Genomic DNA, 139,590 nt, shown 5'->3' with positions numbered 1-139,590 from the left:
TTTACAAAGCAGCAAGTGGAGGTGAAGCATGAGGGAAGTTCCAGCAATACAGCTGAACACAGTAAGTCCATGACTTCTAGCTAAGATCCAGTTCAACTCTGATGTTGGGTGTGGGAGGTCATTTGTTTTGGCCATAACACAACTGATCTGAATAATATTTAAATTGAAAAAAGCTAAGAATGGTAGAGGTATGAAGAGATTTTGGAACTTATGTAGACATATCACTAAAATGTAATTGTTCGTTACAAAAATTAATCACAGAAGTTAATGGAATGCGAGCCTTTGTATCTCGAGAATTTGAATAGATACCAAAGGATGATTTGTTTTTGCTTCAAAATACTAAATTGACCACACAATACACCTTTGAAAGAAGATATTGGCCTTTGACGAATTATGGAGCATATTCACCAAGGCACCAAGGGTTGGATCATAATCAGAGAGTCCAGTTGTATGTTCCTCAGAATAGAGAAAGTTAAGGTTGATTCTGGATCAGTGGTGCTGGAAGAGCACAGCAGTTCAGGCAGCATCCATTGTGCAGCGAAATCGACATTTCGGGCAAAAGCCCTTTATCAGGAATAAAGGCAGTGAGCCTGAAGCATGGAGCGATAAGCTAGAGGAGGGTGGGGGTGAGGAGAAAGTAGCATAGAGTACAATGGGTGAGTGGGGGAGGGGATGAAGGTGATAGGTCAGGGAGGCTTTTGCCCGAAACGTCGATTTCTCTGCACTTTGGATGCTGCCTGAACTGCTGTGTTCTTCCAGCACCACTGATCCAGAATTGGTTTCCAGCATCTGTTGTCATTGTTTTTACCTCGTTGATTTTAACCCTACTGCAAATCCTCTTGCAAGGATGCCTGCCTTGAAGAAGTTTTCCTCCTCTCTCTACAAGAATCTCAGGGAGTCCCTCTCCCACTGCAACTCCCAGGTCATTTCCTCTTCCCTGAAGCTCTTCAACCATGTCGTGAAACAAACTCGCTACCACAGCCACATTTGCTTTCTCAGTTCCTGCCTCCGTAACCAACTCATCCCACAAGGACTCTGGACCATCTTTAAACCAGCAAAGGTCGGACCCGAACAGGACAAACAGTACAGACTACAGATTCAAAAACACCAGCAACAGTTCTCCTTCAGGATCCTCCGCTCCATGCTCGCAGCAATGCGCCAGCACCTAACCTCTCTACAGTCAGCCCTGCCTCAGCTGAGGGCCACACTCTCTTAGAATTGCAAAGGACCCACTCTGTACTACATCCTCAGGAGAATTCATACTCTCAACAAACAGTATTTCAATTCCATCTCAAACATCAAAAACTGTAAGTACAACAAACTTTTATCTACCCACCTCCATAACCAGTGCTCCTCAAACATTCCGGAAGATTCCCCTAGCCTCGGAAACGACTCAGACGCCATTAGCCATGCGGCTGATGCAGCTACCACCCCCATGCTGATTGATGATGTCACTTCTGCCCCCATCATAACCACTCCCACAGCCACTCCCACCACTCACAATTCCCCATGCATCACATGTGACATCAAGTCCGCCCCTCACATCATTGCTGTTGCCACACTCTCTAATGACTTCCGCCACCCCTACTGCAGTGGTCACCACCACTTCTGCCCCCACCAACGCCACTCACCTGCATTCTGCTGACACGCCCCCCCACAGACACCACTGTCACTATCCCCACCCCCCAGAACCCCGAGGGGAACACTACCCCTGCTTATGACTCCACCCCCATTCCTCCCACTATCACACCCACTCCAGTTACTGGCTCCAACCCCACTCCCAGCTCCATACCCACACCAGCTCCCAGCCCTGCCAAGTTTTCACCATCCCTCCAGACCTCCCCCTCACGGAGGACGAACAATCAGTCCTCAGCAAAGGACTCACCTTCATCCCCCTCTGTCCAGACATCAATGAATTTAATATATGCCGTGTTGTCGAACAATTCTTCCGTCGCCTCTGCCTCCGAGCTTACTTTCACAATCAGGATTCCCGCCCACCTTCCGAGGACCCCTTCGTCCACCTCCAACACCTGGACACCCCGCGCTGGTCTATTACCTTGCCCTCGACCTCTTCATTTCCAACTGCCGCTGGGACATTAACCGCCTCAACCTGTCTACCCCCTCCCCCATTCCAACCTCTCACCCTCACAACGTGCAGCCCTCCAATCCCTCTGCTCCAATCCCAACCTCACCATTAAGCCAGTGGATAAAGGGGGTGCAGTGGCAGTCTGGCGCACTGACCTCTACACCGCTAAAGCCAAACGGCAACTTGAGGACACCTCTTCCTACTGCCCCCTCGAACCATGACCCCATCCCCATCACCAAACCATCATCTCCCAGACCATACAGAACCTCATCACCTCAGGAGATCTCCCACCCACAGCTTCCAACCTCATAGTCTGGGAACCCCGCACTGCCCGGTTCTACCTCCTTCCCAAGATCCACAAGTCTGACCACCCTGGCTGACCCATTGTCTCAGCATGCTCCTGCCCCACTGAACTCATCTCTACCTATCTCGACACTGTCCTATCCCCCCAATCCAGGAACTCCCCACATATGTTCAAGACACCACCCACGCCCTCCACCTCCTCCAAGACGTCCGTTTCCCCGGCCCCCAATGCCTCATCTTCACTATGGATAGCCTCTACACCTCCATCCACCATGACCAGGGCCTCTAAGCCCTCCATTTTTTCCTCTCCAGATGTCCCCAACAGTACCCTTCCACCGACACTCTCATTCGTTTGGCCGAACTGGTCCTCACCCTTAACAATTTCTCCTTTGAATCCTCCTACCAAAGGGATAGCCATGGGCACACGTATGGGCCCCAGCTATGCCTGTCTCTTTGTTGGCTACGTAGAACTGTTGATCTTCTGTAATTACACCTGCACCACTCCCCACCTCTTCCTCCGCTACATTGATGACTGCATTGGCACCACCTCGTGCTTCCGCGAGGAGGTTGAGCAATTCATCAACTTCACCAACACATTCCACCCTGACCTTAAATTTACCTGGACCATCTCTGACACCTCCGTCCCCTTCCTGGACCTCTCCATCTCCATTAATGACGACCGACTTGACACTGACATTTTTTACAAACCCATTGACTCTCACAGCTACCTGGATTACACCTCTTCCCACCCTACCTCTTGCAAAAATGCCATCCCGTATTCCCAATTCCTCTGTCTCCACCGTATCTGCTCCCAGGAGGACCAGTTCCACCATAGAACACACCAGATGGCCTCCTTTAGAGACCGCAATTTCCCTTCCCATGTGGTTAAAGATGCCCTCCAACGCATCTCGTCCACATCCCGCACCTCTGCCCTCAGACCCCACCCCTCCAACCGTAACAAGGAACAGAACGCCCCTGGTACTCACCTTCCACCCTACAAACCTTTGCATAAACCAAATCATCCGCCGACATTTCCGCCACCTCCAAAAAGACCCCACCACCAGGGATATATTTCCCTCCCCACCCCTTTCCACCTTCCACAAAGACCATTCCCTCCGTGACTACCTGGTCAGGTCCACGATCCCCTACAACCCACCCTCCCATCCTGGCACTTTCCCCTGCCACCGCAGGAACTGTAAAACCTGTGCCCACACCTCCTCCCTCACTTTATCCAAGGCCCTAAAGGAGCCTTCCACATCCATCAAAATTTTACCTGCACATCTACTAATATAATTTATAGTATCCTTTGCTCCCGATGCAGTCTCCTCTACATTGGGGAGACTGGGCGCCTCCTAGCAGAGCGCTTTAGGGAACATCTCCAGGACACCCGCACCAATCAACCACACCACCCCGTGGCCCAACATTTCAACTCCCCCTCCCACTCTGCCGAGGACATGGAGGTCCTGGGCCTCCTTCACCGCCGCTCCCTCACCACCAGACGCCTGGAAGAAGAATGCCTTATCTTCCGCCTCGGAACACTTCAATCCCAGGGCATCAATGTGGACTTCAACGGTTTCCTCATTTCCCCTTTCCCCACCTCACCCTTGTTCCAAACTTCCAGCTCAGCACTGTCCATGACTTGTCCGGACTTGTCCGACCTGCCTATTTCCTTTTCCACCTATCCACTCCACCCTCTCCTCCCTGACCTATCACCTTCATCCCCTCCCCCACTCATCCATTGTATTCTATGCTACTTTCTCCCCACCCCCACCCTCCTTTAGCTTATCTCTCCACCCTTCAGGCTCACTCCCTTTATTCCTGATGAAGGGCTTTTGCCCGAAATGTCGATTTCGCTGCACTTTGGATGCTGCCTGAACTGCTGTGCTCTTCCAGCACCACTAATCCAGAATCAGGTTTCCAGCATCTGCAGTCATTGTTTTTACCAAAGTTAAGGTTGAAGTGATCAAGGCTTTCAGGATTTGAAAAAAAGAATCAAAAAGCTAATAGAAAGAAATATTCTGCTGGTGGACAAGTCTCTATGTCATTCAGGTGAAAAGGGTTGGCAATTATGAAATCCTCTCCCACAAAAAAAGTAATAATTTTAAATTTGAAATAAATAGCAATTGTAATAGTAAAGGATATGAGGTAAAGGTAGGTGGGTGGAGCTTAGCAATAGATTAGCAGTGATCTCACTGAGTGCAGAATATGTAAAAAGGATTGAATGGCTTGCACCTGCTCCTGTGTACAAAGGAAGGAAAATGGGTCAGATACATACTCCACCATTAACTAAGGATGAAGTTAAAGGTTTTTCTGCTTAGGCTGTCTCTTGAGACTGTTAGGAGGAAGAAACTTTCCTTCAGATTAAGGCAACAGAAAAAGCATGAGTGCATGACAGTTTGAATGAGGAGATCCAATCTTTGAAGGAAGAAAATTGGTACAGTAACGTATTACTGGGAAAATTTAAGAGTTGTTCCAGAAACATGCATTCCTTGCATGAGGAATAAGAGACATATGCTGGCATTACTGATGATGCTCCCATTCCTTTAAAGGATTTTTAAAAAGTGAAGAGGCTTAATTTGCCTCTCAGGTGGACAGAACAAAACCTATGCTTATTTTGAAGAGCAGCAGAATTATTTCTCAACTCGAGACGAACAATAAATGCTAGATCTAGTGAATAAATCTAGTGAAACCCACATCCCATGAATAAATAAAAATAGCCTTCATGTCCAGAACAATATTTTTTCCCTCAATCAATATCACAAAAGCAGATTTTCTGCCAAGCATCACCTTGGTTGTGGACTTAGCTGTGCACAAGTTGGCTGCCAACTATCTTACGTGATTATGTTGACTACACTTCAGAAGAACTTAGTTAACTGCAAAGCACTTTAAGAAGTCAGGTAGTTGTGAATAGTAAATCTAAGTTTATTTTTAAATTCTCAGGTTTTTTTTTAAACCCATCCAAGGTTGCCCTAAGCTGGCGATTGTGGACTTGCTTGACAGAGTGGTTTTGCAGGGCAGTAAACATTCAACCACAATGCTGTATGAGTGGAATCATGCAGCGTCCAATTCAAGTAAGGACAGTAGGTTTCCATAGCTAAAGGGCATTACTAACCAGTTGAGTGTGTAAGGCAACCTGGCAGCTTTATGATCACTCTGATTTTGAATCTGAACTGTTATGGTAGAAATTGAACTCCTGTTCTCTCCATGGTTAGCCTAACATCTGGATTATCTGCCAACAGAAACAGAAGTAGGCCACTTACTCTCAACAAGAATGCTCTGCTTTGTAATTAGGCCATGGCAGATTTGTGACCTAACTCCATAGGCTTGCACAGGATTTATGGCCAGCAGTACCACTAGGTGGAGCCAATGACATGCAAATACACCTCCTATGGCATGAGATTTGTTTATTTTTGATTACACCGATGTGACATACTTTGAGATGGTTTTAATATTAAAGGCCATGTATCAAGTTTTTGCATTTTTTGAAAGGGAATCTTTGAGATTCCAAATTTCCAGTGTAAAGCTGAGAAAAGTGCAGAGAACCCCAATAATTTCAGTGATTATTTATGACTGAAATTTTTACTGTTTGTGTGTGGGCAATTTTTTTTTAGTTTGTTGCTAGTTGAGGCACTTCTGTGTTTCTGACAGATAATCTATCAACAACAACTTTGCCTTTATTTCTCAATGAAACATAGCAACATTGAAGATAGGAACAGGAGTGGGCCATTTGACTCCTCGAGTCTGCTCTACCATTCATTATGATCATGGCTGATCAATGAGCTCAAAACTCTTAACTTGCCCTCCCCCCCTTTTCTCTTGACCCCCTTAGCCACAACCACAATATCTACCTCCATCTTGAAAGCACATAATGCTTCTGTGGTAGTTAATTCCACGGCTCACCACTCTCTCGGTGAAGAAATTTCTCCTCGTCTCAGCCCTAAAAGGTTTACCCTTATCCTTAAGCTATATCCTGGTCTGGACTTCCCAACCATTAAGAACTCCTTTCCTGCATTAAATCTACTAGTCCTGTTTGAATTTTATAAGGTTTTCATTCTTATAACCTCCAATGAATACAATCCTAACCAATTCATTCTCTCCTCCTACGTTAGTCCTGCTATCCCAGTAAACCTTCGCTGGGTTCCCTCCACAGCAAGAACATTCTTCCTCTGATAAGGAAACCAAAAATGCCTACAATATTACAGGTATAAAACAAAATTAAAGAGTTCAATTTTCTGGGTTAAAACTTTCTATGTGCAGAAAATGGGAGCTGGCATGATGTCAAGTGCCACTCCATGTATGCAAATGGATCATACCCGTATTGTAATGGGAACATATACTTCAAACTCTTGACTTGGCTCCAGGCCCCACAATGCCTTTGCTTAATAGAAATTCATTGATTTAAAATTAATAATTGACTCAGCATCAACTGCTTTTTGAAGAAGAGACTTAGAAGCTTTACCACCCTTTAAAAGTAGAAATGTTTCTGAGCTTTGCTAGTGAAAGGCCTGCCTCTAATTTTTAATCTGTTACCTCTGGATTCATCAAACAGCATAAACCATTTCTATCTACCTTCTAAATTCATCTTAATATCTTGATAAATTTGATCAAATCATCCCTGATCCTTCTAATTTGCAGGGAATACAATCCCAGTTTATAGAATTTCTCCTTGTGATTTAACCTTTGGAGGTCAGCTATTGTTCTAATGAATCAAAGCTGTAATTTTATTGCATTAAATTCTACTTCCCTGTTTTCTACTCTGCACAATATAAACATCAGTATTGCTTTAGCATTTTTAATTTTCTTTTGATACAATCTGTAACATTTCAATGATTTATTTCAACAGATCCCAATTTTCAGGTCATGAGCCTACACTCTGCATTCCTGACCTGGCATGCACCACTGCAGAACCTGGCATGGCCTGCTGCTCAACAATTTTCATGGAGTCAGACCAGCTTCTTAAAGGGTCGTGGTTCACAGCAGCACAGAGGTGTTTTGTACCTTAGCCTACATGGGGGAACATCTTGAATACTAAGTTTAAAAAAAAAACCTCCTCCTTACACTGAATGGCCCCAAACAACTCCATGCTGCCCATGCCAAGGTATGCCTCCAATCACACCCCCCATGTCATCCATGAAAACATATGCTCCCAAACATGGACTATTATGCCCCTGATGCCAAGATATGCCCCTTCTAGACCCATTCACCAAACTATATACTCTTCAGTCACAAGCCACATCGGGCAGCTGTAAGTGGTTAAAAAGCTTTAAAAAGTGATTCATTCATAACTTCTCAGCAATACGTTTTAAAAATCCATTGACAGCAGGCCAAAAGAAGTGTCAATTATTATGGCATTTTTAGTTCTAGTACCTGAAACCACATGGCATTTGAAACACTTAGCTTTGTGTGAACGAACATTTTGATGTTGACACATCCTAGGATATCAACGGAAGTAGCTACAGAGATAGTGGATGCACCAGTAAAACGTCTTCCAGGAATTGTTAAATTCTGAAAAAGTATCAGAGGATTGGAAAAATGCCAGCGTAACACCTTTATTTAAAAACGGTAGGAAACAAGAAAAACAGATTGTCAGCTTAACATCTTTAATTGAGAAAATGTTAGAGTCTATTATAAAGAATAGCAATAGCAGAACATTTAGAAATACACAAAATGATCAGAGTCAGCATTGCTTGATGAAGTGGAATTATGTCTGGAAAATTTACTAAAATTCTTGAAGCAACAAGCAGGATAGATAAAAAGGTGAAAGTGGATCTAATATGTTTCAATTTTCAGAAGATGTTTGAAAATGTACCATACAATAGGCTAAAAAATGTGCCCATAGTGTTCAAGGTAGTACAGTAACATAGGTATATGATTGGCTAACTAATGGAAAATGGTAGTTGGAATAAGTGTAGCATTTTCAGGATTGCAGCCTGTAAATTGTGGTATCCCACAGAGATCAATGCTAAGTCCACACTTATTGGCAATATGTACTAATGACTTGAATGAGTAAAGTGAACACACTATAGCCAAGTTTGTGGATGGCACAAAAACAGGTAGGAAGGCGAATGGTGAGAATGACACAACTCTGCAAAAGGATACTGGACAGCTTAATTGACAATAGATAATAGGTGCAGGAGTAGGCCATTCGGCCCTTCGAGCTAGCACCACCATTCATTATGATCATGGCTGATCATCCACAATCAGTGTCCTTTTCCTGCCTTATCCCCAAAACCCTTGATTCCATTACCATTACCTTTAAGAGGTCTATCCATCTCTTTCTTGAAAGTATCCAGAGACTTGGCCTCCACTGCCTCCTGGGGCAGCGCATTCCATGTATCCGCCACTCTCTGGGTGAAGAAGTTTCTCCTCAACTCTGTTCTAAATGGCCTACCCCTTATTTTTAAACTGTGTCCTCTGGTTCTGGACTCACCCATCAGTGGAAGCATGCTTCCTGCTCCAGAGTGTCCAATTCTTTGATAATCTTATACGTTTCAACCAGATCCCCTATCATCCTTCTAAACTCAAGTGTATACAAGCCCAGTCACTCCAATCTTTGGGCATATGATAGTCACACCATCCCACCATTGAATGGGCAAAATCTTGGCAGATGGAATATGATATGAGGAAATGTGAGGTTATGCACTTTGGGAGGAAGAATACAGGAGCTGAATATTATTTAAGTGGAGAAAAGATGCAGAAAAGTAAAGAACACCGGGAGTTTTCATCCACGAATCTCAAAAAGTTAGCAATCAAAAACAGGGTAACAGGGAAAGCAAATGGAATATTAACCTTCATTTCAAAAATAATATACTACAAAAGTAAGGAAGTTTCACTAAAGCTATGCAAGGCAATCATCAGATCACAGCTGAAATATTGTAAATAATTTTGGGCCCATTAGCAAAGTAAAGATATACTAGCATTGGAGGCAATCCAGAAAAAGTTCACAAGGTTCACAAGATTGAGTATAGAGGGACTGTCTTATGACTAGAAGTTGAGTAGGTTGGATCTGTATTCTTTGGAATACAGAAAATATAAGCCCACCTTATTGAAACATACAGGATTCTTAGGGTACTTGACAGGCGAGATGTAGTCAGGTTGTTTACCCTGTTTGGAGAGTCCAGCACCCAAGGGCATAACCTCAAAATAAGAGGTTGCACACTTAAGACAGCAATGCAAAGGAATTTCTTCTCTCAAGTAGTTGTGAATCTCTGGAATTATTTTCAGGATGCTGTTGAGGCTGAGATAATCAGTCAAGTTTTTAAAGATATTTTAAATTTGGTCATGGGCTGTGGGTGTCACTGGCTGGGCAGCCAGTATTTATTGCCAGTCATTAGTTGCCCTTCAGAAGGTAGTGAACTGCCTTTTTACAGTATGAATGACAAAGCGCTAAGGCCAGGAATTCAGGGTTTTGAACCAGAGACAGTTGTGATGATTCAATGCCTTCAAGACATGTATTTTTTTCCTTATGAAGTGAGGTTGAGACAGAGATGGTGTTATATTTCCAAGTCAGGATTGCAAGTGGCTTGGAGATGAGCTTGTAGGTGGTGGACAGGGGAAGCAGGAGGTGAGTTACTTGCAGTATTCCCAGCTTCTGACCTATTGTTGCACCCATTGTGTTTACGAACAAAGAACAAAGAAAATTTACAGCCCAGAACAGGCCCTTTGGCACGCCAAGCCTGAGCCGATCCAAATGTACTGTCTAAACCTGTCTGTCAATTCCTAAACATCTGTATCCCTCTACTCCCCACCTACTCATGCATTTATCCAGACGCATCTTAAATGAATCTACCGTGCCTGCCTCTACCACCTCTGCTGGCAACGTATTCCAAACGCCCACCACCCTCTGTGTGAAGTACTTGCTGCGTGTATTCCCCTTAAACTTTCCACCTTTCACCTTCACCCTGGAAAAAAGCTTGTCTCTATCCACCCTGTCTATACCCTTCATGATTTTATAAACCTCAATCAGGTCCCCACTCAATCTCCTTTTTTCTAATGAAAATAAACCTAACCTACTCAACCTTTCTTCATAGCTAGCACCTTCCATACCAAGCAATGTCCTCGTAAACCTTCTCTGCACCCCCTCCAAAGTCCACATCCTATTGGTAATGTGGCAACCAGAACTGTACACAGTATTTTAAATGTGGCCGAACCAATATCTTGTACAATGTTAACATGACTTGCCAGCTCTTATAATCAATACCCCGTCCAATGAAGGCAAGCATTCTTGACCATTCTATCCACCTGTGCAGCAACCTTCAGGACACAATGGACTTGCACTCCCAGATATCTCTGCCCATCAACTTTTCCCAAAGCTCTTCCGTTCATTGTATAATTTGCTCTAGAATTAGTCTTGCCTAAATGAATCACCTCACATTTGTCTGGATTGAAAACCATCTGCCACTTTTCTGCCCAGTCTATCAATATCTTCCTGTATTCTCTGACAGTCCCTTATGCTTTCTGCAACTCCACCAATCTTCGTGTCATCTGCAAACTTGCTGATCATACCAACAGTGTCCTCTTCCAGATCATTTACGTATATTACAAACAACAGTGGCCCCAACACTGACCCCTGTGAAACACCACTGGTCACATTTCTGCATTTCGAGAAACTCCCTTCAACTACTACTCTCAGTCTCCTGTTGCTCAACCAGTTCTCTATCCACCTAGCTAGAACACCCTGCACACCATATGACTTCACTTTCTCCGTTAGTCTACCATGGGGAATCTTATCAAACGCCTTACTAAAGTCCATGTATATGACATCAACAGCCCTTCCTTCATCTATCAACTTGGTGACTTCCTCGAAGAACTCTATTAAGTTGATAAGGCACGATCTCCCCAGCACAAAACCATGCTGCCTATCACCTATAAGCCCATTCTTTTCTCAATATAAATAGATCCTATCCCTCAGTACCTTCTCCAGCAACTTCCCCACCACCGATGTCAGGCTCACTGGTCTGTAGTTACCCGGAATATCCCTACTACCCTTCTTGTACAGGGGGACAACATGAGCAACCCTCCAGTCCTCTGGCACCTCACCTGTATTTAAGGATGCCACAAAGATATCTGTCAGGGCCCCAGCTATTTCCTCCCTCGCCTCCCTCAGCAACTTGGGATAGATCCCATCCGGTCCTGGGGATTTGTCCACCTTAATAACCTACCCGACACATTTTCCATACTTACGCCAACGTGATCCAGACTAATCAAACTTCTGTCTCTAATTTCAAAATTCATCATGTTCCTCTCCTCAATGAACACCGATGCAAAGTAATCATTCAGTACCTTACTCATTCTCTTAGGTTCGACACACAGCCTTCCTTCGTTATCCTTTAGTGAACCAATCCTTTCTCTACATAAGAATAAAATGCTTTGGGATTGTCCTTAATTCTGCTCACTAAAGCTATTTATGACCCCTTTTAGCTCACTTGATTCCTCATTTTAGACTTGTCCTACTCTTCTGATATTCTTCCAAGGCCCTGGATGTTCTTAGCTGCACATCTCCTTCCTATTTCTCCAGCTTCCTCATTTCCCCTCCCCCCACCTTGTCTCAGTCGGTTCCCTCAACTCAGCACCGCCCTCCTAACCTGCAATCCTCTTCCTGACCTCTCCGCCCCCACCCCACTCCGGCCTATCACCCTCACCTTGACCTCCTTCCACCTATCCCACCTCCATCGCCCCTCCCCCTAGTCCCTCCTCCCTACCTTTTATCTCAGCCGGCTTGGCTCTCTCTCTCTTATTCCTGATGAAGGGCTTATGCTCGAAACGTCGAATTCTCTATTCCTGAGATGCTGCCTAACCTGCTGTGCTTTGACCAGCAACACATTTGCAGCTGTGATCTCCAGCATCTGCAGACCTCATTTTTTACTCGAAGATTTTAACCTACTGCGAATCCTCTTACAAGGATGCCTTCCTTGAAGAAGCTCTCTTCCTCCCTCTACAAGGATTTCAGTGAGTCCCTCCCTCACTGCACCCCCCAGGTCATCTCCTCTGCACAGAAGCTCTTCAGCCACGTTCTCAAACAGACCCGTTACCACAGCCACATCTCCTTCCTATTTCTCCAGCTTCCTCATTTCCCCTCCCCCCACCTTGTCTCAGTCGGTTCCCTCAACTCAGCACCGCCCTCCTAACCTGCAATCCTCTTCCTGACCTCTCCGCCCCCACCCCACTCCGGCCTATCACCCTCACCTTGACCTCCTTCCACCTATCCCACCTCCATCGCCCCTCCCCCTAGTCCCTCCTCCCTACCTTTTATCTCAGCCGGCTTGGCTCTCTCTCTCTTATTCCTGATGAAGGGCTTATGCTCGAAACGTCGAATTCTCTATTCCTGAGATGCTGCCTAACCTGCTGTGCTTTGACCAGCAACACATTTGCAGCTAGACCTTATGTATGCTTCCCTTTTCTTCTTCGGAAGTTCAGTTTAACTTCTGGTCAATGGTAGTCCCAGAACTGTTGATAGTGGGAGATTCAATTAGGTAACACCATTGACTGTCAAGGGGCAAAGATTAAACTGTCTCATGTTGGAGATGGTCATTGCCTGGCATTTGTGTGATTCAAATGTTACTTGCCACGTGTCAGCCCAAGCCTGGATATTGTCCGGATCCCGTTGCATTGAACTGTTTCAAATTCTGAGGAGTCACAAATGGTACAGAACATTGTGCAATCATGGGTGAACATCACTGTAAGTGATTGTAATGAGGTCAGCCAGGTGGACTCCATGGAATGTCAGTTCCCTAATTTGGGCCATTAATCTGATCCAATATAGGGGGACCCTGGCTGACAGATATAACCAGGAGTGTCAGAAGTTCTGTTCACTCTGAGAAAGCTGTATCAGTGTCAAGGACTCTCCATGTATAAATAAAGGGTCACTTGGTAACAGCATACCAGCCTCCGTAGAGTTAGTTCAATTCCCACTTCTGACATTTTGATAGAAGGAAGGTCATTGATGAAGCAATTGATTCCTTTGTTGATCAGTGCATTGAGTAGGATTGGGGAGGTCATCTTGGAACTGCACTGGACATTGATCAGCTCACTTCTGCAGTACCGCATTCATTTCTGATCTCCCTGCTACAGGAAGGATGTTGTGAAACTTGAAAGAGTTCAGAAAATACTTACTAGGATGTTGTCAGGGTTGGAGGCTTTGAGCTATAAGGAGAGACTGAACAGGCTGGGGCTGGTTTCACCAGAGCATCAGAGGGGTGACCTTATAGAGTTTTATAAAATCATGAAGGGCATAGATAGGGTTGATAACAAAGGTATTTTCCGCAGGATAGTGGAGTCCAAAACTAGAGGGCGTAAATTTAAGGTGAGAGGGGAAAGATTTAGAAGGGATGTAAGTGGCATCTTTCTCATATAGAGGGCGGTGCGTGTGTGGAATGAGCTACCACAGGAAGTAGTGGAGGCTTGTACAATTATATTTAAAAGGCATCTGAATGGGTTTATAAATAGGAAGGGTTGATAGCGATATCAGCTAAATGCTGGCAAATGAGACTAGATTAATTGAGGATATCTGTTCAGCATGGATGAACTGGACTGAAAGGTCAGTCTCCATGCTGTCAAGCCCTGTGACTGGGAAAAAGTAAGGAAAGTAAAGTTATTGATTATCAGATAAGCCATGATCTCATTGAGTATCAAAGCAAATATGATGGATTAAATGGCTACTTCTGTTCCTATGTCTTATGTTTGTAATTGTGGCCGCAATGTGAGGTTTTAGAGACATAAGTTCTGAGACAGCAGTGGATTCCGAGTTGAGATGCTCCATTAAATTTTTAATTTTCTCCTGATGGGTATGGTTTAGTCTGTCCACTGGGGTCTAATACTGCTGCAGCCATAGCCTGTACAAAGTGGCTCATTGTTTTTTTAACAGGTCAAGCGAACAACTTAACAACCTCCTGCACAATGACTTCCCCATCCCACTCAACAATTTCCAAACTTCCTCTCCACTCAACAATTCTCACCGATCATCTTGTCCAGGATTGTGGTCATAGATTTTATATTAGGCTCAATTTTGGACTCAATTTTCTCAATATTCAGTTGTAGGAAGTTGCAGAACAAAGGGACCTCTAATGTTAGACAGTTTGAGCCTGGGGCATTCTGTTTCCCAGCACAGTAGAACATTTTGACCCCAGCACAAGAACAACTGTGGACTCAGAACCTTCAACTGCTTGAAGGATTAACTCAGGCTATTCACTTTTTCATAGATTTAGCAGGCCATTGGGAAGTTTAAATAACTAGGAGTTTATATTTGAAGAGAATTAAAATCAAATGGCAATGACTGTTCTTGAGACAATTAATAGTTGGAAGAATCATTTCAGAACTTTTTTTTGATGCATTATTGAAGCTGCAGACAAAGATTAATGTATTGCTTAAATGCATTCTATTTCATTCATGAGTATCTATGATATGGATATGCTGGTGTTGCACTTAGGTGGACAAAGTCAGAAGTCACACAACACAGGATGGAGTGGATAGGTGGAAAGGAAGATAGACAGGTAGGACAGGTCATGAGGGCTGTGCTGAGCTGGAAGGTTGGAGCTGGGGTGAGGTGGGGGAAGGGGAAATGAGGAAACTGGTGAAATCCACATTGAATACCAAGGGGTTGAAGTGTTTCAAGGCGGAAGATGAGGCATTCTTCCTCCAGGTGTCGGGTGGTGAGGGAGCGGCCCAGGACCTGCATGTCCTTGGCAGAATGGGAGGGGAAGTTGAAATATTGGGCCACAGGGAGGTGTGGTTGATTGGTGCGGGTGTCCCGGAGATGTTCCCGAAAGCGCTCTGCTAGGAGGCGTCCAGTCTCCCCAATGCATCGGGAGCAACAGCTACAATAAATTATATTGGTGGATGTGCAAGTGAAACTTGGATGGATGTGGAAGGCTCCTTTGCGGCTTTGGATGGAGGTGAGGGAGGAAGTGTGGGCACAGGTTTTGCAATTTCTGCGGTGGCAGGGGAGGGTGCCAAGAAGGGAGGGTGAGTTGTTGGGGGTGTGGACCTGCCCAAGTAGTCATGGAGGGAACAGTCTTTGTGGAAAGCAGAAATGTGTGGAAGGGAAATATATCCCTGGTGGTGGGGTCCGTTTGGAGGTGGCAGAAATGTCGTTGGATGATGTGGTTTATGTGAAGGTTGGTAGGGTGGAAGGTGAGCACCAGGGGGATTCTGTCCTTGTTATGGTTGGAGGGGCGGGATGTGGATGAGATGCGTTGGAGAGCATCTTTAACCAAGTGGGAAGGGAAATTGCGGTCTCTAAAGAAGGAGGCCTATTGTGCTCTATGCTACTTTCTCCCCACCCCCACCCCCCTATCATTTATCTCTCCACTCTGCAGGCACCCTGCCTCTATTCCTGATGAAGGGCTTTTGCCCGAAACGTTGATTTTTCTGCTCCTCGGATGCTGCTCTGAGATGAATACTGGTAATTTCCTGACGGGAGAAGCTGTTGAGTATGGAAGAATTCTAAAGTGTAGGTGTCTTATTTGGCTCTCTTGAATCAACAGTGACTCCCTTGGCTGAGTCTTTAGGCAGAATGAATGATGGTCACATTCCCAATTATTACCTTACTGCGAAGCCTCTTCCAAGGATGCCTATGTCAAGGAAGTTCTTCTCCTCCTTCTACAATCCCATAGCTACCTCGACTACACCTCCTCCCACCCTGCATCCTGTAAAAAAGCTATTCCTTATTCATGATTCCTCTGCCTCGCTGCATCCACTCCCAGGACAACCAGTTCCACTACAGAATATCCCAGATGGCCTCCTTCAAAGACTGCATTTTCTCCTCCCACGTAGTCAGTGATGCCCTCTAGTGCATCTCCTCCACTTCCCGCACCTCTGCCCTCGTACCCCACCTCTCCAATCGCAACAAGGTCAGAACACCCCCCCCCAGCCCCACACCCCTACCATTTATCTCTTAGCCCCCTTGGCCCACAAGCCTCATTCCTGTTGAAGGGCTTATGCTTGAAATGTCGACTGTCCTTCTCTTTGGATGCTGCCTAACTGGCTGTGCTTTGCCAGCACCACACTCTTCGACTCAAATTCCCAAAGACATGTTCTGTGGTGAACTTGCTCTTGGCATGTGACCAAGAGGTTGCTTGCATCTGTGATACAAGGATGTTTGCAAATAAGACTATGAAATTGACTGGATTTGGAGCCTTAGGGTTTAGATCAGAGTGGTGCTGGAAAAGCACAGCAGGTCAGGCAACATCCGAGGTGCAGGAAAACCGATGTTTCGGGCAAAAGCCCTTCATCAGCAATAGAGGTAGGAAGCCTCCAGGGTGGAGAAATAAATGGGGGTGGGATGGGCCTGGGGAGAAGGTAGCAAAGAGTACAGTAGGTGAATGGCAGTGGGGATGGAGAGGAGGGTGGGGGTAGGTAGCAAAGAGTACAGTGAATGGGGGTGGGGATGGAGGTGATAGGTCAGAGGGGAGGGTGCAGCGGTAGGATGGGAAGAGAGATTGGCAGGGAGGACAGGTTCATGAGGATAGTGCTGAGCTGAAAGGTTGGAACTGGGGTAAGGTGGGGGGAGGGGAAATGAGGAAACTGGTGAAGTCCACATTGATGCTATGGGGTTGAAGCGTTCCAAGGTGGAAGATGAGGCGTTCTTTCTCCAGGCGTCAGATGGTGAGGGAGCGGCGGTGGAGGAGGCCCAGAACCTGCATGTCTTCGGCAGAGTGGAAGGAGAGTTGAAATGTGGGACCACAGGGCTGTGGGGTTGATTGGTGCAAGTGTCCCAGAGATGTTCCCTAAAGCGCTCTACAAAGAGGCGTCCAGTCTCCCCAATGTAGAGTAGACCGCATCGAGAGCAAAGGATACAATAAATGACATTGGTGGATGTGCAGGTGAAACTTTGATGGATGTGGAAGGCTCCTTTGGGGCCTTGGATGGTGGTGAGGGAGGAAGTGTGGGTGCAGGTTTTGCAATTCTTGCGGTGGCGGGGAGGGGGGGGTACCAGGACTGACGGTGGTTTGTTGGGGGGTGTGGACTTGACGAGGTTGTCACGGAGGAACAGTCTTTATGGAAAGCGGAAATGGGTGGGGCGGGAAATATATCCCTGGTGGTGGGGTCTGTTTGGAGGTGGCGGAAATATTGGTGGATGATATGGTTAATGCGAAGGTTGGTAGGGTGGAAAGTTGATGAACTGCTCAACTTCCTCATGGCAGCCCGAGGTGGCACCAATGCAATCATCAATGGAATTGAGGAAGGGGTGGGGAGTGGTGCCGGTGTAACTCCGGAAGATGGACTGTTCTACGTAGCCAACAAAGAGACAGGCATAGCTGAGACCCATATGGATGCCCATGGCTACCTCTTTGGTTTGGAGGAAGTGGGAGGATTCGAAGGAGAAATTGTTAAGGGTGAGGACCAGTTCAGCCAAACAAATGGGAGCGTCGGTGGAAAGGTACTGTTGGGGACATCATGAGAATAAGAAATGGAGGGCTTGGAGGCCCTGGTCATGGCAGATGGAGATGTAAAGAGATTGGATGTCCATGGTGAAGATGAGGCATTGGGAACCAGGGAAACGGAAGTCTTGGAGGAAGAGGAGGGTGTGGGTGGTGTCTCGAACATATGTGGGGAGTTCCTGGACTGGGGGGATAAGACAGTATTGAGGTAGGTGGAGATGAGTTTGGTGGGGCAGGAGCAGGCTGAGACAATGGGTCGGCCAGGGTGGTCAGGCTTGTGGATCTTGGGAAGGAGGTAGAATCGGGCGTGCGGGGTTCCCAGACTACGAGGTTGGAGGCTGTGGGTGGGAGATCAACAGAGGTGATAAGGTTCTGTTTGGTCTGGGAAATGATGGTTTGATGATGAGGGGGTGGTGTCATGGTCAAGGGGGTGGTAGGAGGAGGTGTCTTCGAGTTGGCGTCTGGCTTCAGCGGTGTAGAGGTCAGTGCACCAAACTAACAGCTGGATTTGGAGCCTTTACTGCTGACTAGTGTACCCAAAGTGAAGAAGTCAGGAAGAGATGGAAAATGCAATGAACAAAAAGATACAGCAAGGCAGAAAAGAAAATGTATCAGTTAACCACAGACCAATGCAGGCCTTCAGTCTTGAAAGACATAAATACTGGCTGCATTCTATCAAGACCCAAGATGGACAAGGCTTGCACATTCAAATAAATTGCTAAAAAGAAATATCATTATGCAATGAGATTGAAAATACTTAATACTGAAACAATTTGCAATTATTTATGAGTCATTTGTGTTGATAACTGAGATCCTTTCATGTTAAAGATATGAGAAGAAATCACACCTGAACACTGGGTGTTTACATAGTTCTGAAAATGCAATGATCACCTGGTGCCAGATACTTCATGGAGTTTGTCCAAAACAAATCAGCTAAATGTCAATGTTAAGAATTTTCAGGGAGAGGTTTGCTGTATGGAATCCATTGAGCTTTCTCACGCAATGCTCCACGATTTTTGTTGCTTTGTACACAGCAAGCCACTCTCATGCACTCACCAGTGGTGACAGTCCTTGTCACTGCCAGGGCCATCTGAAATTTGCCCTACCAGTGCCATATTTAAAGTCTACTTGTGCGCCAGGTCAAACTCTGAAAGCCAGGAACTGCCATTCACAGGGTGCTACTGCACAATTCTGAAGGATATGGCTGACAAAGGGAAGTTATCGCCCCATACCCAACTTGGTGGTTCTGGCAGATGCACTGCGAGAGATGAAGGCCATCCTTTTCCCTCAGCACAGCCACAGGAAACCACAATACCAAACTTGATCAGGATGCACCATCACAGATTTGCAAAGGGATTGTTCACAAGTAACCTTGAGTTTTTTCAGCATGAACAAACATGACAGATCAATGGAAAGTCTATGTACTTGTAAGAGCTATTCAGTAAGATCCCACATAAAAGACTCCACAAAATGTGAGAATATGGAATTGGAGCCAACTCATTGGATACAGAATCGGTAAGTAGCTCATAGATAGATCATGGGTATGCAGTCAAATTAGCAATATGTGACTCGGTGTCCCACAAGAAATTATGCTGGCAAAGCAGCCTTTCATTAGATATTGAGTCAGTGAAGAACCACATATCCAAGTTTAGCCATGACCCCAAATCAGGCAGCACAGTAGTGTGCATCTCAGAGCATAAAATTTGAAAGAGACACAAATAAGTAGCAGTTCAAGATCACTGTGGAAGGTCACATGTGTGAGGTCATCCACTGAGGACCTAAGAATGAAAGATCAGAATAATTTCAAACTAGTGAGAAGCTAAAATCTATGGACAGGCAGAGAAATTTAATGATCCAAGCACAGGAAACACTAAATAAGGGGGTAGTATCAAATAATTAAGAAGACAAAAGATTCATACAGCATAGAAAGAGGCCATTGTGCCTGAGCTGGCTCGTAATTACAGCAAGGAGAAAGTGAGGACTGCAGATGCTGGAGATCCAAGTCGAGACTGTGGTACTGGAAAAGCACAGCAGGTCAGATAGCATTCAAGGAGCAGGAGAATTGACGTTTCGGGCAAAACAGGAAACTTGTGCATTCCAGCACGACACTCTCGACTCATTATTTCAGCCATCCAATTAAACCCACTTGCTTTCTATTTCTACATGGTTCTGTTTTCCTTCCCTTCACATATTTATTCAGTTCTTTATTGACTCTTGAATCACAATTACCATTTTAGTAGGGAATACATTCTAGATCAATACAATTTTCTTTGCTTAAAAACGTTACAGATATTTAGGGTGCAGCTTTGCTCGCTGAGCTGTAGATTTGATATCCAGACGTTTCATTACCTGGCTAGGTAACATCATCAGTGGCAACCTGCAAGCGAAGCGAAGCTGTTGTCTCCTGCTTTCAATTTATACGTTTGTCCTGGATGGGGTTCCTGGGATTTGTGGTGATGTCATTTCCTGATCGTTTTCTGAGGGGTTGATAGATAGTATCTAGATCTATGTGTTTGTTTATGGCGTTGTGGTTGGAGTGCCAGACCTCTAGGAATTCTCTGGCATGTCTTTGCTTAGCCTGTCCCAGGATAGATGTGTTGTCCCAGTCGAATTGGTGGTTTTTTCCATCCGTGTGTAGGGCTATGAGGGAGAGAGGGTCGTGTCAGACATTGCCTGCAGTTCTTTTGTCAACTACCTTATATTTGTGTTTTTTGGTTACTGTCCCTTCTGCTACTGGAAAGACTTTCCTTGTGTATTTTATGAAAGTCAATCATGATTCTGAACACGTGCATCTTATCTACTTTTCACTTGAGGGAAACCAACATCAGTTTTCTCAGTGTCTCCATGTGATTGAAGTTCATCAAGCCTGGTGCCATTCTAGTAGATCTTTTTGCATCCTCTCCAAGACTTGGGCATCTTTCCTGAAGAGCAGTGCCCAAAAATGAATACAATAGCTGCAGCTAAGACCTAACAAGTGTTATATAAAAGATGATTATGTATTTTTGTTCAATATACATCTATTAATAAACCCAAAGATCCTATTTGCTTTTTAACAGCTTTCTGAACTTATCCTGCCAACTTCAACGTTATGTGTACATATATCTCTGGGTATCTGTTTCTACACCCACATTGAATATGTACAATTTCCTTCCTATTTCACCTCCTATTTTCTTATCAAAATGTAGTTCTCTGTTTATAATTTCAACTTCCATGTGCCATTTATTTCACCACCATGTCTGTCTACTTCTGAAATCTTGTAAAATTTTCTTCATTACCTACTGCATCTTAAGAGGGCTGGGATTCAAAGAACAGAACATCACTTTATAGAGCTCTGGTTATAGAGTATAGCTTTGTATTCTGGTCACTGCGCATGATGAAGCATATGTTGATATGCAAAATCATCAAAATGATACTGAAGTTAAATTATAATATATTGTAGAGACTTGGTTTGACATGCTTTGAATATAGAAGATTAGCAACTGCTGAACTGAGGTGTTGAAGAAAATTAAAGGATTTTATAGGATTAGAGATAAATAAATTCCATTGGTGGTAGAAACCAGACATGAGCATAACAAAATTAGAGCCAAGCAGTTCTGGGTGAACTCAGAAAACATTTTTCACACAAAGAGCAGTAGAAATCTGTAATTTTCCTTCACAAAAGCTGTTGAACTTGTGTCAACTGAAAATGACAAAACTGAGATTAATAGATTTTGTTAGGTAAGGATACAGACCCAGACAGCGTTAGGTGAAGTTAAGAACAACCATTTCAAATTGAAGGGTTGAAAGGCCTAATCCTGTTTCTATTTTCCTATGTTCTATTTTGTTTTCCTTTTTTCACCCGCACAGTACCGCCTAACCGCGGTAGTGCTTATTAGTCCCCAGCACCCATGGTGTGTGTGTGCGGGTGTGAGACACAGTGAGAGACACACAAAGTGCACGAATCTTTATTCAATTTCCACCACCAGGAAGATAGGAAAACACCCGGGTGGACAGTGACAAGCAGTGCCCTTCACATCAAAGGACAATGCTGTGTGATCAAAACAGTGAAAGGGAGGGCAGGGACTAAATCAAAATAGAGTTGGAGGGGGAAATGATGCACTCCAGTCCCTTCAGCGCCCACCTCTCCCTGAATAACCCCAGGGTGTTGGTGGACACTGCATGCTCCTTCTCCAAGGACACCCGGGCCCTAACGTAACCGCGGAAGAGGGGCAGGCAGTCGGCCTTAACGACCCTTCCACGGCCCGCTGCCTGGACCTGTTTATGGCCAGTTTGGCCAGGCCCAGGAGCAGACCCACGAGGAGGTCTTCGGACCTGTCCTCCCTCCTCCGTACCGGGTGCCCAAAGATCAGGAGCGTGGGACTGAAGTGCAACCAAAAGCAGAGGAGGAGGTTTTTCAGAAAATCAAAAAGGAAGTGCAAATGCCCACAACCAATATACACGTGGTCCATGGAGTCCACAGCGCCACAGAACAAGCAGTTGGGCTGGGAGTCCATGAACCACTGCAATCTGCGGTTGCAGGGGACTGCTGCATGCAGCACCCTCCACCCCAGATCCCCGAGAGAAAAGGGGAGGACTCTCATGTAGAGGGCCCTCCACTGGGGATCCCCACCGCCCGGTGGCAAATGGGCACGCCAGGGCATGTCCAGACGGTGGATGAGGGAGAAGAGGTGGATGGTGTGCAGCAGCAGTCAATACAGGGCCCTCCTTTTCACCCCCTGAATGGAAATAAAGTTAAAATTTCGGAGGCAGCTCAGGTTGTGGGGCACAGGCTCCCACGGAAGTACGGGACCGTGGGAAATTCCGTCCGGGCTGGGGTGAGCGCGGACGGGATCCCACCGCACACCTGAGCGTCCTCCAACTGGTGCACTATGTCGGGTCCGAGCACTGCCGTGGCCACGTACCGGACGTCCACCGCTGCCCTGCTCGCTATGTCTTGCGGCAACGTCCAGCCCAGGCCTCCGGCACCCAGCACGTCCCTGACCCTGGTCACCCTCGCCGCCACGGCCCTCCCCTCCGACAGCCACTCGAACCCGCGAGCACGGAGGTGCGGATTCCTGAGCAACGGCTCCCTGACGACAGCCGCTACTCCTGCCAGAGGGTAGGCGCAGCGCGATTTGACCATGTTCCAGACAGTGATCAGGTCCTGGTAAAGGACAGGCAGTATCTTGAGGGCGACCTCCAAACTATCACGGTCGATGAACAGGAGCTGCGTGTCGTAGTTGAGGTTACGCACCTGGCGGAAAAAAATACATCGCCAGGGCGGCATGGTGGCACAGTGGTTAGCACTGCTGCCTCACAGCGCCAGGGACCTGGGTTCAATTCCCGCCTCAGGTGACTGACTGTGTGGAGTTTGCACATTCTCCCCGTGTCTGCGTGGATTTCCTCCGGGTGCTCCGGTTTCCTCCCACAGTCACAAAGATGTGCGGGTCAGGTGAATTGGCCATGCTAAATTGCCCGTAGTGTTAGGTAAGGGGTAAATGTATGGGTGGGTTGCGCTTCGGCGGGTCGGTGTGGACTTGTTGGGCCGAAGGGCCTGTTTCCATACTGTAAATAATCTAATCACCTAGGAGGAGGCTCGACGTAAAGGTATCGCTGCAAGGTCTGCAGGCGGAACGTCGCGACCTGGGTGCGGACACACACCAGTGACTGACCGCCCTCCTCAATAGGGAGACTCAGAACCTGCGCAGCGACCCAGTGCATCTTTTTGTCCCAGAAGAAGTCGACCAATGTTCTCTGGATGTCAGCGACAAAGCCAGGAGGAGGGACCAAAGTGACCAGCCGGTACCACAGCATGGTGGCCACCAGCTGGTTTATGACCAGCACTCGGCTCCTGTAAGATAGCACTCGGAGCAGTCCTGTCCAGCAGCCTAGGCGAGCCGAGACTTTGGCCTCCAGCTCCTGCCAGTTGGCCGGCCAGGATTCCTCGGCCGGGCTGAGGTAGACCCTCAGGTAGAGGAGATGGGTGGTACTCCAGCTGAACCCCCGTAACTCCTCCAGCAGGGAGTCCACCCGCCACGGACCCACCAGTAGTCTGGAACATTTGGCCCAGTTGATCCTGGCGGAAGATGCTGCTGAGTACACGCCTGACATTCGTGCATCCTCCCCAGGTCAGCCGGGTCGGTGAAAGTGATGAGCACGTCGTCAGCGTAGACCGAGGACCACCCCCGTGCCCACGCCACGCAGAACAAGCCCCGACAACCTCCTCTGCAAGAGGCGCAGGAAAGGCTCCACGCACAGGGAAAACAGCTGGCTGGACAGGGGGCAGTCTTGACGCATTCCTCTCCCGAAGCGAAGGGGCGCCATCAGGGACCCGTTAACTTTAACCAGACACTCTGCGGCGGCGTACAAAAGTCGGAGCCGGGCGACGAACTGCGTCCCGAACCCGAATACCCGCAGAGTCCCGAGCAGGTACTTATGATCGACCCTGTCGAACGCCTTCTCCTGGTCGAGAGACAGGAAGGCGCTCGGCAGACCAGCCCGTCGACAGAAATGGATCAGGTCCCGGGCCAGGTGGACGTTGTCGTGTATCCTCCGGCCCGGGACCATGTAGGACTGGTCCGGGTGAATCATGTGGGCCAGCACGGAAGCCAGACAAGAAGACAACACCCTGGCGAAGATTTTGTAGTCCGTGCTGAGGAGGGAGACCGGACGCCAGTTCTTCAAAGAACAAAGGTCCACCTTCTTTGGCAGCAGGACGATGACCGCCCTGCGCCAAGAAAGGGGCAGCTCTCCAGCATTTAGACACTACCCCAGGACCTGTGTGTAGTTGCTCCCCAGGATGTCCCAGAACGCCTTGAAGAACTCACAGTCAGCCTGTCCAGCCCCAGGGATTTGCCCCCCGAGAGCCGGTCGAGGTCGCCGGTCAGCTCCTCTAAAGTGATGGGAACGTTGAGCCTTCCGGCGTCGTCCGGGCCGAGCTGCGGCAGGTCCTTCCACAGAACCCTGCGAGCATCCTCGCTGGACGGATCCGGAGAGAACAGAGCCATGTAATAGGTTCGGACGTGGACCCTGATTCCCTCCGGATCCAAGACAAGGGACCCGTCGTTGGCCAGCAGCACAAAGAGCTGCTGACGGGTGCCATGCCTTTTTTCCAGCAATTAGAAGAAGAGGGAGCCACGGTCCAGGTCCTGGACGAGCTGGATCCGCCACCTCACGTACGCGCCCCAAGCCAAGACGAGCTACAGGTCCCGGAGCGCAGCCTTTTTCTCTTCGTACACCCCGCGCAGGGTCGGGTCCACGTCGGGCTGACCGAGGCGTGACTCCAGGTCGAGCATCTCCTTCTCCAACTCCCCGATTTTGGATTTCCGCCTCTTTGTCGACCCCCTTGCATACTCCTGACAGAAGACGCGGGCGTGAACCTTGCCCACGTCCCACCATAGCCTCAGGGAGGGAAGCTTCCCCGCTTCCTTCTCCAGCTGGCCCAGAAACAATGAAACGAGTCCCGCACCCGCTCGTCCTCCAGCAGCAGGTTGTTAAAGTGCCAGTACGCGGAACTGAGCCTGGCGCCGAACGGAAGGAGTTCCGCCCACACCAGGTGATGGTCCGTGCACGACACCTGCCGTATGGAGGCCATCGGAAAACAGGAGGCATATGCCTGCGAAATTTGGAGGCGGTCGATTCTGGACGCTCTGACCCTAGGCCTCACAAAGGTGAAGGCGATGGAGTCGGGATGGAGATTCCGCCAGACATCCACCAGGTCGAAGGACTTGACCAAGTCCCCCAACCTCCTCCCCGACGCCCAACCAGTGCGGGCACCACCGTGGTCCCTGTCCTTGAGGACGCAGTTAAAATCTCCCCCGAGGACGACGCACTGGTTCTCGTCGATGGAGACGAGATGAGCAGATACTTCTCTGAAGAAGCTCGCTTGCCTCGGCCCGGCCAGGTGAGCATAGACGTTCACCAAGTGAAGCACCGCGCCCCCTCCCCCCCCCAGCTGAACCGTCAGGTGAAGCAAACGGCCTGGCACTGGCTCCCTGACCCCCAAGATCTCTGGCTGAAAATGCGGGGCCAACAAGATAGCCACCCCACCAGATCTGCAGGTGCGGTGACTCATGTAGACCCCCCTCCTCGCCACTCCAGGAGCCAGGTGGCTTCGCCTCCCGGGGTAGTGTGGGTTTCTTGCAGGAAGCACACCGCATACCTCCCATCCCGAAGGACCAAGGGGATCTGGAATCTGCGCTGTGACTCCCTGCTACCATTGATGTTGAGGCTGGCTATAGTTGTCTCCATGTCGGAAGCATTGTGCAACCACCACTGGTACAGTTAAAAGACTATATACATTTACTGGGAGGACAAGGGAGAGGCACAGAAGTCCCTCGCCCTCACCAGGAATGCTCCCAGGAAGTTCCTGACGCGCTTTTGCTTATTCACATCATGCCCCGGCGCCTGGCAAGCACTATGGACCAACCAGTAAGCTCTCTCAAAGGAGCTCCAGCGGTCGAGCCCCAGTTGGGCTCTATCCCAGCGACTCCGAGTTTCCTCGACAAGCTCCCGGAGTTCCTCGAGGGGGATGAGGGGGAGATCGGTGGGGGGCACCTGGGACTCGAAAATGTCACTGGAGACAGACTCCGCATCGTCCCCAGTGTCCGCCGATCCCAAAACCTCCTCTGGGAGGTCACCCTCGGTCACCGACCCCTCCCCCACCGAGAGAATGGGGGCTGGTCTGGTCCGGCACTGCCAACTGAACTCAAACCCCCGGTGACCCCATCCCCAGGGTCACTGGCGGTACCTTCCTCGGCGCACCCCTTCCCGGAACACCCCGAGTTCGGGTCATCGGGCAGCAGAGGCTCGGGGACCCGCTCCTCTCCCAACACCAGGACGCTTGGCTCCTCGGGGAAAAGGACCTCCCCCAGGGCCAAGGCCCCCAGAAAAACAGTCTGGGAGGGAGGAGCGAGGATAACACCTTCCTCCCCTCCACCGCTCAACGACTCAGCAGAGGATTCTCCATTGTCACCCGCACCAAGGCACGTGTGGTTATTAAAGTCCTCCCCAGGGGCCGGAGGAGTTGAGGCTACAGAAGGCCCTGCTGTAGCCCCCGGGAGTTTGGGTAGATCAGGCCGCAGTGTGGGACAGTCGAGAGGCACCATAGGCTCATCCCCCTGGGGAGGGGCCACGCTGCTGGAGTGTCTCTCCCTTCCAAGGGCCAGTGCCTCTTTCCCAGAGGAAAGGGGGGGGTCCCTCCCCCAGCCTATCCCAGAATATGATTGGCTGGTGGAAGACAGGATGAAGGGCTTATGCTCGAAACGTCGAATTCTCTATTCCTGAGATGCTGCCTAACCTGCTGTGCTTTGACCAGCAACACATTTGCAGCTGTGGAAGACAGGGGGCATGGCCAGGGTGGGGAGGGTCATCTGTGTCACTTCCTGCCCTGCCCCTGGTTTATCAGGTGATGGTGGGCAGGGCAGGGCAGGGGCCCAGGACGTGAGGCAGCGGTGGTCCCCCCCACGTTAGTGCCAGGGTGTGTCAGAGCTCAGGTGCACCCGGGCCAGGTGTTGCGGCACCAGGGGCAGGCGTTGAAGCCCCAGGGTTTCTGTAGCGGGGCGGGGGTTGGGTGTGGGGTCAGTGGGGCCAGAATCAGGTACAGGTTTGGGGGTCAGGGTTCCCGCACCGGGGCGACGCTGGCACGGCCGCGAGTGCATTGTTGTGCTGGAGCGGGGCAGGTTGTGGGCTAGGTGTAGGGGAAGGTGATAGGATGGTCTCCCCTTGGGCGGGCCTGGCATGTTGGGCCTGCCTGAGCGCCAGCCGGACCTTCACCCCCCTCCCTGCCAGAGGCTGAGGCATTGGGAGCTTCCGGCTTAGCCCCCGGTGCCGGGGCTTGTGGTGTTGACTTCGGGGGAGGGGGAGTGGGTGCTGCGGCGCCACCCTCAGCCGTTTGTGTGGGCTCGGCAGACTTTTGGGTGGGGCAGTTTTTTGTAATGTGCCCCACCTCGCGGCACAGGTAGCACCGCATGCCGTCCGCCGTCCAGAAGTCGCGGTAGGCCGCGCCCTCGTGGAGGAGGGTGAAAGAGCCCTCGGTGACCTCCTCCCGGGTCAGGCAAATGAACACCGGGCATCGGAAGCAGTATACGTGCCGGAGGGCAGAGTCCTTAAGACTGAGCAGGAGTGGTTGGACACCCGACCGGATCTCCCTCAAGGTGGTGGGGTGGGGGAGAAGGAGCTCACTGGCAATGAAGGGCGGGACATTGGAGATCATGACCCTCCGGGCCGTAACCTCCAGAGGGTCGATGGGCAAATGTGTCCCGCCCATAGTGAGTTCTGTCTTCACGGCAAGGTGGACCACCTGCTCGGTCCTGAGGAAAAAGACGCCCTTCCCGTACATCCTGGCTGCAGCGACAATGGCCAGTGGGCCGACCACACTAGCCATGGCCTTACTGCAGGCCTCAATGGTCATGTTGGGGTGGGGATAGGCCTTTACCCCCACGCGTTTAGTCAGGTGCCTGAAGGGGATCGTGGTTGCAGCCGGATTGGAGCAGCTGAGCCTGGCAGTGGCTACCCCGGCATAGGTGCGGCTGGGCCCTGCTACCTTTGGGCTCGCCATGCTTTGTTGTCTTCCACAGGCTTGACAAGAGTCCAGTCGGGTCCCCAGGCAGCAGCAGCGGTGGAGGCAGGCCTCAGGCGAGACCCAGGTAGGCCCTTGGTCACAGCAGTGGGGGCAGGCCTGTTGTGGGGGGTGTCCCCAACGCAAATCCCAGGCAGCCCCAAAATGTTGTCCCAGGCAGTAGCAGTGGAGGTGGGCCTCCAACAGTAGTAGTGGTGGAGGTTGTGGGGAGGGGCCCCGAGGTGAGTCCCTGACAGTGATATTGGAGGCAGGCCTCAGGCAACTCCTAGGCAGGCCCTCGGTCGCAGTGGTGGGGGCAGACCTGTTGAGGAGAGTCCCCAAGGCAAGTCCCACGCGGCCTCAAAATTGAGTCCCAGGAAGCAGCAGTGGAGGTGGGCCTCTAACAGCAGCGGCAATGGTGGAGGTCCTGGGAGGGGCCCCAAGGCAAGTCCCAGGGAGCAGCAGTGAGGCATGCCCCAAGCAGTAGTAACTGAGGCAGGTCCAGGCAGGGTCCCAGAGACCAGCAGTGGGAGTGGGCCCCAGGTTAGCAGCAACACTCCCTTGACCTGGGTGAGGCCCAGGCTGTAGCTCCAAAAGCAGGACCAGGACTAAAAGCCTCCTCCTCCTCGTCCTCCTCCTCGTCCTCCTCCTTCTCCTCGTCCACGTCCTCGTCCTCCGCCTCGTCCTCCGCCTCGTCCTCCGCCTCGTCCTCCTCCTCGTCCTCCTCCTCGTCCTCCCTTTCTTTCTTCCTTCCTAGAGCTCTCTCGATGTGGGGCAGATGGTCCAGGGGCAGTCCTCTTCCTCTCAGACACAGTCAAGTAGGAGAGTCCTTGAAAACGCACACACACTGATCCAGCTTCCTCAGAGCCAGCTCTGAGTGAACAGAACTTCTGACATTTCTATTTATTTTTTTTTATTTTTTTTTCCCCCACACTACCGCCTAACTGCGGTAGTGCTTATTATTTTTATCCCCAGCACCCATGGTGTGTGTGTGCAGGTGTGAGGCACAGTGAGAGACACAGGTGTACAAATCTTTATTCAATTTCCACCACCAGGAAAAGTAGGAAAACACCCGAGTGGCCTGTGACAAGCAGTGCCCTTCACATCAAAGGGCAATGCTGTGTGATCAAAACAGTGAAGGGGAGGGCAGGGACTAAATCAAAATAGAGTTGGAGGGGGAAATGATGCACTCCACTCCCTGCGGCGCCCACCTCTCCCTGAACAACTCCAGGGTGTTGGTGGACACCGCGTGCTCCTTCTCCAAGGACACCCGGGCCCTAACGTAACCGCGGAAGAGGGGCAGGCAGTCGGCCCTAACGACCCCCTCCACGGCCCGCTGCCTGGACCTGTTTATGGCCAGTTTGGCCAGGCCCAGGAGCAGACCCACGAGGAGGTCTTCAGACCTGCCCTCCCTTCTCCGCACCGGGTGCCCGCAGATCAGGAGCGTGGGACTGAAGTGCAAACAAAAGCAGAGGAGGAGGTTTTTAAGAAAATCAAAAAGGGAGTGCAAACGCCCACACCCAATATACACATGGTCCACGGACTCCACAGCGCCACAGAACAAGCAGTTTGGCTGAGAGTCCGTGAACCACCGCAATCTGCGGTTGCAGGGGACTGCTGCGTGCAACACCCTCCACCCCAGATCCCCAAGAGAAAGGGGGAGGACTCCTGCGTAGAGGGCCCTCCACTGGGGACCCCCACCGCCCGGTGGCAAATTGGCATGCCAGGGCGTGTCCGGGCGGTGGATGAGGGAGAAGAGGTGGACGGTGTGCAGCAGCAGTCTGTACAGGACCCGCCTTTTAACGTCCTTGAACGGGACAAAACTAAAATTACGGAGGCGGCTCAGGTTGTGGGGCACAGGCTCCCGCGGGAAGTACGGGACCTTGGGGCCGATGTGAAATTCCATCCGGGCAGGGGTGAGGACATTTCTATTTATTTTTTTTTCATCAAAGGGTGATGCTGCGACACTCCTGTTTATTTTTTTTTACCCCCACACTACCGCCTAACTGTGGTAGTGCTTATTATTTTTATCCCCAGCACCCATGGTGTGTGTGTGCAGGTGTGAGACACAGTGAGAGACAAGGTGTACAAATCTTTATTCAATTTCCACCACCAGGAAAAGTAGGAAAACACCCGAGTGGCCTGTGACAAGCAGTGCCCTTCACATCAAAGGGCAATGCTGTGTGATCAAAACAGTGAAGGGGAGGGCAGGGACTAAATCAAAATAGAGTTGGAGGGGGAAATGATGCACTCCACTCCCTGCAGCGCCCACCTCTCCCTGAACAACTCCAGGGTGTTGGTGGACACCGCGTGCTCCTTCTCCAAGGACACCCGGGCCCTAACGTAACCGCGGAAGAGGGGCAGGCAGTCGGCCCTAACGACCCCCTCCACGGCCCGCTGCCTGGACCTGTTTATGGCCAGTTTGGCCAGGCCCAGGAGCAGACCCACGAGGAGGTCTTCAGACCTGCCCTCCCTCCTCCGCACCGGGTGCCCGAAGATCAGGAGCGTGGGACTGAAGTGCAAACAAAAGCAGAGAAGGAGGTTTTTAAGAAAATCAAAAAGGGAGTGCAAACGCCCACACCCAATATACACATGGTCCACGGACTCCACAGCGCCACAGAACAAGCAGTTTGGCTGGGAGTCCGTGAACCACCGCAATCTGCGGTTGCAGGGGACTGCTGCGTGCAACACCCTCCACCCCAGATCCCCGAGAGAAAGGGGGAGGACTCCTGCGTAGAGGGCCCTCCACTGGGGACCCCCACCGCCCGGTGGCAAATGGGCACGCCAGTGCGTGTCCGGGCGGTGGATGAGGGAGAAGAGGTGGACGGTGTGTAGCAGCAGTCTGTACAGAACCCGCCTTTTAACGTCCTTGAACGGGACAAAACTAAAATTACGGAGGCGGCTCAGGTTGTGGGGCACAGGCTCCCGCGGGAAGTACGGGACCTTGGGGCCGATGTGAAATTCCGTCCGGGCAGGGGTGAGGACATTTCTATTTATTTTTCTTTTTTTTTTCTTTTTTTTACCCCCACACTACCGCCTAACTGCGGTAGTGCTTATTATTTTTAACCCCAGCACCCATGGTGTGTGTGTGCAGCTGTGAGACACAGTGAGAGACATAAAGTGCACAAATCTTTATTTAATTTCCACCACCAGGAAAAGTAGGAAAACACCCGAGTGGCCTGTGACGAGCAGTGCCCTTCACATCAAAGGGCAATGCTGTGTGATCAAAACAGTGAAGGGGAGGGCAGGGACTAAATCAAAATAGAGTTGGAGGGGGAAATGATGCACTCCACTCCCTGCGGCGCCCACCTCTCCCTGAACAACTCCAGGGTGTTGGTGGACACCGCGTGCTCCTTCTCCAAGGACACCCGGGCCCTAACGTAACCGCGGAAGAGGGGCAGGCAGTCGGCCCTAACGACCCCCTCCACGGCCCGCTGCCTGGACCTGTTTATGGCCAGTTTGGCCAGGCCCAGGAGCAGACCCACGAGGAGGTCTTCAGACCTGCCCTCCCTCCTCCGCACTGGGTGCCCGAAGATCAGGAGCGTGGGACTGAAGTGCAACCAAAAGCAGAGGAGAAGGTTTTTCAGAAAATCAAAAAGGGAGTGCAAACGCCCACACCCAACATACACATGGTCCACGGACCCCACAGCGCCACAGAACAAGCAGTTTGGCTGGGAGTCCGTGAACCACCGCAATCTGCGGTTGCAGGGGACTGCTGCGTGCAACACCCTCCACCCCAGATCCCCGAGAGAAAGGGGGAGGACTCCTGCGTAGAGGGCCCTCCACTGGGGACCCCCCCGCCCGGTGGCAAATGGGCACGCCAGGGCGTGTCCGGGCGGTGGATGAGGGAGAAGAGGTGGACGGTGTGCAGCAGCAGTCTGTACAGGACCCGCCTTTTAACGTCCTTGAACGGGACAAAACTAAAATTACGGAGGCGGCTCAGGTTGTGGGGCACAGGCTCCCGCGGGAAGTACGGGACCTTGGGGCCGATGTGAAATTCCGTCCGGGCAGGGGTGAGGACATTTCTATTTATTTTTTTTTTCTTTCTTTTTTTTATTTTTTTTGGCTCCATGCTGCGATCTCCTAGCTATATTTTTTATTTCTTTTTTTTTCTTTTTTCTTTAACCCCCACACTACCGCCTAACTGCGGTAGTGCTTATTTTTATCCCCAGCACCCATGGTGTGTGTGTGCGCAGGTGTGAGACACAGTGAGAGACACAAAGTGTACAAATCTTTATTCAATTCCCACCACCAGGAAGAAAAGAAACACCCAAGTGACCAGTGACCAGCAGTGCCCTTCACAACCAAGGCTCCATGCTGCGATCTCCTAGCTATATTTTTCTTTAGGTCTTTATTTTTTCTTCTTTTTTTTAAATTAACCCCCACACTACCGCCTAACTGCGGTAGTGCTTATTTTTTCCCCAGCACCCATGGTGTGTGTGTGTGTGTGTAGTTGTGAGACACAGTGAGAGACATAAAGTGCACAAATCTTTATTTAATTTCCACCACCAGGAAAAGTAGGAAAACACCCGAGTGGCCTGTGACGAGCAGTGCCCTTCACATCAAAGGGCAATGCTGTGTGATCAAAACAGTGAAGGGGAGGGCAGGGACTAAATCAAAATAGAGTTGGAGGGGGAAATGATGCACTCCACTCCCTGCGGCGCCCACCTCTCCCTGAACAACTCCAGGGTGTTGGTGGACACCGCGTGCTCCTTCTCCAAGGACACCCGGGCCCTAACGTAACCGCGGAAGAGGGGCAGGCAGTCAGCCCTAACGACCCCCTCCACGGCCCGCTGCCTGGACCTGTTTATGGCCAGTTTGGCCAGGCCCAGGAGCAGACCCACGAGGAGGTCTTCAGACCTGCCCTCCCTCCTCCGCACTGGGTGCCCGAAGATCAGGAGCGTGGGACTGAAGTGCAACCAAAAGCAGAGGAGAAGGTTTTTCAGAAAATCAAAAAGGGGGTGCAAACGCCCACACCCAACATACACATGGTCCACGGACTCCACAGCGCCACAGAACAAGCAGTTTGGCTGGGAGTCCGTGAACCACCGCAATCTGCGGTTGCAGGGGACTGCTGCGTGCAACACCCTCCACCCCAGATCCCCGAGAGAAAGGGGGAGGACTCCTGCGTAGAGGGCCCTCCACTGGGGACCCCCACCGCCCGGTGGCAAATGGGCACGCCAGGGCGTGTCCGGGCGGTGGATGAGGGAGAAGAGGTGGACGGTGTGCAGCAGCAGTCTGTACAGGACCCGCCTTTTAACGTCCTTGAACGGGACAAAACTAAAATTACGGAGGCGGCTCAGGTTGTGGGGCACAGGCTCCCGCGGGAAGTACGGGACCTCGGGGCCGATGTGAAATTCCGTCCGGGCAGGGGTGAGGACATTTCTATTTATATCTGTCAGTCAGGGATTCCTGACTGGACCAGATTAACAGCCCCAGTCAGGGAACTCATATTCTATGAGGTCCAAACATAAACAAAAACAGACATTGCTGGAAAAGCTCAGCAGGTCTGGCAGCATCTGTGGAGAGAAATAAGAGTTAACATTTCAGATTCTCCACAGATCTAGACCTGCTGAGGTTTTCCAGCAATTTCTGTTTTTGCTTCTGACTTCCAGCATCCGAGTTCTGTTGGTTTCTATGAGATCCACCTCACTGACCTTGTTACAATCACTGCACCACGAATAATCACATTCCAAGTTGGGAAGCAGACACTACAAAAACCCAAATGATTTATGTGTGTATTGATTACAAACCCATGGCAGAATTATTACCAGAAAGAGTCACAACATTATGTGCACACGGAGTCCTGAAACACAAGATACACAAACCCTTCTGGGTTTGAATCCCACCACAGCAAATGATGGAACTTGAATTCAATTTTTAGAAAACCTGCAATTGAGAGTCTAATGATGACAGTGAATCCATTGTCGATTGTCAGAAAAACCCATCTGCCTCATCCTCCTTTAAGGGAGGAAACTGCCATCCTTACCTGGTTTGGCCTTCCCTACATGTGTCTCAACCATAGGAATATGGTTGACTTTTAACAGCCAACTCAACAATTAGGGATAAGCATTAAATGCTCACCTAGCCAATGATATCCTCATCCCATGAATGAAAAAAGAAACCTTTCTTTCTAAAAGAAAGTCTCATTATTTACAACAATAAGTGAACCTATCAGTTTGTCTAATATGTTGGTAATTTGCTAATAAGTCCAGATCTCGTGATGGTGTCTTTGGAGGTACATTGACTTCTATAGTCATCAGCGATATTGTATGTTATTCTTGTTTGTGTTGTCAAGTTTTACTTTCACAGGCTGTGGCTGCCATCCCAGTATTCGCTTATCCTGATCCACTACAGTTATTTGGATTCATCCAATTCCACTAAAGTCTGAGCCATCTAATCAATATATTTTTCTTCTTCATATCCTGCTCTAAGAACTGTCCAACCTCAACTATTTTTCTTGTTTTTTAGGAAGCCTGGACCTCTTCCACAAGTTGCTCAATGATTGTTTGGTTTCCTTTATTTCTTACCTGAGTTAATTCTCTGGAGCATCATTGCTGGCATTTATTTCTGGAAGAATTGTCTCATGGGTGATTTATAGCTCCTCATTGCACATCCATTTTTGTGGGTCTACCATTTTCTGCCAGCATTGCTTTAAGGTGAGCCATGGTGTTTTCTGTAGCTACTCCTGCTGAACTGGGGCTGTGCTATTTACTTTAAATAGTAACTATGCTATTTACTTTAAATCTTCCTTAAGATTGCCAATCTTTTCATTGGACTGATGATATTGAGTTGGTAGATCATCTTGCTTCCTTTCAAGTCTTCATTCATCCCTTGAGACCTGAACAAAGGTTTGCTTCAAATTCTCCATTGTCTCAAAGATTGTATTATAAATTTTGTATTTAACCTGAACAAGTTCAGCCTTTTCTTTTGAAATTTCGTTTTCTCTTCACAACAGAGAACTGAGTTTTTAGCTCTATTAATTCAGAGGAAAATAAAGTGTTGTGGTCTTCTTTTATATTCATTTCTGTATATGTTTCTTGAATAGTCTTGTGTGGCTGATGTCTGTCTGATGGATTATGATTAGAATGAGGTCACGGCTTCCTGGCATACCTACAATTATTGGTCCAGCTGTGACAATGATATAGAACATCTGTGATATCCAGGTAGATTGATCTTTCTTACACTTCAGGATGATTCATCTTGCATATGGAATCGATGGAGCATTGTACACTGAAAATGTAACATTTGTAGGATTTGGCACAGGTTCCAATATCTGTTGGAATATGAATTTTAAAATTCACAGGAGTAGTGTATTAGCATTTGCTCCTGTTTAGTCTTAGGCAATTAAAGAATCATCACCAGTTTTCTGAGGGTGGATAAGTTGCATTTTTGGAAATGCTTCAGATGGAGTATTGACTGTTTTTTTTACATGACATTGACAGTGTAAAACATTTGATCATTAAATCTTATCTTGTTGGACACATCATCAGTTTTAGATTTGTTGATCACTTCATGTAAACACTTCTGGTGGGATACCAAATTATTTTTAATCTAGCTTCAAAGTACTCCTTGTGCACATTTGTGTGTGGGTCCAGCTGAAACCATTCAAATGATCTCGACCACCCTAAACCCCTTTCACTCCCTTCCTCAACATGAATCCATCTACCTCTGATTTAAAAATATTTAAGGACTGTGCTTTCCAATACTTTTTCAGGTTGAGACTTCTCTAAGCTCTCAATCCTCTGAGTGAAAAAAAGATGTTTTGTGCAACCCTGATTTTTAAACAGTGAGCCAAGATCTAGATTCTCTCAAAAATGGAAACTTTCTCTCCATATCTATCATGTCAAAGTCCCTCAGGATCTTATGTTTCAATTATGTCCCCTCCTACTCTTCAACTCCTGTGCATATTAACTTAGTCTGCTCAATCTTACATCAAACAACAACCCGCTCATTCAAGATATTAGACTCCTAAACTTTCTCTGAATTCCTTTCAACACATTCTTAAGTAACGTGATCAATGTTATGTGCTATACTCCATATGTGATCACATCAGTGCCATGTTTAACTGAAGCATAATGTTTTTGCTCTCGTGCACTGCTTCTGCCAATGGCTTTTTTTGCCAGAAGTTGCCAAATTGATTGCAGGTGGTTTATCAATTGATACATGCAGAAGTCCACACTTTCCACGTGTATTGCTATATTTGGCTGTTCTACTGATTTGTGTCAACTATTGAGTTTGCAGTCAGGACCGATCAGTTTAATTGACCTGCAAGGATCACTTTATACTTACATTCACCTTTCAGTCGATCTTTGATGCTGCAAGACTTCAGTTTGTCTATTTTTCTGGTAAATTTTCATGAGGGTAGATACAATTCCCAATTCAACAATTCTGCCATCTACTTCCCATCTGAAAAATTACATAATGAGCCACATTATATGTATATATTCAGAAAGTGATGTGTGGATTCTGTAGGATTCTGTTGAAATTAATTATAAATTCTAAGTGACATAAATTCCAATCAATCAATGCAGAAGTTTAATCTGCCTCTGACTTTGTCGAATGTATTGAATATCTTGAGGGATCCTTTAGCTCTTCAGCTGTTAATCATCACCTGACAAGTCTGTGTAAACGTTCATAATTGCTAAGAAAATCTTAAAGGTTTGCCTTTTTACATTGAATACATTCAAATTGAGAAGCTCTGAATACAGTTTAAACATTTTAAATTCTGTTAGGTGATCCACTGTATCCTGAATTAATGTAGGAAATTTTGTGCACATTCTGATAATATGCTTTTGACTTTCCTTTACTTGCTATCAATATGGCATACATATTTCTCAAGTGTGGTCAACTGGCCTCTGGATCGATATTTAGTTGGAGACAAAGAACCTGCAGTTGCTGGAATCTAAAGTAGACAAACAGGTGGCTGGAAGAACACAGCAAGCTCCCCCTACCCCCACATCTCGTCCTGAAGAAGGGTTATACCAGAAACGTTGACTGCTCCACATCCTAATGCTGCTTGGCTTGCTGTGTTCTTCCAGCCTCCAATTTGTCTACTTTGGATAGATATTTGTCTGCTTATGATCAAAGTTGTGTTTCCAACAGTCTCTGCACTGTGATGACTTTAACATCATTTAAAACTGTCAACGATGTGTTTCACTGATAAAATAACTTATATGCTGTCTGTTTGAGCATGGAAGGTTTTCCATTGCTGCCACCTGTGTCAATCATTAAACAGGGACTGGTTAACACCATGGTTCTGGATTAGTGGTGCTGGAAAAGCACAGCAGTTCAAGCAGCATCCGAGGAACAGTAAATCGACGTTTCGGGCAAAAGCTCTTCATCAGGAATACAGGCAGAGTGCCTGAAGAGTGGAGAGATAAATGAGAGGAGGGTGGGGGTGGGGAGAAAGTAGCATAGTGTACAATAGGTAAGTGGGGGAGGGGATGAAGGTGATAGGTCAGGGAGGAGGGTGGAGTAGATAGGTGGAAAAGAAGATAGGCAGGTAGGACAAGTCATGGGAACAGTGGGTTTGTTTATTTCAAACAGTAAAATTCATTACAAATTATGATGCAGATATTGCAATAAATCAACTTGTTTCTGTGTCTACAGCTTATAAACTCATAGCAGTCTATTTGCCAGTGAAAAGCAATACTTAGTATGTAAATGGCACATGAAATACTTAAAGGCGAACTCTCTTAAAGGCAGGAAGACCAAGGAAGTTCTCTTTTCCACATCTTCGTTCAACACGTTCCTCCCACCAACTTGCATCCCAACTTTGCCATACCCACTAGTTATCTGCATTATCTGAATTTCTGCGGAAATGATAGCATTGTGGTGATAGCTATTCAGAGGCTCAGATCAAATGGAATCAAATCTCACCATAGCACTTGGTGGAATTTGAATTCAAACAACAAATCTGAAATTGAATGTTAGTCTAAATAACAATGGCCATGACAACTGTCATTGATTGATATCCCAACAATCACTGCATCCGAGGTCAGATCAGATTTCCTTCGTGTGAATCCAAGGAAAGTGATGGACCAGACGGAATACCAGGCCGTGCACTCACAACATGCGCATATCAACTAGCAGAGGTCTTCTCAGACATCTTCAACCTCTCCCTGCAGCAGGCCACTGTCTCTGCTTGTTTCAAGAGGGCCAACTTCATCCCTGTGTCGAAGAAGGCTCATGCAGCATATCTCACTGACTACCACCCAGTGGCCCTAACTTCGGTGGTCATGAAATGCTTTGAAAGGTTGGTCATGGCATTAATCAACTCTAGCCTCCCCATTAATCTAGGCTCACTCCAATTTACCTGTCGGACCAACAGATCCACGAGAGATGCCATATCACTTGTCCTTCACTCCTCCCTAGAACATCTTGACATCAAGAACAGCTATGTAAGAATCCTACTCATTGACGACAGTTCAGCCTTCAACACTATTGTCCTCTTGAGACTGAGTTCTAAACTTAGTGATCTCGGACTAAGCCCCACTCGCTGCAACTGGATCCTCAGTTTCCTGGCCCACAGGCCACAATCAATGAAAATTGGGGACAATATTTCATCCTCAATAACACTCAACATCGGAGCCCCCAGGGGTGCATACTCAGCCCCCTCCTGTAATCACTATATACTCATGACTTAATCGCCAAATACCAGACTAATGCTATTTACAAGTTCGCTGATGACACCACCATAGTCAGTTGAATCTCAGTTTGTGAAGAAACAGACTACAGACGGGAGGTGGAAGACGTGGAAAAACGGTGCACTGAGAACAACCTAGCTCTCAAAGCCGGCAAAACCAAGGAACTCATTATTGACTTTCGGCGGGATATTACTCATGCCCCCCCTACACATTAACAGCACCAAGGTGGAATGAGTGGAGAGTGTCAAGCTCCTCGGAGTGGACAGTCCACAACAAGCTTTCTTGGACTTTTCATGTGGACACATTGGTTACACTGTCTCTTCTTCCTTAGGCAGCTGAGGAAATTTGGCATGATGGCAAATACCCTTGCCAACTTTTATAGGTGCCCAATCGAGAACATTCTGTCTGGATGTATAACTACCCGGTATGGCAACTGTACCATTCAAGATCGGAGATGGTTACGGAGAGTGGTGAACTTGGCCCGGACAATCACAAGGGCCAACCTCCCATCAATAGGATCCATCTACCAGGCCCAGTGTCAAGGAAAGACCGCCAGCATTCTCAAAAATTCATCCCACCCTGACAATGTTTTTCTACAACCTTTACCATTGGGGAGAAGGTACAGAAGTCTGAACACACGTACCAGCCAGTTTTGAAACAGTTTCTACTCAACTGTTGTTAGAATACTGAATGGACTCTCAAACTCTTAACGTCTGCCTGTACCTGTGTTTTTGTTTTTGCCGCTGTTTACCTATTATTTACATACCTATGCTACCTACCTATGTGATCCGCCTGTATTGCTCACAAGACAAAGCTTTTCACTGTGTCACAGTACATGTGACAATAAATTAAATTCAATTCAATTCAATTGTTGTAAAAATCCATCATGTTCACTAATGTCCTTTAGGGAAGTCCATTTGTCTGGACTATGTGTGACTTCAGACCCGTGCAATGTGATTGATTCTGAAATGCCATCTGAAATGGCCTAGCAAACCACTCCGTTCAATGTAAATAAGGGATGGGCACTAAATGCTGGTCCTACCAATGATGCCCAGATCCCATGAAATGAATGAAGACAAAAACTGTCTGAAGCTCTATCTTTGCCCTCGGATAAAATAAACTTCTAAAAGTTGTGATTCAGGGTAATAATTACATAAAAATAGCTAACTAAGAACTGCTGTTCATTTCTCACAGGATAGAATTAGAAAGTAGAGAAGTTCTGCACACAACTCTGGTGTTCTTATGATACAAGAGTAACAGATGGTACAAAAAAGGCTTGCAAGGATGAATTGTACATAAGGAAAAGCTGAACAGCATGGCTTCATAGTTCTAGAAAGACAAGTCTGAGCAATGCCCTTGTAGATGTCTTCATGATAATGAAATGGCTTGATCGAGTAGGTGCCAAGAAGATATTTCTCCTTATGAAGGAGACCAAGTTAGAGGTCATGTATATGACATAGGCCCCAGCATTGCCTTCGCTGCGCACTCCAAGTTCAATGGTTCTACATTGAACAAACTCTAAGTGCCATCCTGAAGCCAGATCCAGAAGTATTCAGGAAAATCTGTAAAATCTAGACTGGACAAAGTGTTTGAATGGTCGAATAATATCTCCCCTACCGGGTCCTGTTTTCTCAACTCTCAGATGGCCAGAGTTCCAGGGGAAAATAAAGAAAATGCTGGAAAGACGTTCAGGGGCTGTCCTTGAACTGTAACAGAATTGACATTAATACTTTGGAGGTTACAAATCATTACAAATGGTAAAAACCTTTTCATCAAATTGCATTGTGCTTTGAGTTCAAATGCCTTAATCATGAGATAATGAGGCACCACAGAAGAAGTGAAAAGGGGGCAGATCTTACATTCTCGATCTGATTACGTTTTGGGCTGTCCTACAACTAGTTCTCAAAAATCTGGAGAATAGACCTGCTCAGTCACATGAACACCCTAGGCAGAAACTAGTAATTCTGAGCAGATGTGATCCTTACATGAAAGGGCAGCTGATAACAAGAAATTGACAGTTTGAAGGTGCCACAGGGTGCTGGTAATTAATGCTGAAAGAGGAATTGCGATGGCAATAAAAGGTGCTGCTTTTTCTTGAAGGGTGTCACATTTCTTGAATATTGTTGGAGCTGCACCCATTTGAACATGTGGAAAACATTTCAGCATATTACTGATACATTGTAGATGGTGCGAGGGTGTTGTGAAATCAGGAGATGAGTTGGTTCTTGCAGACTATCTTACTTTTAGCCTATACTTTTACTCACTGTGTTTGTATGGCTGGTTCATTTCGGGTTCTGGTCTGGTGACTCGCAGAATGTTGAGGGTGAGGGAATTCAATGATATTAATTCTGTTGAAAGTCGAGGATAGATTGTTAGATTCTCCTTCATTGAAGAAAAGCTACATTTTTCAATTATATCGTTCCTTTTGTGACACCAAGTCTTAGAGTAAAAAGTGAGGTCTGCAGATGCTGGAGATCAGAGCTGAAAATGTGTTGCTGGTTAAAGCACAGCAGGTTAGGCAGCATCCAAGGAACAGGAAATTCGACGTTTCGGGCCAGAGCCCTTCATCAGCCCTTCCTGATGAAGGGCTCTGGCCCGAAACGTCGAATTTCCTGTTCCTTGGATGCTGCCTAACCTGCTGTGCTTTAACCAGCAACACATTTTCAGCTCTGACACCAAGTCTTACCAAACCACTTAAGAATTCACAAAGTATTTTTGAAGTGCAGTTATTTTTGGAGGAAATCAGCAGACGGTCTGTCCGTAACAAACTATCAAGAAATAGTGAGCGGATAATCTGTGTCTTTTGTAATGTCGATTGAGGAATATTGGCCAATACATCCTCATTAATGCATGAGAAAACCAGCTTTGATTTTTGTGTTCAAATTCCAAGTGGAATTCCAGTTCAAGATAAAACATTAATTGTTTTCCCTCCACTGATGCTACCAAAGCTGCTGAGTTTCTCCAGAAATTTCTGTTTTTGTGTGTGGATTATTTTAGTTATTCCCTTTTTTATTTCTGTGAATACATGCAAATTGTTGGTTTTGCCACTTTACTCTGGGTTTGGAGTTACATATAGGTCAGACCAGATAAAGATGGCAAATTTCCTTCCCTAAAAGACATTCATGAACTAGGTGGGCTTGAATGACTATCAACAATAGTAACATGAGTGCCTTGAGGCTAACAATTTTTTTAATATCTAGTTTTTATTCAATTTAAATTTCATCATATGTAATTTAAATCTATATTCCCAGAGCACTAGCTTAGGTTTTTTTTTAATTCATTTGTGGGATTTGGGCATCGCTGGCTGATCGGCATTTATTGTCTAGATTAGAGTGGTGCTAGAAAAGCACAGCAGGTCAGGCAGCATCTGAGGAGCAGGAGAATCGACGTTTCGGGCAAAAGCCCTTCATCAGGGCTTTCCTGGTGCTGCCTGACTTGCTGTGCTTTTCCAGCACCACTCTAATCTAGGCTCTGATCTCCAGCATCTGCAGTCCTCTCTTTCACCTGATCAGCATTTATTGCCCATCCCCAGTTACCTTTGAGAAGGTGGTGAGTTGCCTTTTTGAACTACTACAGTCTACATGCTGTGGGTTGAAACACAATGCCATTAGGGAAGGAATTCCAGTATATTGACCCAGCAAGTGAAGGAATGATGACATACAGTATTTCTAAGTAGGATGGTGAGTAGCTTGGAAGGGAACTTGCAAGCGGTGGTGTTCCCATGAATCTGCTGTCCTTGTCTTTCCATATGGAAATGGTTATGGGTTTAGAAGATGCTGTCTGAGAAACTTTGGTGAATTTCTGCAGTGCATCTTTTAGATTGTACACACTGCTGCTAATGAGCGAGTGGTAGAGGGAATGAATGTGTGTGGATGAAGTGCCAATCAAGCAGATTCCTTTTGACCTGGTGTCATGCTTCTTGAGTTGTTGGGGCAGCATTCATTCAAGTAAGTGGGCAGTATTCCATCATACTTCTGACATTGGCTAGCGCATGGTGGCCAAGCTTCGGGGAGTCAGGAGGTGAGTTAATCACCGCAGTATTTCAAGCCTCTTGTGGCCACTGTATTTATGTGGCAAGTCCAGTTGAGTTTCTGGTCAATGGTAACCCCTCAGGATATTGATAATGGGAGATTCAGTGATGGTAACACCATTCAATGTTAAGGGCGATGCTTAGATTGTCTCTTATTGATGGTGGCCATAGCCTGGTATTTGTGTGGCGCGAATGTTACTTGTCAATTATCAGCTCAAGCCTTGATATTGTTCAGATCTTGTTGCATTTGAAATTGGACTGCTTCAGTATCTGAGGAGTTGCAAATGGCGCTGTACATTATGCAATCATCAACAAACATTCCCACTTCTGACATTATGTTGGATAGAGGTCCTTGTTGAAGCAGTTGAAGATGGTTGGGGCGAGGACACTATCTAGAGGAACTCATGCAGAGATGTCTTAGAGCTGAGATATCTGACCTCCAACAAGCACAACCATCTTCCTATCTGCCAGGTATGACTCAAACCAGTGGAGAGTTTACCCCTGATACCTATTGATTCCAGTTTCTCTAGGGCTCCTTGATGCCACACTTGGTTGAATGCGGTCTTGACATCGGCTATCACTCTCACCTCACCTCTAGAAGTCAGTTCTTTTGTCCATGTTTGAACCAAGACTGTAATGAGGTCAGGGGCTGAGTGGCCCTGGCGGAATCAAAACTTGCTGCTTATGCTGTTTGGCATGCATGTAGTCCTGTTTGGTAGCTTCACCACGTTGACACCTCATTTTCAGGTATTTTTGGTGCTACTCCTGGTATACTCTCCTGCACTTTCCTTTGAGCCAAGGTTGATTCTCTGGCTTGATGGTAATGGTTGAGTGGGAGATATGCCAGGTCATGAAGTTGCAGATTGTGCTAGAATACAATTCTGCTGTGTTGATGGTCCACAGCGCCTCATGGATGCCCTCTTTTGAATTGCTAGATCTGTTTGAAGTCTGTCCCATTTAGGGTTCTGGAATACTAGACCAGTGACATGACCACAATGCCACTGCCTCCCTTTCTCTGGTTTTTCATTATGTTTCAGAAATTTTCACTGAGGAGTGGAAAAACCACCAGTTCTCTTGTTTTCAATTTGACCAGGACCAAAAGAGGAAAGTTATAGAATGTGTCTTACCCAGTGCCTCTTTGTTCATTTTCCTGCAGCTTTTAGCAGCTTTGACCGTTCCTGTATTTGTCTTTTACAAGCTGTATTTCAACACAGCTCTTCAATACTCAATCTCAGATTCACTCTTACTCCATGATTTGAATTCAATAGTTGCTTGTACTCCATCTTGTGGGCGGCACGGTGGCACAGTGGTTAGCACTGCTGCCGGGTTCAATTCCCGACTCAGGCGACTGATTGTGTGGAGTTTGCACATTCTCCCCGTGTCTGCGTGGGTTTCCTCCGGGTGCTCTGGTTTCCTCCCACAGTCCAAAGATGTGCAGGTTAGGTGAATTGGCCATGCTAAATTACCTGTAGTGTTAGGTAAAGGGGTAAATGTAGGGGGTGGGTTGCACTTCAGCGGGTCCATGTGGACTTGTTGAGCCAAAGGGCCTGTTTCCACACTGTAAGTAATCTAATCTAATCTAATCTAATCTTTTTTGAACAGCTGTGAATGGCTCCTATGCCACCTCCAGGGGGTGCAAACAGCATATATGCACAAAGAGGAAGGCAACAAATGACTGTGTTATAGAATCACAGAATCATACAGATGTACAGCATGGAAACAGACCCTTCGGTCCAACCTATCCATGCCGACCAGATATCCCAACCCAATCTAGTCCCACTTGCCAGCACCCGGCCTATATCCCTCCAAACCCATCCTATTCATTTACCCATCCAGATGCCTTTTAAATGTTGTAATTGTATGAGCCTCTACCACTTCCTCTGGCATCTCATTCCATACACGTACCACCCTCTGTGTGAAAAAGTTGCCCCTTATGTCTCTTTTATAACTTTCCCCACTCACCCTTAACTTATGCCCTCTAGTTCTGGATTCCCCGACACCAGGGAAAAGACTTTGTCCATTTATCCTCTCCCATGCCCCACATTCAGTTACCCTTCAACCTCCGACGCTCCAGGGAAAACAGCCCGAGTCTATTCAACCTCTCCATATAGCTCAAATCCTCCAATCCTGGCAACATCCTTGTAAAGCTTTTCTGAACCCTTTCAAGTTTCACAACATCTTTCCAATATTGAATTGTATGCAGTATTCCAATATGACCTAACCAATGTCCTGTATAGCTGCAATATGACCTCCCAATTCCTGTACTCAATACTCTGACCAATAAAGGAAAGCATACCACACGCTATCTTCACTATCCTATCTATCTGCAACTCCACTCTTGAGGAACTATGAACCTGCACTCCAAGGTCTCTGTTCAGCAACCCTCCCTAGGACCTTACCATTAAGTGTAATAAGTGCTGCTAAGGTTTGCTTTCCCAAAATGCAGCACCTCGCATTTATCTAAATTAAACCCCATCTGCCACTTCTCAGCCCATTGGCCCATCGGATCATGATCCCGAGGTAACCTTCTTCGCTGTCCAGTATCCCTCCAATTTTGATGTCATCTGCAAACTTACTAACTACACCTCTTATACTCACATCTAAATCATTTATATAAATGACAAAAAGTAGTGGACCCAGCACCGATCCTTGTGGCACTCCACTGGTCACAGGCCTCCAGTCTGAAAAACAACCCTCTACCACTACCCGCTCCTACCTTTGAGCCAGTTCTGTATCCAAATGGCTAGATCTCCCTGTATTCCATGAGATCTAACCTTGCTAACCAATCTCCCTCGAACACCTTACTGAAGTCCATACAGGTCATGTCTACTGCTCTCCCCTCATCAATCCTCTTTGTTACTTCTTCAAAAAACTCAACCAAGTTTGTGAGACATAGTTTCCCATACACAAAGCCATGTTGACTATCTCTAATCAGTCCTTGCCTTTCTGAATACATATACATCCTATCCCTCAGGATTTCCTCCAACAACTTGCCTACCACCGGCATCAGGCTCACTGGTCTATAGTTCCATGGCTTCTCCTTACCACCTTTCTTAAACAGTGGCACCACGTTAGCAACCTCCAATCTTCCGGCACCTCACCTGTGACAATCAATGATACAAATATCTCAGCAAGAAGCCCATCAATCGTCTCCCTTACTTCCCTCAGAGTTCTAGGGGAAACCTGATCAGGTACTAGGGATTTACTCACTTTTATGCATTTCAAGATATCCAGCACTTCCTCCTCTTTAATATGGACATTTTTCAAGATGTCACCATCCATTTCTCCACATTCTATACCTTCCATGTCCATTTCCACAGTAAGTACTGATGCAAAATACTTGTTTAGCATCTGCCCTATCTCCTGCAGCTCCACACAAAAGCTGCCTTGCTGATCTTTGGGAGGCCCTATTCTCTCCCTAGTTACCTTTTTGTCTTTAATGTATTTGTAAAAACCCTTTGGATTCTCTTTAACTCTATTTGCCAAAGCTATCTGATGTCCCCTTTTTGCCTTCCTAATTTCTCTCAAGTGTACACCTACTGCCTTTATACTCTCCTCAGGATTCACTCGATCTATCCTGTCTATACCTGACATATGCTTTCTTCTTTTTCTTAACCAAACCTTCAATTTCTGTAGTCATCGAGCATTCTGTATACCTGCCAGCCTTTCCTTTCACCCGAACAGCAATATACTATCTCTGGACTCCCATTATCTCATTTCTGAAGGCTTCCCATTTTCTAGCCATCCCTTTACCTGCAAACATCTGCACCCAATCAGCTTTCGAAAGTTCTAATACTATCAAAATTGGCCTTTCTCCAATTTAGAACATCAACTTTTAGATCTGGTCTATCCTTTTCCATCACTATTTTAAAACTAATGGAATTATGGTCACTGGCCCGAAAGGGCCCTCCCACTGACACTTCAGTCACCTGCACTACCTTATTTCCCAAGAGTAGGTCAAGTTTTGCACCTTCTCCAGTAGGTACATCCACATACTGAATCAGAAATTTTTCTGGTACACACTTAACAAATTTCTCTCCATCTTAATCCTTAACACTATGGCAGTCCCAGTCTATGTTTGGAAACTTAAAATCCCCTACCATGATCACCCTATTATTCTTACAGATAACTGACATCCCACAAATTTGTTTCTCAATTTCCCTCTGACTTTTAGGGGGTATATAATACAATCCCAATAAGGTGATCATCCCTTTCATATTTCTCTGTTCCACCCAAATAGCTTCCCTGGATGTATTTCTGGGAATATCCTCCCTCAGTATGGCTGTAATGCTAACCCTTATGAAAAGCGCCACACTCCCTCCTCTCTTGCCGCCCTTTCTGTCGCATTTGTATCCTGGAACATTAATCTCCCAGTCCTGTCCATCCCTGAGCCATATTTCTGTAATTGCTATGATATCCCAGTCCCATGTTACTAACTATACCCTGAGTTCATCTGCCTTCCCTGTTAGGCCCCTTGCATTGAAATAAATGCAGTTCAACTTATCAGTCCTACCTTGTTCTCTGCTTTGTCCTGCCTGCCCTGATTGTTTGACTCGCTTCTGTTCTCGAGTGTGCCAGTCTCAGCTTGATCTCTTTCCTCACTACTTTTCCCCCCAACCACCTTACGAGTTTAAATCCTCCCGAGTAGGTCCCACCCTGATGTCCCAGACTGAACTGATGCCAAGAGATTTGAGGAAGCACAAATTGAAGCGACCAAGGCGGCCTGGGGATTGGTAATGGCTTTTAAAAACCAATTAACATGAAATAAAGGTGGGCAATCTGAAGTTCCTTATCTTGCATCCAAAACTTTCAATACCAGAAACAAAGACCAAAATCTTAGTAGGTCTGGCAGCAATGTAGAGTGAAATCAGAGTTAACGTTTTGGGTCCATTGACCCTTCTTCAGAACTGATGGTAGTTGGAAAGGGATTTGTTATATAGAAGATGGGGTGGAGGGAGAGTAAATGATTGGTGAAGGTAGACCCTAATGAGAGAGAAACACAGTTGGACAGACAAAGGAATGGTTGAAGGTCAATCTGGGTTGCTGATGGGGACAAATAGTGGTTGACGATGAGTAGTGTGTGGTAGCAGCCAATGTGATGACAAGGCCTGCTGGCTGGGGGGAGAGCATTGGGAAAGGTGCTCAAGTCCTAAAATTGTTGAAGTTGATATTAAGACTGCAGAAGACTGCAGGATTCCTAAGTGGAAAATGACGTGCTGTTCCTCCAGCTTGTGTGGAGCTTCGCTGGAGTACTACAGAAAACCTGAGACAGAAATTGGTCAAGGAAACATGGTGTGTGTTGAAGTGCCAGCAACTGGAAGCTCAGGGTCTTTTTTGCATACAGAACATTAGTGTCCTGAGAACTGGTCACACAGCCTACGATTTGTTCTTTAATGTAGAGAAGACCACATTGTGAGCAACGAGTACGACAGACTCGATGGTAAAGCGTTGTTTCACCTGGAAGCTGTGGTAGGCGCTTTAGATATTGAGTAAGGAGGAAGTAAAAGAGCAAATGTTACACTCTCTACAAAGTAGAGTTACTTCTGCTAAAGTATTGTAGTATCAGCATTCTCAGATAGAAGCTCTGTCATGTTCTGCAGCGCTTGCAGTGGCTATACTGCCGGGCTGGGAGGCGCTGTTGGCAGCCTCTGTCCCCGAAGTCAGTGGCACTCACATCCGGTGCGGCTGCGACGTGAACCAGTTGGTGATCGGAAATCCCAAGCAAAATAAACAGCGGCGTCTCGGCCGGCTCGGCTTTCCTCCCTCTCATCCAACCTCCCGCTCCGTCGCAGGAAGACCTGTTCGCTCGCTGCGCCATGGCGGACAGCAGTAATCGATATCAGGCGGTGAGTGGCGTTTCCCCCGGGGAGGGAGGGTCTATCAGCCCCGCACAGGCGGCCCGGCCGGCGATGGCTGGGCGACACCGAGGTTTGGCGTTTTCCTCTAGGCCGAGAACCCTCTAAAATGGATGGGGGTGGGGGAGACGACGAAAGCGTTTGCGAGACGTGGCACTGGACTTAATAAATATCGGTGATCAATAGGAAACAATATGGTTGTTAATCCAGTGCTATTCAGTTCTTTATTCAAAGTGTTACGTACCAAAGGTCGTGTTTGGACGGAAATGTCTTTACCGGTGTTGGGAAATTTAGCATTTCTGAACACCTTGATCGTTGCTAGTCACGGTCACACACCTTGTTTTAACATCTGGACTGGATTCGTGTCATTCTCCAAAAACGTCCCCATAAGTCTTGAAATAAGGTTTCACAGTCTCTCAGTCCTGGTTAGAGTCCGCGTCAATCTCTTGTCGACAACCTGAGGTCAAAGGATTGCGGAAGCTGTCAACATGGTGGCAGTGCTGAGAGTAACAGTTTAAAACACTCTTGATTAGAATTACAAACTTTTTTGGGAGAGCGACTTGCTTGAAAGTTGCACGCTTTGGAGTCACAAATCTACTTTTGAGACCTTTCCCACAAACGACTGGAATGTCGAATTCTCACAGTCTGTCCCTCAAGGACACTGCAAGTCAATTATTTCCAACAAGAAAAAAGTGTTACTTTAAGTAAAAATACATTGATGTCTGGGTAGAAGGTATTATGGGGCCCTAAGCAACATTTGGAGACATGGATTCTGATTTTAAAAACAAGGAAAGACTTAGACCTGCCTGAACAGGATGTCTAATTTACCAGTTTTATAAATAATCACCAGTACTATAAATACTTCACAGCTGATCAGTTGACGTTTTGAGTGGTGAGGTGCAAGCAACCTTGATATCATGCTGCTCCACCCCAAATGGAAATGAATATTGAAGGAAAGCGCCAGGAATGTTTTGTAACAGTATTAGCTTGTGACAGTAGAGGGTGGCTACCAGACACTGCAGACAAGTCACTCCTGAATCCAATTTAATCTGTAATTATGCTTCTCTGCCTAATAGCAAGTCGCTGCGCCTTTTTAATGTTGGTTGTACAAGTTTCAATGAAATGCTTTGGGATGTTTTACAATGTTAAATGTTATAAAATTAAGGTTGACTGTGTAAGCTTTTTTTAATTAATTGCCTCATTTACTACATAGTTCTATGATGATAATCTCCATGCCTGATTTAGAATTTGTTTTTTAAGTAAAATATTTTTGTATGCATTTTTAGAATACAGTGCAGAATAATTGAATAGGAGGTGCTGCACAGTAAGGGCATAAAGCTATGTGAGTTCTATCTTTAGTTGTTGTGACTTGTAAACCTTCGTAGGCATGTAATTTTGTGGTTGAATAGAAAGGGATATAATTTTTGTTCCAGATATATAATGAGTTATGGATAAAATGCTGTAATGGTAGATCTTGACAAAATGGAACAAAACTGTCCTCTTTTAAAGCATTTAGATTTTAAATGTTTGATAGTGTTTGATTGGGCAGCTGATTAATCCTTAGGAAGAATTCATTCCTGAGACCTATACAGGAAGCTTTTGAGAAGTAAGACATTTTAAGACGATCAGCATTAATACAGAAACACACAATTTATATCTGAAGAAGAAAATCTTCAGGAAGGAGTCAGCGCATGATTCATTTAAATAGCTGACTCTGCATTTTTAAGGCAAACTTGTGACCACTTGTGTTACTGTCTTTTGGAAACTACTGCAGTTAAAGAGGTGACTTGGGTATGATTCAAATCATAAGAGCTCACTTCTTTTGTTGAATTTTTCTGGAAATATGTAAATTAGTGTTATGTGGGAATTGCTGCATATTACTAAAACAGTAAAATAAGTTGTATACTTTTTGGGTTTTTTTGTCCTCCCTTTATATTTACTGGAACTAATGTCATAATCCACTTTTGTTCCAGGAGGCAGAGCTTTCCAAAGGTAGATTTGTATCTCTACTCTTGAACTGATTCGTTCCCAGAAACATTACTCCATTAGGTATTGGCCCTCTGCCTGTTTTGTTAGATAACTTACCATCAGATTGATTGTTACATTTATAAGAGCACTGTCAGAGATTTTACTTCCCCTTGGGTTGGGAGGTTATCATCTTGTTTGGTCATGTGTAAAACAAACTTTACATTTTGTAATTCAGTTTGGAAGAGTATTTGTGTTTCTTTTAAACAATTTCTTTTATTCCCACCTGCAGTGAGTGCCAACATGAGATTATGTTCTCACATTGTTTCAAATGCGAATTGTTTTGGAACACACGCCTTTGCTTTGAAAGATGAATCCTACCTTTGAAAGAAGAATTCCCTCCCCTCTGCTGAATTGAAAATCTTAAAGAAACCATTCTTTGAAAGTCTGTCCCTAAATTCCCCTGTGTTTAAAACATTTTTTGAAACTCATCTCTGGGAACCAGGTCTTGGCAATCTCTCCTAACGATCTGTCCATTTTCCATCTGCTTCTTGCGATGCATCATGATGTGTTGTACAGCCATTAAAAACATCAAATAAATGCAAATTTTACGTGGTCCTCTCACAGTAATGTTCAATAGAGAACCCAATGTGTTGACTAGTGATAATGGTAGAATAGAGTTCAATTTGGCTGGTGAACCAACAAAAGTGTCCTTTTGGTTTGGTTGAGCTATGAACTTAGATTTGGGCTGGCAAGTTTACAATAGTGATGGTTAATTGCCTTGAGTTAACATCAGGTGGTAGAAAGTGAGGACTGCAGATGCTGGAGCTCAGAGTTGAAAGTGTGGTGCTGGAAAAGCGCATCAGGTCAGGCAGCATCCGAGGAGCAGGAGAATCAAAGTTTCAGGTATAAGTCTTTCAGGGAATCCCTTATGGACTCAGACCTGTTAGCCCCTCTCTTGGTTCATCCTGGAGATTGTACTGGAATAAAAAAAAACCTCTTACTGAGAGACTAGTTTAATTTTAGTAATCCCCTTTATTTACCAATAGCATCACTGTCACTGTTACGCATAACATTGATGCCTATAAGCTAAACTAACTAGATTCTAATAAGAGTAGGGTACTGGCTTTTCAAGTGCCCCGCAGGCTGCTCCGATACACTCTCACAAAGTGGCTTCCTTTACACAAAAGTTTTCAAAACTTTGGCAAGTTCTTAATTAGACAGATAACAGTGAAAGATAATAATTCGTAAGGAAGAAAAGTTAATTGACAGGTCTGTGTATGCTTGGCTAATCACTCCTGCAGTTCCTAAGCAATTCATCAGGTGGGAAAAACATTTCCAGCCGAGTTAGGCGCCTACTAGTGAGATAAACTCCTATCATAAAGAGGTACAGTATGAGCTAATTGGAGAGTTCATAAGGTAACCTTGCTCAGCTCACAAGTCTGATACAATTATTTTACAAAATGGTTTCCTGACACATTGTGCCAGAATCTTTTCAATGTTAGGCTTAGAATAACTTTTATTAAAGCTAGGAACAGACTCCAGCTTTTTAAGCACTTAATCATTCTGTGCTGAGACTGAGATGTTACCGTAAGGTTGCATTTAAACTGATTCATTAGTCTTTGAATTAAACATGCTTTCTTTTCAGGGTTGTGATTCAAATTCAAATAAGACATAAGATCTGATGAGTTAGAATTGACAGTGGGGGCAGTCTGTAAGGTCTGTAGAGTGGTCTGCAAGAACAGCAAGTAAGTTAAAGCTTCGTCAATATTTAAACTTTTACAGAGTTTGTATTTAATAACCGGTATTGGCTATTCAATATCATCATAAAGTCTGAAAATGCTTAAATTCAATCCATAGCAGATAAACGCTAAGAGTTAATTTTCTACTGGCTTCAGCAGACTCAGCTTTAAAATGGTCTCTCTCTGGTGTCCTTTTGAACTCTCAAGTCAGGATCTTATAACAGCAAAGATGTTTTTCTGTGTCTGCCCCACTTGCAAGGGGTAATAAGAATACATTATAATTGACATGATCTGACTGTTAATTACAAGGCTTTTGATAGTGCTAAGTTTTGTTCCAGGGTCAGAATCAAACACACTCATTAATTTCACAAGGGAAGAGCCGTGAATATTATCACTTGGTGTCCTGTTCACACAGATTCACCGATGCTAAGGCAAATGTTCTTAATTGCCTTATAGCATCCTGTTATCACTTGGTGAGCACAGATGTCCCTATCTTTTGCATTCCTTGAAATACCACCCCCCACCTTTTTCTGAGCGTTCCTGCCTGTCTGTTTTCTAGTGTAGTAAATGTGTTCTATAATTCAGCATTACATTTTAGTTGAAATGTTTAAAGACAAGTTTTAAGGCTACAAACTTTCTCATCCTGCTCAGATGCTGCCTGATCTGTGCTTTTCCAGCACCACGCTCTTGACCTTGAGCTGACATCAGTCAATTTGTCTTGAAGCCAACTTGACCTCAGAGAACTCTTCATATCTTAAAAATGTCTGCCCCAACCCTTTCACTCTAGAAGGAAATTGTCACTAACCTTGTCCAAGGAGGACAAGAATATTGGATGCATGATCCATTTTATTATTTTTAAGGAATTGATGATGGATCAATAAAATAGTTTGAGTACTCCTGTCAGTGCATTCCTTGTAACATTTCAAAGAAAATGGAAGGTGTAAATTTGATGTATGTGTAAGTATGTCACCTCCATGAGCTGTTGTTGCATTCAACCTTGTAGTTGAGAACAGATGGCATTGTATTAACTAATGATTTATGTAAGCAAACTGTAACTGGAATAGACAGTATCATTGTATTGGTTATTGTTTAGATCCAATTCCTTTCATTATTTAGGTGTTTTGTAAATAGAATGTTGATGAGCTGTGCAATACAAATTGTCGTCTTTGTTAATGCTGACAGTGACTTCTTTGGGTAAGGACAGCTTAGTGTTGTATTGACTCCAATGCATCCTTTTGTATTTTATGGCATGTTCTTGTGTATCTGGTCGGCCACAAATAATTACTTCACGTCAAGCTTCTTGTATATGTTATCAATCCAGCCATCAGAGGACTATGCTTACCTGAAGGATTGATTTTTTTTGGCTGTGGGCTGCATGATTGGTTAACTTTCCTCATGAGGTGTCATGGTAATCTTCTTCTCCTTCAGCTTGCCTGACTTGTTCTTAAATTTGTGCTGACTTATTTTATGTTGTTATCATAATATCGATCATTAAAAGGTAGCCTTATGACCATGCAACCATTGCAGTTGTTATAAAAAAAATCCATCTGGTTCATTCATTTCTTTCGGGAAAGAAATCTGCCAACCTTAGCTAGTCTGTTTACATGTGACAGCATCCTCACAGCAATTTGGTTGTCTCTTAACTGCCCTCTGAAATGGCCTAGCAACAAATGCTACGCCACGTCCCATGTAAGAATTTCTTTTGAATGTCCTTTTGCTGTTTGGAGAATTTAATATTACTGGCTGTTGGTAACCAGAATGCAGAACAATTTTTCACTATTTTAGAAGTTACAAGTACAATTCTAATATTGCAGCTTGAGGTTTTAAGTTTGCTTGCTGAGCTGTTAGATTTATTCCCAAACGTTCCGTCACCATACTAGGTAATATCATCAGTGAGCCTCTGATGAAGCGTTGGTGTTCTGTCACGCTTGCTATGTGTGTCTTGGTCTGTTCAGGTGGGTGCTTTTGCTTTCGGTTCTGTTTCTGAGAGGTTGGTTAATCGGGTCCAAATCTATATATGTGTTAATGGAGTTTCGGCTTGAATTCCTGTTTGATTGCAGCTTTATTTAGAGTGGTTAATAGGTGCTTATTCCAGTTTTCCTCTCAATTTCCAAAGCATATGTAGTGAATAAGTTTTATATATTACAGGTAATACAGGCAAGTAACATTTCGAGCAATGTTTTCAGACTAGATTAGTCTTCTGAGTGAATTACTGTAGTTTTTGTATTGATCTTATTGTCTTTGTAGTCATTAAGAAATTAATTGCTGAATAATAAATGGGCATTTGGAATGACCAATCCAGTATTCTTGAGTGCTCAGTCCCCTAAATTAAAGAAATGCTAGAGAAACAGTAGGTCGGGCAGCATCTGTGGAGAGAAAACACTCTAAACGTTTCAAGTCCAGAGGCCCTCCTTAAGAACACCAGTAGTATATGGTAAATTAAATGCTCCCAATGACCCATGACCTCCACCTACGCAGAAGAATGAGCGGTAAATTCCTGGAAACATCATCACCTTCAATTGTCACTCCATATTGACACACATCCCTATTTCTTTCACTCTGCGTTTGTCAACATGTTTTGAATGCTAATCTGGCATTCTATGGAAGCAGTCATCACTCTCAAGATGACTGTTTCTTAAAGGTCCAAAAATGGTTGTTTGAATGTAGCTAGGGAACATCAGTAAGTACGGTCTTGCTTGCGTTGCCCATGGACTGAGAGCCAATGAATGAATTCTTTTTCCCAGTAAAATACATTGAGTTCCAAAAAGGCTCCATTGAATATATGGTACTCACATATTATCCGTTTAGTTTCAGTAAAGGGATGGCTGGAAAATGGGAAGCCTTAAAAAATGAGATAACGGGAATCCAGAGAAAGTATATTCCTGTTAGGGTGAAAGGAAAGACTGGTAGGTATAGGGAATGCTGGATGACGAAATAAATTGAGGCTTTGTTTCAGAAAACAAAAGGAAGCATACGTAAGGTATAGACAGAATAGATTGAGTTAATACTTAGAGTATAAAGGAAGTAGGAGTTTACTTAAGAGGGAAATCAGGAGGGCAAAAAGGGGACATGCGATAGCTTTGGCAAATACAATTAAGGAGAATCCAAAGAGTTTTTACAAATACATTAAGAACAAAAGGGTAACAAGGCTGAGAATAGGGCCCCTCAAAGATCAGCAAGGGGCCTTTGTGTGGAGCCACAGACAATGGGGGTGATACTAAACGAGTATTTTGCATCAGTATTTACTATGGAAAAGGATATGGAAGATATAGACTGTACGGACATCTTCAAAATGTCCACGTTACAGAGAAGGAAGTGCTGGATGTCTTGAAAAGGCTAAAGGTGGATAAATCCCCAGGACCTGATCAGGTGTACCCTAGAACTCTGGGAAGCTAGAGAAGAGATTGCTGGGCCTCTTGCTGAGATATTTGTATCATCGATTGTTACAGGTGAGGTGCCGGAAGACTGGAGGTTGACTAACGTGGTGCCACTGTTTCAGAAGGGTGGTAAGGACAAGCCAGGGAACTATAGACCAGTGAGCCTGAGTCGGTGGTGGACAAGTTGGTGGAAATCCTCAGGGGCAGGATGTATTTGCAAAGGCAAGGACTTTGATTAGCGATCATCAACATGGCTTTGTACGTGGAAAACCATGTGTCACAAACTTGATTGAGTTTTTTGAAGAAGTAAAAAAGAGGATTAATGAAGGCAGAACGGTAGATGTGATCTATACGGACTTCAGTAAGGCATTCGGCAAGGGAGACTGATTAACAAGGTTAGATCTCACGGAATACAGGGAGAACTTGCCATTTGGGTACAGAACTGGCTCAAAGGTAGAAGACAGAGGGTGGTGGTGGAGGGTTGTTTTTCAGACTGGAGGTCTGTGACCAGTGGAGTGCCACAAGGATCGGTCTGAGTCCTCTACGTTTTGTCAATTACATAAATGTTTTGGATGCGAACATAAGAGATACAGTTAGTAAGTTTGAAGATGACACCAAAATTGGAGGTGTAGTGGACAGCGTAGAGGGTTCCCTCAGATAACAACAGGATTTTGACCAGATGGGCCAATGGGCTGAGAAGTGGCAGATGGGGTTTAATTTAGATAAATGTGAGGTGCTGCATTTTGGGAAAGCAAATCTTAGCAGGACTTATACACTTAATGGTAAGGTCCTAGGGAGTGTTGCTGAACAAAGAATCATATAAGATAATCAGAGGGTTAGATATGGTGGAAAGGGAGAGCCCTTTTCCAAGAATGGTGGCGTCGAGCATGAGGGGGCACAGCTTTAAATTGAGGGGTGATAGATATAGGACAGATGTCAGAGGTAGTTTCTTTACTCAGAGAGTAGTAAGAGTATGGAATGCTTTGCCTGCAATGGTAGTAAATTCGCCAACTTTAACTACATTTAAGTTATCATTGGACAAGCGTATGGATGTACATGGAATAATGTAGGTTAGATGGGCTTCAGATTGGTATGACAGGTCTGCACAACATCGAGGGCCGAAGGGCCTGTACTGCGCTGTAATGTTCTATGTTCTAAAGATACCTTAGAGTGCAGGTTCATAGCTCCATGAAAGTGGAGTCGCAAATAGATAGGATAGTGAAGAAGACGTTTGGTATGCTTTCCTTTATTGGTCAGAGTATTGAGTACAGGAGTTGGGAAGTCATGTTGCGGCTGTACGGGATATTGGTTAGGCCACTGTTGTAATATTTTGTGCAATTCTGGTCTCCTTCCTATTGGGAAGATGTTGTGAAACGTGAAAGGGTTCAGAAAAGATTTACAAGGATGTTGTCAGGATTGGAGGATTTGAGCTATAGGGAGAAGTTGAACAGGCTAGGGCTGTTTTCCCTGGAGCGTCGGTGGCTGAGGGGTGACCTTTATGGAGGCTTACAAAATTATGAGGGGCATGGATAGGGTAAATAGGCAACGTATTTTCCCTGGGGTCAGGGAGTCCAGAACTAGAGGGCATAGGTTTAGGGTGAGAGGGGAAAGATATAAAAGAGACCTAAGGGCAACGTTTTCACACACAGGGTGGTAAATGTATTGGATGAGCTGTCAGAGGAAGTGGTGTAGGCTGGTACAATTGCAACGTTTAAAAGGCATTTGGATGGGTATATGAATATGAAGGGTTTGGAGGGATATGGGCCGGGCACTGGCAGATGGGACTAGATTGGATTGGGATATCTGGTCGGCATGGACGGGTTGGACCGAAGGGTCTGTTTCCATGCTGTACATCTCTATGACTCTGACTCTGCATGACCCTGCCCTGTATCCCCTATCTCTAGGAAACCCAATGATCACAAGCACATGCAGTCTGCTGTAACTTTCATTGTTCTGAACTTGGATGAGGATTACAGAAAAAATTACACCTCCTCCCACTTGCCCCCTGTAAAAACGCCATCCCATATTCCCAATTCCTTTTCCTCCGCCGCATCTGCTCCCAGGAGGACCAATTCCAATACCGAACAACCCAGATGGCCTCCCTCACAGACCGTAATTTCCCCATAGACATGGTTGACAATACTCTCCACCGCATCTCCTCCACTTCCCCCTCCTCTGCCCTTGTACCCCGCCCCTCCAATCGCCACCAGGACAGAACCCCACTAGTCCTCACCTACCACCCCACCAACCTCCAGATACATCGTGTCATCCTTCGTCATTTCAGCCACCTCAAATCAGACCCCACCACCAGGGATATATTTCCCTCCCCTCCCCTATCAGCGTTCTGGAAAGACGACTACCTCCGCGACTCCCTTGCCAGGTCCACCCTGCGCCCCCCCAACCAACCAACCAACCAACCCAACTTCTACTCCCGGTACCTTCCCCTGCAACCGCAAGAAATGCAAAACTTGCGCCCACACCTCCCCCCCCACTTCACTCCAAGGCCCCAAGGGATCGTTCCATATCCATCACAAATTCACCTGCACCTCCACACACATCATTTAATGCATCTGCTGCACCCGATGTGGGGAGACAGGCTGCCTACTTGCAGAATGTTTCAGAGAACACCGCTGGGAAGCCCGCACCAACCAACCAAACCGCCCTGTGGCTGAACACTTTAACTCCCCCTCCCACTCCGCCATGGACGTGCAGGTCCTTGGCCTCCTCCATCCCCAGACCTTGGCAACACAACGTCTGGAGGAAGAGTGCCTCATCTTCTAGCTAGGAACCCTCCAACCACAAAGGATGAATGCAGATCTCTCCAGCTTCCTCATTTCCCCTCCTCCCACCTTATCTCAGTCCCAACCCTCGGACTCAGCACCGCCTTCTTGACCTGCAATCTTCTTCCTGACCTCTCTGCCCCCACCCCCTCTCTGGCCTATCACCCTCACCTTAACCTTCTTCCAGCTATCGCATTCCCAACGCCCCTCCCCCAATCTCTCCTCCCTATCTTTTATCTTAGCCTGCTTGGTACACCCTCCTCATTCCTAAGAAGAAGGGCTTGTGCCCGAAACATCGATTCTCCTGCTCCTTGGATGCTGCCTGACCTGCTGCGCTTTTCCAGCAACACATTTTTCAGCTAATGATTACAGAATGTAATATGTAGGATGTCACAACTAAGTCCAATCCTGCTCGTGGATGCTGTCCATTCTTTCACTTTCAGCAGAATTGGCTGATAAATGTCTTTTTTTCTGCTTTCTATAGGTTGGGGATCTTGACCTTACACATTGCTGCCTTGGCTGAAATCAAGTCCTACTGTTTTCTTATCAAAAATAACATTGAAGGAACACTTCCAAGAACAGTTTCTGCCAGAAACAGACCTCCAAAATCCCTTATTTAAAATTTTACAAATGCTACTTACCTTGGCCAAAATAATTTAACCGAAATGTGAGGTTTGTGGATTTCTATGACCGTGATATCCAGACAGAGAGTAAGAATTATTCTAATTTTCGAACAATGTCCCCAGATGATTAAATAGTTTTAGTAAGTTGTTGAGCTGGGATGTCAACAGATTTCATCCCAGCCAAATCGGGACTCAGGACCAATGATTGAGAAAGGAAAACATATAAACTTATGATTTCTTTTGCTGGTCACTATCTGGACATTTTGTTCTGTCGTGAAGAGGGCATTGAGCTGACTGTGATCTCTTTCTCCCTTCTCCACCCAACGTGCAGTTTCACATTGAGGTGACTGGTGTTCTATTTCAAATGGAGCTGAAGCTCAGTAAAGAGTCAATCCTTTCAGCTGCGAAACCAATTACATGTAAAATGTTTTACCTGCACACAAATAAAATATCTGAACTCATTAGCAGTCTGTCCTATTGCAGCTCCTTTTAGGGGTGTGGATGAGCAACTTCATTTTAGTTTAATGAAGTAAGCAGGCTGAATAGCCTCATGTGTGTTTAGGGAGAAAGCAATGATTCTGTTGAACTGTATTGCATTGGAGGTTGAAAACAAACTAGTCATCAAGTATTTTATTCCTGAAGTTTGCTTTTAAATAATACTTCAGATTTCACAGGTTTTAATTTGTCATTTGTCAATGCAGTTGCAGAATGAAGAAGAGCCATTGGAGGTGTCAGAATCTGGGGCTGAAGCTGCTCCTCCACCTTACAGCAGTATTGCAGTGGAAAGTGCAGGTATGTTGAATTGTGCACTAACTGGAAGGAAAGTATCACCTCACTTTGTCACGTATTCTGCAGTGGTTTTATAGGATGGGCATACATTATAGCTCACCAGCTTTTCACTGAGATCTTGAATGATGATATTGGGGTGAATAAACATTTTATTTACATGTTGGAAAATATTTTCCAGAGGAAAGTCAGGAACTTTTTATCTTAGCCTTCTTTCTTTGCTTCATAGCCAAGCGATCACTTGAAAAGGCCAGCTTTCGTCAGGGACTCATTTTTAAAAATGCTTGTTTTCAACAAATTGTCTACTGCTGCCCACCCAACATGCTTTCTTTTTAGGACAGCTGCTTACAATGTTAGTTCAGGTCTTTCAAAATTCACATTACTATCATCTCTCAAAAAGCTCCATCTTGATTTACCATCCCCAATTACCATACCAAATGCATGTTCATCTGCAGTCTCTCTGACCATATTTCTTGGAGTTGACTGTTTGTATTTCACTCGTCAGATTTTCTCTTTGGTACAGCACTGAACTGCCTCTATCACAGTAACATGACACCCCTGCAAATTGACCATAGTGCACTAGTTCTCCTGTGTTCCTTGACCATTCTGTAACATTTGACACAGTTGAACAGAACCTAACCCTCTAACACCTTCCCTCAATTGTTGATGTACAGCGCTTGACCTCATATATCCAGACCTCCTTATCCATCAAGGATAGAGAATTTACAGCATGATTTATCTTGATTTGATTTTTTTCATGTATTCAGGGCTTCCTGTGTTGATGTCCCTCATTGTGCTGTTTAATTGTCCTGTGATTGTGGTGTATTTTGCAGATTAAAACATTAAACGCATTTACTTCACAGTCCTTTGTCACAGTTTTAATACTGTTTCATCAATACTTTTCCAGCAAAATGAAGGCCGAGTACCTGATGAAATTTTCTTCCAATATAAAGTCGGAAAAAATATTTGATAAATCAGGCGACTAAAATTCATGACAAAAAGATTCTTTTCTTCTCTGCAATCATCTCCTTTCCGGTGTTGCAGACTCTTTAATTTGCATCTATATTTCAACTTATTTATGTCATAATTCTTGAGCCTTGTTAATTCACACCTTAAGAGCAAGAATATTCCCAAAAGTATGCTTTTTCTCTACATCGATTATACCAGGCTTTTGGTCATCCTTTTCTCTTTATCTGGGTTGGCAATTATTTCTATTTGTAGATTTGTAAAACTTTTTTGTCCCATGCTCATAGACGCTATGTAACTACAAGCTGTGTTTCTATTGATGCAAATCTCTAACTTCTTGTGGTGAATAAAGGAAGTGATTTCTTTTCAAATTCAAAAGAAGTGAATACAGACCCTGTTACTGTGACTGAATTCTGTGGGATTTTGTGGAGGAACGGTTGGACTGCCCCATGAGTACATGAGATGGGTGGCTTCTTGTACAAACTACATACATTTTCAGAATTGATTTTGAGACCATAAGATAAAGGAGCAGAATTAGGACATTTGCTTCATCAAGTCTGTATTTACATTTGATCATTGAACCCCATTTTCCTCTTTCTCCCCATATCTCTCAATTCCCTTGCCAGTCAAGAATCTAGCTATCTTAGATGGACAATGACTTGACCTCCAGAGCGGTTTTTATTTATTATTCATGGGGCTTGGGTGTGGTTGGCTGGCCAGCATTTATTGCTCGGCCCTAGTTGCCCATGAGAAGATGGTGGTGCGCTGCCATCTTGAACTGCTGCATTCCTCCTCCTCCAAATCCCAGAGGAAGGAAAATTCCTGGATTTTGACCCAGCAACAATGAAGGAACTGTGACAAATTGCCAAATCAGGACAGTGAGTGACATGGAACGGAACTTGCAAATGGTGGTGTTCACAAGTATCTGGTGTCCTCCTCCTTCTACATGGAGGTGTTTGTGGGTTGGAAGCTGCTGTCTGAAGATCTTTGGATTTGCAGCAATGAGTTATACAGATTAACCACACTGTGGCCGAAGAACTTCCTCCTCACCTCAATCCAAAAGCGTCATCCCTTTTAGTTTGAAATTGTGCCCTCGGATTCAAGTCTCTGCCACTAGTGGAGTCGTTATCTCCACATACTCTGTCCAGGCCTCTCAGTATTCTGTACGTTTCAGTCAGTTCCCCCCGCTCATTCTTTTAAACTCCATAGAGTACAAATCCAGAGTTCTCAATGACGAGATGTCTTGAAGCGCATAAAGGTGGATAAATTCCTAGGACCTGATCAGGTGTACCCTAGAACTTTGGTCAGCTAGAGAAGTGATGGCTGGGTCCCTTACTGACATATTTGTATCATCAATAGTACAGGTGAGGTGCTGGAAGACTGGAGGTTGGCTAACGTGGTGCCACTGTTCAAGAAAATTGGTAAGGACAGGCCAGGTGGCTATAGACCAGTGACCCTGACGTCGGTGGTGGTCAGGTTGTTGGAGGGAATCCTGAGGGTCAGAATGTACATGTATTTGGACAGGCAAGGACTGATTAGGAATAGTCAACATGGCTGTATGCATGGGAAGACAGGTCTCACAACTTGATTGTTACTTCTTCAAATAAGCTCAAAAGATTGAGAGCAGAGCAGTAGATGTGGTCTATATGGACTTCAGTTAGGCGTTCGACAAGGTTCCCCATGGGAGACTGGTTAGCAAGGTTACATCTCATGGAATGCAGGGAGAACTAACCATTTGGATACAGAACTGGCTCAAAGGTAGAAGACAGAGGGTGATGGTGGAGGGTTGTTTTTCAGACTGGAGGCCTGTGACCAGTGGAGCACAAGGATTGATGCACTACTTTTCTTCACTTATATAAAATTTAGATTTGAGCATCAGGGATATAGTTAATAAGTTTGCAGTTGACACCAAAGTTAGAGGTGTAGTTGTCAGCGAAGAAGGTTACCTCAGATTACAACAGGATCTTGATCAGCTGGGCCAGTGGGCTGAGAAGTGGCAGATGGAGTTTAATTTCGATAAATGTGAGGTGCTGCATTTTGGGAAAGCAAATCTTAGCAGGGCTTATACACTTAATGGTAATGTCCTAGGGAATGTTGCTAAGAAAGTGACCTTGGAGTGCAGGTTCATAGCTCCTTGAAAGTGGAGTCACAGGTAGATAGGATAGTGAAGAAGGCGTTTGGTATGCTTTACTTTATTCGTCAGAGTATTGAGTACTGGATGCTGGGAGGTCATGTTGCGACTGTATAAGACATTGGTTAGGCCATTGTTGGAATATTGAGTGCAACTCTGGTCTCTTTCCTATCGGAAAGATGTTGTGAAACTTGAAAGGGTTCAGAAAAGATTTACAAGGATGTTGCCAGGGTCGGAGGATTTGAACTATAGGGAGAGGTTGAATATGCTAGGGCTGTTTTCCCTGGACCGTCGGAAGCTGAGGGGTGACCTTATTGAGGTCATGAGGGGCATGGATAGGATTATTAAACAAAGTCTTTTCCCTGGTGTGGGGCAGTCCAGAGCTAGAGGGCATAGGTTTAGGGTGAGAGGGGAAAGATATAAAAGCGACCTAAGGAGCAACTTTTTCACGCAGAGGGTGGTACATGTATGGAATGAGCTGCCAGAGGAAGTGATGGAGGCTAGTACAATTACAGCGTTTATAAAAGGATTTGGGTGAGTATATGAATAGGAAGGGTTTGGAGAAATATGGGCCAGATGCTGGCAGGTGGGACAAGATTGGGTTGGGATACCTGGTCAGCATGGACGAGTTGGGCTGAAGGGTCTGTTTCTGTGCATTACATCTCGATGACTCCATGACTACTGCATATGACAAGCCCCTATTCGTCCAAACTTTGTCTGGATCCCCTCCAAGGCCAGCGTATTCTTTTTTTAGATATGATCGCAATATTGAAAAAATTGAATCATTATTACCTGTTATGTTGCAGCATCATTGAAATAGAGTAATTTGTGTAATAGATGATCAGTCTATGACTTTCCTTGCATCAGCTGTATTGTGCTCCACTTAATTAACTTCAGCTTTTGTTTGAAGTTGAATGATTGGTGAAAATATTTGCACATCAATAATTCTCAACAAGTAGAGGCTCCCAATCTACTTGTTTATACGTTTGGCTATCTTTCCCACCTATAGGGCTCTTGGTATTCAAATTGATGTAAGGCGAAAATGAAAGTAACCTTCAGTGCATTTTCACAAGGAATATTACATGAGATTAATCGTGCTCCTTAGAGATTGTGATTTTGGAAAGCAAGAACATTTCACATGGGTTTTGGGCCAAATAACCACTCTGCTACACAATGGCATGATGTCAGGAAGAAAATTATTTATTTGCATCACGACTTGGCCCTTTGTAGTTAGTAGTTGGAACATTGTGTAATTTTACTACATTTAATCTTACTGCAGTTTATTAAGACAGTTTTGAGTATTTCTGCTGAACAGGTCAGTCCCAACATAGAAGGTAGTTATTTGGGGCTGTTAATTAACATGAATTTAAAGTACTCTGACCCTTCATCAGTCGGAGTTGTTTTTTGCTGCTGTGCGCTGAACAAAATATGGTAGCTATTTTTGTTAACTTGGGTAGAGACAGTTTCCTATGTGAAAAGTAATTTTAAATGTTGTGCATTAAAGATGTGGTATGTGTGCAAAAGGTTCAGGATCATATTGTATATGCATGAAAATTAACAATGAAATCTTGCTGAAATGGTTTCATTCCACGTGTTTCATTTTGTGAGTACTTGTCTATTCTCCTTTCATAGAGAAGCCTTAAACAATTCCTTGCTTGTCCAAATCCTTTCCACAACCTGTGTTCCTTTAGCATAACTTGTGTTATTAAATAAATAATTATTTTAAGACCATATCAAATTTATGGTTAATCCAAGCAAAATACTGTAATTTTAAGATTTACAAAATAAAGAATTTCTGTTTTGAAATCCTGTTTCCCTTCTCTCGGAGTCTGTGACATGAACTAGATTTAATTCCATACTTAATTGCCTTCCAATATTTTAGTCAAATGGCCATTCATACTGAGTCAAGGCAACAAATACCAACAGTCACTCAGAAAAGCTTTGCAGGCAAGTCCAAATCACTTCAAACATCAGGAAACATGCATTTAACTAAACCACTGGATATACTGATGAGTGATGGGATCTTTTATGATTTGGAGCTGGCAGTGTTGGACTATGGAGTACAAAGTTTAAAAATCACACAACACCAAGTTATAGTCCAACAGGTTTAATTGGAAGCACTAGCTTTTGGAGTGTTGCACCTCCATCAGATAGTTGTTATAATTTCTTATGATTTTATTTTGACTTACTGCAAACCTTTGTTATGCTGAGACTATTTCTCAATTTCTTAATGCTTGGATATGATCATGAATTTAACTCAAAGTGGTTTGAATAATTTTGTACTACACTAGGCACTGCACTCATCTACTAATCTACCGGGAAACCTGTGAAAATGTTAATTTTTTAACAAATGTTGGAAGAATAGCAATTTGTTGTGACATGTACTATTAGAACGAGGATCTATTTGATCTCTAGCAGAATTGGAATAGGGATTTATAATAAATTTAGTGGTTATGATCCCATTTGTTTCTTTGGCTTGAGTATTCGACACTCACCAAAAGTTGGCAGATCATCAAAACCCGTGTTTTCAAATAACTTCTCTTAAGACAAATTGGCTCACTATTACAGCCTGAGAGATGTGCAGCACGGAAACAGACTCTTCAGTCCAATCCGTCCATGCTGACCAGATATCCCAACCCAATCTAGTCCCATCTGCCAGCATCCAGCCCATATCCCTCCAAACTCTTCCTGTTCATATACCCATCCAAATGCTTTTTAAATGTTGCAATTGTACCAGCCTCAACCACTTCCTCTGGCAGCTCATTCCATACATGTACCACCCTCTGTGTGAAAAAGTTGCCCCATAGGTCTCTCTGATATATTTCCCCTCTCACCCTAAACCTATGCCCTCTAGTTCTGGACTCCCATCATCCCAGGGAAAAGATTTTGTCAATCACTCTTATCCATGCCCCTCATAATTTTGTAAACCTCGATAAGGTCACCCCTCAGCCTCCGGCGCTCCAGGGAAAACAGCCCCAGCCTGTTCAGCCTCTCCCTGTAGCTCAGATCTTCCAACCCTGGCAACATCCTTGTAAATCTTTTTTTGAACCCTTTCAAGGTTCACAACATCCTTTGCATAGGAAGGAGTCTAGAACTGTACACAATATTCCAAAAGTGGCCTAACCAAGGTCCTATACAGTCACTACATGACCTCCCATCACCTATACTCAATACTGTGACCAGTACAGGAAAGCATAACAAACGCTGCCTTCACTATCCTATCTATTTGCGACTCCACTTTCAAGGAGTTATGAACTTGCACTCCAAGGTGTCTGTTCAGCAACCCTCCCTAGGACCTTACCATTAAATGTTTAAGTCCAGCTAAGATTTAATTTCCCAAAATGCAGCACCTCACATTTATCTAAATTAAACTTGGCATCTGCCACTTCTCAGCCCATTGGCCCATCTGATCAAGATCCTATTGTAATCTGAGGTAACCTTCTTCGCTGTCCACTACGCTTCCAATTTTGGTGTCATCTGCAAACTTACTAACTGTACCTCTTGTGCTCGCATCCAAATCATTTATATAAGTGATGAAAAGTTGTGGACCCAGCACCAATCTTTGTGGCATTCGACTGGTCACAGGCCTCCAGTCTGAAAAACAACCCTCCACCACCACCCTCTGTCTTTTACCTTTGAGCCAGTGGGCATTTTATGAAGAGTTTGGGGTATGTTAGTATTGTGATGATGTTGCTGAACTAATAATTCGCAAACCAGAATAGTAATCCAAGAATGAGAGCCCCAACACCGTAGCATTTTTGAAAATTGGAAGTGTTTAAACAGAATTTTGACAACAAAAAGCCATGAGTAAAGATGGCTGTGATACTGGTAGATTGTTGTAAACAGACACTGGGTAATTTGTCCTGTTGAAGCAAACCCCTGCTCTAGTTTACATGTGACTGTTTTCCTCTTTCATTACGATTTATATCTGTGTTATCTGGATGGATACTCAGTTGTATCAAACTGCTACAAAGAAGATCCACAATGACTGGATAAGGGTAGAGCGGTGAGCTTGATCTATATGGTCTTCAGTAGGTGTTCAACAAGGTTCCTTATGGTAGACTGGTTAGCAAGGTTAGATCACATGGAATACCAGAAGAACTGGCTATTTGGATATAGAATTGACTCAAATGTAGAAGACAAAAGGTGGTGGTGGAGACTCGCTTTTCAGACTGGAGGCCTGTGACCAGCAGTGTGCCATAAGGATTGGTGCTTGGTCCACTTCTTTTTGTCATTTATATAAATAATTTGGATGTGTAACGAGGTGATATGATTAGTAAGTTTGCAGATGACACCAAAATTGGAGGTGTAGTGGACAGCGAAGGTTACCTTGTATTACAACAGGATCTTGATCAGATGGGCCAATGGGCCGAGGAGTAGCAGATGGCGTTTAATTTCGATAAATGTGAGGCTGCATTTTGGAAAGGCAAATCAGGGCAGCATTTATACACTTAATGCTAAGGTCCTAGGATGTTTGCTCAACAAAGAGACCTTGGAGTGCAGGTTCACAGCACCTTGAAAATGGACTCCCAAGTAGACAAGATAGTGAAGAAGGCATTTGATAAGCTTGCCTTTATTGGTCACTGCATTGAATATAGGCGTTGGGGGAGTCATGTTGTGGCTATGGAGTACATTGGTTAGGCCACTTTTGGTATATTGCATGCTACTCTGGTCTCCCTGCTCTCGGGAGGATGTTGTGAAAATTGAAAGGTGTGAGAAAAGATTTACAAGGATGTTGCCAGGGTTGGAGACTTGGAGCTGTAGGGCGAGACTAAATAGACTGAGCGTATTTTCCCTGGAGTGTAGGAGGCTGAGCGGTGATATTAGAGGTTTATAAAATCATGAGGGGCATAGATAGGGCGAATAGTCAAGCTCTTTTCCCAGTGTAGGGAAGTCCAAAATTAGAGGGCATAGGTTTACTGTGAGAGGGGAAAGATTAAAAGGAGACCTAAGGGACAACTTCTTCACGCTGACGGTGGTGTATGTATGGAATGAGCTGCGAGGGGAACTAGTGGAGACTGGACAAATTACAATATTTAAAAGATATCTAGATAGGTATATAATAGGAAGGGCTTAGAGGGATATGCACCAAATGCTGGCCAATGGGACTAGCTTAATTTAGGATATCTGGTCTATGACTGGGTCGCTAGAGAAGGACAGAAAAAGCAGGCTTGGTCAGTGACACTTGTAACTGAACAATGAATTGAAAAACAATAACAGCAGTTGCTGGAAAAGCTCAGCAGGCCTGGCAGCATCTGTGCAGAGAAATCAAAGGTAACGTTTAAGGGCCAGTGACCCTTCTTCAGACCCTTTGAGGAAAGGTCACCGGATCCAAAACGTTCACTCTGATTTCTCTTCGCAGATGCTGCTGTACCTGTTGATTCTGATTAACAGCATCTATGTTTATTTTTGGTTTTAATAATTTCAAGAATATGCAAGTTCCAAAACCTTCAGTCAAAACTTAGTACCATCTTCAATTTGCATTCTAACTTGGATTTAAGTTACGATCCCTGCAATGTTAAACATGTTGTCATCTAATATAATATTGACAAAAACAATTAGTGATGGCAAATTGTCTGGTAACCCACAAAATTAACAATTGAAAGCAATTTTCTACATCAATGTGCATATTGTTTACTTTTGGGATAATTATCAAGTCCTCTTTTGCAAGCATCAATGGAACCTGCCTCAGGTACACTCCCCATGAGTACTTTCCATATAGTAAACATTGTGCGTAAAAAAAAAATAATTTTCACAGTGTGGCCAAAGCAATAATGCTCTGGTTTTCAATCCTTCCAGCAATGGGAACTGTTTCTCTGAATCTGCTCTGTACAGAAACCTGTGGTTTTGAACATTTTGGTCAGCATGGACCAGTTTGGGCTAAAGGGCCTATCTCAGTGCTGTAGGATTCTGCGATTCTTAAATCTCCTTTCATCCTTTTTCAGTGGAGAACAGCCCCAAAAATGCCAAGCTGTAACTTGATTCTCTCAGCCCGGGAGCCATTCTAGTAATTATTTTCCATGTCCTCTGCAATGCCTTTTTTAAAATTCTTTTGCCCAGAATTGGAAACAGGACTCCAGTTGAGGCCTTAACATGTTTATGCAAGTTGACGATAACTTGTTTGCTTTTGTACTCTCAGCCTCTATTCATAAAGTTGAACTTTTGACCAGTAGTTTAAAGATCTTTTATGCCTAGGAATAGCTTTCTCATCATGTTCTGCCATGTTCAATAATTTGTGCAGTAAACCCCAGATTTCCCTGTTCTTGCATCTCTTTTAGAATTGCACCCTTTACTTTGCATTATTTGTCCTCCTCACCAAAATTAATCATTCCACATTTCTCTGCATTAAACTTCACCTGTCGTGTGTCTCCATTCTTTCAGCCTCTTTATGAAGTCTTGAAGTCTATCTCTATCCTTTGTTTCACAATATTTTGTTTTTTCTCATCTCTTAAATTTGAAATACTATCCTATATACCCAAGTCTATGTCATGAACATAGATTACGCAAAGCAGTGATCCTAATCCGAGTCCATTGGAACCCTAGTAGACCTGCTTTCAGTTTTAAAAAAAACAATTTTTTACTGTTTCCTGTCACTTCGCAAATTCTGTATACCTGCTTCCAGTGTCCTACGTATCCCATTTTGTAGCATTATATTAATCACGAGCATAACAACTTTAGTTCCTGAATATAAAATGTTAGAAAAATAGAAATTATTTGTAGGTAATGAAAATGATCATTATCAAGTTTTGTTTGCTTTCAAATATGGATTAAACTGATGTCAACTGTATATGACATTGAAAACTTAATTCAGCAAAGCGTAGGATTTTAACGAGGTGGATTTTGTAACTTGATCGATGAATAAATAGAAGCAGTGTTGATTTTATTTTTATATAATGCATATGGCAGAACGCAATGGATAATGAATACATCAGAATGCCTGATTGAGCTTTTGAGCAATTACTTAGATTTTTATGGATGTTGTATTTTGTGGTGTGACCTGGGACAAGAGTGAACCATTGCATATCACTAATGATTATCGTGTTTAAAAAGTATCACGTGCATAAATAAGAAAAATTTGAAATAAAAACTTGATGTACGCAGTATTTGAGGTAGAGAAATTGCTATCTGAGATCCTCTATGTAGTTAGCTATTAATGAATTCTCTCTTTCTCTTACCATAACTATTTCTTGTTCTAGTGCAAACTATGTTTCACAATTCTTTGTGCATCTTATCTTCCCACTGTATATTTAACCTGCATGTTTTTGTCCCCCTGCCAATTTAGTTTAAATCCGACAGTAATAACACTTAGGATAAAAAAAATTGCTTTATTGGCCTGGCCACAACTAAAAGGGAAGAACAATTCACGAGTCTGCTTTCCATTTATTGTCTTTTTGTTCTTTAGCGCACATTGATGTTGGAAAAAATCTGTTGGATGTGATGCACATGAGATAATTGGATTTGTATGAGTTTTCTTTAAAACTTCATACACTGAAAGCTTAAGGCACTTTTGCAGACTTCAAGAATTACTAGGTGACACTGAATTTAGTAAGATTCATTGGCTGAAGTCTCTGTGCAGTGTTCAGCAACTTTGTGCAATTCAAGTTTGCAGATTTAATGTTTCTTCAAGAATGCATTTCAGTTCTGTAGCTAGCTTGGCAGAAGCACAGATAATGTATATCAAGCATAAGTGTGTTTCATATCTGGACTTTGCACCTTCGGCATAATCTGTCGTTTTGTGCTGTGTGAAAGATTGAGTCACAACATCATACCCCTAACTTTCTAATTATGCAGCTGGGGCAGAAAATAAATATGAGTAATATGTAACATAATTGGGAGGTGTATAGTGCTTGATGCCATGGCTCTTAATGTTGTCAATAGCATAGAATTTTTTTTTAAAAAATGAGATCATGCAAACAAAATTTAGTTAAATGAGTCTGAGCTCAGTTAGTAATCTCTACTTTAATCTTGAATCACACATGGTGTGTACAAGTAGGAGGATTGTGCATATGAATGTATGACTGGAGAAATCATTCAAGAGGAAGTGCTTGAGATTTTTGGGGCATTGGAAGTGGCTCCAGGAGACCAAAACATGTCCAGGTTTCAAAATACAGATGGGTTGCAATAGAACCCACCTGGGGTAGATGTCTTTCTGGGGCAGTTTTTTCATGCTATTGGAGAGGTTTAAACTCAACTGGCAGGGGGGTTGAATACATAGAGTTGAGTATAGAGTGGGAGGACAAAATGCACAAAGAATTATGAAAAAGGTAGCTCTGGAATAAGAAATCCCAAAGGTTAGAGTAAGAGGGAATTAATTAAGGTGTAAAATGGATTCTGTTTGTACAAAATACAGTAAGTATTCACATAATGGTGAGATGCAGGGGTGGCTGACCATCTAAAAATGAAGGAACTACGAATATTCTTGGATGTGTTGTTCAAGAAAGTTCGAGAAGCAAAGAAAGGAGGAGGAGTGGCAGTATTGATTTTGGCTATGTTTCAGTCCTGGACATAGAGAAAGAGAAGGTATCATAGAAGATCCAAGTGTCTATTTGGTTAGGTAGAGGAAATAAGAGATACCATTTTATTTTTGGGGTGTAAACACATAGACCTCCAATGGCAGGAAAAGATATTGCATCAAAATTGGGTAGTAAAGCTAGATTGGAGTGTTCAAGGGAATAATGTTTACCTTAATTTAGACTAAACTGTAAAACTGTAAAAGTTTCTAACGTGTTCAGGAAAATTTTGCACGTGATTATTATTTCCAGTCCAATTAGGAAGAAGGTATTACTGGATCTGTTTCCAGTAATGAAGTGGAAAAAGTGGATCAAGTGACATGAACCATTTAAGCCAAAGGTAGTCATCCATCATAGCAAAGACCCTTCAGTCCAACCAGTCCATGCTGACCATAGTTCCAAATTTAACTGGACCCACCTGTCTCTGCTTGAACCCATATCTCTCCAAACATTTTTTTATTCATGAACTTACCTCAATGTCTTGTAAACACTGTAACTGGAACCAAATTTACCACTTCCTCTGGAAATTTATTCCACACACAAACCACTGTTTAAAAAATAATTGATCCCTGTGTCTTTTTAAAATCTTAATCCTCTCATGCTAAGAAAATGCCCTCTCGTTTTGAAATTCACCACTCTAGAGAAAGGATACCTGGCATTCACTTTATCTATATCCCTCAAGATTTTACAAACCTGAACCTTCTATACTCCAGTGAAAAAAGTCCCAGCCTCTCCTTATAACCCAAACCCTCCATTCCCGGCAACATCCTCGTAAACCTCTTCAAAACACTGTCCAGTTTAATAATATCCTTCGTGTAACAGTGCAACCAGAACTGGACACAGTCCTCCAGAAGAGGCCCCACCAATGTCTTATTCAACCTCAACCTCACATCCCTACTCCTATACTGAAAAGATCTGAGTAATGAAGGAAAGTGTGGTAACTGCCTTAACCACCCCAGTAATATGTGAAGCACTTGAATGTCGAGATCTCTCTGTACTACAACACTACGCAAGGCCCTACCTTTAATTGTATAAGTCTTGCCCTGTTTCTTTTACCAAAATGCATTGCCTGTATATTGATAATATTAAAAGGTTGAGGTCAGCTAGACACAAGAGTAAAAAACAAACAAAAGTAAAAGTATTTAATTGATTGAGTTCTAATTTCAATGGAGTCGAAACAAATTAGGCCCAAATAATGAACAATGAGCTGCCTATTAAGAAGATTTGTCTGCTCACTGTATAGGTACATTTCTATGACAGGGAAAATAAAACAGTAAATGGAAGAAAAGTAGAGTAATACAAAGCTATAAAAGGAATGTGGTGGGATGATGTTATGATCTATGTCAGACAAATAATACAATTGAGAACCACAGCGAATATAGCAACTTCAGGTAGAAAGTGAATGACAAAAGCAGAGAGTGGGAGAAGAGTTGGGGGGTAAACATAAAAGATGAATTCAAAAGTCTTCTATAAACATACAGCTAAGTAATGACAATTAAAAATTGATGAAGGGAATATTATGAAGTCTTGTGCATTTAAGTTGATTTTTAAAAAGAGCTGAATGAGGGTAGAAGTTGAGGTGACACTGGCTCTCACCTTGAAATGCTCTTCAGATACAGGGTTGATATTATGAAATTAAAGAACAGCAACGTTTCACCCTAGTTCAATGAGAAAAAAGGGATGAATCCATACCTGCGGGCTGGTGAGATTAAACTCCATGGTGGTAAAACTTCTGGAAACAATAATCTAGGACCAAATGAACAGTCACTTGGATAAGTGTAGATTAATTCAGGAACTGATGGATTTGATAAGAGTGAATTACTTAACTAACCTGTTTAAGTTTGCTAAGGGTGTGTTTATGGGATTTAGCTACATTGGTGCAAGATAATTCGTTAATATATTATGTCGCTAAGCATTTTATTAGTTTTTCTGTATTTTAATTATAGTGTATGAGTAAAGTGTGTTTTATTTTGAGCCTGGTAGATTGATCAATCAATAGCGTCTGTAATTTAAGTTGAATTTTTTTAAAAAAAAGGGTGAATGAGGGTGGGAGTTGAGGTTTTTGAAAAAAAGTTAGGCTCGACTATTTTCTCAATAAACTTTGAGGGGCTTGGCCTCTCTGATCCATAGCAAGTAGAAAGTGATTCATTTTCTGGGATTTAGGGGGGTTTAGGGGAGGATGATGAGTTAGGCAGGGCAGTGGAGCAAAGAAATATTTTGAAATTCTAAAATTACAAACAAAATGGTAAAGGCATCTTTGATAGTGAAGTCAAGCTGCTTGCTGCCCACTGCTCATCAGCGTTCTGCCAGAGGCATTTAGCTCCAGACCCCAGTATTGCCTTGGTCCAAAAATAGACATAACTAAATTCAAGAGTTGAGGTAAGAGCAGCATGGGAATATTACTAGATGCAAGTTCACCTCCATGTCTCTTGTTTCCAAGTAGAACGGTATAAATTTCTACACCGTCATTGGATCAAAATCCAAAAGCTCGTTCTGTATCGTTGCAATGCACATGGATTGCAGCATGCCACCAGCTTCTCACGGTAATCAGGAATAGACTACAAATGTTGGTCTTACCAGTGATGCTTGCATCATAGGGACAAACAAATAAGGTTCAGCAATAAAAATTGATTTATGATAAGTTATAATGTTTGGGGTGTTGGATTCTAAAATAAAGGAAAATGCATTCATGGCTTTTAGTGCTGTGAAAGTCTGATTTTGTTTTTATGACATGGTTAAAAGGTCATTTTGAGCATGAAGATGAAGATAGCTTTTAAAAGAAATTGTGATTTTAAACTCTGACTCGGCAAACTACCTGATAAGATAATTGAGAGGGAATATTTGATTTGAGTTTTACAGAGAAGAGGATGTCAGGGGGCACGCAAGTTGATTTAAGTTTGGAAGAAAAAATTCTTAACAACAGAAGGGCAGTTTTGGTTTTGGCAGCCTCCAAGCCAGCACTGCAGCAAGGAAGTCTTAAGCTATTTCAGTAGTCCAAGTAAACAGGGCTTGAGAGGAAAAAAAACATAGCTTTTCTTTGAAAAGTTAGTAAGTTAGCCTCTCTGTTAAGGAAAGTTGGAGACAATCACATTTGATCAATGTTGCCAAAAGAAAACACTTACAGACTAATTGGTTCAGTAAGAAAGTTTGAAGTGAAGGTTGAATGACATTTCATGGGTTGAGTATCTGTAAAGGATATTGCTGGGTAAAAGGGTTGAATGTTTATTTTTGCTTTTTATAAGATCCAAATATTCTTTTGTGAGATAAACTTGGACTCTTGTGTTAAAAGTACATTGGCAACCTTGTATGATCATTTTGAGTGACTACAAGCAAAGTAGCCATATTTCAAGGTTGAACATTAAGGTTAATTAAGCCAGGTTTCATTCAGGCATATGACTTGTCCTGTATTACCTTCAGCAGGATCATAACCAATTTACCATGATCGGTAAACAACACTCACTGAAGATTAACGTTTCTCTAGTCCACAAAACCATAGGGGTGTCCTTTCATTAGAATGTGAGACCTGGTGGAGAGTTTAACCTGAGAGTGACCATGCCTCTGGTGAGGGTTGAGGTTGAGAAGGTGGGACCTTCACTGTGACCTCAGTTGGTAGAGGAATTGAACCTGTGCAATTGACACCACTACACTGCAACCCTACCATCCAGCTAACTGAACTAACTGACCCTATCTTATGCATCCTGTTAATAGATAAATGAGTCAAACCCTGGTCTGTTTACCAACCAGCAATTCTGCTTAATTAAAGGGATTTTTCTCATTTTCTTTCACTTTATCTGCCTAAGGGTTCTCAGTTACAGCTTGGCTGGATACTGTGCCAAACAAAAATCATCTATCTGTTAGATGTGCAAATGCTGCAATTTAAGCTTGCAATGTTATTTCTTATTTTCCTCAATGCAATTTTGTTTTTGTTAATGGAAATGCAGAGTTAACTTTCATAATACCAAATAGTAGCAATGAAATGGAATTTTCGTCTAGCATAATGGAAATTTTGAGACAGCCTAGTTTCGATGTTTTTATCTTTGTCTATCCTGATGCATATGTAACACCAGCGATTCTGTTTGTTTTTTTAAATTTGAGTCTTTTTATACAGTTTTTGTACAGACATTATGTCATCCCACCTCCCCCTCAGTTAAAGCAAAACGCTCAGAGACAGTATGGCTTTACCACCTCCATCTTTATTCCGCGCCCAGGGGGGAGAAAGAACAATCGCCCATGTACACAGAGACATGAGTTCTCGGTCTTCTTTCTTGAACAGCATTCTTAATGAATTATGTAGTCATTTTACAGGGAGGGGCATCAAGATAAGGCAACATCCATATTGATTGGGTGACAGTTAAAATCAGTGAGTGTCGATAGTAGAGATTAAGCCATTTGCTGTTACGCAATGCATGTTCGTAACATTAACTCATTTCACATAATGAAAACTTTTCACCTTATTAAACTGACCTTACATACTGAATGCTTCCAATATTGTTAAATGGCTCAACCTAATGAATGTGTTTCCACATTGTTAACCCATTACCCTTGCCTCTAGCACCCCATTGTTAACTGCAAATTATCTGTTTCGAATCATGCTCAGCTGAACCTCTTGTTTCACAAAACTCCGAACTTAACTCTTTCCCTACCTGCTTATACCCTATACACGTTCTCCATTATTTGATTTTAAATCATGAATGAGTTCCAGTGAGTTGTTTGCAAATCGCCTTGGTACCTTTCAGGCAGTGGGAAGTGAAAAATTAGACAATGTCCATTCCTGATGGAAAACAACTCTTCCCACGCACTGAATCCTTTACTACTAGATATTACTCTCTAGATTGGCTTTCATTATCTTTTCTAAGTTCCCTTGTTTCATAAAAGTCTATGCTGCAGACTAGAGCATTATCAAGCCAGTTCGATCACTCACGCAGTACCCATTCATGTGCACTTGGCAACAAGAGCCCCGAATGAGAAGGCATGTTAACTGATCTTTATCCTATGGTTCATGTAACTCCCCTACCATTCAGTAACTGAGTACAGTCCAGACTCTTCCAGGAATGTAATTGGCCATCTTTAGCATTGAGCTTCCGGATCAGCTACGATGCAAATGTTAAATATTGTTAGACAGCATTACTGTATCTCATTATATTTGGTGGTCTGTTTATTGATCTATTTGGCTTTTGGTCTTTGATAAGAGGGTTTGATTGTACATTTTCGGGACCCTTGGTCACGTCTGGGAAAGATCTAGTTACCATGCCAATCTGCAAAGAATGTACAAAATTAACATCACAGAACGCTGGCAAAGCTAAGTTCACCTTCGTTCTTAATCTTTTGAAAACGTAGGTTTTTGGAAGAAATCTTATATGCATCTGTAAACCGGATTAACCTTATTGCTGTGCCTTCAACAAATGTGAAATAATTTCTGCCACAGAATCATATCTCCAATCGATTGCACCTATCTGCATCCACATTCCTGCAGAAAAGAAGAACCTCATTGAATATTGACTTTCCAGACTCTCAAATAATATAAATCAATATCTGTATTTTTGTTTTCTTTTGATTGTTCTTCAGTGAAATCTCTCTCTTCTGTTTTTGTTTCTTCCTTGTATATGTGTTTTGACAATTGTCTTTCAGGTTTGAATGCATGAATAAGTCACACTTTAGCTTTAATCCTACAGGTCATTATTACCAACTTCAGAAAGTGTGCTGTTGGGAAAATGTGCCACAGCCTAGTTCATAACAGGAAAGGAATAGCAAGTTTATTTTTAAACTAACTGTTAATATAAAGAAGAGGAAAAAACTAAAATAATGCAGTTTACTTTTCTTTTATGTGTGTATGTATCAGATTAGATTCACTTTGCAGCACGGTTGAACCTTCAAAAGAAAAAATTCTGATTTTTGGGCAGTTTGAGAAGTAGGGGTTTGGAAACTAGTGAAGTTGATGTCAAGTCAGGGTGGTGTGTAGTTTGGAGGGGATTTTGAAGATGATATGGTCCCATTCAAGGTGGTAGAGGCCATGGATTTGGAAAGTGTTGTTGAAGGATCTTTGGTGAGTTGCTGTTACTGTACGATGTCACAATGTAGACTGTTTCGATTGGATGGTTTTTCAAGCTTGTATTGTTAGAGCTGTAATTGTACAAGCAAGTGGAAAGTATTTTGTCACATTCATGATTTGAGAGTTGTAATGATGGACAGGCTTTAAGAAGTAAGGAGATTAGTTCATTGCTGTAATATTTTGGAATTTTATTTGCCTTTGTAGCCATAGTACTTCTGGGGTTAGCCCAGTTTACTTTGTGGTGAATGGTGATCCCTCCCCCAAAGTGTTGTGACAAAGGTGCGAAATGTTTTGTTAATTGGTAATTTAGATTTGAAAGTAAAGTCAATAGGTTTTTGGTTACAATTCTGTGAAAGTAGTTTTTTTTAGTGGTCAAATTTTCTTTTGGAAATTGCTATTGCCTAACACTTGTGCAGTGCAAATGTTATTTCCTATTTATCAGTCTAAGTTTGAGTATTGTCCAGCTGTTATGAACATGGGCTGTTGCAGGATCTGAAGAGTTGCAAATTGTGCAATATTAGCCCCATCATCGATGACCAATCGCCACTTCAGAATTGAAGACAAAACAAGTTGAAGATGATTGGGCCTAGGATATTACCCTGAAGAACTCTCGTAGTGATGTCTTGAGACTAACTGAATTGATACCACAATCGATACCAACAATCCCAAGCATCTTTTGTTGTGCTTATTGTGACTCCAGCCAGTGGGGAATACTCACTAAATTCCCATTGACTCCAGCTTTGCAGTTTCCAGACTTTGTCAAATGCTGCCATCTCATGTATCTCTCACCTTTTGAATTTCTCTTTTGCCTTTGGACCAATGCTGACGTCATCAAGGATAGACTGATGACATTATAATTAGCCAGGTTGGATTTGTCTTGCTTTTTGAGGTGCTGGACATACCTGAACATCTTTTTCAAGACAGTTAGCCTGATCTCCATGGCAGTATTTAAAGAATTTTATTTTCTCTCTGTTAAATTATGGGACTTTGTCTGTTTCCTTGAAATAGAGGCATAAAGGAACTGTGAATACTAGGATTCTGAAACAAAAACAGAAATTGCTGGAGAAACTCAGCAGGTCTAGCAGCATCTCTAGACAGAAAGCAGAGTTAATGTTTTAGGTCCAGTGAACCTTCATCTTAGTTTTTCCAGAAATTTCTGTTCTTGTTGTCTAAAATAACAATGTGACTGTCTATTTATCATACTGATTTGTAACAAGTATATGATTCCAAATACAGCACAAGTATTGAAATTTTCCTGCAAATCCAAATTTCAAATGCATGTCTGAAGTCCGTACTATTTCAGAAAGAATAATGAGGGGCATGGATAGGGTAAATAGGCAAAGTCTTTTCCCGGGGGGGGGGGGGGGTGTAGTCCAGATCTAGAGGGCATAGGTTTAAGGTGAGAGAGGAACAATTTAAGACACCTAAGGGGCAACCTTTTCACACAGAGGGTGGTGTGTGTATGGAATGAGCTGCCAGAGGAAGTGGTGGACACTGGTACAAATACATCATTTAAAAGATATGTGGATGGGTATGTGAATAGGAAGGGTTTAAAGGGATATGGGCCAAGTGCTGGCAAATGGAACTAGATTAGGTTAGGATATCTGGTCAGCATGGACGAATTGGACCAAAGGGTCTGTTTCTGTGCTGTACATCTCTATTAACTCTAAATACGTTAAAACAAAGAAATGTAACAACTATGAATTAGTGTTCATTTTCTTTATAGATGCCTCCCATGCATTTGCAAGCAACATAATCTAGAAAACAACAAAAATGAATCACTGCTTACTTATATAACACTAAATTCATCACTGTTTGAGTCCTGTAATATGTGGATAGAAAAGAAGATGGAAGGATTGCAGGTCAGGTAGTGTACTTACTAAGTTATTGCAATGCTGCACTTAAATGATGTGTTTACCTCCTGCTTAATGTTTGTGTGTACTGAAATTGAGTTTTTATGGCAAAGCAGAGGGAGCTCTAGCTGCTGCCTTGCCCGTATTGTGCTTCACCTGGATGGTGGCTAGAACATAATTGCCTGCTGCAACCTTGTTACATTTTAAGTAATCTGGGTAAGAGTATCCTGGGTCCAATTGTGTATTTGCAAAAATGATTATGGCCAGGTTCAGATAACTTGGACCAAATGGCCTCCTTGGTGCTATAAATAGAACATAGAACAATACAGTGCCGAACAGGCCCTTCGGCCCTCATTGCGCCAACCTGTGAATTAATGTAAGCCCATCCCCCTACACCAGGGGTGGGGAACCTGCGGCCTTAAGGCCACATGTGGCCGCCTTGGCCATTATGTGTGATCTTTTGAATGAATCCAAATTTTGTTATAGACTTATTAATTAGAGAATACAATGAAAGATTCTTTGACTTTGAGAATCATGACATCACACTTAAATTAGCATTTCAACCTCACCTAGTTGATGTCTCCAAGGCTCCTAAAGAACTACAGGTGGAATTGATTGAGCGCTCAGAAGATGATATTTTAAAGTCCTTATTTGACGCTAAGAAAGACCTGATTGAAATATGGAAAAATGCAATAGAATACCCATGCCTTCGGCAACATGCACAAAAAGTGCTTTCTTGCTTTTCATCCATTTATTGCTGCGAATCTGCATTCACCTACTTAACCAAAATCAAGACGCCCTTAAGGTGACAAATGACGGATACCCATCTAGAGGATCAGCTAAAACTGCAGACTCCATGCTGCAACCAAATATTCAAATGCTTTCCTACAAAAAGCAGTCACAACAAAGTCATTAAAAGGTTCGTTAACTTTAGAATTAACTTTTTTTTTCTTTAGTTAGTACATAGTAGTTAGATTTTTACAAAATAACGTGAACGTTGAAGAATATATAATTGAAGTTTCTTGGATGCGGCCTTATTAGATTACAACTAACATAATGCGGCCTTCCAACATGAAAAGATTCCCCACCTCTGCCCTACACTATCCCATCATCGTTCATATACTTATCCAAGAACTGCTTAAATGCCCCTAATGTGGCTGGGTTAACTACATTGACAGGCAGGGCATTCCATGTCCATACCACTCTGAGTGAAGAACCTGCCTCTGACATCTGTCTTTAAAAAAAATTACCCCTGAATTTGCAGCAATGCCCCCTCGTACAAAGCTGACATCGTCATCCTAGGAAAAAGATCACTGTCCATCCTATCTAATCTTCTGATCAGCTTATATGTCTCCATTGAATCCCCTCTTAGCTGCCTTCTCTCCAGTGCGAACAGACTTCAAGTCCTCGGCCTTTCTCCATTAGACCTTCCCGCCAGATGAGGCAACATCCTGGTAAATCTCCTCTGCACCTTTCCCAATGCTTCCACATCCTTTCTGTAATGGGGCAACCAGAACTGTACACAGTCTTCCAAGTGAGGCCACACTAGTGTTTTGTGCAGTTGCAGCATGACATCACTGCTTGGGAATTCAGTCTCTCTGCCAATAAAACGTAACACACCGTATGCCTTCTTAACAGCACTGTCAACCTGATGGCAACTTTCAGGGATCTATGTACATGGACACCAAGATCCCTCTGCACATCCACCCAGCTAAGAATTGTTCCGTTGACCCAGTATTCTATTTTTCTGTTATTCTTCCCAAAGTGAATCACCTCCTGTTTAGATGCATTGAATTCTCATTTTCCACCTCTCAGCCCATTTCTGCAGTTTATCTAAGCTGTCTGCAATATTCTTCCACGCCATCCACCACTCCATCGACTTTAGTGTCATCTGCAAACTTACTAACCCATCCATCAATGCCTGCATCCAAGTCATTTATAAAAGTGACAAACAGCATTGGTCCTTAAACAGATCCTTGTGGCACACCACTAATAACCAGACTCCAGGCTGAATACTTTTCATCAACCACCACTTGTTGTCTTACAAAAAGTCAGTTTCTAATCCAAACTGCTAAATCACCCTCAATCCCATGCCTGCATGTTTTTTCCAATAATTTACCATGTGAAAGCTTATCAAAGGCTTTAACTGCCCTGTCCTCATCCACATGCTTGGTCACCTCAAAAAAAAACGGAGGTTTTGTTTGGATGTTTCCATGTTAGAAAGTACCATTAACTAGATGCAGATCAATTTTGTTTTCGAGACAAAAATAGAGGAAGTGTGTTTGTTTGTTGCACCATTGTTTTCACTTTGAAAATTGAGAGTTGGGTGTCATTTTCATAAGTCACTTTATTTCTAAAACCCATTGTCCAAAAATCTGTTACTACTTGTTCTGTTGTTTTACTGATTCAACCTTCCATATTTGTCAGTATTGAACTTTATTTGCTATTTCACTGCACCGTTGCCTGACAATCATCTTTCTGCCAAACCTTAACTAGATTTTGCATCTTTATAGCATGCTATTTTTGGTGTTATCTGCAGATTCGTTAGCTATCCAATTAGGTTTGACACCCATGTCACTGTACTAATAAGGATACTGCGTGCAACAGGCCTGGTTTGATACTATATCTCTGTCTGTTGAAGTTTTTTGTCCAATATTTATGGAATCACAACAATCAGTACTAGATGTTAAGAAGATAGCATAAAAACAAAGGTAAGGTTGTTCAGCTGAATATACTGAAGATTTATGACAAAGGAAGCAAATTAATAATGTGCTTTGAAATAAATAAAGGTGATAGCCATTACACACATGTGGCTGCAAGATAATAAAGATTGAGCTCTGAATATTGAGTGGTTTTTGATATTGAAGCTAGGTAAATGTGAAGAAGTTTAATGTTTATCAGGCGTGGCATTTGAGCAACAATTAAAGATGGGGGAAGAAGTCACAAGTGGGAGTGATTGAGAGGTCCCCTAACAGTAAGCACAAGTAGGAAAGTATACAAGAAATATTGTGTAGTTTTGATAAAAGGACAGTAATAACCATGGGTGGCTTTAATCTACATATAAAATTAAAACAACAACATCAAATTGCCAGTTGCTGTTTGATAATCAGGAATTGTCGAGTGGAGTCCTACATGGGTCTCTGCTGGGGTCTCCACTTCTTACAATTTACATCATAGTTGATAACTACACAGAAAACACAAGGTCAGAGTATAATATGGGGAAATATGAAATTTTTCAGGAAGAATGAAAAAGCATAATATTACTTAAATAGCAAATGAGTTCAGAATTCTGAGTTGCAGAGAGATGAGATTTGTATAGAAATACGTCATTTAGCCCATTGAGTGTACTCTGTCACTGAATGAAATTATAGTTGATCCACTTCCCTGTCTTTTCCCCAGAACCCTTGATTCTCTTACTTACTGATTAAATATCTTGTCTGTCTCAGCTGTCCATAAAGTTAATGAGCAGGTTCAGCAGTTTTCTATGATAAAGATTAACAGATTCACTATCGTCTGAGAGAAAGTATTTCTCCTTATCTCTGTCCTAACTGTGACCCTTTACTCTTAAGATTATGCCCTCTGGTCCAAGATACTCCCACAAGAGGAACTGACATGTCCTCATGTAGCCTATTTCAAAAAAGTCACCTCTCATTCTTCAAAATTCCAATGAGTGTAGGCCTACTCAATCTCTCCTCCTTAGACAATCCTTCCATACCTATGATCATCGTCACGAATCTTCTCTGTACTGCATCCATTGCCAATATATCTTCCCTTACATAAAGGTATCAGAACTGGTCACAGTATTCCAGCTGATGTTGAACAAGTAGTTTGTATAGTTTTAGTAAGACATGGCAGTTTTTTTTACTCCATTCCCTTTGAAATAAAAGCTCACATTCTATTTGCCACCCTATTACTTGCTGAATTTGTATGCTAGCATTTGGTGATTTATGCATAGGTCCATGCTCCCTCCAACACTATAGGTTCTTAACTTATGAAACCTTTATCAAACGCCTTTTGGAAATTCAAATATGTTACATCCATTGCTTCTCCTTTATCCAAATACTTTGTTACCATCTTTAAAGAATTGTACGAAATTTGTCAGGCACAATTTCCCCTTCAAGGATCCATACCAGGATTGCTTGATTCATTTATATATTTTGAAATACTGTAGTGTTTCACCCTTCATAATCACTAGCATTTTCCTAAAAGCAGTTGTTAAGCTGGTAAGATAACTGCTTCATTGTTACCTCTTTTATGTCTCCTTACCATTTGGCCTCAATCTACTAACTAATAAGATCATGGCTGATCCAATTATGGCCCGAATACTCAATCCTGGCTGCATTCTGGAGCCTTAAACTCACTTGTTCGTCGAGATTCTACTTACCCCTGCTTTAAAAATATTCACTGGCTTTGTCTTCACTTCGTTTTAGGGAAGTGTTCCATGGACAGCACTCTCAAAATATCTCCTCTTTAATGGGGACCCCTTATATTTAAATGGACCTAGTTATTATTTCTCCTACTAATGGAAACATGCTTTTAACATTGACAACATCATCTCATTCATGTAAATTACAATGAATACAGCGCTAACTTGTCCAATCTTTTCTCATAAAACAATTTGCTAAAATCAGAATCAGTAGAACTAACTTTTTTCTCAGTACTCGTGGTGTAGTCACGCCAAAGTTTTTATACAGCCAAAGCAAAATCTCTACTTTACCCCTTTCCCTTTTAAAATATATCCCATTTGTCTTTTTAATCACTCGCCGTAGCTGTATGCTGTGTGTGACTGTCAGATATTGCTTGACTGTTTTGTATGACATTTCTCCCAATTTTGATACATGGTTCCAGATAATAATGAAGGTTTTGCAGAGTCAAATGTGAAGAATGTGCCTATGTAATAATTCCCAATATGGCATCATCCTGTGTTTAAATCTCACCACATTTCAAACATTTCATGCATCTTTTCGTGATCCAAGCTAGTGCTGCATAAATACACTCCCCTACAACTAAGTTAGATGTCATGTGATCCGTTGGGAAATTGTTAGTCTTTATTCAGTCTTTTTTAAAATCATAATCTTCCTCACTGATTTTGAAAGTGCTTCAGTCTGAAATTCACGAAGCTGTGTAAACTGAATGGGGAGAGCTTCAGTATTTTTACACTACTAAAATTCTGTAGCTCCCTGAGGCCCTCTAAGGGTAGGAAAATGTTGGAGCATTACAATCATGACTGGATCTTGGTAAGCATAGGTATTGAAAGAAAGGGTGTTTTTTTTTAGTGCACATGATTTGTTAGAATGGTTTTGGAGCATATCTGGCCATCACTGCTGCTGCATGTTTCCATCTATTAGTAAAGAGAGAATGCAGCTCAAAGTGTTTGATCCCAGGCTGCTTCTGGCTAACTTTTTTAAAAAATATTCAGCACAGCAAATTTGACCTTTGGATTTTGTTGTGAAGTAGTTGAAAACTTTGGTGTAGGCTATGTAGTATCTTAATGAAAAGAAAATTGAGGTTAGCTTTGTGTAAATGAAGAGAAGATCAAAGCAATAATGGCTGTGTCCTTTGACCATGTCGCTAGTTGTGTTGTGCTTTTGGCAGAGATTTAGAGTAACTTTGTCCACAATCCTATTAATGTTTATAAAAAATGCTATTCTGCAAAAGACCAAAAGAAGACATTGTTATGTTGAGCATTAATTTCTAATGTTTGATATGTTCTCCAGCTTATTTTGATTACAAAGAGGATCCTGCATTTCCAAAGCCGCCTTCCTACAGTGTGGCAACCACGCTCCCTTCTTATGATGAAGCTGAACGAACGAAAGTTGAAGCAACCTTGCCCCTAGTCTCTGGAAGGGTGAGAATCTTACCTACGCTTGTATACACAAGATATACTGCAGCTAGGCCACTGTATATACAAAATATGTGTAGGACTAATTAACGTTTTTTGAGAATATTAATTTTCATAGCCTTCTGTAGAGAATAAAATATTTACCAATCTCACTTACTTTGTGTACTAGCTTTACCATTTCTTTAAGTTAAAATAATTCATCCTTTGAGAAGGAGCCCTCTGCAATTTCATTAGTATGATAACTCAGATGGTGTCAGGATATCAATGAAATCTATATAACTTTTGCTATTTCAAACATCCTCCGAGAAATTACTCAAATGAGTTTCTGTTAATCCACGTTCCCTAATGTCCCAATTGCATACAATTGTAATTGCAACAGGCACTTATTCTTAGTTTTCAAAATTTGTGCCCACTAAGTCACTGCATTCAAATCCATATGTTCAGTTCAGTCAGTTATGTATTCCACTCTTTGTATAAAATTCTGTAGAAGTTTGATTTTCTGAGAAAACACCAGCAATTCTTAGTTGTAGATTCTGTCACTATGAAACCCCAATCAGTAACCCACCTCTGGTTTGCTATTTAAAAGCTGCATTTCCTAAGGATTTGGTTTTATGCACAGCTGCTAGAATTGTGTTTTTTGAAGTGGTGGATAACATTTTAGTGAGTTGAATTCCACCTGTGCTAAAACTGTGGCTCAATGTGATTCAAAATACTTATAATTTTAGTGCTGTAGCTGATATTTTTTCACTTTAAAACAAACATTTTTAAACGTACACAAACAGCACTGTTTGTGACAATGCAAAATAATGCAGAAAGGTAGTCTGTTTTTCCCAATAAACCAAGAAATGAGTTTTGTGCTTCACTTTTCTATGCTCTAATCTAATTTTGTTTCGGATCTTCTTTTAGCAGTATAAATACAAGAAACCTCTTGTGACAATGGAGGACCTGCAAGATTGGTTAACTCTGTGGAGTGATGATTAATTTTAGTAACCATTTTATTTTGCTTTGTTTTATTCCACACATTTAAATGCATGAATTAGGTCTGATTGTATTGAGTAAAATGCTGAATCACTAAAGTAGCAGCTGGCATTGCTACTGGATTATTGATCTGCCAATTGATACAATATTGACTTAACTTCCATCAGTGACAGTTAAATCTCTTTCTGCTGGGATTTTTAAATTGTATTTCAATCGCTGAAGCATCATGCATTTATTTAAACCTTATCCAATTAAATTTTGTGACAGTGACTGTTGTCTCATGATCACACAATTTTGTGATGCTGCTGTTCAGATAGAATTAATTAGCTAGGATGGATGTAATTCATCCAATAACAAAATATTAGAAATATTACAACACATCTGTTAGAAAGTTGAGCAGCAAAATTCTAAAAGACTTGCAAGCAAAGGCAAGCACTATTAGTAGTTTCTTAAGATGACTATCCTTCTGAACACATTGTTATATCATGAAACACTGCATGTTTGATCACTGATAATGGAGTTGAGTATTGTGCTTCCCAAATGAGAGTATTTCTCATCTTATAGCATATCAGCATTTATGGCCCATGCCTAATTGCCTAAAATGCCATAAGTGCTGAGAGTCTGAAGTCACACATGGGCCAGGCCAAGTAAGAATGGCAGATTTGCTTCCCTGAAGCACATTAGTGATCTGGGTTTTTTTTTACACAACATTCCACAATGTTAGGCTAGTTGTTTTTAATCCAGTTTTTATTGACTTCAAATTTCACAATCTGCCATGGTGGTTTTTAAGCCATTGCCCTTAGAATATTGACCTGAGTTGCTAGTCTAGGCACATTACCACCATGCCACCAACTCCCCTGTAACATTTATATCTTTGTATTGCATCTCGCTATTAAATTAAACTAAATTTGGCTTTTCTTCACCTTGTCAGTGGCCTTATTGTCATTATATAGTAATACTGTCGACTACTAACAGATTGAAGCTGATCTTCTTGAAATTCAAGCATCAGAAATTAACTAGAATGCATTGAAAACAAAGCATGTTAATTCACAAATTCTTGAATGAATGAATAACATTCACATCACTCCATCTCCAATAAGAAACAATCTTTCTGCCACCCTTTGATGTTCACTGGTGTTAGCATTACTGAATTCCCCACTATCAACATCGTTGGGAGAATCTCAGCTAGGCTCACCATATAAAAACAGTGGCTACAAGAGCCAGTCAGAGGCTAGAAATACTGCAGCAAGTAACTCACCTCTTAACTCCCCAGAGCCTGTCTGGCATCCATAATTCACAAGTTAGGAGTGTGATGGAATATTCTCCACTTGCCTGGACATCTGTAGCTCCAAGAACGCTCTAAGTTTGATATTATCTTGGAGAAAACAGCCCACTTGATTGGCACCATGACATCCACAAACATGTACTTCCTTCACCACTGACACTCAGCAGCAGTGACTGCTATCTACAAAATGCTGTTCAGACATTCGCCAAAGATCTTTTGAAGCACCTTACAAACCCACAACCACTTCCACCTAGAAGAACAAGGACAGCAGATACTGAGGACACGACTTGCAAGTTGCCCTCCAAGCCACTTACCATCTTGACTTGGAAATATATCACTGTTCCTTTAGTGTGGTCGGTCAAAGTCTTAGCATTCCCTCCCTAATGGTGGTGTGTGTTTACCTAACGGCAAATGGACTGTAGCAATTCAAGGAAGCAGCTCACCACCATCATCTCAAAGGCAATTACGTGTGGACAATAAATGCTGGCCAACAGGTGCTGCCTATATTCCACAAGAAAATAAAAAGTATCATGCCAAACTTGTTGGTATCTAGTGACTGACCCTCTCTTCTGTTAAACTCTTGACAATGAATTATGATGACCAGTTTATTTCTTGGTATTAATTTTAACTTTGCTGTATATTTAAATGATCTTCAAGCATGAATTGTGCCAATGTGTAGTTTTGAAAACGTAAGTATTACATACAACTGCAGCAAGAGCTATATTTAGCACATGGTGTAGACAAGGGATCAAATTTGAGTTCTTCCTGGTCTGTGTTAGCCAGGGTCTTATTTATTTGGTATGTTCATGAACAAATGGGCAACTTGTGACATTTGTTGGGGGTGGCGGGGAGGTGATGTGGAAAGCAAGAGAGAGAACAAGCAGAAATGTTCTATCACTTTGTTCTCAGTCGGTGCAATTGTACATCCATAGTGCCAATCCAGAGATTCAGTACCAGGTCATTTTATACAGTTTGCAAAACAATCTATTGTTGACCTGAGCACTGGCTCATCCTTCCAAGTCTTATCAGCTCTAAAAGAAATTACTCAAATGGCCTAATGTGTACTAAAGGGTTTCAACAGCTTAACATGTACTGCTACAGTCTATAGCAACCTTGAAAGCTGGAAACATTTTTAGTTTCATATTTGGCTGATCTTCCAATTTTAAATGAATGTATTTGCTGTTTGTCAAATGAAGTATTTAAAGATTATGTTGTTAAACCAGATCAGACCATAAAAAATGGGGACAGGAGGAGGCTGTTCAGTCCCTTGAGCCTGCTGCACCATTCAACAGGATCATGGCTGACATAACATTCCTCATATCCACTTTTCTTCAGTTTCTCCATTCTTGATTCCCCTACTGATCAAGAATCTATACATCTCAGCCTTACATGTACATAAGCCAACTGCACCTCTTTCTGACATAGAATTCCAAAGGTGCTCAATCCTCGGAGAAGAAATTCTTTCTCATCTCAATGTTAAATTGTCATTCCTTTATTATGAGATGATGCCCTCTAGTCCAGGATTTTCCCATGAGCAGAAGCATCCTCTCAGTATTTACCTTGTCAAGCCTATTAAGAATCTTTATATGTTTCAATGAGATCGCGTCTCATTCTTTTAAACTCTAATTAGAAGAGTTCCAACCTATTTAGTTTTTGCTCATAATACAATCCCTCTGTACTAGGAATCATCCTGGTGAACCTTCTCTGAACTGCCTCTGATGAAACATTTCTCTCCTTAAATAAGGGGACCAAAACTGCTCACAGTATTTCGGATGTGGCCTTAACAGCACCTTGTGCAATTGCAGTAAGACTTGCCTACTTTGTACTCAAACAATCCATTCTTCTTCTGGATTACTTGCTGATCTGTGTGCTAGTTTTCTGTGTTTCATAAGCAAGTACCCACAAGTCCTTTTGTGTTGCAGCTTTCTACATTTTTCTCCATTTAAATAATATTTTGTTCTTTTGTTCACCCTTCCGAAATGAGCAGTTTCATATGTTCCCATATTATATTCCATTTGACAACCTTTTGCCCACTTACTAATCCTAACAATATCTTTCTGTAATCTTTCTTTGTTTTCCTCTTGTAACTTGCCTTTGCACCTATTTTTGTGCCATCTATAAATATGGCTAGAGTACAGCACTTCCTTCCTCCATGTTTTAATATACGTTGTAAACAATTACAGTCCCAGCACTAATCCCTGTGGGAGCCCCACTGGTTATATTTTGCAAACCTATTTTATGGCAATGGTATCTTCCTTGACTTTCAGTGGCATTACCATTACTGAATCCGATTTAATGATAGTATGATCAAGTTCAATTAAATATTTAAAAGGTAGAGTTGCAAAGTAAGATTCCAAATTTAAGTAAAGCTATCTTCAATGCAATGAAGCAAAAATTGTGCGCGGAAAACTGGGCAAAATTATGTAAACTATATATTGTTCAAAACCAGTGTATACCCCTAAAGAACAAGAGGTCTTGACAGAAAATGTCAAGAATGACTAAAGCAGTCCAGTACATCAGATGAGTTGCAATTGTTCAAAAAGCAGCTTGTTACTATCTTAAGGGAAATTTGTGATGGCTGGTAAATGGTGGCCTAGTCAGTGACATCCATATGCTGTGAAAGAATACATTTTTTAAAAAGTCATGCCCTAGGTGAAAAGGTCCAGATGGTGTTTGCCCAAAGAGTGTAGAGAGAGAGAGAGAGGTAAGAGTATTAAGAGATGGATATAGCAACTATTCAAGGTGGTACAAAACTAAGAAGCCAGTGCAGCGAACATGTTCCAGCAAACAAGTAGTCAATGCTGCAATCCTTCCAAGGACAGTGATTGAAAGAGGGAAATCTTGGAGCAGAGCAGATGTGCTGTGAAAATGAGAGTGCAAGGTTGCGGAGGCAGGTGAAGGAGAGAAGATTGAAAGTGGAAATTGAATAGTAATCAGTGCTTTGAGTGCAGGAGGAGCAACTAACCACAAGCTTTGGATGATGTATTGACCATTAGGATAAGGGACATAAAGTAGGTGCAGATACTCCTGGAGAAAGCATGTTCATCCATAATATGATTCCAAATCAATAATATAAGGGAAATTCATATTAAAATTGCAAAGAGAGGAAAGGCTAGAGGTTGTAAAATAGGTTAAAGCTCCGGGTTACAAATAGCATTAGATTTCAATTTGATAACGTGATTTGTTTGCTAGCATTCTGTTCAAAAGTTCAAGATGCTGAACGTGGTTATCCTGCTTACATGTATTTAATCTTTCAGAAAGAAGACAAATCTGAAATGTATTTCTTTTATCCAAACAGGATGATGATTTTTCAGGAAGGGATGACTTTGATGATGCAGATCAGCTCAGGATAGGGAATGATGGCATATTCATGCTGACATTCTTCAGTAAGGATTATTTTAAAATTACATTTATTTTAAAATAAGCTTTTTAGAATTATGTCCTAATAATAAGGCAGACCTTTGAAACAAAGAATAAACTACAAATCTCATGTGGAGTAAGTATGTTGCATATCAACGGAGATGAGCTTTTTAGTTTACCATTTCATGTTATTTATTGGTACCTGTATAATTTAGCTCTAAACGCTGAAACATGTTTTCTTTTAAAAGATGTGTGTTTAATTTGAGTTAGCAACTCCAGTAATTTTTGAGTATTGATAATATGAAAGGAGATTAGATATGACCGTTAATAGACATTTTGATCTTCTATGTTAACGATCAAAGAATCCCTACAGTGTGGAAACAGGCCACTCAGCCCAACAAGTGCACATTGATCCTTCGAAGTGTATCCCACCCAGACCCATTCCCCTACCCTATTAATCTACATTTCCCATGACCAATGCATCTAAACTACACATCCCTGAACACTAAGTAATTTAGCATGGCCAATTCACCTAACCTGCACACCTTTGGAAAGCAGGAAGAAAGCGGAACACCCGGAGGAAACCCATGCAGACATGGGAGAATATGAAAACTCCACACACAGTTGCCTAAGGCTGGCGTTGAACCTGCGTCCTTGGCGCTGTGAGGCAGCGTGCTGCCCTGTTTCACCAATTTCCAATCACCAAACAATGTGATTTGTTTGTTTTCTCTTTCATGAGATGTAGGCATTACTAGTAATGCCAGCAATTTGTGCTTGTCAGTATTTGTCCTTGAATTGAATGGCTTTCTCTGCCATTTCAAAGAACAATTCGGAGTCAACCATATAGCTATGGGTCTAGAGTCACATGTAGACCAGACCAGATGTGCTGGCAAACAGCAAACTGGTTTGAAGTCTGTCTACTTCAATGCCAGAATGATCCAAAATAAGGTGAGCTTGCAGCATGGATAGGTATCTGGGACTTCGATGTTGTGGCCATTTCGGAGACATGGATAGAACAGGGTGAGGAATGGATGTTGCAGGTTCCAAGGTTTAGATCTTTCATTATAAACAGGCAAGGTGGTAAAAGAGGGGGAGGTGTGGCCTTGTTAGTTAAAGATAGTATAACAGTGGCTAAGAGAATTTTTGATGAGGACTCGTCTACTGAGGTAGTGTGGGTTGAGGTTAGAAACGGCAGAGGAGAGGTTACACTGATTGGAGTTTTTTTTTATATAGGCCTTCGCAGAGTTCCGGGGAGGTGGAAGAGAGGATTAGCAAAATTATTTTGAGTAGGAGTGAAAGGAACAGGGTTGTCACTACGGGTGACTTTAACTTCCCCAACGTTGACTGGAAATGTTATAGCTCTAGTAAGTCGGGTGGATCAGTTTTTATCCAATGTTTACAGGAGGGTTTCCTGACACAGTATGTCGAAGGGCCGACAAGAGGGGAGGCCACTGTGGATCTGGTGCTTGGTAATGAACCAGGCCAGGTGTTTGACTTAGTTATAGGTGAGCACTTTGGAGAGAGTGACCATAATTCAATTAACTTTAGTTTAGTGATGGAAAGGGATAGGTATATGCCACAGGTCAAGAGTTATCGTTGGGGCAAGGGAAATTATAAAGTGATTAGGCAAGAATTAGGATGCATAGAATGGGGTAGCAAAATGCAGGGGATGCAGACAATCAAAATGTGGAGCTGGTTTAAGTAACAGGTATTGCGTGTCCTTGATAGGTATGTCCCTATCAGGTAGGGAGGAAGTGATAAGGTAAGGGGATTTGTAGTTTACTACAGAAATTGCATCCCTTCTTAAGAAGAAGGAGACTTATGTTTTGATGAGGCAGATGGTTCAGATGAGACGATGGAGAGTTACAGATCAGCTAGGAAGGATTTAAAGAGAGAGTTAAGAAGAATAAAGAGAGGACATGAGCAGTCTTTGGCAAATGGAATAAAGGAGAACCCTAAAGCTTTCTATAGATATGTGAAGAATAAAAGGATGATTAGGGTAGGAATAGGGCCAGTCAAAGACAGAAGTGGGAAGTTGAGTGTGGACTCTGTAGAGATCGGAGAGGTGCTAAATCATTGGTGTTCACTCAGGAAAAGAAGAATATTGTAGAGGAGAAGAATGAGGTACGAGATATTAGACTAGAAAGGGTCAAGGTTAGTAATGAACAGGTGTTATCAATTTTAGAAGGAGTGAAAGTAGACAAGTCCCCTAGGCCGGATGGGATTTATTCGAGGATTCTCTGGGACGCTAGGGAAGAGATAGCAGAGCCTTTGGCTTTGATATTTGAGTCGTCATTGTGTACAGGTTTAGTACCAGAGGACTGGAGGATTGCAAATGCTGTGCCCTTGATCAAGAAGGGCAGCAGAGATGACCCAGGTAATTATAGACCAGTGAACCTTAATTCTGTTGTAGGAAAGGTTTTGGAAAGGATTAGAAGAGATAAGATTTATCATCATCTAGCAAGCTACAATTTGATTTCGGATAGTCAACATGATTTCATCAAAGGCAGGTCATGTCTCACAAACCTCGTTGAGTTTTTTGAGAAAGTGACCACGTATGTAGATGAGGGTAGGGCAGTTGACGTGGTATACATGGGCTTCAATAAAGCCTTTGATAAGGTTCCACGTGGTAAGCGGATGGAGAAAATGCAGAGGCATGAAATTGAGGGTGATTTAGCAGTTTGGATTAAAAACTGGCTTTCTGGAAGAAGGCAGTGAGTGGTGATTGATGGAAAATATTCAGTCTGGAGTCCATTTACTAGTGGTGTGCCACAAGGATCTGTTTTGGGACCACTGCTGTTTGTCATTTTTATAAATGACTTCGACACAGGTGGATGGAATAGAAAATTTGCAGATGACACTAGAGTCAGTGGAGTGGTGGAAGAATGTTACAGATTGCAGGGGGACTTGGATAAACTGCAGAATTGGGTTGAGAGGTGGCAAGTGGAGTTCAATGCAGCTAAATGTGAGGTGATGCACTTTGGGAATAATAACAGGAAGGCAGAGTACTGGGTCAATGGAAAGATTCTTGGTGGTGCGGATGTGCAGAGGGATCTTGAAGTCCATGTTCATAGATCCCTGAAAGTTGCCACCCAGGTGGATAGTGCTGTTAAGAAGGCATCCGGTGTGTTTGGTTTCATTGGTAGAGGGATTCAGTTCTGGAACTGCAATATCATGCTACAGCTATACAAAATGCTGGTACGACCACACTTGGAATATTGTGTACAGTTCTGGTCGCCCCATTACAGGAAGAATGTGGAAGTATTGGAAAAGGTGCAGAGGAGATTTATCAGGATGTTGCCTGGTCTTGGGGGGAAGGTCTTATGAGGAATGGCTGAGAGACTTGGGTCTATTCTCATTGGAAAGAAGGCGGCTAAGGGGGGATTTGATAGGGACATACAAGATGATCAGAGGATTAGATAGGATAGACCGTGAAAGACATTTTCTTAGGATGATGATGTCAGCTTGTACGAGAGGGCATAACTACAAATTGTGGGCTGATAGATTTAAGACAGATGTCAGAGGCAGGTTCTTTATGCAGAGAATGATATGGCTGTGGAATTCCCTACCTGCTAATGTAGTCAACTCAGCCACATGAGGGAGATTTAAACAATCCTTAGATAAACACTTGGATGATTTGGGATTGTGTAGGGAGACGAGCTGAGAATAGTTCACAGGTTGGCGCAACATCGAGGGCCGAAGGGCCTGTTCTGCACTGTAATGTTCTATGTCTATGTCTAAGGATGATGGAATTCCTTCATAAAGAACATCCCCAGCGCATTAACCTCTGGTTGCTAGTTCAATCACATTGGCACTGTATCACCATCTTTAGAAGTCTTTAGAACTTCCTTATCTGAAATGGAGTTGGACCTTTTCTACAATTTGAATGTGCACACATTACTGACAGTAGCTTTACCATTTGGAGGCCTGAAAATCCTGCATCTAAAATGTATGAGTGGGCTGGAATTTGGATCGGGATTCTATTTTGTTTTGCCCAGCATGAAATCTCTGCTTATTTCTGCTGCCACAGTGACATGCTCACCTCTGAAGAAGTGGAAGTTGTAAAATTGCCCATAGGAAATCCTTCACCACTATTACTCTGAAGCTAAATGGGACCTATATGTGCATTCTGGGGTAGTAATTAGGACTCCGTGCAAGCAAAGTGCTATCTACAGAATGGATGAGTTTTTTTCAGTGCGCTTGTATTGAGACTGAATGACTCACCCCTCCCATTAGAGTAGCAGATTTCAAGTGTCATTCTGAAATTCCTGTACAGTCTACATATAATAACTGAAAATGTCACAGGCAGCCCTCCCCATATGTCATTGACACTGTTCCCTTGATTTCAATCTGGAACCTGGTAAGTCTAAGATCGACTGGTGGCTAGATCTGATGTCCTGCCTCACTCTTTGTTGAAGTGATTGTTTTAAAATTTCAAACAAGAAGGTCTTTTTTTAAAATCTGCATGCTCAAAACTCTGGTTTATTTGGGAAGTTATTATTTGAGAAATCTGACAGTGTTAGAGGAGTCACAAGTATTAAGGAAAATCATGATTTTAATTAAACATTCTTTACCTGTGGTTCCTAGTGGCATTCCTGTTCAACTGGATTGGATTCTTCTTATCATTTTGTTTGACCACTTCAGCTGCTGGTCGGTATGGGGCCATTTCTGGATTTGGCCTCTCTCTGATAAAATGGATCCTCATTGTCCGGGTGAGTGAAATACTTTTACATCTCATTTTGACTCTCCCAAACAAAAAATCAAACTGCTTCCAAACCTGAAATAAGTTGAAATTGAAATAAGTTGTAACAGTTCTAAATTTCCATTGGGTTTTGTGATCATTGAGCTTACTGATGCTTTATAGTGAAAATTATGCTGCTGTGTAATGACAAAAGAATATGTTTGACCCTGTCTTTTAGGCAATATTCTCACTCTTATGCCATACTATTTTCCATTTAATAGCAATGTTTCAGCAGAGATATAAGTGTAATTTTGATGATGTCATGTAATTAGATCTGTTATAGTGAGGTGTTCATGAAATGAAAAAAGCTGTTGCAGTCAAATGATGTGTTCTGTAAAGTGTAATTCCAGTTTAGATTAGGTTAGATTAGATTAGATTCCTTAGTATGGAAACAGGCCCTTTGGCCCAACAAGTCCACATTGACCCTCCCACCCAGACCCATTCCTTAACTAATGCACCTAACTATGGGCAATTTAGCATGGCCAATTCACCTGACCCACATCTTTGGACTGCGAGAGGAAATCGGAGCACCCGGAAGAAACCCACGCAGACACTGGGAGAACGTGCAAACCCCACTTAGACAGTCGCCCAAGGTGGGAATTTAACCCGGGTCCCTGGCACTGTAAGGCAGCAGTGCTAACCACTGAGCACCATGCCACCCCTACTTTGAGATATTCAAACATTTTTGAGACTTTGAAAGGTCTGAAGTCATTTTTATGACTTAAATTGACAGGAGAAAATCTCAACTTGCTGCTGTAAGTGTGATCTAATTCAAAGGTTGAATGAGTTCCTGCTCCTTCCCATAAGCAGACTTGAAGTTTTACTCCTACATTTTTGTAGCAGCAGCAGCAGCAGCAAGTGACTATGGGATTGAGAGTTTGCACAATTTTTAATTGCTACATTTTCTTTGCGAATTACCAATGCATGCAGTATTACCAACGAGCAGAGTTACAATTCCATGTAAATCAGGTAAGATTTATGTATACAAATAGTTCTTAGTAATACAGAACTTGTGGATTGCAGGAAAAAGGCAGATTTTGTTGAAGTTATTTGCCTGCACTTAACTGGAAAATTTGCAAGGAATACCAGTGTGAAGGAATAACAACATTATATTCATGCATGCGAAAAGTTGTTTTCCCTTTATACTAGCATTTCTCATGGATTGTCCGAATGAACTAAAGAAAAGCTTTTAACAAAACATTTTTTTTTTGGGAAGACTTAGATTTATTTTCTGAACTCTAACGAGTAACCTTAGAAAATGAGATAAATTCTGAAGCAATAACAGCCGCAAATGTGCTGAACTATGTGGTGCTCCTGACAACATCAAGTACAAATAATTTCTTCACAAATATTGGATCTGTGCAACCATGGTTTATTGGCTTTCATGGTTTTCAAATTGTTCTGCTGCTTAGGCTAGAGTCTTGAATTTCCTTTTTGTCCTTGATTTAAATGGGAAAGTCCATTTGTGTGGTCAGAAAAAAAAGACCTTAATTGCACCATTCAGGATCTCCAGACATGCCAAAGTATTTGACAGCCAATGCAATGCTTTCAAAGCATAGTCACTTTGTAGTGAAGGAAACATTGCAGCAATAGAATTGAATATTAATATTGAATTTGTAATTTGTAATGTTGTAGGTAACTATAGGGAGATGAGATAAATAGGTGAAATTATTTCCTGTTTAAGTAATGCTTTCTAAGTCCCATTTAAGTTACCTTTTTTTATTGCTGATACAGAGATGGCACTGCAAGATTTAAAGCTATATATTCGTTTACATCTCTGGACTTTAATCAAAACAAAATTTTGTCTTTCAGTTCTCTACTTATTTTCCTGGATACTTTGATGGTCAATACTGGCTCTGGTGGGTGTTCCTAGTCCTGGGTAAGTGACTTCCTATCACGGTTAGAATTTTTTTTCATCATTCTTTTTAAACGGACATGGAGAACTTGAATGATCTAGTGATGTATTAGCTGTTTTCAACTCAGCACTTTTTTGTATACCAGACTAAGAATCTATCCATTGCATTTGCAGTGTAGTTTCTAATGTGGCAAGGAAAATCTTGAGCATCTTGCATGTCTGCTAAATAATAATAATTGCTGTTTTGTACAGCACATTTTCATACAATGAAGCAACTCAGTGCTTTATAAGGTATCTAAGAAGGAAGAGGAAGCAGTTATTTTGGGGATGTGATCAAAAGGAATTGAGAAAGGAATCTGGGGACTTTTGAAAGAAGGTTAGCTCGCATATTTAGGAAATTAAGTTCATAATGAATGCAGCAGCTGAATGCTGTGCCATAGGGAACAGAATGAACGTACATAAGCATGAATTAGGGATAAAAGTCATGTGGCTCCTCAAGCCTGCTCTGCCATTCACTAAGATTATGGTAGATTTAACTGTGGCCTTAACTTCACATTCCCAGTGTATTCCTATTATCCCTCAGTAACCTTTGACTCCCTTGTGAGTCAACTATCTAACTACCTCTGTCTTACAAGTGTTCAGTTAATCTGCTGCCATTATTCTCTGAGGAAAATGAATTCCAAATACACAACTCTCAGAAAATATTTCTCCTCGTTTCATCTTTAAAAAAATGTTCCTTATTTTTAAACTGTCATATATTTCTAGTCTCTCCCACAGGTGGAACTATCCTATTAGCAGTCACCTTGTCAAGTCCTCTCAGAATCTTGTGTGACTCAATAAGATCACCTGTTATTCCTCCGAACTCAAATGAATGCATACTCAGCCTTTCCAGCACTTCCTCTTAAGTTAACCCTCTCGCCCAAAATATCAGTTAAATGAACCTTCTGCTAACTATCTGTAATGTATCGATTTCTTTTATTAAACAAGAAAACCAAAATTGTACATAATACTCCATCTGTGACCTTATCAATGCTCCACATCTTTGGAAAGTTTGAGGAAACCAGAGCACCCAAAGGAAACCCCACACAGACACAGACAGATTGTGCAAACTCCACACAGGCAGTCACCCAAGAGTGGAATCGAACCTTGGTCTCTGGCACAGAGGCAGCAGTGCTAACTTCTGAGCCACTCTGCTGCCCCAGAAGTCATGAATATGAATTGTAAAAGGTTGAGGCCTCCTGGTGATCTGTGATATTTCACTCATCACATCTTGCCAGCCTGAAAATGACCCATTTGTGCCTTCTGTGTTTCATGTTAGCTAACTGATTCTCCATCCCCAAATTATTACCCCCTATGCCATGAGTTCCTAGTTTGCATGATAATCTTCAATATGGCACCTTGTCAAATGCTGTCTGGAAATTTTAAGTGCAGCACATCCACAGGTTCCACTTTACTCTCATTGCATCTTCCTTCTCAAAAACTTGTAGTCGGCTAATTAGACATTATTTTCCTTTCACAAAACAATGTCAACTGAGATTTTTTTGAGTCCTATTATGTTTACCTTTATAGATTTTAGTATTTTCTTTATTACAGACATTAATCTAACTGCCCTGTAGTTTCCTATCTTCTGTTTCTTCCCTTTCTTGAATTAAGGAGCTACATTGCTACTTTTCAATGTGAAGGGTCCTTTCTCGAGTCTAGAGAATTTTGAAAACTTTAAAACTGTTATTTCATCTATTATTCCATCAGCCACTTCCATTAAGACCCTAGGGTGAAGTCCATCAAAACCTGGGACTTACCAGCTTTCAGTTCTGTTCATTTTCTAAGTACCCTTTCCTGGTGAATACAATTTTTTAAGTTCCTGCTCTCTTTTACCTCCTGATTGACCATCATTTCTAGTAAGTGATTTGTGTCCTTCAAGTGAAGACAGATGTAAAATAGCTGTTAATTCATCTACCACTTACATTTTCTCCATTTTTCAACCCCAAACATAGAGGATCAATGCGCACTTTCATTTTTCCTTTCCAAATATCTGTTGAAACTTTTAATATCTTATTGCATTACTAGCTTTTTTTTTATTGTACTCTGATTTCTCCCTCCTTATTAATCCTTGTCATTCTTTGCTGTTTTGTATATTCTGTCCAAGCACTCATCTTTGTAGGTTTATATGCTTTTTCTTTCAGTTGAGTACTGGTCTTTAACTTGTCCATTAGCCACAGATGGGGTGTTATTCCAATCGAGTTTGTACTTTTTCACTGGAATATTTTTCTCACAGGTATTCTGAAATACATCCTTAAATATCTGCTACGGCATCTGCATGAGCTATCCTGGAACCTAATATGCCAGTTCGCTTTACCCAGCTCTGACCCTGACTCGAATTTGCCCTTAATGAAGTTTTAAAACTGATTTTAGATCAATTCTTCATTCCTTCAAACTTAATTCAAGATTCAAACATGTTATGATCACTCCTCCCCACTGCAAACCTTTGTTGTGATCACTAACTGGTCCTGTTTCATTCCAGATCTAGCATAGCCTGCTTGCTGGTTGACTCCAGAACATGTTCTTTTAAGAAACTCTCCAAAAATGTGCCATGAACTCATAATCCTAGGCTACTTTTGCTAATTTGGTTTGTTCAATCTTTTTGTAAATTAAAATCATATAATTATGACTGTACCTTTCTCATGAACCCCCATTATTTTTTCTCATGTACACTGGGCTGCAATGTGAGTAAGATTATGGGCCTGTGTACCGCTCCACAAGCAACTTCTCACCATTACTATTTCTCATCTGTGCCCAAATTGATCCTACATCTTGTTCTCCCAAGCTAAAGTAATCTCTTACTGTTATACCAATGTCATCCTTTATTGGCAGGGCAGTGCCTCCTTTTCTGATCTGCTTCTCTTTCTTAATTGTCATGTCGCCTTGATAAAGGCTGTGATCTGAATATGCATCTTGCTAAACGAGAGGGAAGTATACATTTGACCAGGATGCATATAATATTTGGAGAAGTGCTATGAAAATAAAGATTTTAAGGTATTTGCATGAGGAATAAAACATGTTCAGGATAATATGTCAGTTCTAGGGAGTAGATTTTCATGCAACGACCTTGATGAGAGTACTGTGTAGCACTGGGGCAAACAAATTGCTCCTATAAAAGGAAGAAAACTAAGCTTCACAAAATCTCATGGCAAGAGAAAGTTGAATTACTAGGTCAAAATCTTCAAATTCCCTTCCTATCAGCACTGTAGGTGTACCTACCCTGTATGGACTGCAGTAGTTTAAGGAGGCAACCTATCTTCAACTTCTCAAAGGCAATGAGGAATGTGCAATAAACACCCACATCTCATGAAAAATTTAATAAAATGTTTTATGCATAATCTGTTGAATACCTGGTTAAGTAACTAGATTAATCGTAGGGAATTCTGCCATAGTCACACTAATATTGCAGATTCTGCTCGAAACCACAAAGTACGGTACGTTGCAAGGGCAGAGCTTCTCATCCAGGATGAAAAGATTAGCTAAAGCTTTGAAGATGTCTCCTGTCATTGTTACCATCTTGACTGATTGTCTCTCTCTCTCTGTGGTTGCTGCACAGTCTAATTGCAGAGAATATATATATAGAGCTCCAGGGAACTGCATGATTTTTGATGATTCCAGGTTGTGATATTAGTTCAGTTTAATGTATTTCATGAGCTATTATACATATTGTGAAAGTATATTGAGCCATTTGTGTTCCCACAAGTAATCTGATTAAACAGGGATGTAACAAGCTGAGTGCAGCAATTTGACGTCAGTCTTGAACTGGTCACAGGCTTGTATTACATTTTATGTCAGCAATTTTGTCTTTCTAGTATTTTTTGACCTTACTTAAAATAAGCAGCTTTTTAAAAAAAAAAATTGGTTACATTTGCAAATCTGTGAATTCTGAGTATTTTCATATTGCATACTACTTAAAGTGAACTAATATTTTGTTTTACAGGCCAGGCTTTCCAATAGTTTTATTTTTGTAAATATAGGATAAAATATGAAATTGTTCAATGTGCAAGATTTCATTTATTACAAATCTCTACAACTTTCAATAATGCTTTCAGCTAGAAGTCTTACCAGTTTTTGCCGTTAGTTTTTATTTAAATGTTTAAATGAACAACTCAGGCTGACATAAGCCATTGTGTACATAACCAAACTGTCCTCACAAATAAAAGACAAAGCTGTAGGTTTGAACTTTTTTTTATTGAATAGCCTATCAAAGAAATAGTCCAGGAAAGGGTTTGTACCTTTGTACTCTGCCCCCAAAATGTCATGGAAGGTTACAGCTCAGAAGGCCATATGGTCCCTTGCAGAGAGCCAGCACAAACATGAATAATTTAGGTAGACCCACTGCCCCACCATTCACGACTGGCAATTATTTGTTTAAAATTATAATTTGATCCAAGAGCCCAATAGTTGTGTCTCGTGTGTAATTGAGCTATACAGATCCAAAAACTGCCAGCTTTGATTACTAACCCTACTCAATTGATTTAATAGGAAGTATGATTAATTCATGGGATGAATGTATAGCTGTTGAGGCCATTGGCAATAGACAATAGGTGTAAGAGTAGGCCATTCAGCCCTTCGAGCCTGCACCGCCATTCAGTATGATCATGGCTGATCATTCCTAATCAGTATCCACTTCCTGCCTTCTCTCCATAACCCTTGATTCCACTATCCTTGAGAGCTCTATCCAACTCTTTTTTAAATGAATCCAGAGACTGGGCCTCCACTGCCCTCTGGGGCAGAGCATTCCACACACCCACCACTCTCTGGGTGAAGACGTTTCTCCTCATCTCTGTCCTAAATAGTCTACCCCGTATTTTTAAGCTGTGTCCTCTGGTTCGGCACTCACCCAACAGCGGAAACATGTTTCCTGCAGCCAGAGTGTCCAATCCTTTCATAATCTTATATGTCTCAATCAGATCCCCTCTCAGACTTCTAAACTCAAGGGTGTACAAGCCCAGTCGCTTCAGTCTTTCAGTGTAAGGTAATCCCTCCATTCCAGGAATTGACCTCGTGAACCTACGCTGCACTCCCTCGATAGCCAGAATGTCTTTCCTCAAATTTGGAGACCAGAACTGCACACAGTACTCCAGGTGTGGTCTCACCAGGGCCTTATACAGCTGCAGAAGCACCTCTTTGCTTCTATACTCAATTCCTCTTGTTATGAAGGCCAGCATGCTATTAGCCTTCTTCACTACCTGCTGTACCTGCATGCTTGCCTTCATTGACTGGTGTACAAGAACACCCAGATCTCTCTGTACTGCCCCTTTACCTAAATTAATTCCATTGAGGTAGTAATCTGCCTTCCTGTTCTTGCCACCAAAGTGGATAAGCATACATTTATCCACATTAAACTGCATCTGCCATGCATCTGCCCACTCACCTAACTTGTCCAGGTCACCCTGTAATCTCCTAACATCCTCATCACATTTCACCCTGCCACCCAGCTTTGTATCATCAGCACATTTGCTAATGTTATTGCTGATACCATCTTCTATATCATTAACATATATTGTAAAAGGCTGCGGTCCCAGCACGGATCCCTGCGGTACCCCACTGGTCACTGCCTGCCATTCCGAAATGGAGCCGTTTATCACTACCCTTTATTTCCAATCAGCCAACCAATTTTCAATCCAAGTTAGTACTTTGCCCCCAATACCATGCGCCCTAAGTTTACTCACTAACCTCCTATGTGGGACTTTATCAAAAGCTTTCTGAAAGTCCAGGTACACTACATCTACTGGATCTCCCTCATCCATCTTCAGAGTTACATCCTCAAAAAATTCAAGATGATTAGTCCAGCACGATTTCCTCTTCATAAATCCATGCTGACTCAGTCCTATCCTGTTACTACTATCCAGATGTGCCGTAATTTCATCCTTTATAATAGGCTCCAGCATCTTTCCCACCACTGAGGTCAGACTAACTGGTCTATAATTTCCTGCTTTCTCTCTCCCACCTTTCTTAAAAAGTGGTATAACATTAGCCACTCTCCAATCCTCAGGAACGGATCCCGAATCTATCGAACTCTGTTGCCAACATTTGTTGCCCGTCCCTAATCGCCTTTGAGAAGTTGATAATAACCAACTTCTTGAATTGCTGCAGTCACAGGACTGTTATGGAGGAAATCAAATATTTTGATCCAGCGATAGTGAAGGAACAGTGATGTAGTTCAAAGTTAGAAAAGTCTGAGTTAGTGGGAACCTGCGTGTGCTGGTGTTCCCATGTATCTTCTACCTTTGTGCTTATAGCTAGTGAAGAGTGTTGGTCCAGAAGAGGCTGTTGAAAGGGCCTTCCCAAATGTGTATCTTGAAGATTGTACACGCTATTAAACACCAGAGGTTAAAAAATACTTGACCGAATGCAAGCTTTCTAATCAGTTTTATTTGACTTGCATCACAATCCCTAGTTGATTCTTCTTTCCCCTTGCAGGTATTTTTAATCAACCTGCTCAGACACGTTATGAGAATTGAACCCAGGCCTTCTAGCCCAGAGTTAGGGACACCACTACGACCCCACACTGGCCCACCCTTGTTTTCCATATGTACACATTCAATTGCTCCCCTTAATATAAGTACTATCTGTTCATTAATTCCATCCCTGCCACACCCCACTAGAGACATAGTTATACAGCACGGAAACCAGCCCTTCAGTCCAATAATCTGTCCTTGCCAACCAGATGCCTGAAATTGATCCAGTTTCTTTGCAAGCATTTGGCCCATACCCCTCTAAAGCCGCTCTCAGTGGCTTAGTGGTTAGCACTGCTGCCTCACATTGTCAAGGAACTAGGCTCAGTTCCACCCTGAGTGACTGTCTTTGGAGTTTGCATGTTCTCACTTGTCTGCATGGGTTTCTTCTGGGTTCTCTGGTTTCTTCCCACAGACCAAAGAAGTGCAGATTAGGTGAATTGGCCATGCTGAATTGCCCACAGTGTCGAGGAATGTGTAGATTAGGTGAATTAGCCATGGGAAGCACACGGTTACAATGATAGGGTGGGGTGTTCTGGATGGGATGCTGTTTGGAGTGTCAGTGGACTCAATGGGCCAAATGGCTTGCTTCCATGCAGTAGGGATTCTATGGAATCCTTCTTATTAATGTATCCATTCAGATACTTTTTAAAATGTTGTTGTATGTACCCACCTCCTGCTCCATCTCCGGCAGCTCATTCCATACATGTGCCATCCTTTGTGTGAAAAGGTTGCCTCTCGGGTCCCTTTTTAAATCTTTCCCCTCTTACCTTAAACTTATACCCTCTAGTTTTGGACTCCGCTACCAGAAAAAGACCTTGGCTATTCAACCTATCCATGCCCCTCATGATTTTATAAACCTCTATAAGCTCACCCCTCATGTTGAGAGTTTGCCTTTTTGTTCTTTGAGATTGAACTTTTTTTATACTAATGTCTTTTATCCAATATTTCTAATAATTTCTTAGAAACTGCTCCTTTCTCCCTAAATCCATCCCCATCTACCAACACGAGCAGGAGTTTCTAAATTAAGATTTTTACAACTGTCCTGATATATTTTTAAATTTCCGAGTTAAAGGCAGCATTTATGAAAAGAAACATTAGGTATCTCCTGGACTTGAGAATCCATCACATTGCATAACAAGTATCATTAAAAACAATAAACTCTGTTCTTGCTATCTCCCACTGATTGAAATTTTAAACTTTCCATCTTGAGTTCTTTTAATATTTTGTTTGTCCAAATAATATTTTCCTCCTTTGGGAATTTTAATAGCTGTTCTCAACTCTTAAGACTGGAAAACTGACATCTGGCTTCATTTGGGTGCTCAGCTAATTCACCTGTCTAATTGGACCTAATGATTCTTCCATTTTGAAAGCTGCTGTATCGTTTTGTGAGGTTCCACTTCGACTAAGTTAAATGGGAAAGACGTTTTCCAAATAAGTGATGATGCACAGCAACACTGTGCATTCTTCCTGATTTCAATCTGATGAACATGAAGTCCTCAGAACCTGAATTACAATGTGTAATTCTGCTTCAAGTCCATTTATGGCCATGCTTTCAAATTCACTGCTCTCTTTCGATAAGAAGTCATCGAAGTGAATCATGAAAATGTACAAAAGCTATCCTACCCCCATTCCAATACCATTCAAACACTGCAGGTTTGTTTTCAACTAGGACAGCCCAGTTTTAATAGAGTCGACCTTACTGAGAAGTACCAAGCTCTACTAGAATCATTCTTAATGCCATATAAACACTTAACATCAAAAATCCCCTCTGGAGGGCAATGAGATGCTTCTATTTCTGAGCTGACCTCCCTTCTGAAATAATTTGGAGATGCTGGTGTTGTACTGGGGTGTACAAAGTTCAAAATCTCACGACACCAGGTTATAGTCCAACAGGTTTATTTGGAAGCACTAGCTTTCGGAGCGTTGTTCTTTCATCAGGTGGTCCCTTCTGAAATGCCATTTTGTTCTGAACTAATCTATATTTCCACGCATTTTTGGCTAATAATGTCAAGAACATTTTTAAAATTGCTTCTCTTGCTGTTGGTGAGTTATACTCCTATCTTGGTCTCCCTAGTTTATTGTCAAAATCTCATGCCTCTAGTTTGGATGTAGCCTGATATGCCCCACACATATCCTTCAAAGGGGGTAGCCAGCCTTATCACAATCTACTACCTTTGCATATGCCCAAATTCTCCCTAGCTTATTAAAGTCCTTGCTATTTTGTAGCCTTTACTGACTTCTCATTTGTTCATAATCACTAAAACTTCCTGGTGACATGGGTGTCTGCTCCTGGTGGTATTCCTGGTCTGAATGATATTCCTTAACCTTTTTAAGCTGCACCAATTAACATTGTGTCCTCCATTTTCTGTCGTATAGCCAGTTGCCCTAATTGCATCACAAATGCTGCTGCAGATGAATACTTTGTGTATTTTAGCAGAGTCCAGTCAATAATTTTGCAAATGCACCATAATACCAGGATCACGTTTCTCTACTAAATGTTGCATTCAACTTACTGGATCACTAACTTGCATTAAACTTTACCTCCGTGATTTTGCTCTCCCAACAAGCAGTACTTTGTGATTTTGTCTCCAAAATCAAACAAAAAGGATGTTGGAAATTGTGTTAAAGCAGACTGGTGGCAGCATTCAGTATTCAGACGTGCCTGGAGCAAAGCCCTATCTAACAATATGTAAATACCAAAGTATACAAACATGTTGCTGGCTAATCTGTGAGCCTGAAGTCACATGTAAGCCAGACCTGGTAAGGATAACAGCTGTCCTTCCCTTTAGGCAATGAGTGGACCAGATTGGTTTTTATGATCGTTTTTACATGGTTGCAATTAAACTGGCCTTTAATTCCAGATTTCATTCAAGTTTCACCATCTCTTTGGGTGGAATTTGAGCCCATGGCCCCACTGCCTCCTGAAATTGTGAAGAGATCCAATCAATTCAAGGGCATTTTTCCAAAGAATACTCTTTGGACACAAGCACTAACTCTGTTTTTGTCTCCATAGCTGCATCCAGACCTGCTGAGTTTAACCAGCTCTTCTGTTTCAGATTTCCAGTATTATCAGTTTTCTGCTTTTAATCAAGTAGGTAAAAACAGTGACTGCAGATGCTGGAATCCAGATTCTGGATTAGAGTGGTGCTGGAAGAGCACAGCAGTTCTGGCAGCATCCGAGGAGCAGTAAAATCGACGTTTCGGGCAAAAGCCCTTCATCAGGAATAAAGGCAGAGAGCCTGAAGTGTGGAGAGATAAGCTAGAGGAGGGAGGGGGTGGGGAGAAAGTAGCATAGAGTACAAAAGGTGAGTGGGGGAGGGGATGAAGGTGATAGGTCAGGGAGGAGGGTGGAGTGGATAGGTGGAAAAGAAGATAGGCAGGTAGAACAAGTCATGGGGACAGTGCTGAGCTGGAAGTTTGGAACTAGGGTGAGGTGGGGGAAGGGGAAATGAGGAAACTGTTGAAGTTCACATTGATGCCCTGGGGTTGAAGTGTTCCGAGGCAAGTCTGTACTGTTTATCCTGTTCGGGTCCGAACTCATCTGGTTTAAAGGTGGTCCGGAGTCCGTGTGGGGATGAGTTGGTTACGGAGGCAGGCACTGAGGAAGCAAATGTGGCTGTGGTAGCGAGTTTGTTTCATGATGAGGGCAGCTCAGGATGGGCAACAAATGCCAGCCTTGCCAACGATGTCCATATCCCATTTTTTGTAAAAATTTAAAAATTGAGAGAAAATTTACAGAGGTGTTGAGAAATGTTTTCACTCAGGATTTTTGTGTGGTGGGCAGGTGTTTCAATTCTTGAATATGGACTTGAAGTGATGTAATGTACGGCCAGGGAACCAGGAGTTGGATGTTAAGCTTAAGCTGGATAACTCTTTAAGATGACACAGAGTGCTAAACCTTCAGCTGAGTCTTCTGATTTAAAGATTTCTATCATGTAAATCAATTGTAACTGTTGCTTATTAATATATAACTATGAAATAACCAAATGTCAACCAGTAGAATAAATTGACTTGCATTCTCTGATTCATGTATGATGTTTGTATTCCTCGCCACAATTTGTCGATCTTATTTCCACAATTATGATTTCTAGAATTTGTAGGATTGTTGAATGAAAGAATTTGTAACCTGAATTGTTCCATGTTGGTAAGAAAGCCTAATATTTTAATAAGAAACCTTTGAACTGCAGGGTTGTGTTATATAAGATTATATTATTAATAGTGCACCAGCTGAATGAGAGTGTATTCTTGTAAATCATGCAAAAGGGAACTACAATGCAGCCAATTCCATTGTTTTTAATCATGACAAATTTGTCTAATAGTTTTGCTCACTATCTTGCAGGATTTCTACTGTTTCTCCGAGGATTCATTAATTATGCAAAGGTTCGGAAAATGCCAGACAGTTTTGCCCCTCTGCCAAGGACTAGGGTCCTTTTCATCTACTGAGAATTAAGGTCTGTTACCAATTCAGATTCACTAACAGTTTGGCATTGCAAATAACTGCTTTTTAGGCAACAAGGTCTCAGAAAACCTTATCCATTTGATTTGAAATTTATATAGCACTATTTTAACCTAGGGAAGAGGATGGAAGAAAAGCATGGTGATTCGATTCCTAGTTCGTATAAAATGCTGAATTAAGTAGGAGTTCACTTTTTCTGAAAGCAGCTCAAAATGAGGAACCTGTGTATTTTCTAAGCCATACTAAGGTTCGCAGGAAATATTAAACTCTCCAGCACAACCAAAGAAATTGTTTCCAAGTTTTACTTTTATAAGTGTATTTTATTTACCATGTTGAAACTTACATATTTTTAGCTGTTTTTATTCTGAGGTCGTTCAGCTCCACCAGGGAGCAGTGGGTGGGCAAGTGGTGGAAGAGTACAGTTTTGTTTGCAGTTTGCTGTACGCTTTGAGCATCAAATTTACCATTTCAGTCGAACAAAAATGTGCTTTGGATGTGTCACTCGGCAGGAATAAGCAGGCAGTGTTGATTCTCTCATTTTAGCAGCTCTATTGTGCTGTTTGTCACTGAAATCAAATGAAAGGAAGAAGAATGATGCCAGCTTTAAGATGAAAGATTCCAATACCATGTGATCGGAAGGGATTGGAATACAGAATTCATCTTTTCAGTGTTGTGTTATTCACTATCTTTTATTTATATAGAATTGGATACTTCCATGTCTGACCATAGCTCTGTAATTCTCTTGCTGCTTTTTTTCTCCTGTTCTGACTGAAAATAGAATGGGTCTCATTATAGTTCATAATGTCTTTTTTTCTTCCTCTCTACAGATGGTTTCCTGGAGAGTGATTTCCTGCATCCGTAGATTGAACAACTTGTTCACTAGCAACTGACACCTGCAGGAAGCGGACCTCGCAACTGGGACACAAAAAAAAGTGGGGGGATGGGGGGCGCGGCTGGTTAAATTACTGCATCAGAAAAGGACAACAAAGGACAACAGTGTTTCGTATCTGTTTTTAGATGTACAATTTTAATAGTGAATGCTGAAAACTAGTAATCATTATACTGTTTTAGTGGCTACTGTTGAAGTGCTATCGCAAAACTGGTCTGTGATGTACTAACAATGCCTTATTCATTTGGCGTCATTACCTAGCATGCACCTTGCTCTGATAACCAGTAGAGGGCACAATTGCTTTTCTTTTTCCTTTGGGCTTTATCATCAGTGAATTTTAAGAAGACAACATAGCGTAGAAATGATGCTGGTCATGATATATGTTTAAAATAATTGTACTCCTTGGAGGCTAGGATCTCTGTTAAGTGGTGAGATGATGTGTTATCATTTGCAGAACACTCCTGCATTTTAAGAACAGACTAATGCACTTTTTGTGCTTTCTGCCAAGAATTATTGGACTGTACTTTCTGGTTTTATTATGTTCTATGGTATATGACTGTAAATAGATCAGAACCTCTAATAAATGTAAATTCTATAACAGCCTTCTGAATCAGTGCTTGTTCAGTGAAAAAAGCATTTTGACATACTAATTTCTATCCTTCCATATTTCAGCGTTAATTATTTCTCACTCTTCCTCCTGATGCACTTTCACATTGATGTTTATTTTAACAGCATCTCTCAGCCGCTGCCCTTGGCAAATGCTAGCAAATTTCACTTGCATTATAGCTGACTGTGTAAGACTTTGTTAAATAGTATGGACACTTGGAGAGCAGCAGTTTGCTTTCCAGTGTGTGAGCTGTGTCAACAGAGGGTGCTAGAAATGCTGTTTCAAATAGGGAAAAAAAGGTAGTCAGCAGATTCCACTCATTATTATCCGGTGTCACGTACTTGAATGTTCACATATGGATCTCTGATGAGGATTGATCTTGGCAGTGATGGGTCAGACAGTTTGCCAACACACTTACCAGTTTTTACACAGGAAGATTTGGTACTTGGATAAAATACTGGAAAAGTACCAGTGTAAACTCAATCAAATATTGGATCAGTACCTGAATCAGACTGAAGGAATATAATTTGCCAAAAATATGTAGTTGCACCAAATCTCCAGGGATTCAGCATTTTAACTTCAAACAGAGAAGCTGTAAATTGCATCTCACCCTTGATTTATCCTATTAATTTGTTTTCGGTTATGTCTTGTGGTAGATGTTATGTTTAAAAATACCAATTGTTTAAAGTCAAGGGTGATAATTGGAAAGTAGATTGTGTTGGATCATTGATTTCCTGTAGGGTCCTCTTAGCTTCTTAACTGATTAGAATAACAGCCTATGGATATTGTTTCATTGTTATCTGTCACTGAGCTATACAGATTAACTCTAAAACAAAAATGAAGCAGTTAATACACTTGGAGGCAAACTATCCATTGCAAGAAGTCTGCTATTTATTAGAATTAAAGTAGCCTTTTCACCCCGATCCAAAATAATAACTTTTAATAATACAATGTCTCTTATAACCCTGCAAGAGCTTTAATTATCATGGAGGATATGATTTTATTTGCATACATTTAACAGTACGACAGTGGCACTTAAGTAAACAAGCTCAACTTATTGAGATGATTTAAATGCTTTATGATATGGCAACACTTAAAACTAATGACTAAGTTCTAGCATCCACCTAAAAGAAATTCCCCACTCATCTCAGGGTACGGATGCATTTCCATTACTGATGTGAAGCTTCAAATCTATTTAACCCCATTTATCCAAGATCAAGAGTTATCTGATCCAGGAGGAAGTTAGTTATTACTTAAGGAGGATTCTGTTATAGGTTAACCAGCTTATTATTTTTAAGTAATGACAATTGAGCATTTTTACAGTTAATCACTTAAGAACTTTTCGGCCCAATTATTTTGGATTCTACCTGCTGTATTTGTAATGGGACAGTGCTACCTATGACCTTTTGCTGTGTTAGCTGATCTAAGCATGGAAGATGGCGGAGGTGCTAACGCTTGTTTCAGAAATGCTGGACTTTGGGGAGAGAAGCCTAATTCCCAATAATGCAAATAATGTAACTCCTGCTGATATGTCCAGCTGTGTGGCTGTCTAGCAACAGCAGTACGAGGCTTCTCTGTGATGTCTAGTTAAACAACATACTTGCTGTCTTAGCTGCATTGAGAGTGATTACTAGAGGTACACCATTGTGGTGACAGTACACCACCTGCTGAGTTGACACCTTCAGAGGCCCAGCAACCTTTGGGCAACAGCAAACGGACTTAGAGTGCATTTCAATGTAATGGTGTTACTGCTGGAGTATTCAAGAGATAAACTGCATGGAAGGAAATCTCAAATTCTGCAGCATGACATAATGTAACTGCCCTTTTGTCTCCTTGTTAGTTCTGACCTTGCTCTTGGATTACTAGCATTGATTAATTATAAGTAACTTTATAACAGAAGCTACAATGCAAAAGGAAACTTTGTTGGAGCTAAGAAGTTTTTATTCCAATGTATACTAGCCTGCACTGCAAAACCAGCTATGTGTTGGAATGGTCTCAATGCTGCTTTCATTGCTGTATAAACTCGGTTGTGTAAATGGAGGTTTTTGTTCTCTGGCTGTGTCTCTGTGCAGCAATGGTTTCATGTTTTATTCCGTAGCCCAGGAGTTAAAGAAAGCAATTTGTGCTTATCTGGATGGCAGGGGAGAGTCATAGAGTCACAGGAGTGGTCTGTGTTATCAATACCATGTAAACAGCTTTTACTGCTGTTGAGAAAGGTTTTACTTAACTGAGATTGAGTGATCAGTGGCACAAAACGCACTTGTTAAATAAGGGTAGTTTCTGTGCAAAGCAAAAAAAAACTTGAAAGTTTATGCAACCCTCTGGGCCTTCAGAGTACCCAGTTACCACTATTTGAAAAGAAAAGTAGGAATGAGACTAGAGATAATTATTTGCCCTGGATACCAAAATGAGGATAGACTCACGTTGAGCTAAGAGAGGGGACAAGTTTCCAACGTGTTCATGTGCACTACTTTGAACTGTGATATCAGGAGCAGCTATAGCCTGGCTTTATTTATGTGGGTGGAACCAGGTTAGCAAGTCCTTGGTTGCCAGATTCAGAAAATTACTGAATGAATGAACATCGAATCCGAAAGGATTTGTAGTATTTAGCAAAAGATACTGGTTCCCTTGTCTAATCATTTCCCACTGAATACTGCCCTGAACAATCTTCAATTTGACAGCAAATCAAAAAACCTGGTTTAAACCAAGTGTAACAGGAAGCTGATCCAAACTAGCTTGAAATTAAACTGTTGCTGACCTCTCTGTTTGGCAAAGCCTTTATTTTTCTTATCCTTCTTGTCAACTCCCTTAATAGTCTCACACCCATCCATCTACCAATTTTTCTAACCATGCAACCTTTAAAGATCCCCTGCATTTCACTTCTTGTCCCCTTTGCACCCTGTGTTAAGGAAAATAGGAGCAAGGGTAGGCTTTTTCACCATTGAGATCATAGCTGTTCTGTGACCTAACGAAATAAACCCACATCCCTGAATAATATTTAATCAAATGTATAAGTCTTTAATTTTAAATAATAATTGATCTATCATCACTTGTCAATTGCAAAGAATGTTTTAACCTTCTACCAACTGTAATGTGCACAAATGTTCCTGAATTTCATTTCTGAAATGTCTGGCTCTAATTCTTAGACTGTGCTGTCTAGTTCTGTACTCCTTGAACCATATAAATAGTTTCCCTCTATTTGCCCTATCTGTTCTCCTTAATATGTTGAACCATGATCAAATGACCTTCTAAATTCTGATGAATACAACCAGAGTGTTTTATAGTTTTAACATTGTTGGTCATGTCTTGAGCTGTCAAGACCTCAAACTGAAATTTCCTCCCTAACCCCTTCTGCCCCTGTACATCTCTTCTTCTAAAACATTTGTTTTTAGAATCTACCTCATTCACCAACGTGCAGTCACCTGTTGTACTGTTAGCATTTTGAGAATTTTTTTTTGGTATCTTCTATGAAGCACATTGTACTGTTTTTCTATGATAAAGGTGCAAAATCTTCAATCTTGATTTCATTATAGCTATGTTGTCTTCCTCGTATTTTAATCCAGAATTGGTGTAGACTTTGTGTTGTGGATTGGATTTATGGCTAATCAAAATGGAAAATGTATTTTTTTTTATTCTTGTACAGGATGTTGGTAGCACTAGCATCTATTGCCTGACAACTTAGAGGTAATCTGAGTTATTAAGAGTCAATCACATTGCTGTGTGTCTGGAGTTACACAAGCCAGAGCAGATAAGGACAGCAAATTTCCTTCTGAAGGATATTAAAGAACTTAGGTGGGTTCTTCCAACACTTGACGCATGTTTTCCAGCTTTTGATTTTTAATCATTTTTTAAACTAATTGTTGAAATCAATCCATTCAGAGATGTTACTACACACCTCTGGAGTAGGTGAGACTTAGAGTCATAGAGATGTACAGCTCAGAAACAAACCCTTTTGGTCCAACTCCTTCATGTCAACCAGATATCCCAAACCAATCTAGTCCCACCTGCCAGCATCCGGCGTATATCCCTCCAACCCTTCCTATTCATATATCCATCCAGATGCCTTTGAAATGTTGCAATTGTATTTGCCTCCACCACTTCCTCTGCCAACCTATTCCATACACATACCATCCTCTACATGAAAAAGTTGCCCCTTAGGTCTCTTTTTTTTTTATCTTTCTCCTCTCACCCGAAACCCATTACTTTTCTTCATTTATATAAATGATTTGAATGTGAGTATAAGACAAGGTTTGCAGATGACAACAAAATTGGAGGTGTAATGGACAGCGAAGAAGGTTACTTCAGATTACAACGGGATCTTGATCAGATGGGCCAATGAGCTGAGGAGTGGCAGATGGAGTTTAATTTAGATAAATGTGAGGTGCTGCATTTTGGGAAAGCAAATCTTAACAGGATTTATACACTGAATGGGTAAGGTCCTACAGAGTGTTGCTGAACAAAGAGACCTTGAAAGTACAGTCACAAGTAGATAGTATAGTGAAGAAGGTGTTTGGTATGCTTTCCTTTGCTTGGTTAGAGTATTGAGTACAGAAATTGGGAGATCATGTTGCGGCTGTACAGGACATTGGTTAGGCCACTTTTGGAACGTTGCATGCAATTCTGGTCTCCTTTCTATCGGAAGGATGTTGTGAAACGTGAAAGGGTTCAGAAAAGATTTACAAGGATGTTGACAGGATTGGAGAGGTTGAATCGGCTAGGGCTGTTTTCCCTGGAGCGTTGGATACTGAGGGATAATCCTTCACAGAATAGAATCCTTATGGTGCAGAAGCTGGCCATTTTGCCCAGTGAGTCCACACAGACCCTCTGAAGAGCATCCCAGCCAGACTCACCCCACCCCCCACCCCATCCCTGAAACACTGCATTTTCCATGGCTAATCATCTCACACACACAGACACACACACACTCCCGAAGCTGGAATTGAACTTGGATCCCTACTGTGAAGCAGCAGTGCTAACCACCGAACCACCGTGGTGCCCTCAGTCTCCAGGCTTCCTGGCCCAATGGGGACACCATCACTGCACCACAAGAGGGCCCCCTCAGGACAGCTTTGAATTCCAAAGTTTTAATATAATTCAGATTTCATCATCTGCCATGGTGGGACTCAAACCCATGTCCCCAGAATATTAGTCTGGGTCTCTAGATCAATAGTCCACTGATTTTACCACTCTGCCACTGCTTCCTTTTCTGTTTGACACCTCTGCTGCACAACTAGAGAGACAGCCAAACAGAAGCTTGGGAAATAATCTTTAGTGTATTTCAATAAACAAAGCATCAGTTACTTTGGAAAAGACTAAATAGAATCTAAATACACTAACTCTCTATGACCACACGCAAACCAACACACTTCCTTGGATAAGTGTATCAGAAACTTTAATGTGGTTGGGAAAAACATTAAATTCTGGACAAACGCCTGGTCAGGGAGCTTCCACATTTAATCTCTTATTCTTTGCTAGTCTGTTGTTCTAAAATGGAGATGTAGTGATATGGTCAGTAATCTTTGTGGTAAGGGGGAAATAGCACTACATCTCACCTGTGAGTTATGCTGAGACAGTTTCATAATGATATCATCAGGCCCACTCCTTCCTCCCCAGTGAGCACATGACATTCACATGTAAAGATTCATCTGGGAAACAGTGCAAAAACATGATGCTTTCAAGAGATAAGAATACAGAAAATTGGAATTAGAAAGTGAGTTCAGATTTATGTGATGTCAAGTGAATTGTTCCCTTGTGTAAACCAATATATTAATGGTTCACATCAGACTGTAATCTGTTCTAAATCATGGAAATTGTAGCATATTAAACCCATGCCGTAGCACTTAAATTGAATTTTAATCCCCCAGTAAACATAGTTAATCCAGGCATATCACGCCTCAGTACATCTCTCAGGAATATTATGCCATAAAGACAAGAGTTTAATATTATTGCATTAGTGAAATATATTCTCACATCTCTGACAGAAGGAATTGCATTATATTTGGTTCCCCAAAGTACTGTTGAGTTCAGTGATCAGGTCACTGATCCCCATAGTGTAAGTCAGAAGTCACATGACACTAGGTTTATTTGAAATCAGCAGCTTTTTTAATGCTACCAGCAACTCCACATTATGGCTACCCTTTACAGTAGGAAGACCTTGAGCTGAATATTCCATTTTTTTAGGTAAGTGCAAGTTGGATCAAATTTTCTGAAAGTTTTTTTTAATCACAAGGCGTGGTGGGATTTCTTGTTACATTTTACCAAACTCACCTCATTAATTACCTACCTTCTCCTCTGGTGTTCCTGTCATCCAATTCTACCTCCAACTTTCGAGATACTTTCCCAGAACGACTTGCCACTCACTAGCTATCCCAGATTTAACTGGAATCACTGGAACTTATGCCATCTTTAAAAGCACATTGTGCACTTTGATAGACAGCCTGGAGCCCTGTATGGCTCCGGACATTTGCCTTGGGTGATGGGAAATTGGTGTCTCACTTTGCAGGCAGAGATCTGGAAATCCTGCTGGACCATCTGATACCCAGGAAGGATGTTCTCTTCCTCTAGAACCAGCTTTGAAGGCCATGATACCAAACCACGTGAGTTTGTTCTGAAGTTGCTATTACGGTCAGTGCAATCTCAGCCATCTGGAGGAATATCCAGCAGTGTAGGGAGAAGGTCAATATCTTTTACATTTCGCTAGTGTTAGTCCCACCATCTTCTCTTTGATACCTTACACTCTCTCACTGCTACTATGCCCATCTCCCACCTAGGCCCATGCTCTACCACCCTCACAAGTCTGTACCATCTTTCTACTCATTGTCACCCACCCCAACCTTGACAGCACTAACCAGGCATTTCCTTTGCGTGCTGCTGACCCATGTGCTCCAGACACTACCTTACCTGATACAAAACAGCTTTGCCATCCACTTTCATTTCCCATAATAGCAACCCGTCTCATTCCAGGAGGAAAGCGGCCCAAATAGGCCAGAAAATATCAAGACAGGTGTTGGACTACCTGACATTTGCCTCCTTAAACTTTATGTGGAGAGTATTTGACTCTTGACTGCCCCAAGTAGCTGACTGACTGTATCCAAATCCTTGTACAGGTATCAGAAAGTCTGCTCTGGACGTACTGTGCTGGTACCCCCTGAACAAAGGCTTTCTCCCTTGATGTGAGTGAGGACTATTGCTGACTTTGTGTCTGTGTAAAATGGTAAAGCAGAACAGAAGTAATGTGAGCCTGGCTGATGGTATCTCTGGCTGAGGGGGCAAAGATCAAAAATGGCAAAGCAAGGAAGGTATGCTGTGAGCATCTAGGTCTGTTCATAGTAGGAGAGCATTATGAAAGTAAATGAACAGACTGAGAATATAGCCTCCTCCATTCCAGGAGCTCAATGAGTGCCCGATGTCTTTGCAGCAGCATTGCAATGAGAGTTGTCGGTGCAGCCCAAGGTTCAGAATTGAAGTACTAAGTGGGATTGTAGATGTGCCGTGAAGATTCTTAGAGGCTGGCACATGTCAGATACCAATGTCGGTGGATGAGTGGTGTATTGGCTGTTGCCCGTGGAATGTGCCTGGAGATGCCCGAGAGGACAGTTGAGGTAGGAAACCTCCCAACCTTTTAAAAAGTAAATGGATGAACCCTTGAATTGTTATAACACCCAAGGTATGGGCCAAGTGCTAGAGAGTGGGATTCAAGTACATAGGTCTGCTCAGACCTGAAAGGCTAAAGGACTCTTAGTGCCAGCTGTCCAATGTGGAGTTTGTTTGGAGCAAGAGGTTGACTGAAGTCACCAGGTACATGCTCTGACCTCCATATCAAAAATGCTCAATGCCTAGCTTCTTCAGTTGTTTTGGTAAGATGGAAAGGTGAATATTAATGAGGTAAATTGTAGTATTGATCAGGTGTTTAACAAGCAAAATTCCCCCTTAATTAATAATTCTTTGCTGCCTAATGAGAAACTTGATTCATTTGAACTGTTGCTTCATGAGAAACCTGCTCATCAAAAACGTAAAAATGGAAGCGAGATGCATTGAGATAGGCCTCGCCAGAATTCTCATCCATTTTTGCCACAAATTTCAACAGAGCTCATGTTACTCAGATTCCTACAACCTAGGGGTTCAGGTACATAGTCCCTTGAAAGTTGTCACATGTAGACATGGTAGTAAAGAAGGCTTTTGGTATATTTGCCTTTGCTCAATCTATTGAGTATACGAGATGGGATGTCATATTGCAGTTGTACAGGACATTGAGGCCACCTTTGGAGAATTGTGCACAATTCTGGTTGCCCTGTTACAGGGAGGATATTAAATTGAAAAGAGTGCAGAAAAGAGTGCAGGATGTTACCAGGACTGGAAGTTTGATTTACAAGGAGAGGGTGGATAAGCTGGGACTTATTTCACTGGAGCATAGGAGGTTGAGATAGAAATGTATAAAATCATGAAGAGCATAAAAAAAGGTGAATAGTAAAGGCCTTTTCCCTAGGGTATGGGATTTTAAAACTAGGGGACATATTTTTAATGTAAGAGGAGAAAGATTTAAAAGTGACCTGACAGACAACTTTTTCAGGTAAAAACAAGGACTGCAAATGCTGTAAACCAGAGTCTAGATTAGAGTGGTGCTGAAAAAGCACAGCAGGTCAGGCAGCTGCTCCTTGGTTGCTGCCTGGCCTGCTGTGCTTTTCCAGCACCACTCTAATCTAGACAACTTTTTCAGTTAGAATGGTTCATAATTGGAATGAACTTTCATAGGAAGTGGTAGATGCAGGGACAGTTACAATATTTAACAGTCATTTGGACAAGTTCACAAATAGCAACGGGTGAGAAGGGACTTGGGCCAAATACAAGCAAATGAGATTAGTTTAGTTTGGAAACCTAGTCGGCATGGATGAGTTGGACTGAAGGATCTGTTTCCATGTTGTATAACTCTATAGTCTACCTTTATGTCTGACCCTTGGTTTGCCCTAAATTAGTTGTTAATTATTGAAATGAGGGTTTTCTGGCCTTTGTGTTCACTTCCAAAAATGTGCAGGCTGGCCTGCTCTTGCTCTGACCACCAGCCTAATACAGCACGTTACATCAGAGCCCAATAACAGGGCTATATGTGTCTGGCAGTGCATGGGTTAGAGGTGTGGGGGCTTTGGTCTAGAGCCACACCATGGTCTGTGATTTCTGTTCCTGTTCTTGGTAACTGTGCAGAAGCTGTTTCTTGGGAGTAATTGCCAGTTGAAGTTCACTCCTAGGTTACACATTAAGATGGACCAATGGGTCACAAATCGAATATGGGACTGATGCTCTAGGGCAGCAGGAGTGGAAGTCACAGGTTATGCCAACTCAACTAATGCTAAAAGACGTGCCTTTGGAAAAGCTTAAACTGAAACAAAAAAAAAGATATGAGCTGAGCCCTAGCGAGTCAGACAGCAGACTCAGCTGCCAATTTAATGCAAATTTGGCAGTGACATGCTGTGAGATTTCTAAGAACCCATTTATCATTTTGACAGGGAATTAAAAAAACTCACCCTGCATGACAAAAAACCGACGCCTCATTTGAAATAAAAACAAAGTATTGGCAAAACTCAACAGGTCTGGCAGCATCTGTGGGGAGAGAAACATAGTTAACGTTTAGAGTTCAATACGACTCTTAAGGTTTCTGGTGACGTTTCAGTGAATAAAGCCCTGCTCCAATCTGGCACTGAGTCACAGCAAAGAGCTGGAATTTAGATTGTGCAATCTCAGGACGTCCCAAAATGCTTTATGGCCAATAAAGTGTAGCTACAGTTGTGAGCCTATTTGCAATGATCCACACAAGCAATGCGATCTTCGTCAGAACATTGGTTAGGTGGGTATGGAACCACATGTCAGCATAAACTAATGGCTTTAGGCAGAGAGGGCAGAAATAGGGAAGAAATTCTAATGCTATCAAAAGCCCTGGGATGAAAACAGAAAATGTTGGTAATAAACAGCAGGTCCTATCAGTGTCTGAAAAGAGAAGGATAGTCAATTGTTTTAGGTGAGGATGTATACCTCAGAACTGAACCACTAAAACTGCCAGATTCTGAGAGTTGGGGAGGAAACAACAGTAGTTGTTTGCTACACCTCAAGCACAAGACTAACTGCTGTGCAGAGAAAGCTTAAAAGCACTCCGCACTGCAGCGCAAGCTAGACAAACTTTTAACCCGCCCTACTCAGACCACCACAATATCCTGGGACTCTGGAAACGTCGTAGAGTCCCAGGAAACTATTAAAATCTATTACCACAGCCCATCGCGAGATGTTGGTTAAGCAGATAGAGGAGAAGCTGGCCCTGATCTCTATCATGCTGCAGAAGCATTAACAGCCGCTGGGAGTCCTGGAGAAAAGGATGGATGAGGTAGAACACAGAGTTGAAGTGCTGGAAGCTGATATCGGTTCCTCCAAGGATACGATTCGAGCCCTGGAGACGCAGGTCCATAATTTGCTTGACCAAGTCAATGACCTTGAGAACAGGGGCAGGAGAAAAAATATTCGGATTGTCGGTCTGTTGGAGGGTAAGGAAGGTGAGTGGCTGGCGGAATTTATTGCAAATTGGTTGCCAAAATTCCTAACTTGGAGGCTGGAATGAGGAGCTTGAAGATCGAGAGAGCTCACTGGGTCACAGTGCGGAGATCAGATCTAGATCAACGTCCTCGTCCTATCTTGGCGCAGTTTCATCATTATAATGATAAGGGGAGAATCGTGGAAGCTTCCAGAATCCAGGGGAAGGATCTGAAGGTCCTAGTTTACGAGGGCTCTAAGATCATGTTCTTCCAGGACTTCTCAGCAGCGGTGATCCAGAAAAGAAAATCCTATGATGGTGTCAAGAGAAGACTGAGGGAGCTTGAGATCCAGTAATCTCTGAGGTATCCAGCGGTGCTACAAGTCACGTTAGATGGATCTGTACATCTCTTTGACATATCAGAGAAGGCAAGAGACTTGACAAATTACCTTAATCTGAACAATTTAGTATGTACAAATAGTAGTGTTGTTTGGATATGTCATTTCTTTTTCTTTATAAAAAAAAGAGGAAGTCTGTTTGGGGCTTTTTCTTTCCTATCTTTTTTATTGTTAATAATCTGGTCTAAATTATGTTTGGCAGCGGTTGAGATGTGTACTTTCAATTTCTAAGTTGTACCAAAGGATGGGTGGGGTACTTAACTTTTTTTTCAAAATTTCTTTATTCACATTGTTATTTCATGGTGTATTTCATTCTTTTCTGCTTGCGCTTGCAGTGCGACTCTAGCTGGGAGGAGGGAAAATGGTTGGGATGGCTAGATGCCTACTTACAGGGCCCTGGCTGCATTATTGGCAGCGGGATGGGAAGTTGGGTTTTGGGATGTGCTGTTGCCCCTTTTGGGCAGTGGATGAGTTGCTGTATTCAGTGCCATTGGCGCTTTATATGTTGGTTTTTTTTGGTTTTTGTTATATATAATCTTTGATAGCTTTGTAGGTTTCTTAACTGTAGTGGTTTTAGTTTGTGTAGTTTTTATGTTTAATGGATCTTGCAATAATAAGGCTCGGCAATTTGTGTTTTGAGTTCCTCCTCTCTGGAATCGAAATGTTACTACAGAAGCTTATGGCTAATGGCTTGATTAAATGGTGTATCTGGAACACCAAAAGGAGTCATTCACCAATGATGAGGAAGAAGGTACTTTCGAGTCTTAGAAAGGAAAAGGTGGATATTGCTTTGTTACACGAGACACACTTGGATAATAGGGAGCATTTGAAACTACAGCAGAATGGCTTTAATCGGGTTTACTTTTCATTTTTAATACAAGAAGTAGGGGAGTGGCTTTATTGGTTAAGAGGAACCTCTCATTTAAGTTACCAGAGTGTGCTAAAGACACACGCTGAAGGTTTGTGATTCTCAAAGCCCTGATAAACGGGGAAGAATATGGTGTTTTAAATGTTTATTGCCCTCCGGCCCACCCCTCAAATTTCTGGTAGATGCATTCTCTAAATTGATCAGTCTTGAGATGGGTTAATTCCAGGAAGGGTGAGAGAGGTCGGCACCTAGGGCAAGAGTCTTTTGTGGATATAGCCATTTCAAACAAGTATGCTGTTTTGGAAAATGTAGGGGGTGATGGATTCTCAGGGGAACGTAGCAAGAACAGCCAAGTTTCTGGTATTGAGACTGGCTCTAATGCAACGAGGGGTATGTCGGCTTCCAAGGGATCAATTGTGTTAGGGAATTCTGTAGTCAGAGGTACAGACAGATGTTTCTGTGGCCAGCAGAGAAAAAGCAACTAGGAGAAAGTAAGGACTGCAGATGCTGGAGCTCAGAGCTGAAAAATGTGTTGCTGGAAAAGCGCAGCAGATCAGGCAGCATCCAAGGAGCAGGAGAATCCAAGGACTCTTGAAGAAGGGCTTATGCCCGAAATGCCGATTCTCCTGCTCCTTGGATGCTGCCTGACCTGGTGCGCTTTTCCAGCAACACATTTTTCAGCAGAGAAAAATCAGAATGGTGGGTTGTTTCCTTGGTGCCAGGATCAAGAATGTCTCAGAGAGGGTCCAGGGCCAGTAGGAGGTCATTGTCCATATTGGAAACAACGACACTGGAAGGGAAAAGGTTGAGACTCTGAAGGGAGATTACAGAGAGTTAGGCAGAAATTTAAAAAGGAGGTCCTCAAGAGTAGTAATATCTGAATTACTGCCAGTGCTACGAGCTAGTGCGGGCAGGAAGAGGAGTGTAGAGCAGATGAATGCATGGCTGAGGAGCTGGTGAATGGGAGAAGGATTCACATTTTGGGATCATTGAAATCTCTTTTGGGGTAGAAGTGACCTGTACAAGAAGGACGGATTGCACCTAAATTGGAAGGGGACTAATATACTGGCAGGGAAATTTGCTGGAACTGCTTGGGAGGATTTAAACTAGTAAGGTGGGACCCAGTGAGTAAAGAGATCGATTTGAGACAGGTACAGCTGAGAACAAAAGTGAGTCAAACAGTCAGGGCAGGCAGGGACAAGGTAGGACTAATAAATTAAACTGCATTTATTTCAATGCAAGGGGCCTAACAGGGAAGGCAGATGAACTCAGGGCATGGTTAGGAACATGGGACTGGGATATCATAGCAATTACGGAAACATTGCTCAGGGATGGGCAGAACTGGCAGCTTAATGTTCCAGGATACAAATGCTACAGGAAGGATAGAAAGGGAGGCAAGAGAGGAGAGGGAGTGGCATATTTGATAAGGGATAGCATTACAGCTGCGCTGATGGAGGATATTCCCGGAAATACATCCAGGGAAGTTATTTGGGTGGATCTGAGAAATAAGAAAGGGATGATCACCTTATTGGGATTGTATTATAGACCCCCCAATAGTCAGAAGGAAATTGAGAAACAAACTTGTAAGGAAATCTCAGCTATCTGTAAGAACAATAGGGTAGTTATGGTGGGGGATTTTAACTTTCCAAAAATCGACTGGGAGTGCCATAGTGTTAAAGGTTTAGATGGAGAGGAATTTCTTAAGTGTGTACAAGACAATTTTCTGATTCAGTATGTGGATGTACCTACTAGAGAAGGTGCAAAACTTGACCTACTCTTGGGAAATAAGGCAGAGCAGGTTACTGAGGTGTCAGTGGGGGAGCACTTTGGGGCCAGCGACCATAATTCTATTCGTTTTAAAATAGTGATGGAAAAGGATAGACCAAATCTAAAAGTTGAAGTTCTAAATTGGAGAAAGGCCAATTTTGACCGTATTAGGCAAGAACTTTCGAAAGCTGATTGGAGGCAGATGTTCGCAGGTAAAGGGACGGCTGGAAAATGGGAAGCCTTCAGAAATGAGATAACAAGAATCCAGAGAAAGTATATTCCTGTCAGGGTGAAAGGGAAGGCTGGTAGGTATAGGGAATGCTGGATGACTAAAGAAATTGAGGTGAAAATGTGTTGCTGAAAAAGTGTTTGGTTAAGAAAAAGAAGGAAGCATATGTCAAGTATTGACAGAATAGATCGAGTGAATCCTTAGAAGACTATAAAGAAAGTAGGAGTATACTTAAGAGGGAAATCAGGAGGGCAAAACGGGGACATGAGATAGCTTTGGCAAATAGAATTAAGGAGAATCCAAAGGGTTTTTACAAATATATTAAGGACACATGGGTAACTAGAGAAAGAATAGGGCCCCTCAAAGATCAGCAAGGCGGCTTTGTGTGGAGCCACAGAGAATGGAGGAGATACTAATTGAATATTTTGCATCAGTATTTACTGCAGAAAAGGATATAGAAAATATAGACTGTAGGGAAACAGATGGTGACATCTTGCAAATTGTCCAGATTACAGAGGAGGAAGTGCTCGATGTCTTGAAACGGTTAAAAGTGGATAAATCCCCAGCACCTGATCAGGTGTACCCAAGAACTCTGTGGGAAGCTAGAGAAGTGATTGCTGGGCCTCTTACTGAGATATTTGTATCATCAATAGTCACAGGTAAGGTGCCAGAAGACTGGAGTTTGGCAAACGTGGTGCCACTGTTTAAGAAGGGCGGTAAAGACAAGCCAGGGAACTGTAGACCAGTGAGCCTGACCTCGGTGGTGGGCAAGTTGTTGGAGGGAATCCTGAGGGACAGGACGTACATGTATTTGGAAAGGCAAGGCTGATTCGGGATAGTCAACATGGCATTATAGTGGGAAATCATGTCTCACAAACTTGATTGAGTTTTTTGAAGAAGTAACAAAGAGGATTGATGAGGGCAGAGCAGTAGATGTGATCTATATGAACTTCAGTAAGGCGTTCGGCAAGGTTCCCCATGGAAAACTGATTAGCAAGGTTAGATCTCATGGAATACAGGAAGAACTAGCCAGGAAGAACTTCCCCCCTCAAAGATAGACGCAGAGGGTGGTGGTGGAGGGTTGTTTTTCAGATTGGAGGCCTGTGACCAGTGGAGTGCCACAAGGATCGGTGCTGGGCCCTCTACTTTTCTCATTTACATAAATGATTTGGATGCGAGCATAAGAGGTCCAGTTAGTAAGTTTGCAGATGATGTCAAAATTGGAGGTGAAGTGGACAGCAAAGAGGGTTACCTCAGATTACAACAGGATCTGGACCAGAGGGCCAATGGGCTGAGAAGTGGCAGATGGAGTTTAATTCAGATAAATGCGAGGTGCTGCATTTTGGGAAAGCAAATCTTAGCAGGACTTATAATTTTAATGGTAAGGTCCTATGGAGTGTTGCTGAACAAAGAGACCTTGGAGTACATTCATAGCTCCTTGGAAGTGCAGTCACAGGTAGATAGGATAGTGAAGAAGACGTTTGGTGTGCTTTCTTTTATTGGTCAGAGTATTGAGTACAGGAGTTGGGAGGTCATGTTGTGGCTGTACAGGACATTCCTGATGAAGGGCTTTTGCCTGAAACATCGATTTCGCTGCTCATTGGATGCTGCCTGAACTGCTGTGCTCTTCCAGCACCACTGATCCAGAATCTGGTTTCCAGCATCTGCAGTCATTGTTTTTACCTAGGACATTGGTTAGGCCACTGTTGGAATATTGCGTGCAATTTTGGTCTCCTTCCTATTGGAAAGATGTTGTGAAACTTGAAAGGGTTCAGAAAAGATTTACAATGATGTTGCCAGGGTTGGAGGATCTGAGCTACAGGGAGAGGCTGAACAGGCTGGGGCTGTTTTCTCTGGAACATTGGAGGCTGAGGGGTGACCTTATAGAGGTTTACAAGGTTATGAGGGGCATGGATAGGATAAATAGACAAATTCTTTTCCCTGGCGTCGGGGAGTCCAGAACTAGAGGGCATAGATTTAGGGTGAGAGGGGAAAGATATAAAAGAGGCCTAAGGGGCAACTTTTTCACGCAGAAGGTGGTACGTGTATGGAATGAGCTGCCAGAGGATATGGTGGAGGCTGGTACAATTACAATATTTAAGAGGCATTTGGATGGGTATATGAATAGGAAGGGTTTGGAGGGATATGGGCCGGGTGCTGGCAGGTGGGACTAGATTGGGTTGGGATATCTGGCCGACATGGACAGATTGGGCCGAAGGATCAATTTCCACGCTGTACATCTCTATGACTCTATGAGTCCCAACATATCATTATGGGGGGAGATTTTAATTGTCTCATGGATCCTGCAGTAGACAGGTTGCCCAAAGCACCCCCCCCCCATACCCTCTGTACAAACTAAACAATTAGTGGATCTGTGTCTGGAGTTAGGGTTGGTGGACATCTGGAGGCAGGGATTTTATGTTTTTTACCAATCCACACAGATGTCACACCAGAATTGATTTTTTTTCTGACCCCCGATGCAACTCTGGACTTGGTGGCATCTTATACAATTGGTAATATTACCAACTCTGATCATGCTCCAGTGTACCTGTTGGTTACGATTAAGGACATTACAGTGGGTTTGAGGCACAGGCGAAAGGATCCCTTTATCCTTAAGGACAATAAGTTTGTGGAGTACTTCTCTAGGGAATTTCGGGTGTTCCTAAATATTAACTCAGGCTTGGTTAGTAGCCCGTCCATCCTTTGGGAAACTGCCAAAGCCTATGCCAGGGGGTTAGTTATTTCCTACTCTGCCAGTTAGAAGCGGCAGAAGGGTGAACAGCAACATCTCCTCGAAGCACGGTTGAAGGCAGTTGAGAAGGCTTACTTTGACAGGCCCTTGTTGGCCAAGCTACAGAGGGTTACGGCGCTGCAGTCTGCACTGAATTCTGTGCTCATGAAGACAGCAAAGAAGGAGCTTACTTTCGCAAAACAAAGATTATATGAGCATGGTGACAAGGCAGGCATATCTCGCCAGGAAAAGGAGTGCCCCTAAAGCCATTACGTCGATTAGGGAAGGGTCCGGGAACCTAACGTGATTCCAAAAAAAATTAATGTGGCATTCCAGAGACTTTACTCTAAGTTATGCCAATCTGAGGGTTGTGAAGAGGGACAGGCCAAGATGAAGTCCTTTCTCAAGGATCTGGAGCTCCTAGGTGTGATCCCTGAACAAGAGTCCTTTCTCAATGCCCCCTTATGAGAGTAAGAGGTGCAGAAAGTCATGAAGCAGCTTCAGAGTGGAAAGGTGCCCTGTCATGATGGACCTCCCAGCGAATTCGCTAAGGAATTTATAAACATATTGTCAGGCCCGATGCTCAACATTTTCAATGACTCATACAGTCCTGATAGTCCCCCGCCGTCTCTGAGAGAGGGCAATATTTCGCTTATTCTTAAAAAAGGAAGGTCCCGAAGGACTGTGCTTTGTACAGGCCCATTTCACTCTTCAAAATTCTGTCTAAGGCTCTTGCGTTAAGGCTGAAGACTATGTTATCTTCTATTGTTAAAGAGGACCAGATAGGCTTCATAAAGGGTCGCAGATCCTCCAATAATGTAAGCAGGCTGCTTAATGTATTTCAAGTGTGCCAACAACAGTCAACACAGGGATTGGTGATTTCTCTAGATGCAGAAAGGGCATTTGACCGAGTTCAGTGGCCATACCTTTTTTATACACTGGAATAGTTTAACTTGGGTGAAGCCTTTATACGATGGGTAAAAGTTCCCTACAGTGACCCTCTCACTGCGGTCATCACCAATGGGGTACAATCAAGCAATTTTAACATTTTTAGGGACAGCCATTCCGGCTGTCCCCTTTCGCCATTGCTTTTTACATTGGGGATTGAATCATTGACGGAGGCCATTTGTCGGGAGTCTCTGTGTGGAGTTTGCACGTTCTCCCAGTGTCTGCGTGGGTTTCCTTCGGGTGCTCCAGTTTCCTCCCACAATCCAAAAATATGCAGGTTAGGTGAATTGGCCATGCTAACTTGCCCGTAGTGTTGGGTGAAGGGGTAAATGTAGGGGAATGGGTCTGGGTGGGTTGCGCTTCAGCGGGTCGGTGTGGACTTGTTGGGCCGAAGGGCCTGTTTCCACACTGTAAGTAATCTAATCTAATCTAATCAATATATCAGCTCCAGAAATGGGGTCAAAATTACGTAAGAGTTCATTGTATACGAATGATGTCATTTTTTTTGTCAAATCCAGCAGTTTTGTTGCCTCGCCTGATACAATGCATCAGCACATTTGGCACCTTTTTGAGGTACAAGATTAATTTTGCAAGATCAGAGGCTATGCCTATTGGTGGTCTTACAAAGGTGCTCGGTCTTGAGGATGAATCTCGAATCCATTAAAGTGGTCACGGCGGGGGGGGGGGGGGGGGGGAGTTGAGTTCATATTCATCACCCCAGTTCTTGATTGGTTGTTCAAAGCTAATTTTGTTCAATTATTCGACAAAATCAAACAAGACTTTCAAAGATGAGATGCGCTTCTGGTCTCATGGTTACGTCGGATAGCACTTATTAAGATGAATATTCTCCCTCGTTTGTTGAACCCATTCGGATGCTCCTCTGATTTTCGATAAGCAAATGTTCAGGAGACTCTTTTATTTGGAATCGTAAGCATCCCCTTATTAAATTAGCTAAACTGCAATTGCCTCAGAGATTGGGGGAAGTGGATCTCCCAGACATTAAAAACTATCAACTCAGCTCGCTTTTATCTTACATGAGTGATTGGGCTTGTGGGGACCCTCTTTCAATATGACCAGATTTGTCCTCGGCTGCTTTGGGAAACGAGAAATGTGATTACTTCGCCACTTGCGAAGATCTTTGCATCCTCGCTCTCTGCTGGAATCATACCCGAGGACTGGAGAGAGGCAAATGTAATTCCTCTCTTCAAGAAAGGAAATAGGGAAATCCCCGGCAATTACAGACCAGTCAGTCTCACGTCTGTCCTCTGCAAGGTGTTAGAAAGGATTCTGAGGGATAGGATTTAAGACCATCTGGAAGAGCATGGCTTGATTAAATGCAGTCAACATGGCTTTGTGAGGGGCAGGTCATGCCTCACAAACCTTATTGAGGTCTTTGAGGATGTGACTAGAAAAGTTGATGAGGGTCGAGCTGTGGTTGTGGTGTATATGGACTTCAGCAAGGCATTTGATAAGGTTCCCCATGGTAGGCTCATTCAGAAGGTCAGGAGGAATGGGATGCAGGGGAACTTAGCTGGCTGGCCAACAGAAGACAGCGAGTGGTAGTAGAAGGAAAATATTCTGCCTGGAAGTTCATGGTGAGTGGTGTTCCACTGGGCTCTGTCCTTGGGCCTCTACTGTTTGTAATTTTTATTAATGACTTGGATGGGGGGATTGAAGGATGGGTCAGCAAGCTTGCAGGCGACACAAAGGTTGGAGGTGTCGTTGACAGTATAGAGGGCTGTTGTAGGCTGCAGTGGGATATTGACAGGATGCAGAGATGGGCTGAGAGGTGGCAGATGGAGTTCAACCTGGATAAATGCGAGGTGATGCATTTTGGAAGGTCGAATTTGAAAGCTGAGTACAGGAATAAGGATAGGATTCTTGACAGTATGGAGGAACAGAGGGATCTTGGTGTGCAAATACATAGATCTCTGAAAATGGCCACCCAAGTGGACAGGGTTGTTAAGAAAGCATATGGTGTTTTGGCTTTCATTAACGGGGGATTGAGTTTAAGAGTCGTGAGATTTTGTTGCAGCTCTATAAAATTTTGGTTAGACTGCACTTGGAATACTGCGTCCAGTTCTGGTCGCCCTATTATAGGAAAGATGTGGATGCATTGGAGAGGGTTCAGAGGAGGTTTACCAGGATGCTGCCTGGACTGGAGGGCTTATCTTATGAAGAGAGGTTGACTGAGCTCGGACTTTTTTCATTGGAGAAAAGGAGGAGGAGAGGGGACCTAATTGAGGTATACAAGATAATGAGAGGCATGGATAGCTAGAGATTATTTCCCAGGGCAGAAATGGCTAACACGAGGGGTCATAGTTTTAAGCTGGTTGGAGGAAAGTATAGAGGGGATGTCAGAGGTGGGTTCTTTATCACAGAGAGTTGTGAGAGCATGGAATGCATTGCCAGCAGCAGTTGTGGAAGCAAGGTCATTGGGGACATTTAAGAGACTGCTGGACATGCATACGGTCGCAGAAATTTGAGGGTGCATACATGAGGATCAATGGTTGGCACAACATCATGGGCTGAAGGGCCTGTTCTGTGCTGTACTGTTCTACGTTCTATGTTAGATATTGAAACCTCTCAGGCAGAACGTCCCTGTGCTAGCTTGCTGTTTTTTTGGACAGAATGAGGACAGTTGGAGAATATTGCCATCACCCAACTGTTAAAGCATGGAGGGCAAATCAGTAGAAGGAAGGCACTATTGGCAAAATATCTTTTCTTACACCTATAGTAGGTATGCCAGGTTTTCAACTGGGGATGCTGGATTCAGGATTCAAACATTGGGCAGCTCGGGGTGTGTCTTGCATGGGCGATTTATTTGATGGAGACACTGTCCTTTGATCAGTTAGCATGCAAATATAAGCTATCTCATAGGGATCTCTTTCATTTTTTTTCAAGTTAGGGATTTTATTCAAAAAAAAGCTACACTTTTGACTGATCCCTAAAATCCGACATAGAAAGGAGGGTCTGGATTAGTGGTGCTGGAAGAGCACAGCTGTTCAGGCAGCATCCGAGGAGCAGTAAAATCTACGTTTTGAGCAAAAGCCCTTCATCAGGAATAAAGGCAGAGAGCCTGAAGGGTGGAGAAATAAGCTAGAGGAGGGTGGGGGTGGGGAGAAAGTAGCATAGAGTACAATAGGTGAGTGGGGGAGGGGATGAAGGTGATAGGTCAGGGGCGGGTGGGGGAGGGCGGTTTGGATTTTTCCGATTTTTTGAGTGTTCTTTCTTTGTATTGTTTTGTATTTGTTGGAATATTAAAAAATCTCTTTTTCAATAAAAATATGTTTAAAAAAAACAGCCGGACAGCCGGACATTTTTTTGTCAAAGTATTTTAAGGAGGTGAACAGGCTTTAGCCCCAGGTGCATAATATCGATGGTGTGGCCGGGTGTTCTTAAAGAAACCTACTGTTCCCAGGACTCCGTTCACCTGCTCGTTAAGCAATTTGTCTGCTTTCTTTCCTTTTCAGAAATTTGCTTGGCTGAGTGTAAGATGATATCTGGCACCTCTTCAGGGAAATGGTGGAAACCCACAGGAATTTCAGAGACAACAGGGAGAATAATGGAAGGGGAAGGAGAATTTTGTGAATGAATGAAATCTTTATTGTAGGCCTGTGTTCTGAAAGTGCTGACATATGAAAGTTGAGGGTTAACCCTTTAATTGGCACAAACAGTGCACACAATGGAGAACAGAAAGACATGCAATTTTTCTCATTTAGTGAAATAAAACATCATCCTTTAGCAGGAAGTGCCTGCGTTTACAAATCTGCGACTGATCAGATTTGACAGGATGAGTAGAGAGTGCTTGGACACAGGCACTGGATTCACTGGAAAAGCCAAGTGAAAATAGAATGAGAGAGAACGACATGCAAATCATTGTTCCCTAGAAAAAAGCATCAAAATACCCAATGTAATGTTCCCAGCCACTAAATATCCAACTTGCCTTTGAAATTGGAAAATAAATACACACAATACATCCTTTGAGGGCTACCTTGCTTCTTTTTTCTTTACTTCCATCTTCAAGTTACATGAAGCAAACTGATGGAGTAAGGAGCTAGTTTTGATATTAAAAAATATATTAAGATTAGATTCCCTACAGTGTGTGGAAACAGGCCCTTTGGCTCAACAAGTCCATACTGACCCTCCAAAGAGCAGCCCACTCCCCTATGACTAATGCACCTATCACTATGGCCAATTTAGCATGGCCAATTCATCTGGCCTGTGGGAGGAAACCAGAGCAAACCCACACAGACACAGGGAGAATGTGCAAACTCCACACAGATAGTCACTCGAGACTGGCATTGAACCTAGGACCCTGATGCTGTGAGACAGCAGTGCTAACCATTGAGCCACCGTGCCACCAATAGATATTGCAGCCGTTCTGTGTTTTCCTGTTCTCCTCATAACTCTGCGTTTTCATCTCTTCTGTGCCAGCTCTTACTCCTGGAGTATCATTTAATACTTTTCAATGTTTTCCAACTTTGCATCCTCATGCACTTTCTTCATATTTATGCCAAAGCCCTCAGAAATAGCAGGTTGTTTGACTGGGTTGACATCACATAGAGAGTCTTGTCCACATGTATTTCCAATGGCTTACTGGATTGATATCAGTAGACAAAACTTGGTTTATATTTCGCTATTTGTGCTGGTGTTCTCATGACTTAACTGCATCCTCTCTCCTTTTGGCGTCACTAACAGTCAACATTGGAGTCCCTTAGAGGTGGACACTCAGTCCCCTACTGTACTCACTGTATACCCATGACTGCTTCACCAAATACCAGACTAATGTATCATTTACAAGTTCGTCGATGACATCACCATAATTGGTCGAATCTCATATGGTGATGAAACAGACTACAGATGGGGGTGGAAGACCTGGAGAAATGATGCACTGAGAACAACCTAGCTCTCAAAACCGGCAAAACCAAAGAATTCATTATTGACTTTTGGTGGGATGTTACTCATGCCCCACTACACATTAACAGCACAGAGGTGGAATGAGCGGAGAGCGTCAAGCTCCTGGGAGTGGTCATCCACAACGATCTTTCTTGGACTCTTCATGTGGACACACTGGTTACAAAGGCCTAAAGTCTTTCCTTCCTCAGGCAGCTGATGAAATTTGGCATGATGGTGAATACCCTAGCTAACTTTATGAGATGTGCCATCGAGAGCATTCTGTCTGGATGTATCACTACCTGATATGGCAACTGTACCATTCAAGATCAGAGATAGTTACAGAGAGTGGTGAACTCAGCCCAGACAATCATAAAGGCCAACCTTCCATCTATAGAATCCATCTACCACGCCCACTGACAAGGAAAGGCTGCCAGCATTCTCAAAGATCCATCCCACCCTGGTAATGTTTCTCTACAACCTCTACCCTTGGGGGGGAAGGTGTAGAAGCCTGAACACACACACACCAGCCAGTTTCAAATCAGTTTCTACCCTACTGTTGTTACAATACTGAATGGACTCACAAACTCTTAAACATTTGACTGTACATATGTTTTTGTTTTTGCTGCTGTTTACCTATTATTTACTTAACTATGCTACTTAACTCTGTGATCTGCTTGTATGCTCGCAAGACAAAGCTTTTCACTGAGCCTCAGTACACGTGACAATAAATTCAATTCAATTCAATTCAATTCAATTCGAGAGTAAAGACTTTGACATCAAGGCTGCATTCAACTGAGTGTGACATCAAGGATCCCTAGCAAAATTGGAATCAATGAGATCATAGGGCAAACACTCTGATGATTAGAGTCATACCTGGTACTTAGGAAGGTGCAAATGGTTGAGTCAGTCATCTCAGCTCCAGGTTATCTAGGCTTCATTAACAACCTTCCCTCCATCATAAGGTCAGAAGTGGGGATGTTCTTGGCTGAGTCCACAATGTTCAGCATCATTCATGACTGAAGCAGTCCATGTTCAAATGCAACAAGATTTGGACAGTATCTAGGCTTGGGTTGACAAGTGGCAAGTAACATTCACGCCACACAAGTGCCAGGCAATGACCATCTCCACCATGAGATAATCTAATGACTGCTCCTTGACATTCAATGATGTTACCATTACTGAATCCTCAGTATCAACATCCTTGGGGTTAACACTATTGACAGAAAACTCCACTGGACTCACTACATAAACACAGTGACTGCAAGATCAGGTCAGAGGCTAGGAATACTTCGGAGAGTAACTCAGCTCCTGACTCCCCAGAGCATGTCCATCTACAAGGGACAAGTCAGGAGTGGTCCGGGTCCATTCCCAATTGGTGGTTTTTGAAATTAACGATTTTTGTCTGTATTTGTGAAGTCTGTTGTGAGCGTCTGTAATCATTACCTGGATCATCCTGAATCTGTTCTGTCATAACCGTGGTCATGAACCACCAAATTCTAACAAGATGGGAAGGCTTTGGGGGAATCAGGAACTGAACCACTGCTTACCCAGAGAGAACTGCAGTATGGAAAAGCAAAGTGCTGCAGATGCTAGAAATCTGAAATAAAAGTGTTGAAAACACTCAGCAAGTCAGGCAGGAACAGTGCAGACACAAACAGAGTTAACTCTTCAGGTCAATGATAATACAAATTTGATGTATTTCATCAAAATTCATCAGAACTTTAGTGTAACACAATGTTAGTTCTGTAGCAATGCATGGCTTACATTCATTGCTTAAATCTTTGCTTACAAGCCTGACAAAGAACTAGATTAGTTGAACTCTACTCAAAAACACCAAGAATTATAAAATGACAAGAATACATTGAGCAAAGATTATTGGGTGTTTATATTAAAAAATCTAATATGGCTCCAAGTGAAATCAGGGTTAGAAACTATCCATAGTGGATAGAGGAGAAGCAGTAGATGGGTTCAATAAAGTACATCACTAAAAGTTAAATCATAGCATACCAACTCATTGTGTTGAAAGTAGTATATAGCATGGCTCATGGAAAGGAGATAGGCTCTTTTTCAGATTGGTGACCTGTGACTAAAATGTATTAATGACATGGAATGAGGAAGTGAATGTACTGTAGTCAAATTTGTAGTTGACACTAAAATGGGTGGAAGGCAGGTTGGAAGAGGAATACAAACAGTTTACAGAAAGATCTCGATGGGTTAAGCAAGTGGACAAGAAGTTGGCAAATTGAATAATATGTGTAAAAATGCAAAGTTGTTCATTTTGACAAGGAGAACAAAAGAACTGAATATTTAAATGGGAAAAAATAGTGATGAAAAGGAAATTAGAGTACAGCATGGAAACAGACCTTTCAGTCCAACTCGTCCATGCCGAAAAGATGAGGAGATTGAAGGACGGGTTAGCAAGTTTGCAGACGACAGAAAGGTTGTAGGTGTTGTTGACAGTATAGAGGACTGTTGTAGGCTGCAGCGTGACATTGACAGGATGCAGAGATGGGCTGAGAGGTGGCAGATGGAGTTCAACATGGGTAAATGCGAAGTGATGCATTTTGGAAGGTCGAATTTGAAAGTTGAGTACAGGATTAAAGATAGGATTCTTGGCAGTGTGGAGGAACAGAGGGATCTTGGTGTGCAGGTACATAGATCCCGTAAAATTGCCACCCTAGTGGACAGGGTTGTTAAGAAGGCATATGGTGTTTTGGCTTTCATTAATAGGGGGATTGAGTTTAAGAGCCATGAGATCTTGTTGCAGCTCTATAAAACTTTGGTTAGACTGCACTTGGAATACTATGTCCAGTTCTGGTCGCCCTATTATAGGAAAGATGTGGATGCTTTGGAGAGGGTTCAGAGGAGGTTTACCAGGATGCTGCCTGGAATGGAGGGCTTATTTTACGAAGAGAGGTTGACTGAACACAGACTTTTTTCATTGGAAAAAAGGAAGAGAGGGGACCTAATTGAGGTATACAAGATAATGAGAGGCATAGATAGAGGTGATAGCCAGAGACTTTTTCCCAGGGCAGAAATTGTGAACATGAGGAGTCATAGTTTTAAGCTGTTTGGCGGAAAGTATAGAGGGGATGTCAGACACGGGTTCTTTACACAGAGAGCTGCGAGAGCATGGAATGCATTGCCAGCAGCAGTTGTGGAAGCGAGGTCATTGGGGATACTTAAGAGACTGCTGGACATGCATATGGTCACAGAAATTTGATGGTTCGTACATTAGGTTTACTTTACATGAGGATCAATGGTCGGCACAACATCGTGGGCTGAAGGGCCTTTTCTGTGCTGTACTGTTCTATGTTCTATATCCCGACCCACTCCAGTCCCACCTGCCAGCACCTGGCCCATATCCCTCCAAACCCTTCCTATCCATATACCCATCCAGATGCCTTTTAAATGCTGCAATTGTACCAGCCTTCACCACTTACTCTGGCAGCTCATTCCATACACATACCACCCTCTGTGTGAAAAGGTTGTCCCTTAGGTCTCTTTTACATCTTTCCCCTCTCACCCTAAATCTATGCCCTCTAGTTCTGGACTCCTCCACCCCAGGGAAAAGACATTGTCTATTTACCCTATCCATGCCCCTCATGATTTTATAAACCTCTATGAGGTCACCCCTCAGCCTCCGATGCTCCAGAGAAAACAGCCCTAGTCTATTCAACCTCTTCCTATAGCTCAAATCCTCCAATCCTGGCAACATCCTTGTAAATCTTTTCTGAACCCTTTTAAATTTCACAATATCCTTCTGATAGGAGGGAGACCTGAATTGCATACAATATTCCAAAATGACATAACCAATGTCCTGTACAGCCACAACATGACCTCCCAATTCCTATACTCAATACTCTGACGAATAAAGGAAAGCATACCAAATGCCTTCTATCTATCTACCTGCAACTCCACTTTCAAGGAGCTATGAACCTGCACTCCAAGGTCTCTTTGTTCAGCAACACTCCCTAGGTTCTGATCAATAAGTGTATATGGCCTGCCAAGATTTGCTTTCCAAAAATACAGCACCTCGCATTTGTCTAAATTAAACTCAATCTGCAACTTCTCAGCCCATTGGCCCATCTGATCAAGATCCCATTATAATCTGAGGTAACCTTTTTTGCTGTCCACTACACCTCCAATTTTGGTGTCATCTGCAAACTTACTAACTACACCTCTTAAGCTCATATCGAAATCATTAATATAAATGACGAAAAGTAGTGGACCCAGCAGTGTTCTTTGTGGCACTCCACTGGTCTCAGGCCTCCAATCTGAAAAACAACCCTCCACCACTACCTTGTCTTCTACCTTTGAGCCAATTCTGTATCCAAATGGCTAGTTCTCCCTGTATTCCGTGATATCTTACATTGCTAACCAGTCTCCCCTGGGGAACCTTGTTGAACGCCTTACTGAAGTCCATATAAATCCATATAGGCCTCATTCCTGATGAATGACTCCAGCCCGAATTGTTAATTTTCCTGGTCCTTGGATGCTGCCTGACCTGTTGTACTTTTCCAGCAACACACTCTCAACTCCATATAGATCACATCTACTGCTCTGCCCTCATCAATCCTCTTTGTTACTTCTTCAAAATACCCAATCAAGTTTGTGAAACATGCCTTCCCACACACAAAGCTATGTTGACTATCTCTAATCACTCCTTGCTTTTCCAAATACATGTAAATCCTGTCCCTCAAGATTCCCTCCAACAACTTACCCACCACCAATGTCAGGTTCACTGGTCTTTAGTTCCCTGGCTTGTCCTTATCACCTTTCTTAAACAGTGGCATCATGTTAGCCAACCTCCAAGTCTTCTAGCACCTCACCTGTGACTAGCAATGATACATGTAACTCAGCAAAAAGTCCAGCAATCACTTCTCTAGCTTCCCACAGAGTTCTAGGGTACACCTGATCAGGTCCTGGGGATTTATCCACATCTATGCATTTCAAGACATCGAGCACTTCCTCCTCTGTAATATGGACATCTTCCAAATTGTCACCATCTATTTCCCCACTTTCTATAACTTCCATATCCTATCCATAAACAATGATGCAAAATACTTGTTCAGTATCTCCCCCATCTTCTACGACTCGACACAAAGGCCGCCTTGCTCATCTTTGAGGGACCCTATTCTCTCCCTAGTTACCCTTTTGTCGTTAATGTACTTGTAAAAACCCTTTGGATTCTCCTTAACTCTATTTGCCAAAGCTATCTCATGTCCCCTTTTTGCCCTTCTGATTTCCCTCTGAAGTGTAATGCTACTTCCTTTATACTCTTCTAAGGATTCACTCGATCTATACCTGTCTATCCCTGACATATGCTTCCTTCTTTTTCTGAACCAAACCCTCAATTTCTTTAGTCAGCCAGCATTCCATATTCCTACAAGCCTTTCCTTTCACCCTGACAGGAATATATTTTCTCTGGACTCTCATTATCTCATTTCTGAAGGCTTCCCATTTTCCAGTTGTCCCTTTACCTGCGAACATCTGCCCCCAATCAGCTTTTGAAAGTTCTTGCCTAATACCGTCAAAATTGGCCTTCCTCCACTTTAGAACTTCAACTTTTAGAGCTGGTCTATCCTTTTCATAACTATTTTAGAACGAATAGAATTATGGTCGCTGGCCCCAAAGTGCTCCCCCACTGACACCTCAGTCACCTGCCCTGCCTTAATTCTCAAGAGTTGGTCATGTTTTGCACCTTCTCTAGTAGGTACATCCACATACTGAATCAGAACATTTTTGTGTACACATGTAACAAATTCCTCTCCATCTAAACCCTTAACACTATGGCAGTCCCTGTCTATGTTTGGAAAGTTAAAATCTCCTATCATAACCACCTTACAGATTCTTACAGATAACTGAGATAGAACATAGAACATAGAAAAATACAGCGCAGTACAGGCACTTTGGCCCTCGATGTTGCACCGACCCAAGCCCACCTAACCTACACTAGCCCACTATCCTCCATATGCCTATCCAATGCCCTTTTAAATGCCCATAAAGAGGGAGAGTCCACCACTGCTACTGGCAGGGCATTCCATGAACTCACGACTCGCTGAATAAAGAATCTACCCCTAACATCTGTCCTATACCTACCTCCCCTTAATTTAAAGCTATGCCCCCTCGTAATAGCTGACTCCATACGTGGAAAAAGGGTCTCATTGTCAACCCTATCTAAACACCTAATCATCTTGTACACCTCTATCAAGTCACCCCTAAACCTACTTTTCTCCAATGAAAACAGCCCCAAGTGCCTCAGCCTTTCCTCATACGATCTTCCTACCATACCAGGCAACATTCTGATAAACCTCCTCTGTACCCATTCCAGTGCCTCCACATCCTTCCTATAGTACGGCGACCAAAACTGCACACAATACTCCAGATGCGGCCGCACCAGAGTCTTATACAACTGCAACATGACCTCAGGACTCCGGAACTCAATTCCTCTACCAATAAAAGCTAGTATGTCATATGCCTTCTTCACAGCACTATTTACCTGGGTGGCAACTTTCAGAGATCGGTGTACATGGACACCAAGATCCCTCTGCTCATCCACACTACCAAGTATCCGACCATTAGCCCAGTACCCCATCTTCTTGTTACTGTTACCAAAGTGAATCACTTCACACTTACCTACATTGAACTCCATTTGCCACCTTTCTGCCCAGTTCTGCAGCTTTCTATATCCCACTGTAACCTGCCACATCCTTCCTTACTGTCAACAACTCCACCAACTTTCATATCATCCGCAAACTTGCTCCCCAACCTTCTAGCCCCTCCTCCAGGTCATTTATAAAAATGACAAACAGCAATGGTCCCAAAACAGATCCTTGCGGAACACCGCTAGTAACTGCACTCCAAGATGAACCTTTACCATCAACTACTACCCTCTGTCTTCTTCCAGCCAGCCAATTTCTAATCTAAACCTCTAACGCACCCTCAATGCCATACCTCCGTATTTTTTGCAGTGGGCTACCATGGGGAACCTTATCAAATACCTTACTAAAATCCATATACACCATATCTATCGCTTTATCCTTGTCCACCTCCTTAGTCACCTTCTCAAAGAATTCAATAAGGTTTGTGAGGCACGACC

The 139,590-nt window shown here is 42.9% G+C and overlaps 1 protein-coding gene across 1 annotated transcript; it reads left to right on the top strand.

Annotated features, from left to right (window-relative positions):
- The first annotated feature begins 48,642 nt into the window (after positions 1–48,642).
- On the top strand, positions 48,643–110,128 carry LOC132823256 (NEDD4 family-interacting protein 1-like). Its single transcript, XM_060836908.1, has 8 exons — positions 48,643–48,828; positions 60,026–60,116; positions 85,337–85,467; positions 91,023–91,110; positions 95,672–95,796; positions 97,638–97,704; positions 108,523–108,634; positions 109,467–110,128. The coding sequence occupies exons 1-7, from the start codon at positions 48,799–48,801 to the stop codon at positions 108,624–108,626; spliced, it is 636 nt and encodes a 211-aa protein (XP_060692891.1). The 5' UTR covers positions 48,643–48,798; the 3' UTR covers positions 108,627–108,634; positions 109,467–110,128.
- The last annotated feature ends 29,462 nt before the right edge of the window (positions 110,129–139,590 follow it).

This window comes from Hemiscyllium ocellatum, chromosome 16 (assembly GCF_020745735.1).
Source record: "Hemiscyllium ocellatum isolate sHemOce1 chromosome 16, sHemOce1.pat.X.cur, whole genome shotgun sequence".
Lineage (NCBI taxonomy): Eukaryota > Metazoa > Chordata > Chondrichthyes > Orectolobiformes > Hemiscylliidae > Hemiscyllium > Hemiscyllium ocellatum.
The sequence above is the reverse complement of the archived record's forward strand: the minus strand, read 5'-3'. Positions and strand labels throughout refer to the sequence as shown.

What these genes read in the sequence shown, in the direction of transcription:
- LOC132823256 (XM_060836908.1), top strand. Translation starts at nt 48,799, where the DNA reads ATGGCGGACAGCAGTAATCGATATCAGGCG. An exon ending in TATTGCAGTGGAAAGTGCAG is followed by an intron (nt 60,117 to 85,336) that starts GTATGTTGAATT and finishes TATGTTCTCCAG; the next exon opens with CTTATTTTGATTACAAAGAG. An exon ending in AATGGATCCTCATTGTCCGG is followed by an intron (nt 95,797 to 97,637) that starts GTGAGTGAAATA and finishes TTTGTCTTTCAG; the next exon opens with TTCTCTACTTATTTTCCTGG.